This window comes from Dendrobates tinctorius, unplaced genomic scaffold (genome assembly GCF_039654945.1).
Source record: "Dendrobates tinctorius isolate UK_male_01 unplaced genomic scaffold, ASM3965494v1 ptg000011l, whole genome shotgun sequence".
Lineage (NCBI taxonomy): Eukaryota > Metazoa > Chordata > Amphibia > Anura > Dendrobatidae > Dendrobates > Dendrobates tinctorius.
The window spans coordinates 109,130,188-109,271,038 of NW_027361679.1; the positions used below are offsets into that span (position 1 = coordinate 109,130,188).

A 140,851-nucleotide genomic window follows, 5' to 3' on the forward strand; every position below is an offset into this window, starting at 1 on the left:
GAACACTGGAGGCTGGACTGGAGCAGGACGGCAGGAGCACTGGAGGCAGGACTAGAGTAGGACTGCAGGAACACTGGAGGCTGGACTGGAGTAGGACGGCAGGAACGCTGGAGGCTGGACTGGAGCAGGATGGCAGGAGCACTGAGGGCAGGACTGGAGCAGGACAACAGGAACACAGGAGACAGAACTGCGAAAGAGAACAAGGAACACGGGTAGCAGGACTGAGAAGCTGCTGCGAGGAGCAGCCGAGACCGGAACTGCAGGAGCAGAGTGCACACGATGAAGCGAGGCCAGAGTGTTAGGAAACACAACGATCAGGCGCCTCCCTCAGGGGGAAGCGGCCTGATATGGCCCCGTCTGGTCAGCCATTGGTCCAAAGGTGCTTCCGGGTCAGGGCACAGCCAGAGCATAAGAAGCAGGAAGGAGGCGCGGCCGCGGCCTATGGCGCATGCGCATAGCATGCAGGGAAGGCATCGGTCGCGAGCCCGTCTCAGGTGACCGCCGCGGCCGTCGGGTGGAGAGAGGCTGCGGCGAGGGAGCGGAGGCCGACTGCAGCGTGGGAGTGGAGGCCGGGTGAGTATGGCGGAGCGGTGTAACATAGGGCTAGGTTTTGGGCTAGGGTTGGAGTTAGAATTGGGGGGTTTCCACTGTTTTGGCACATCAGGGGCTTTCCAAATGCGACATGGCGTCCGATCTAAATTCTAGCCAAAAAAGTTAAATGGCGCTGCTTCCCTTCCGAGCTTTGCTATGTGCCCAAATAGTGGTTTACCCCCATATATGGGGTATCAGCGTACTCAGGACAAATTTCACAATAACTTTTGGGGTCCTGTTACTCTTGGGAAAATAAAAATTGGGGGTGAAAAGATCATTTTTGTGGAAAAAATATGATTGTTTTAATTGTACGGCTGTACGTTATAAACTTCTGTGAAGCCCTTGGGGGTTCAAAGTGCTCACCACATATCTAGATAAGTTCCTTGTGGGGGTCTAGTTTCCAAAATGAGGTCACTTGTGGGGAGTTTCCACTGTTTAGGCACATCAGGGGCTCTCCAAACGTGGCATGGTGTCCAATCTGAATTCCAGCCAATTTTGCAGTGAAAACGGCACTCCTTCCCTTCCGAGCTCTGCCATGCGCCCAGTGGTTCCCCCCACATATCAAGTATCGGCGTACTCAGGACTAATTGCACAATAACTTTTCTAGTCCAATTTCTCCTGATACCCTTGGTAAAATAAAAAAATTGAACCTGAAGTAATTTTTTTTGTGAAAAAAAGTTAAATGTTCATTTTTTTTAAACATTCCAAAAATTCCTGTGAAGCACCTGAAGGGTTAATAAACTTCTTGAATGTGGTTTTGAGCACCTTGAGGGGTGCAGTTTTTAGAATGGTGTCACTTTGGGGTATTTTCTATCATATAGAGCCTTCAACGTGGCTTCAAATGTGATGTGGTCCGTAAAAATAAAATGGTGTTGTAAAAATGAGAAATCGCTGGTCAACTTTTAACCCTTATAACTTCCTAACAAAAAAAAATTTTGGTTCCCAAATTGTGCCGATGTAAAGTAAACATGGGGAAATGTTATTTATTAAGTTTTTTGTGTGCCATATCTCTGTGATTTAAGAGCATAAAAATTCAAGGTTGGAAAATTGCAAAATTTTCAAAATTTTTGCCAAATTTCCATTTTTTTCACAAATAAACGCAAGTTATATGAATGAAATTTTACCAATAACATGAAGTACAATATGTCATGAGAAAACATTGTTAGAATTACCGGGATCCATGGAAGTGTTCCAGAGTTATTACCTCATAAAGGGACAGTGGTCAGAATTGTAAAAATTGGCCCTGGAGTTAACGTGCAAACCACCCTTGGTAGTAAAGGGGTTAAAGTGATGATAAATACAATCAAATTAATCTGTATACGTTTCTTCAGCTTCAAAAAAGTCATGGACACCTTTAATATTTTTTACAGAGAGAGCAAAAAAGTGCCTTATTTTATGGACTACCATGGAAGTTCTTGACAGTTAGCAACCAACTCTTCTATTCCCTTTAACCACCAAAGACCTTTTTCAAGTTCTCTGCCTGATATAATTCACATCTGTTATGTGCTCCTTTAACAATGGCTAGGAATGTTCCCATCCCGATTGTATGAGAAGACGCTAAGGTAAAAACCTAGTGAGTATCTGATTTAAAAGTACTGTAAGCTGAACATATTTTATTTATTTGCTATATGGCTATATAATGATAAAGGAGGAATAACTAAAAAAGCAATCTATCTTGTTTGATTGCTTATTTTTCAAGACTGGAGCTGCTTGAATGTAGACACATACACTGTGAGCTTTTTTATTGAACAACCTGATTCTTAAATGTTTGTTTTTTTATTCAGCATTAATTACACTGAACTTTACAGAGGTTATTGGGATTGTCGCTCACAGTCTAAGTTCCCTATCAGTATGTCTTTGGAATGTGGAAGGAACCCCACACAAACACAGGGAGAACATGCAAACTCCTTGCAGATGTTGTCCTTGGTGGAATTTGAACCCAGTACATCAGTGCTGTAAGGCAGCTGTGCTACTACGCCACTAAGCCATCTATGCCATCATGATTTTAAAGGTAACATGTCACAAAATTCACAAAAACACAAGCAGTATGAATTAAAGCATGGATGCTTAGGAGTAGTGGAGAGGATGTTCTGCTTTCTGACTTTCCAAGTAGTTAAATATAATTTTATAGTATTGTAAGTTATCTGGAAGAAAAAGCCTTTAGGGCTGCAGTTTAGCCTAGACAGTGTTAACTGTAACAGCTGGTCCAGATTGAATAAGGGGAACTGAGAGTTAGTGTCAAGCTCAGGAAGTGTCAAGTTTAGTTAGGGAAAGTGTGGAGAAGTCATAGCAGTGGTTATATGCAGCAGGCTGCTAGAGACAATGTGAGCCTGTTAGTCGGGGCAGTGGATTGCCAAAGAACCCTTTCCGTGCGAATCCGTCTGTTGGTCTGAGAACCTTGAGATGGATGTTGGGGTCCTGGGGTGCTCTAAGACTGATTTGCTGCAGGGAAAGGTGGACTCAAACTCTCAGAAGCTGGAGGTAATGTAATCTGGGTGTACTGTTTGTGGTGGAGAATTTCTAGTGCTAGAGAAGTTAGCAAGAGTGATGCTCCACCCATAATGAGAATTAGGGCTGAAGGTATGTCCGTTACCTGTGGGAAAGACTGTAACCCATTGGGCTCTATACTTTATGCTTCATTGTAGTGACCATATACTGAGAAGTAAAAGTTTGATGGTTTTAAAGAATTCAGTGTCCCCTGGGTTGTTTTGCTGCGAAGGTTCAGGAAGATGAAAGCCTGAAGCCAGTGGACGCTTATGGACCACAAGTAAGTGTGATGCACTCCACACACAGTAGCACACTGGGACACGATTTTCCAGTAGGGTGCCAGAGCATGCAGAAGCAGCAGCTCGCCCATAACTACCTCGCTCAGGCACCTTACAGATGCCCGATTGCAGCCAGGTATATAGTTTGAAAATTTGTCCCTTTAGCCAGACTTTAGCCAGAGATGAGACTCCCTGCTGACTTCTCCCAGCAATGCTCCAGGGGATTGACTGACTTCTACCAAAGAGAAAGACCTGTTAATCAACTATAGCGGTGCTGGCAAAAAAAAAAGGCAAGCTGGGACCCTAGCAGGTAGCGACCATGCTATTTTAGAATTTTGGATAACTAGAGGAGGAAGACCTGTGAAGACTCAGACGTCAAGGTTAGATTTCAGAAAGGCAGATTTTAAGGGATTCAGAAAGAGAATTGGAGGGATCCAATGGCTGGATATCCTTAAAGACAAAAATGTCCAGGAAGGATGGGAAATCTTGAAAAATGAAATTCTCAAAGCACAATTGTTAACAATTCTGAAAAGAGGGAAGAATAGGAAGCATTTAAGGAAGCCAGGATGGATGAACACAGAACTTAAGCACATGCTAAAAAGGAAGAAAAAAATGTTTATAAAATGGAAAGAGGGAGGCATATCTAAAGAAGAATACAATGCTGTTTGCAGAACCTGCAGGTCACAAATCAGATTATCTAAAGCTGACAATGAATTGAGGCTTGCAAGAAATGTCAAAAGCAATAATAAAGGATTTTGGGGATATGTCAAAAGTAAAAGAAAAGTCAAAGATGCTATAGGATTTTTACAGGATGAAAATGATGAAATGGTAAGACAGGATGTTGAGAAGGCCGAACTTTTAATTTCCTATTTTGCATCTGTTTTCTCTCAGAAAGGAAATGTAACATCAACTGTTCTTCACTGTCCTATTAAGGGAATAGAAGAATCCAGGATATCTATAAACAGAAAGATAGTGAGGAAACACTTAGTTAACTTAAATGAATTCAAGTCTCCAGGTCCAGATGAATTACATCCCAGAGTACTGAAGGAGATAGCAGAAGAAATTTTTGAACCCCTCTCCATAAGCTTTGAAAATTCTTGGAGAACAGGAGAAGTCCCAGAAGACTGGAGAAGAGCAAATGTTGTTCCTATCTTCAAAAAGGGGAAGAAGGTGGACCCAGGCAACTATAGGCCGGTGAGTCTGACTTCTATACCAGGAAAGATCTTTGAACAAATTATTAAACAACATGTATGTCAGTACCTGGATAAGAATGAAGTGATTAAACAGAGTCAGCATGGGTTTGTAACTAATAAGTCATGTCAGACTAACTTAATTTCCTTCTATGACGGAATCACTGATTGGGTGGATCAAGGAAATGCTGTAGATATAGTATATCTTGACTTCAGCAAAGCATTTGACAAAGTATCTCATACAATCCTTATTGAAAAAATGACTAAGTATGGAATGGACAAGGCAACTGTTAGGTGGATTCATAACTGGCTTAGTGATCGGACCCAAAGAGTGGTCATAAATGGCTGTACATCCAGTTGGAAGAATGTCTCAAGTGGGGTACCACAGGGCTCTGTCCTGGGCCCTGTATTGTTCAACATCTTTATCAACGATTTAGATGAAGGAATTGAGGGTAAACTGATTAAATTTGCTGATGACACAAAGCTAGGAGGGATAGCTAATACTAGAGAAGAGAGAGAGAGGATTCAAAAAGATGTAAATAAACTGGAGAAGTGGGCAGCAACTAACAGAATGGTTTTTAGCAGGGAAAAATGCAAAGTACTACATCTGGGCAATAAAAATGAAAAAAGCATATACAGAATGGGAGGAATAGGAGGAATAGGCCTAAGCAACGGCACATGTGAAAAAGACTTGGGTATACTAATAGATCACAGACTGAATATGAGTCAACAGTGTGATGCAGCAGCAAAAAAAAGGCAAATGCAATTCTAGGATGTATTAACAGAAGCATACAGTCTAGATCACGTGAAGTCATTATTTCCCTCTACTCCTCTTTGGTCAGACCTCATCTGGAATATTGAGTCCAGTTTTGGGCACCACATTTTAAAAAAGACATCAACAAACTGGAGCAAGTTCAGAAAAGAGCAACCAGAATGGTCTGCAAACCCTGTCTTATGAGGAAAGGTTGCAGGATTTGGGATTGTTTAGTTTGCAAAAGAGAAGACTGAGAGGAGACTTAATAGCTGTCTACAAATATCTAAAAGGCTGTCGCATTGTAGAAGGATCATCTTTATTCTCATTTGCACAAGGAAAGACTAGAAGCAATGGGATGAAACTGAATGGGAGGAGACACAGATTAAATATTAGAAAAACTTTTTGACAGTTAGAGTGATCAATGAGTGGAACAAGCTGCCACGAGAAGTGGTGAGTTCTCCTTCAATGGAAGTCTTCAAACAGAGGCTGGACAGACATCTGACTGGGATGATTTAGCGAATCCTGCTTTGAGCAGGGGGTTGGACCAGATGGCCCAGGAGGTCCCTTCCAACTCTACGATTCTATGATTCTATGATTCAAACTATATTAACTATATGACACTGGAGCATTTCAGAGAATTACCGTACACATCTAGCTGCAATCGTGCAGTCAGGCTTGCTCGCTATGGCCTGGGCACTATAAATTGCCTTACTGGCAGCTTTTGTAAAGATAACAATAAAAGAAGATATAGAAGTCTTATTCACAATATATACAGACAATGTCTAATATACAGTTTCTACTACATACAGTGGGGAAAAAAAGTATTTAGTCAGTCAGCAATAGTGCAAGTTCCACCACTTAAAAAGATGAGAGGCGTCTGTAATTTACATCATAGGTAGACCTCAACTATGGGAGGCAAACTGAGAAAAAAAAATCCAGAAAATCACATTATCTGTTTTTTTTTCATTTTATTTGCATATTATGGTGGAAAATAAGTATTTGGTCAGAAACAAGCAATCAAGATTTCTGGCTCTCACAGACCTGTTACTTCTTCTTTAAGAGTCTCCTCTTTCCTCCACTCATTACCTGTAGTAATGGCACCTGTTTAAACTTGTTATCAGTATAAAAAGACACCTGTGCACACCCTCAAACAGTCTGACTCCAAACTCCACTATGGCGAAGACCAAAGAGCTGTCAAAGGACACCAGAAACAAAATTGTAGCCCTGCACCAGGCTGGGAAGACTGAATCTGCAATAGCCAACCAGCTTGGAGTGAAGAAATCAACTGTGGGAGCAATAATTAGAAAATGGAAGACATACAAGACCACTGATAATCTCCCTCGATCTGGTGCTCCACGCAAAATCCCACCCCGTGGGGTCAGAATGATCACAAGAACGGTGAGCAAAAATCCCAGAACCACGTGGGGGGACCTAGTGAATGAACTGCAGAGAGCTGGGACCAATGTAACAAGGCCTACCATAAGTAACACACTACGCCACCATGGACTCAGATCCTGCAGTGCCAGACGTGTCCCACTGCTTAAGCCTGTACATGTCCGGGCCCGTCTGAAGTTTGCTAGAGAGCATTTGGATGATCCAGAGGAGTTTTGGGAGAATGTCCTATGGTCTGATGAAACCAAACTGGAACTGTTTGGTAGAAACACAACTTGTCGTGTTTGGAGGAAAAAGAATACTGAGTTGCATCTATCAAACACCATACCTACTGTAAAGCATGGTGGTGGAAACATCATGCTTTGGGGCTGTTTCTCTGCAAAGGGGCCAGGACGACTGATCCGGGTACATGAAAGAATGAATGGGGCCATGTATCGTTAGATTTTGAGTGCAAACCTCCTTCCATCAGCAAGGGCATTGAAGATGAAACGTGGCTGGGTCTTTCAACATGACAATGATCCAAAGCACACCGCCAGGGCAATGAAGGAGTGGCTTCGTAAGAAGCATTTCAAGGTCCTGGAGTGGCCTAGCCAGTCTCCAGATCTCAACCCTATAGAAAACCTTTGGAGGGAGTTGAAAGTCCGTGTTGCCAAGCGAAAAGCCAAAAACATCACTGCTGTAGAGGAGATCTGCATGGAGGAATGGGCCAACATACCAACAACAGTGTGTGGCAACCTTGTGAAGACTTACAGAAAACGTTTGACCTCTGTCATTGCCAACAAAGGATATATCACAAAGTATTGAGATGAAATTTTGTTTCTGACCAAATACTTATTTTCCACCATAATATGCAAATAAAATGAAAAAAAACCCAGACAATGTGATTTTCTGGATTTTTATTTCTCAGTTTGTCTCCCATAGTTGAGGTCTACCTATGATGTAAATTACAGACGCCTCTCATCTTTTTAAGTGGTGGAACTTGCACTATTGCTGACTGACTAAATACTTTTTTTCCCCACTGTATCTTTAAATATTAAGTGGCCAACGTGGCTAATGAAGCAATCCGCTGCATATAGTCCACAACGGTGGGTGCCATATCCAGCTGACATTGAGAAATTGGAAAACGGTCTTAGGAGCGCAGGAAAGAGACTCAGACAAGAGATGGGTTTAAACCACTCTCTTGTTCGAGTCTCTTTCCTGCGCTCCTAAGACCGTTTTCCAATTTCTCATTGCTCCTATCCTCCATTGGAGGTTTTCGGCTGGAGCTGCGGTGGAGACCTGACATCCTTGTCTGCCCCTGGGTTGCTTCCTAAGCGCTCCTTTATGACCGCTTATCACTGACTCTTATATCCAGCTGGCAGACCCAGCAATAGCAAACAAATGTGGCGCAACCATCAGTTAAAAAAATTGGTTACTTTATTATTGGTTCGTTAAAAAACAAATACAGGGAAGATTCAAATCTAATGCACTTCTGGCGGTAAAACGCCCTTGATCATAATATTTAAGGATGTTTTACTGACAGAAGCGCATCAGATTTTATTGTCCCCTGTATTTGCTTTTTAATGGACCAACAATAAAATAACCATTTTTTAAAATATTACTGATGGATGAACATGCTAACCTTCCTTCTATTTGTTTGCTATTGCTAAGAGGGATGTTAACTTTTCAGTGTTGCCTTTAGAATTGTCAATAAGTCTGCAGTCGCTCAATTGTCACTGGTGTAATTCAGCAGTCTGTAGTCACACAGACCATTCTTTTCATCCAGGAAAATCCCTCTAAGGCAGTTCAATATGTTAATATACTAGATAATTGAGTTGTAAATGGTAACCCATCAGGAAAACTTCCTTTTTCCACTTTATACAAACATTACTTAGATGATGTTTTAATGCCAAAGAAATGATTCAATGTTGGTCTTTCAATTTGCACTTTGTGCTACAAATGCATACGGATTGTAAAAAATTAAGAATAGCTTCATAGTGATGTCAGAAGGACCAATCAGGAGGAATAGTATGGTAATTTATTAGCACAGGTCACAAATGTCAAAGCAACAAGGCAAGTATATAAATGCCGTAACATAATACTTGACCCACTGTACATGCTGCCTCTTAAAGACAACTTTTCCTTTACTGATCTGGTAATATGTACACATCTTCTTCTTCTTTGCTCTTGCTATCCATTAGTCCAGATTCTGAGTAGTTATAATAAATCCCCTGGGTGTTTGTGTAAATAGGCTGGTCACCCTCATAGGCGTCACTTTCCATATGTATTTTGCCTTCTGCTGTATGTTTGCTGCTGATGAAACAAAGAACAGTATTAAAGTTGATCATGAGCTTGTGCTAATCAAATCTAGAATATATTTGGAGTGGTAATCCAATGGAAATTATTATTGTCAAATGAAGTGTCTTTGCCAAAACCATCCAATAAAAATAGTGTATTCTGTCACAGTATGTACATATGTGGGAAGAAGGGCCCCCGCCGAGTGTCTGGGCCGGTACCAAGGGGACCATCACCTAGGTCCCGGGGGAGACTGTTCCCAGGGAACGAAATTCAGGGACGGACCATGGAGATGGACAGAAGGGGCTAGGGGAGGAGCCAGTATAAAAGGGGTGGGGAACGCTAGTCACGGTGACTCAGCAGACGGGGACAGAAGCAGCAGGAGACCGTGGGAGCGACTGAGAGCCAAAGTGACTGACCAGAGCCAGGAGAGACGTTCACCTAGGACACCAGAGGGATGGCGCCCAGACGACCGTCTGAGAGCCACTGCCCCGCTTCAACCCGAGGCTTCTGCCGCCTCTCCCCAGCCCGCGGCTGCGGCCTGCCCGCGGTCGCTCGCGGCCGTTGCCGCCTCGCTCCAGCCCGCGGCTGCGGCCTACCCGCGGTCGTTGACGCCTCACTCCAGCCCGCGACTGCAGCCTCTCTCCTGCCACCCGCAGCCGCCCTGCTCTCACCTGTGACCGCGGCAAGTCCAGTGCCATCGGCGGCCACCACTGTCCCACTCTGGTTCGTGGCAGGGGCTGGGCCGTTGCTCGCCGCGGATTCACCATCGCAGCTGTTAGCTGCACAGGTGGCCTGCCAATCGCCACCCCGCATCGCTGCCGCTTGCCCCAGTCCAGGGACTGCGGCCCATCCATTCAAGGACTCCTCCGGGGCCTGTGGTGCCCCGTTGATACCGGAGCATCGGAACGCTCGAAGACTTCGTCAACTCTTCAGCAGCTGAGCCCAGCGGCTGCTACGCCGAAGAACCCCCCCAGGACGGCTAAGTTGACTATATAGTTAAGGACCCGTAGTCGGCCATACCGTGGCCCTATAGTGACTGGCTTTCGCCGGACGTAGTCATGTTCTACCTGTTTGTGTTTGGTTGTATTGAGCCCCTGCAAGGGCAACTCTTGTTACCCCTGTGACTGGTCAGGCTATGACTGAGGACAGTTACCTCTAGGCCTATAAACGTTATTACTAAAAGCACCAAACCGTCTTGCACCTCGTCACTGCGTCCTGCGTACCTGCTAGTACCACACATACATTACATTTTCATAAGTGGCAGCGCCATCCTGCAGTTTTTCTTTATGATGCAGTCAAAATTATTTTCTATCCTAACATACTGTATGTTCATATGTGTACATATATAGATTTTAATATACATATGCAGTACATATATGAAGCTATCTTGCTAACTGGACATTGCTGTAATGTTATGCCAATGCGTTTTGTGGCAGGCATGCCCTTATTTTCCAAGTGTTGTGCCTAGTTGGGATTAGTCCTGCCTCGTTCACTTTTGCATCGAGACAAGAGTGTGTTAGATGAAGGTATGTCTACTGATACTTGCCAAGACATGAGCCTGATTTTCCAGTTCTAAAGAAGTGTTTATTAGATATGTGCACAATATATCCGTGTGTGCACACATCATTGCAGGTATCAGTAGACATAAAATCACCTATCTCACTCGACTCTCGATGCAGAATTGAGCGATATGTAAGGGGATTGAAGAGTGTTACTGCTTTCCCTTTCCTTCTCAGGTGGTCCTGGTACCGCATGTTTTAGTGTAATGTAAATACTACGTATGTTGGTTGATATATTGTGGTATTGCTACATGAGTAAATGTATTACCCCCTATAAGTAATGGTACTGCTACATGATTACGTGTAAAATGTACATACAGTATTATGTTTCTTTATACTGTATATTGTATTCATATAAATTATAGGGAGAGGGCAGTGCTTGCTTTTGGTCACTAAATGGGGGTCATTCTAGTGGGTACAGTGGTAATTTAGGAACTAGTATAAGAAATGGTTAAACATAGGAGGGGCTGCCGTGTAATAAGCCAGTGTAAGTGTTAGGTTAAGCCAGAGGGCAAGGGACGCCCGAACCATCCACAAGGGCTATAGGCCCCGGACACCACAGCAGCCACACAACGTTGAAGGAGTAAAGCCCAGTCATCCACAGAATCAGAACATCTCAGCAGTAGACAGATACAGTTGGGGAGCCAATAGTGGTTCCAGTATGTGGCAACTCATCGCATGGGCAGATATTCTATGGGCCAGGGCGAAATGGCCAGAGGAACCTACGGATGCTGTGAGTTTGGACAGAAAGGACATGGTGCAAGTGCAGAGAACATCACAGATGGGCAGGTCGCTCTCCCAGTGGGTACTGACTCTGGGAAATAATGATCTTAATCTGGGGCGAAACAGACCAAGGGATGCATGTCCGTAGCAGAGCTGTGCAGACAGGATGCTGAGGAATCATCAGGGATGATCCGACCCGGGCCTGCAACTTGTGACCACGAGAGTAGTGCAGGGAAAGAAAAGGAATATTGTTTTGCGAAGCCTGTTGCAAAAGCTGTGAAGACTTTGGATGTACTGTGTAACGAACCCAGTAAAGATGTTCTTGTTAAGGTTTTAATGGACTGTGTCTCACTTAATGTAAATCTGCCTGGAGAGGGCCCCCGCGATGTAGGGAAGATCCAGAAGGAGCCGGACCTGGAGATACAGGTATACTGACCAGTGGACATCATTTTTCTGTGAGGGGAGGCCAGGACACTAAAGCTCAGGTGTCCTCGGCTACAACTACGTTCCTGGCTGAACCTTACAGATACAGGACTAACCCTTTAATTATTTTACTATTACAGGCAAATGTGGTAAGCCAATTAAATGTCTCATCAGTGGACAGAAACTTCATCACACCCTCCATCAAGGATACCAGAGACAGAACGAGGCCTAATTACCATATTACATGGTGTCCTTTTAAAAATTCTGCTATTCCTACATGTAATACATGATTGTACTTAGTTCTTTTAGAGTGTTTTCTCTTTGGTGGTCCCTTTCCAAATACGTTGTACCTCAGTAGAGTGAATGGAAAAAACATGGACTGATGTGACAACCCCATTATGTTACCTTAATAAAAATAGATAAAAGAAGTCTATAATAATATGAAATAGCATAAGGTTCAGAGATTAATTAAAAACCTACCTGTGAGTGCCTGGTTTATGCTCATTTTTCCCATAGCCATAAGGTTTTGTTTCAGTGGTTGGCAAGTAACCAACACAAACATTTTCATAATCTTGTTTCTGGCCTGGATGTACAGTTGTTGCAGTAGCTTCCATATTCGTTGACATGTAACGTGGTTGCCCATGAACAGGTGACATGTCTTCAGCACTCTTGCTTCCGAGACTTGATGAACTTGTCTTCCTCTTCCACATATACAGAGCCACTCCTCCAGCAATCAAAGCTATTACCAATATTGCTAAAACAATGTACAAGGTCACATTCTGTTTGCGACAGTTTTTTTCATAGAAGTCCAGTGGGTTAGTCCACTCTGAAGACAATTTACAATTTGCATTAAGTATTGAAGCATTGTTTATTTTCTCCATTATGTCGTTGACCAAATCACACTTGCAGTCTACAGTCAGGTTATGAAGAGTATCATGGAAAATGCTTGTAGGAATTGTAGGTAGTTGATTACCTTCAAGGCTAAGAACTTGCAGGTTAGATGAATCTTTGAGAAATGTTTTTGGCAAACTTTCCAAATTATTGTTTTGAAGATAAACTACTTTCAATTTAATGGCATTAGATAAAAATCCATCAGGAAGAACTTTAATTTCATTGTAGGAGAGATCCAGCTCTGAGACGTTACCATAATAGCTTTCCCCATTTGTTATAATGTCATTGATGCTTTTATTTTTTAAAGTTACATTTGAACAACTGCTATATATTGACCAGGTGAGTGTTGTACCATCTATTTTGGTACATCGATGGCTTACTCCTTTGGTGTTAACAGCCATATACAGAAAGATCATCAACATAAATGCTGCACACATCTTCTTTTCTGTAAGACAAGAACAGTATTTTTCATTATTAGGGGTTCAGACATGATGCTAACTCCTCTGGCACCGCTCTGAATAATTGCAGTCAATGCATACATAATTTGTTTGATTGTTGAGTTTTATACTATGAGGATGTTTTCTTTTTTTATAACAGAATAGGGCCTCATTCAAATGTCCTTGAATCATGTACGTGTTCCATCTGTGATTTTTATGACTAGAAGATCTATCCATTAAAGTCAGATGAACGTGTTTGTGCGGTCAATGTGTCTGCAAAAACAATAATGGCGACATTCATTTTTGAGTCATAGATCAAATTTGAGTTATTTACTTGTGTACACTATTGGAGACAAATCAGGCAGGGAGGGTACATTTATATATACAAGCACCTATGGGGAAAAGTCCCACTGAATAGTCCCTCCCTTAGGCTACTTTCACACATCCGTTTTGTTTGTTCCGGCGGCATGCAGTGGAAAGCCGGACCGCCGGATCAGGCCTGCAGCGGTGACACCGGATGCAGATGCGGCGCCTGATCCGGCTTGGAAATCATTTAAAGGAGCCGCATCGGGGACGAGAGAGAAAGACGCGCGCGTGCTGTGCTGCGCCGGGCACTTGTGGGGTTAAAACTCACAGTGCCCGGAGATGCACTGTAGAAAAAGCTGGTCCGGTGCTGCAAAAAAACGTTGCAGCCAATGTTTTTTGCTGACGCTGGACGGCGCAGGTTTGCCGTTTCCGGCAAAAAACGGAGGCGCCGCATGTCCATCCGGCACGATGCGGCGATCATTACATTCTATGTGTCAAAACCGGATCCAATTCCGGATCCGGTTTTCACACTTTTCGCCGCATCGTGCAGGATTCAAAAAGACGGATGTGTGAAAGCAGCCTTAACAGGTCAATAAAATATATTTTATTAGGTTAATTTAAGCATTATATTATGAGGTTCCCATTAAAATAAATTCATGATTGCTTATATATAATTGTAATAAAGCTATTGGATAGTAATCTGGTTATTTACTGTGGGATGGCACCATCTATGAATATACACCATTGTCGCATCCTCTGATGACGCCGTTTCAGCAGCTAAACATGTTGGGGGGTTATGTCCTATGTGTTTAAATTTTAACATTAATTATTTGCAATACTATTCATTGATCATGCCCAGGGGTGCTAGCTCATAGTTTGAGAGATAGATTACTACCCAATAGATTTAATACATCTCTCAAACTAAGGGATAGCACGCTGGGGTACTATTCATGTATAATATAGCAAATATAATGAATGTTGAAAGTAAAGCACATAGCACATGTCCATCAACATGTTTCATTGTAGAAATAGTGTCATCAGGAGGTTGGACAATGGTGTGTAATCATGTATGCTACCCCATAGTTTGAGAGATAGACTACTTTCCAATAGATTTATTACAATTATACAATTATGAATTTATTTTAATGGGAACCTCCTAATATATATTTTTAATTAATATAATAGAAGTTATATCTTATTGACCTGTTAGAGAGGGGCTATTCAGTGGGGCTTTGCCTCATAGGTTTCTGTGTAGATCAAATTTTACCCATACAAGACTATGATCTGTGAAAATCACTGAGAGCATACAGATGGCATCAGTATGCAATCCATGTGCTGAACGTGAAGATCTTTGCAATGCATAGGAGAAGCTTTGTAATTTATTTATTTAACTTTCCATGTGTGAAAATCACTAATGAAACTGATGAAAACTGACTAATCACTAATAAAACTTGGAAAACACTGAAGGACGCGGACATTTTTTTGCATATGTGAAATATCACGTAGGTATGAATGAGGACTTAGGCTACATGCACAAATCCTTTTCATACATTCTATTACTGTCCGATTTTTGGGAAAGAACACAAAGCAATAGAGTTTCATTGACCCATATACACACATCTGTTTTGAAAACGGATTCATGTTACTGGTCTGTGAGATTCAGGGCATGTCCTAATCTTTTTTGGGGATCAAACTTGACCATTATCCACATAAATTGGTTGTACACTAATAGGATAACCTTTTCTTAAATATTCTGTCACTCTTATAAAATAAAGTAGATACCTCCCATACCGGAGCCCTTCCAGCAATGTCGGTGCCAGGTCACCCTGGGCAAGCATGCCATATGCCCCGTGAGCAGTGCAGCCAATTAGCGCTAAGGGCCTGTATTACTCACACTTCTCCCAAATGTCCGAGGTTTGTCCAAAGTCAAAGTGCAGCAGTTCAATAGCAGCCACTGACTTTTATGCCATATGACTTCTGCACCCAATGTCAAACAGGCCTCAGGAGATCTAGCACCGACATTGCTGGAAAGGTACCAATTCAGGTGGTGAGTATCTTATTGGTGTTGTCTTAGTAGTGGACATTTGACAACCCTTTTAAGGAACAGGGGATATTCTGTCTTTACTCTTTTGCCTTTTCTTCTCTTTCCAAGAGCCATAGCATTTTTATTTCTCCTCTGATATTGCCATATGATGTCTTTTTTTGCAGGACAAGTTGTACTTTTGAATAACAACATTCAATTTAACATACAATGTACTGGAAAATGGGAAGAAAATTCCAAGTGCAGTAAAATTGCCATAAAAAAGCAATTCTGCACTTTTTTTCATTTTGATTACATGACTTATGGATATGGGATGGACCCCCACTCCATCTTAAAACCACCATAACTACAGTAAACCTAGGCACTAGAATAAATACACAACACATTATTTTGGTTGTCAAAATGGCCACAGCTTTATTTAAATCACAGGATTAAAACAATCATAGTAGGAGTCAGGTGAAGTGCTAGTACATTGGGATTCACAAGTACTGTGATATTCCCAGGTGCCTGACATACAGAACCAGGACAGACAGCCATAAAGGGGCGGCACGCACTGGCTTGCCATTCAAGCAGAGCCAGTAAACTTTCAGGGCACCAATGACCCTATTATCCTCACTCCTGTGCTTAACCACTGTGCCCGCCCCTGATTGACGTTACCATTACAACGTCCTTGAGGCTGGCCACCAAAGCCGAGCCTGTTCACCACCATGAGGTTTTACATCCTCTATTAGTTAAAATGAGTCCACCTTAACTTGCCTGCAACTTCCACCTGACTCCTAAACCGCAAAGCTGTGACGGGTTATAAATTCACATTTGACACCTTTTTTTTTTTTAATAAATCACTTTAGTAAACTTATAAACTAGAAGTCCCTGCAAAAGCATTAAGGGGACTAACTTGGCAAACCTCCGACTCACAAAGAGTCATCCTACAGCACTCAGGAGAGGAAAAACCCCCTGTGGAGGAAACCTCTAGGGAACCATGGCTGAAGGATTGCCCTTCCCTTGGGCTTAGAAGGCTAATGCTGTTAACTCTTTATAGCCATGATAAAATTGAACCTGGAACAAAATATACAATGGTAAGTTCAAAAATACAATAAAGCATACATCATACAAGCAATAATTAAAATGTTTTAGGACAATGATTATAAATAGGGCAGGTGGGCGGGAAATGCTTCCTCCTGGTCATCCTGTGCAAGAAAGAGGGAGAGACACAGATTTCCTGCTCTATATAAGCCCCACCCTCCTCACAGTAACCCACCAGGCACAGACATACTGTGCTTTTCTCCTCTTAAAGCAACATCCCTCGTGCTTAAAAATCTACACCACTATACCAAAAAAAGCTGCAGGAGTAAAGGTCCACCCATCCCCAAGTCATGTCCTCCTCTGCCTATGGCTCCAGTGGTTTCTTGACTTATGGATATGGGACGGACCCCCACTCCATCTTAAAACCACCATAACTACAGTAAACCTAGGCACTAGAATAAATACACAACACATTATTTTGGTTGTCAAAATGACCACAGCTTTATTTAAATCACAGGATTAAAACAATCACAGTAGGAGTCAGGTGAAGTGCTAGTACATTGGGATTCACAAGTACTGTGATATCCCCATCTGTCTGACATACAGAACCAGGACAGACAGCCATAAAGGGGCGGCACGCACTGGCTTGCCATTCAAGCAGAGCCAGTAAACTTTCAGGGCACCAATGACTCTATTATCCTCACTCCTGTGCTTAACCACTGTGCCCGCCCCTGATTGACGTTACCATTACAACGTCCTTGAGGCTGGCCACCAAAGCCGAGCCTGTTCACCACCATGAGGTTTTACATCCTCTATTAGTTAAAATGAGTCCACCTTAACTTGCCTGCAACTTCCACCTGACTCCTAAACTGCCACCAGAGAGGCCATTTGACACCTTAAATGGACTCGACCCCCATCAACCATGCCTAACAAAGCCATCAACCATTTCTACATTGTATGGAAAGTCTGTGCACACAAGTAATAAAATTAAAATTCCAGAGCTCCGACAGATTAATTTTATCAATGCCTTGCTACCAAGGTATGATCGATAATATGGTAACTACAGCAAAATAGCAGTTGCTAAACATCCTGCAATGAGGATCCCATAATGGGGAATGTGGAAAGTAAACCATAATTAAGGTCGTAGCCACAATCTGAATACCTGTATAATGACATCTGTCATGCCACAAAAAACTATTATACCGCACATATTGTAGCCAGCTCTAATAATTCACCAAATCACAGATTTTAGTTCTAGAAACCACCATTATTTACAGTAGCTGTGCAGTAAAATTTCTTAAACCCACTTACTATCACTACCCGAAAAGTGTTGAACATATCAATAGAAAGATATTATAAATAGGGAGTAATTAAAAACTATACACAATATAACAACATTATAACTGACCATAAAATAACGTTCAGAATATCTGGAAGTAGTAATTTAAATAAACCTAAAGCAGAAAAAGTCTACAAAGGCATTATTAATAAAACTGCCACGCCATTGTTAATTGTTTTTCATGCGGTTGATAACATTTACTGTTGACCTCTCCAACTGTGTCAAAGGCATTGGGAATAGGCATATTGCCCTTTGTGTTAATGCACTTGATTACTTTACCCTTAGCCGCTCCCATTGGCTCAAGGGCACCGGGAGTAGGCATACTGTCCTTTGTGTTAATGCACTTGATTATACCCTTAGCCGCTCCCACCAGCTCAAGGGCATCGGGAATAGGCATATTGCCCTTCATGTTAATGCACTTGATTACTTTACCCTTAGTCACTCCCACTGACTCAAGGGCACACAGATGAGGTACAATGCTCTTCAGTTTCATGCACTAGATAACTGCATTGTCCAGACGACAACCTTGTTCTCTTCTCCCCTCCAGCCGCTGTTCCTGGCTCAGAGGAGCCAATTTCTTCTGTAGGCATGCAAAATATGATTGCCATGACCCCAGGGACTTTACCCTAACAGGGTCCTATAAAATATAAATGCTTCTGGAGACCAGGGGGCCATACCGTGATGGTCACCCCTCCATACCAGGGGGCCATACCCGAGATGGTTACCCCCTCCACACCAGGGGGCCATACATGAGATGGTTACCCTCCACACCAGGGGGCCATACCCGAGATGGTTACCCCCCTCCACACCAGGGGGCCATACACGAGATGGTTACCCCCTCCACACCAGGGGGCCATACCTGAGATGATTACCCCTCAAAACCAGGGTGCCATACCTGAAATGGTTACCCTTCCAAACCCAGGGGGGGTCAGCGGCCAGTTTATTAACAAATAGCATAAACATTTTCAATAAGTATTAAATACACAATCTTATATGACATGAGGGGAGGGTTCTTGGAGCCCCAAAAATTCTGGCTAAATATTTGGCAAAAACACAGGAACTTAAAAATCCACGTTACCCTCAGCCGTAAACCATCAGCTCGAGGGCACCAAACATCCCGTTCTGGGAAGTCCAACCACCAAAAGCTCCCGGGTAACACCCCGTCCAGAGTTACCCGTCCAGAGCTGTAACCAAGAGCCAGATCCAGAATTTTAACTTCCAATTCCTTTTCGCTGATTCAGCATCAACTCCAAGAACCCCACCCCAGAGGTTCATACTTAATATAGTTACCCCTACTGACCAATTTATAAATAACTTCCAAGGACCCACTAAAAGGAAAACAACTTTTTTTTTTTTTTTTTTTTAAATTTTAAATTCATGTTCTTATTAAAATAAAAGTCAAAGCATAAATAACATTAACATGCTGGGGGGAGTCCTTGAAGCTCCCAAATCTGGGGATTACCAAACATAAAATGTACCAACAATTACTCCCAGCCGTTACCCCACTAGCTCAGGGGTACCATAGCCACAAGGGTTCCAATGCTCACTTGAATTTCCTGGGGATCCGACAAACTCTTGCTGAAACTCCCCTCCACCTTTCACCAGGTCCAGAACCATATTAACGTCCAAAAAGAGGAATCCATATCCCAATTGATCCCCCAGACCGATTTCTAACCAACTTCAAGGACCCCCCCAACCACCAGGCTCCAGGTAATCCACTCAGGCCTGTGCTATCCGCCATCTTAAGTAACATAAAATAAGCACTTGGTGGGTATACACCGATCCCTTTTTTTTTTTTTTTTAATATAATTATTAGAGTTGAGCGACTTTTGGTTTTTTAGGGTCGCGTTTCGTTTCGTGAAACCCGACTTTTCCAAAAGTCGGGTCGAGCAAGATCGTCCGATTATAGGGAAAAGTCGGGGTCGTCCCGAAACACGAAACCCAATGTAAGTCAATGGGGAATAAAAGTCGGCAGTGAGAGGAGGACAGGAAACACACCTACAGTGCCCATTTGAATGCCAAAAGCATCAATTCTTCTTACTTAAGCTTGTCAACCTTAATTAACTTCATAATACAAGTTACGCACTGAAAAATGGGGGTTATTTGGCTAAAGTTGTGGGGGGGGAGGGCTGGCTGCAGGTTTTCATGTGCCCTGGGCGAAAGAGCGCCCCTTTAACACATACCACCACTCATCATGCTCCGATACGGCAGAGAAATAGCGGTATAGTACAATGAAAAATACCTCACTTTTTACATCTCATGACGAGGCCCATCTATTTCTCCATAAAGAATCATTGGTCCCATATAATGTTTGAAACAGTATATGATGAGCTCCACATAATGCTACAGTATATGTTGGTCCCCATGGATGAAGCTCCACTGTGTTATGGGCCCAAATAATGCTCCAAACATAATGGGCCCCATTTCTAATGCTCTAGTGTATAATGGGCCCTGTAAATGCTGCTCCAGTGTCTGATGTCCACCTTTGGAATGTTCCAGTGTATGGTGGGGCCCATCTATCATTCTCCAGAGTATAGTGCTCCCCAAAAATTGCTGTCCCAACATTGAAAACAATCAAATAAGTCTCCTCGCTAGGGATTCCCTGTACTTGTCTGGACTCCTCGTCGTCCCCATCTTCCATCTCACTGCACAGTATTTCAACTTTGCAAGTGCTGTGATCCTGGGCAAGCAGGGGGGGCCCACTCGTTGGCGACGGCACTGGCACAGGGCCCCTAATAGTACGGTGGTGTGTCTGATGGCGGGTGGGCCGAACCTGCACTTTCATCTGCAGCTTCCTCTTTGTCACCGTGTAAGATGGAACTGTATATGGGAAGGGTAACCTGAGTTTCATCAGGGTCAGATTCAGGTCATGTAGCGTGCGAGGGGAATGTAGTGGTCTGGGTCAATGTACCAGCAGATTCATCGAGCAGTGGCTGGGCATCAGTGCACTTGTGTCGCCCCCAGGAGTACGGTCGCCACAGTGGCATTACCTTCTTCCTAGGGAGTGTGATGTCATGCTTGGGAGCAACGAAGGATCTCTCTAGCAGGTTAACTGATTGGGCGGCGTTATTCCCACGAGTCATGACCCTCCAAACAGCGTTCATGAAGGCAAAGTGTTTGTTTTACGTGGGCAGTATGGTTGCAAAGCTGAACCTTAAAGGAATGTCCAGAAGGGCACCACCAGGAGTGGAGCCTACGGTTAAATTCGACTCCACCTGGGAAACCTCAACCATGCCAGCTACAGAACAGATGCACACATTGCAAGCTTAATTCCGTTAACGAACGAGACTCCGTCATGCCCCGCGGTCCGAGTCCGGCTTACTAGAGGGACACGTGAGGCTCTGGCACATGAGATTGGCCAATAACTGGTGTGTCATAATAATAATAATAATAATAATAATAATCTTTATTTATATAGCGCCAACATATTCCGCAGCGCTTTACAGTTTAACAGTTTCAAAACACAAGTCATAAGTAACAACGCTAACAATACAATAATTAAAGCAAAATAAGATGAAATAAGACGACCCTGCTCGTGAGAGCGTACAATCTACAATGAGGTGAGGGAGATACAGAGTACAGGTGTGTATTTACAATGGTGTATTTACAGTGAAGGTCCAGCCATCTTGCAGGAGTGAAGGATGGATGGAGATAGTGAATGGGCTACGCACGCACACTTACACAGAGAATGACTTTGATTAGTGAATGTGATAGGCCGCTCTGAACAGGTGTGTTTTGAGGGAGCGCCTAAAACTATGCAAATTGTGGATAGTCCTGATTTCTTGGGGTAGAGCATTCCAGAGGATAGGAGCAGCACGGGAGAAGTCTTGGAGTCGGGAGTGGGAGGTACGGATTAGTGCAGAGGTTAGTCGAAAGTCGTTTGCAGAGCGCAGCGATCGGCTAGGCCGATAGACAGAAATGAGAGAAGAGATGTAAGGGGGTGCCGCACTGTGGAGAGCTTTGTGGGTGAGCACAAGTACTTTGAATTGGATCCTATAATGAATGGGCAGCCAATGTAAGGACTGGCGAAGAGCGGACGCGTCCGAGTACCGATCACCCAGATGGACGATCCTGGCTGCTGCATTGAGTATGGACTGGAGAGGGGATAGTCGAGTGACGGGGAGGCCAATTAATAGAGCGTTGCAGTAATCCAGGCGAAAGTGGATCAATGCAACAGTGAGGGTTTTTGTTGTTTCCATAGTGAGAAAAGGGCGGATTCTAGAGATGTTCTTTAGGTGTAAGCGGCAAGAGCGGGCAAGGGATTGTATATGGGATGTAAAGGAGAGATTGGTGTCAAACATAACACCCAGACAGCGCACCTGCTGCCGGGGTGTTATTGTGGTACCACCCACGGAGAAGGAAATGTCAGATTTAGGGAGGTTAGTAGACGGCGGGAGCAGAAGAAGTTCAGTTTTGGAGAGGTTGAGTTTCAGATAGAGAGCGGACATGATATTGGAGACTGCGGACAGACAGTCACTGGCGTTCTGTAGTACAGCGGGGGTAAGGTCGGGGGAAGACGTGTATAGTTGTGTGTCATCAGCATAAAGATGGTACTGAAAGCCAAATCTGCTGATGGGCTGTCCAATTGGGGCCGTGTAGAGAGAGAAAAGAAGGGGGCCAAGGACTGAGCCCTGAGGTACCCCGACAGCAAGAGGAAGAGGAGATGACGTGGAGCCAGAGAACAAAACACTGAAGGAGCGGTCAGAGAGATAGGAAGAGAACCAGGAGAGTGCAGTGTCCTTAATGCCTAGTGACTGGAGCCTAGAGAGTAGGAGATGGTGGTCAACAGTATCGAAAGCTGCAGATAGGTCAAGAAGAATGAGCAGAGAGTGGTCACCGTTACGTTTTGCTGTCAGAAGGTCATTGGTCACTTTGATGAGTGCAGTTTCAGTCGAATGTAGGGGGCGGAAGCTGGACTGTGAAGGGTCTAGAAGGGAGTGAATGGAGAGGTAACGGGTAAGGCGGGAGTAAACTAGGCGTTCCAAAAGTTTAGAGATGAAGGGGAGATTGGAGACTGGTCTGTAGTTGTTTGTGCAGGATGGGTCGAGAGCAGGTTTCTTTAGTAGTGGAGTAACGATGGCGTGTTTGAAGGAGGATGGGAAAATGCCCGAGGAGAGGGAGAGATTAAAGATTGTAGTTAGGTGGGTTGTGACAACTGGAGAGAGAGACTGGAGGAGATGTGAGGGAATGGGGTCGGTAGTGCATGTAGTCGGACGAGAAGAAGAGAGGAGTCTGGAGACTTCTTCTTCTGTTATGGGATCAAATGTGGAGAGTGAGCCAGGGGAGATGTAGGAAGGGATGGGAGTCACAGCACTTGGTGGTTGGGAGTAGATTTCTTGACGGATATTATCTATTTTTTCTGTAAAGTGGGAGGCCAGGTCATCAGCACAAATATCTGTGATAGGGGCTTGTGCTTTTGGCCTGAGGAGGGAGTGAAAAGTGTCAAAAAGTTTCTTGGGGTTGTTGGCTAGTGAGGAGATCAGGGTGGTGAAGTAGGTCTGTTTGGCAAGGTGAAGGGCAGCGTTATAGGTTCTTAACATAAATTTGAAGTGGATGAAGTCTTCTGGTGTGCGGGTTTTTCTCCATAGGCGTTCAGCACTCCTGGAGCATCGCTGGAGAAGTTGAGTTTGCGATGTGAGCCTGGGCTCTTTTACTCTGTGTTTGGAGGTTCTGAGGGTGAGGGGAGCTACTTGGTCAAGGGTGCTTCTAAGAGTGTCATTGTAGTGATGAACAGCCAGATTAGGACAGGAAACAGAGGAGATTGGGGACAGAGATGAGTGTAGGGAATCTGAAAGTGTCTGAGGGTTAATAGCTTGTAGATTTCTGACTGTGTGGTAGGTAGGAATGAGCTGGGGTGGGCGAGGATTTGTGAGCGTGAAGGAGAGAATGTTGTGGTCAGAGAGTGGAAGCGGTGAGTTGTTTAGGTGGGAGATTGAACAGAGCCGGCAGAAGACCAGATCAAGGGTGTTACCGTCCTTATGTGTCTCAGAGGTTGAAAGCTGTGAGAGGCCTAGAGAGGTGGTTAGTGATAGAAGCTGGGATGCAGATGTGGAATTAGGGCTGTTAATGGGGATGTTGAAGTCTCCCAGGATGAGGGTTGGTAGTTCTAAGGACATGAAGTGTGGCAGCCAGGCTGAAAAGTGGTCAAGGAAGAGGGTGGGTGAGCCTGGGGGCCGGTATATGACCGCTACCCTGAGGGAGAGGGGACGGAAGAGCCTGATGGTGTGGACCTCAAAAGAAGGGAATAAGAGTGATGGGACTGGGGGGATGACCTGGAAAGTGCATTGTGGGGACAGGAGTATGCCAACTCCACCACCAGGTCTGTTTGTGGGTCTCGGGGAGTGAGAGAATTGTAAGCCACCGTAGGAAATGGCAGCAGGAGAGACAGTGTCAGAATCCTGAATCCAGGTTTCAGTGAGGGCCAACAGATTAAGAGAGTTGTTCAGAAAGTAGTTGTGTAGGAAAGGAAGCTTGTTACACAGTACAAGTGTCATGCCCTTACATGTCCGTGGCTGCATGTGCGCTACACTGAAAAGGCCAGCGTTTGTCGCTTACAGGTGCAGATAACCCGCTGAACAACGTTAGTGATGGGGATCACTGATTACAATTATTACCCGCGAACAATGATTTCCCAGTAAGTGCAGGTCAACCGCAGTTCCGGAATTAGGCCTTACCGTCATTCCTGAAAAAATGAAAAACTTACGTGTGCAAACCACAGGTGCTGTAGCTTGCTTAACAGCTCGCCAGCCGTTCTCACGCCCAGTATGGATTACACGTGATTGCACAAAGGTGAGAAAGGGTACCGTATCCCCAGATAACATGTATGGATAGCGTACACATTCAAAATATATGTCTCAGGAGGCAGGCTCAGACGGTGTTAGGCCCAGTATGGATTGCACGTGATTGCACAAAGGTTAGAAAGGGTACCGTTTCCCCGGATAACATGCATGGATAGCGTACACATTCAAAATATATGTCTATACATCAGGAGGCAGGCTCAGACGGTGTTAGGCCCAGTATGGATTGCACGTGATTGCACAAAGGTTAGAAAGGGTACCGTATCCCCAGATAACATGTATGGATAGCGTACACATTCAAAATATATGTCTCAGGAGGCAGGCTCAGACAGTGTTAGGCCCAGTATGGATTGCACGTGATTGCACAAAGGTTAGAAAGGGTACCGTTTCCCCGGATAACATGTATGGATAGCGTACACATTCAAAATATATGTCTCAGGAGGCAGGCTCAGACGGTGTTAGGCCCAGTATGGATTGCACATGATTGCACAAAGGTTAGAAAGGGTACCATATCCCCAGATAACATGTATGGATAGCGTACACATTCAAAATATATGTCTCATGAGGCAGGCTCAGACGGTGTTAGGCCCAGTATGGATTGCACGTGATTGCACAAAGGTTAGAAAGGGTACCGTTTCCCCGGATAACATGTATGGATAGCGTACACATTCAAAATATATGTCTCAGGAGGCAGGCTCAGACGGTGTTAGGCCCAGTATGGATTGCACGTGATTGCACAAAGGTTAGAAAGGGTACCGTTTCCCCGGATAACATGTATGGACAGCGTACACATTCAAAATATATGTCTATACATCAGGAGGCAGGCTCAGACGGTGTTAGGCCCAGTATGGATTGCACGTGATTGCACAAAGGTTAGAAAGGGTACCGTATCCCCAGATAACATGTATGGATAGCGTACACATTCAAAATATATGTCTCAGGAGGCAGGCTCAGACGGTGTTAGGCCCAGTATGGATTGCACGTGATTGCACAAAGGTTAGAAAGGGTACCGTATCCCCGGATAACATGTATGGATAGCGTACACATTCAAAATATATGTCTCAGGAGGCAGGCTCAGACGGTGTTAGGCCCAGTATGGATTGCACGTGATTGCACAAAGGTTAGAAAGGGTACCGTTTCCCCGGATAACATGTATGGATAGCGTACACATTCAAAATATATGTCTCAGGAGGCAGGCTCAGACGGTGTTAGGCCCAGTATGGATTGCACATGATTGCACAAAGGTTAGAAAGGGTACCGTTTCCCCGGATAACATGTATGGATAGCGTACACATTCAAAATATATGTCTATACATCAGGAGGCAGGCTCAGACGGTGTCAGGCACAGTATGGATTTGACGGCCCAGATTATACAGCGGAGGAGCAGGGAGAGGTAAAGATTGCAAATGCTGGGGCCCTGCCCAAGCAAGGGGGGCCCACTCATGGGCGTCGGTACTGGCACTGGGCCCCTCATAGTACAGCGGTGTGTCTGACGGCGGGTGTGCACCACCACCGTCAGAGACACTTGATTGCACTATGAGGGACCCTGTGCCAGTGCCGGCGCCCAAGAGTCGGCCTACCCACCTGTCCAGGGCAACGGCACTCGCACGGTGTCGTGCGCTAGGTGGTGACCCTGGCCATGGGGGGGGCAGCACAGTTAGGGAGTTTTAGAAAGTGGCATATGTTGATGTTGGACATTCAGCTGATGCAAAAGGCGAAATAGGTGAAGTCCCAGGAAGAGGTGGACCAAAGCAAGCCATTTTTCTGTCACCCTATGTGTCATCAGGGGAAGGTGGGACAAAATCCTTGGAAACCCATGCATGGTTCATTTTAATGAAGGTTAGATCATCCACATTTTGGGTTGACAGATGGGTCCTTTTTTCTGTCAGGATTGATCCAGCTGCACTGAAGACTCTTTCCGATAGCACACTTGCAGCTGGGCAAGCGAGCTCCTGTAAGGCATATTGGGCCAATTCAGGCCAGGTGTCCAGTTTAGCGGCCCAATAGTCAAAGGGGAATGACCTGTGTGGGAGAACATCGATATGGGAGGAAAAGTAGTTTGCAACCATAGTTGACAACTGCTGTCTCCTGTCACTTTCCATCGATGCAGTATTACCAGTTGTGTGAGCGGTATTTGAAAAATCAGTCCACAACATTGTCATGAAACCCCTGTCTCCAACGCCACTTCTGCTGTGTGCACCACGAACACCTCTGCCAAGCTGCCCCCGGCCCGTACGGCTCGTGTGAGAACCATCACCGCTGCTGTGTGCTGGGAATGCCTCAAGCAACCGATTTACCAGAGTTGCTTGTTTATTAGCCAATATTAGGTCAAGGTTCTCCTGTGGCATGATGTTTTGTAATTTGCCTTTATAGCGTGGATCCAGGATGCTGGCCAACCAGTAGTCGTCATCGTTCATCATTTTGGCAATGCGGGGGTCCCTTTTTAGGATCTGCAAGGCATAATCTGACATGTGGGCCAATGTTCCCGGTGTCAATGATGCACTGCGAGTGCAGGGTGGAGGAGCACTTTCTGGCAAATCCACATCCCTCCAGTCACGCACAAACCCTGTACCAGACCTTGCCACGCCAACATTTTCACTTGCCCCACGAGATGCATCCTCCTCCCCTAAGTAATCATCCCCATCATCATCCTCCTCCTCCTCTTCTTCCTCCACCTCGTCCAGGAGAGGTCCCTGAGCAGACAATGGCTGAATGTCATGAAGGATTCCTCCTCATCAACATTGGCTGCAGACGCCTGCTCCTTAAGGTGCGTCAAAGTTTGCATGAGCAGACGCATAAGTGGGATGCTCATGCTTAGGATGGCGTCGTCTGCGCTTACCAGCCGTGTGCATTCCTCAAAACACTGAAGGACTTTACAGAGGTCTTTCAGCTTCGACCACTGCACACCTGTCAACTCCATGTCTGCTCTCAAAGTGCCTGGCCGTGTATCCTCCCACAAATGCATTATGGCCTGCCTCTGCTCGCACAGCCGCTCCACCATGTGCAGGGTGGAGTTCCACCTTGTTGCAATGTCGATAATGAGGCGGTGGTTGGGAAGGTGGAGCAATCGCTCCAGCTTCTGCATACGAACGGAGTGTACAGGCGACCGGCGGATGTGCGCGCACAGTCTTCGCACCTTCTGGAGCAGGGCTGTTAACTCCGGATAATTTTTGAGGAAGCACTGCACCACCAGGTTCAAGGTGTGAGCCAAGCAAGGTATGTGGCTGAGTTTTGAAAGGGCTATGGCTGCCACAAAATTACGGCCGTTATCACTAACTACCTTGCCTGCCTCAAGATGTACACTGCCCAGCCATGACTCAGTTTGTCGCTTCAAGTACTCGGCCAGCACCTCGGCGGTGTGTCTGTTGCCCAAACACATCATCTGCAACACAGCCTGCTGACGCTTTCCACTAGCTGCTCGATAGGGGGACACATCGTGTGCAACAGTGGCAGCTGCAGATGGAGTGCTCGTACAACTGCGCTCTGTGGACGAGCTTTCGCTTCTGGAGGAGGAGGAGGAGGAGGAGGGTCGAACGCCTACAGCCAACTGTTTCCTATACCGTGGGCTAGGCAGCACTGTCCCACCACCGCTGTCCCCTGTGGACCCTGCATCCACCACATTAACCCAGTGCGCAGTGATTGACACGTAACGGCCCTGGCCATGCCGACTGGACCATGCATCAGTTGTGAGGTGCACCTTTCCGCTCACTGACTGCTTGAGTGTATGGACAATGCGGTATTTCACATGATGGTGGAGGGCTGGGATGGCTTTGCGAGAGAAGAAGTGGCGACTGGGTAGGTCATAGCGTGGTACTGCATAGGCCATGAGTTCGCGGAAAGCTGTGCTTTCCACCAACCGAAAGGGCATCATCTCAAACGAGATTAGTTTGGCAATGTGGGCGTTCAAACCCAGTGTATGCGGATGAGAGACTGAGTACTTTCTTGACCTACTCATAGTGTCTGGGAGGGTGAGCTGGACTTGAGAGCTGCATATGGTGGAACTAGCGGTAGACAGGGCGGACTGAGAGAGGGTTGATGATGGTGATGGAGTTGGTGTTCTTTCTGATGGCCAAGAATCAGTCTTTCGTTGATATAACAGTGGGATTCCCTGACTGCTGTGGCCTTGCAACGACACCTCAATATTTGCTGCTGTGCTAACCGGTGGGCTTACAGTGGGGGAAACAATGTAGCGTTGCTGACTACCTTCGTTGTGATCAGTTGCACATGTGGCACTTAGGGTTAACTTGAGGTTTGGTGTTGTGTCTACGCTTGCAAGTGCATGCTGGTTAAATGTCTAAGCATGCAACTGGTATTCAAATTTTTCAGATTTTTCCCTCGGCTAAAGGTCTTTGCACACTTCTTACAGATAACCTTGGCCTGATCATGAGGATTTTGTTCAAAAAAGTGCCACACTGCACTCTTCCTACTTTGGCAGACATTTTGCGGCCTAGCACGCTGTGATCTTTTGACCCTCTGGACAAGCTGTCCAGCAACTCTTTTGATGTTTGGAACCTGTCTTTGGAGTGCTCCGGGCCTGCCAGATAACAGCTGTTGCGATGTCGATGTCTGCTGTGGATGCTCCTCATCTGAGCTATTGGAAGCAGCACCCTCTTCCCCCAATGGATGCCAATCTGGGTCAACAACTGGGTCATCCATCACCTCCTCTTCTATGTCATGTGCACCTTCCTCTGTGTCACCGTGTATGGTGGTATAGTGTGCGGGAAGGGGCACCTGAGTCTCATCAGGGTCAGAATCTGGCTCTGTACACAGCGAGGACAATGTAGTGCTCTGAGTGAATGTACCAGCAGAATCATCCATCAGCGGCTGTGCATCAGTGCACTCCATGTCAGATTCATCTTGGCCTGGGTAATTCACCATTTCACTTGATAATCCAGGCATGGTATGTGAAAACAGCTCCATGGAGTAATCAGTAGTATGGCCTGCGTCATCGTTCAATCTTGGTTGGGGTGAAGGACACAAGGAAAGGTGTGGTTCATGAACATGAGCCTCCAATGACGACTCAGTGCTTTTACTTTTTACAACTGAAGAAGAGGAGGCGATAGAGCTGGAGGCTGAGTCAGCAATGTAAGACAAAACTTTTTCCTGATGCTCTGGCTTTAAAAGCGGTTTGCCAACTCCTAGAAAACTAAGTGTTCGAGGCCTTATGTAGCCAGACGATGACGCAGACTCAACACCTCCTGCATTCGGTCCTATTTTGCTCTTGCCACTACCATCAGATCCACCACCAACACCATCATTACCAGCTGCCAACCCCCGCCCAATTCCACGGCCTCTTCCACCAGCCTTCCTCATTTTTGGTAGAAATGTAGACAAAATCCAACAAACTATATAGTAATGTAAAACAAGGTACAAGGTGTCTATAGGGCAGGGGAGATTTAGAATTTCTGCAGACACTTGTGGACACTGGACACTTTTGGATTGTGTGAGGCCCACTGATATCTGAGCGCTATGTGACAGGCTCGATGGCACAGCTGTGACCAAAGTGACTAGAGGATAAGGGAGATTTTGAACCAATGCACACACTTTTGGACACTGGACACTTTTGGATTGTGTGAGGCCCACTGATATCTGAGCGCTATGTCACAGGCTCGATGGCACAGCTGTGACCAAAGTGACTAGAGGATAAGGGAGATTTTGAATCTCTGCACACACTTTTAGACACTGGACACTTTTGGATTGTGTGAGGCCCAATGAATATCTGAGCGCTATGTGACAGGCTCGATGGCACAGCTGTGACCAAAGTGACTAGAGGATAAGGGAGATTTTGAATCTCTGCACACACTTTTGGACACTGGACACTTTTGGATTGTGTGAGGCCCACTGATATCTGGGCGCTATGTGACAGGCTCGATGGCACAGCTGTGACCAAAGTGACTAGAGGATAAGGGAGATTTTGAATCTCTGCACACACTTTTGGACACTGGACACTTTTGGATTGTGTGAGGCCCACTGATATCTGAGCGCTATGTCACTGGCTCGATGGCACAGCTGTGACCAAAGTGACTAGAGGATAAGGGAGATTTTGAATCTCTGCACACACTTTTGGACACTGGACACTTTTGGATTGTGTGAGGCCCACTGATATCTGAGCGCTATGTGACAGGTTTCGATGGCACAGCTGTGACCAAAGTGACTAGAGGATAAGGGAGATTTTGAATCTCTGCACACACTTTTGGACACTGGACACTTTTGGATTGTGTGAGGCCCAATGAATATTTGAGCGCTATGTGACAGGCTCGATGGCACAGCTGCTGTGACCAAAGTGACTAGAGGATAAGGGAGAATTTGAATCTCTGCACACACTTTTGGACACTGGACACTTTTGGATTGTGTGAGGCCCACTGATATCTGAGCGCTATGTCACAGGCTCGATGGCACAGCTGTGACCAAAGTGACTAGAGGATAAGGGAGATTTTGAATCTCTGCACACACTTTTAGACACTGGACACTTTTGGATTGTGTGAGGCCCAATGAATATCTGAGCGCTATGTGACAGGCTCGATGGCACAGCTGTGACCAAAGTGACTAGAGGATAAGGGAGATTTTGAATCTCTGCACACACTTTTGGACACTGGACACTTTTGGATTGTGTGAGGCCCACTGATATCTGAGCGCTATGTCACAGGCTCGATGGCACAGCTGTGACCAAAGTGACTAGAGGATAAGGGAGATTTTGAATCTCTGCACACACTTTTAGACACTGGACACTTTTGGATTGTGTGAGGCCCAATGAATATCTGAGTGCTATGTGACAGGCTCGATGGCACAGCTGTGACCAAAGTGACTAGAGGATAGGGGAGATTTTGAATCTCTGCACACACTTTTGGACACTGGACACTTTTGGATTGTGTGAGGCCCACTGATATCTGAGCGCTATGTGACAGGCTCGATGGCACAGCTGTGACCAAAGTGACTAGAGGATAAGGGAGATTTTGAATCTCTGCACACACTTTTGGACACTGGACACTTTTGGATTGTGTGAGGCCCAATGAATATCTGAGCGCTATGTGACAGGCTCGATGGCACAGCTGTGACCAAAGTGACTAGAGGATAAGGGAGATTTTGAATCTCTGCACACACTTTTGGACACTGGACACTTTTGGATTGTGTGAGGCCCAATGAATATCTGAGCGCTATGTGACAGGCTCGATGGCACAGCTGTGACCAAAGTGACTAGAGGATAAGGGAGATTTTGAATCTCTGCACACACTTTTGGACACTGGACACTTTTGGATTGTGTGAGGCCCACTGATATCTGAGCGCTATGTGACAGGCTCGATGGCACAGCTGTGACCAAAGTGACTAGAGGATAAGGGAGATTTTGAATCTCTGCACACACTTTTGGACACTGGACACTTTTGGATTGTGTGAGGCCCACTGATATCTGAGCGCTTTGTGACAGGCTCGATGGCACAGCTGTGACCAAAGTGACTAGAGGATAAGGGAGATTTTGAATCTCTGCACACACTTTTGGACACTGGACACTTTTGGATTGTGTGAGGCCCACTGATATCTGAGCGCTATGTGACAGGTTTCGATGGCACAGCTGTGACCAAAGTGACTAGAGGATAAGGGAGATTTTGAATCTCTGCACACACTTTTGGACACTGGACACTTTTGGATTGTGTGAGGCCCAATGAATATTTGAGCGCTATGTGACAGGCTCGATGGCACAGCTGCTGTGACCAAAGTGACTAGAGGATAAGGGAGATTTTGAATCTCTGCACACACTTTTGGACACTGGACACTTTTGGATTGTGTGAGGCCCACTGATATCTGAGCGCTATGTCACAGGCTCGATGGCACAGCTGTGACCAAAGTGACTAGAGGATAAGGGAGATTTTGAATCTCTGCACACACTTTTAGACACTGGACACTTTTGGATTGTGTGAGGCCCAATGAATATCTGAGTGCTATGTGACAGGCTCGATGGCACAGCTGTGACCAAAGTGACTAGAGGATAGGGGAGATTTTGAATCTCTGCACACACTTTTGGACACTGGACACTTTTGGATTGTGTGAGGCCCACTGATATCTGAGCGCTATGTGACAGGCTCGATGGCACAGCTGTGACCAAAGTGACTAGAGGATAAGGGAGATTTTGAATCTCTGCACACACTTTTGGACACTGGACACTTTTGGATTGTGTGAGGCCCAATGAATATCTGAGCGCTATGTGACAGGCTCGATGGCACAGCTGTGACCAAAGTGACTAGAGGATAAGGGAGATTTTGAATCTCTGCACACACTTTTGGACACTGGACACTTTTGGATTGTGTGAGGCCCAATGAATATCTGAGCGCTATGTGACAGGCTCGATGGCACAGCTGTGACCAAAGTGACTAGAGGATAAGGGAGATTTTGAATCTCTGCACACACTTTTGGACACTGGACACTTTTGGATTGTGTGAGGCCCACTGATATCTGAGCGCTATGTGACAGGCTCGATGGCACAGCTGTGACCAAAGTGACTAGAGGATAAGGGAGATTTTGAATCTCTGCACACACTTTTGGACACTGGACACTTTTGGATTGTGTGAGGCCCACTGATATCTGACCGCTTTGTGACAGGCTCGATGGCACAGCTGTGACCAAAGTGACTAGAGGATAAGGGAGATTTTGAATCTCTGCACACACTTTTGGACACTGGACACTTTTGGATTGTGTGAGGCCCAATGAATATCTGAGCGCTATGTGACAGGCTCGATGGCACAGCTGTGACCAAAGTGACTAGAGGATAAGGGAGATTTTGAATCTCTGCACACACTTTTGGACACTGGACACTTTTGGATTGTGTGAGGCCCACTGATATCTGAGCGCTATGTGACAGGCTCGATGGCACAGCTGTGACCAAAGTGACTAGAGGATAAGGGAGATTTTGAATCTCTGCACACACTTTTGGACACTGGACACTTTTGGATTGTGTGAGGCCCACTGATATCTGAGCGCTATGTGACAGGCTCGATGGCACAGCTGTGACCAAAGTGACTAGAGGATAAGGGAGATTTTGAATCTCTGCACACACTTTTGGACACTGGACACTTTTGGATTGTGTGAGGCCCACTGATATCTGAGCGCTTTGTGACAGGCTCGATGGCACAGCTGTGACCAAAGTGGCTAGAGGATAAGGGAGATTTTGAATCTCTGCACACACTTTTGGACACTGGACACTTTTGGATTGTGTGAGGCCCAATGAATATCTGAGCGCTATGTGACAGGCTCGATGGCACAGCTGCTGTGACCAAAGTGACTAGAGGATAAGGGAGATTTTGAATCTCTGCACACACTTTTGGACACTGGACACTTTTGGATTGTGTGAGGCCCAATGAATATCTGTGCGCTATGTGACAGGCTCGATGGCACAGCTGTGACAAAAGTGACTAGAGGATAAGGGAGATTGGATTGCTTTTAAAAAAGCAGTTTGCGGAGCAGTGGGTAAACAGCAATGCCAGCCTGTCAGGAAGCCTTAAAAGGCAGCCCAACAACCAACACCACTGATACACCACAATATAGCCTCCCCTTGCACTGCACACACAGTGACTGGTGTGTTGTGCAGGTCAAATTGCTAGCAGCAGAAGCAGTTTTTTTTTCTTCTCAGCAGGACAAAAAAAAAAAATTGGGATTGCTTTTAAAAAAGCAGGAATGTCAGGAAGCCTTAGAAGGCAGTCCAACAACCAACACCACTGATACACCACTATATAGCCTCCCCTTGCACTGCACACACAGTGACTGGTGTGTTGTGCAGGCCAAATCGCTAGCAGCAGAAGCAGTTTTTTTGTCTTCTTCCCTGCCTAACGCTCTCCCTACAGAATCAGCAGCAACCTCTCCCTATACTGAGATCGGCAGAAGTAAGATGGCGGTCGGCGTGCACGCCCTTTTATACCCCCTGTGACGCCCACCAAAGCAAGCCAATCACTTGCATGCCCTTCTGAAAGATGGTGGTGACCCCTGCCTATGTCATCACATTGCCCACAGTGTCCGTGGATCCTGATTGGCTGAAAAAGAGCGCAAAACAAACTTTTGAAATGCGACTTTGGCGCGTAAGTCGCCGACCTCGTGGCCGACCTCATCCTAGGGTCGGGTTTCGTTTCATGAAACCCGACTTTGACAAAAGTCGGCGACTTTTGAAATTTTTCGACCCGTTTCGCTCAACTCTAATAATTATTATTCACACCTTTATTAAAACAAGCATACCATAAAACATCAAAGCATAAATAATATTAATACGCTGGTAGTAGTCCTTGAAGCTCCCAAAAATCTGGTGATTACAAAACATAAAGTGAACGTAAAATGTACCAACAATTACTCCCGGCCGTTACCCCACCAGCTCGGGATCACCATAACCACAAGGGTTCCAATGTTCACTTGAATTTCCTGGGGATCCGACAAACCCTTGCCGAAACTCCCCTCCACCTTTCACCAGATCCAGAACCATATTGAATTCCAAAAGGAGGAAAACCATATCCCATTGGATCCCCCAGACCATATTTAACCAACTTCAAGGACCCCTCCAACCGCACAAGATGTGGGATAAGTGAGGGTGAAAACCATGCAGGTTTACAACCAAGGTATACAACATGTTAATAATGGAAAATGTCCCATCATAAGGTCCAGAAATAGACAGAGATGGGCAATGCTGTGTTATATGCTGTAACAATAAATGAGAAGCCGCCTGCTCCTCTACAGCAGTTACAGACAGACTCTAATCACCAGCTGCACATAAATGGTAAGAAATATGTAGGTTTAATATAAGCTGCCTGCAGCAAATAGGTGTGTGAGCAGAAAACTGCAAGTTCTGTATCCCAGTCACTCTACTACATACAATTACAATAGACGAGAGACAGGGCAGAAAACTGGGCCCATGATGTGCCCTCCAGAGCAATGTGCAGCCTCACACTAGGAGTGCCCACTCACTGCCCACCATGTGCTGAGTTATTAGTGCACACTCAAATGTACCGAGTTACTCCACGATTATTTATTTTACACATGATAAACATAATCCATTCAGGCCTGTTCTATCCACCATCTTAGGTAATATAAAATAAGTTCTTGGTAGGTATACTCTCATCATGCAACATACGAGGGGGAGGACTAAAGGCAGCAATAGCTACAGAAATCAAGCAGCTGGAAGTCATGTCCAGATTATTTGTACAGCCAGGAAAATGACCTGGAGACACAGGATGTCTATACCCAGCATGATCCGTGTATAGCAGAGTGAGGAGTGATATCATGTATGCAGACCTGTGGTACAGGTTAAGTATACAGCACAGGAATAGAGCCTTTACACATATACCACATCTAGTGAGTAACCTGATTTCACTGGATCTGCACACCCAGCCTCACAGTATGTAACAGAGATGAGGTCACATACAGATCATCAGACTCCATAACTGGGAAGGGGGGATAATCAGCACACAGCAGGGTCAGTATACAGTGCACTAACATGAAGTGCAGCCTCTCATCATCATACATATACCATCCCCCGACTGCTCCTCTCACCAGTGTCTCTAATACATGTGACTGCCCAACTCCACCATAGTAATGGCAGACACTCTGTGTCCCTGCTCTGTCCCATCATACATAAACCCAGAACTCATGAAGACTCTGTACAATACAGCAGTAATGTGGTATATCAGAAATGTCTGCAGGGAGGTCACACAAAAGCTGCCTCTGCAATAAGTGAGGGAACATGGCAGCTAAATGAATTTCCCAGGTAATCTTGATCCCAGATATGATGTAGGAGCGGATACTACCCTAGTACACACTACACAATGTCTGAGGTGAATGCAGAGTAGTATATCAAACATGTCTGCAGGGAGGTCACCCAGAAGTTGTCTCACAGTCTGTGAGGAAAATGTAGCATGCACATGAGGGACACGGCAGCTGCATGAATTGCTGAGGTAATATTGATCCCATACATAATGTAGGAGCTGATACTACACTGGTACATGATGTCTGAGGTGAATGTGCTCCTATCATCCGTAATGTGAGGTGATAACCCCAGTATTATACTCCCTGAAACTGCAGACATGCTTCCTCCTGCTCATCCTGTGCAAGAAAATGAAGAAATATGGAGAGAGACAGATTTCCTGTTCTATATAAGCCCCACTCTCCTCACAGTAACCCACCAGGCACAGACATACTGGGCTTTTCTCCTCTTAAAGCAACATCCCTCGTGCTTAAAAATCTACACCACTATACCAAAAAAGCTGCAGGAGTAAAGGTCCACCCATCCCCAAGTCATGTCCTCCTCTGCCTATGGCTCCAGTGGTTTCTTTCTTGGTGTAGTTGGTATTCGTTGTTTCTTCTTACATGATGTTGAAATATATGTTCATACGATTAAAACAAAAAAACTGGTGTAGTAAAACTTACCTGGCCTTATAATTATCCTATTTCTCCTAGTCTGTATGTTTATGACAATATCAAACTTGCAATTTTTTATTTACATAATAAAAAAATCAGAAATTAAAAAATGCATGCAATTTTCAAAATTTTAATTGTTATGACCTTAAATCAGAGAGTCATATCGCACAAAATAGTTAATGAATAACATTTCCCACATGTCTACTTTTTATCAGCACAATTTTTGAAACAATTTTTTTTTTTGTCAGGAAGTTATAAGGGTTAAAAGGTGACCAGCGATTTCTCATTTTTACAGCAAAATTTACAAAACTTTTTTAGGGACCACCTCACATTTGAAGTGACTTTGAGGGGACTATATAACAGAAAATACCCAAAAGTTACACTAATTTAAAAACTGCCCCCCCACTAGGTGCTCAAAACCACATTCAAGAAGTTTATTAACCCTTCAGGTTCTTCACAGGGATTTTTTTAAATGTGGAAGAAAAAAATAACATTTAATTTTTTGTCACAAAAATTTTACTTTAGACCTAATTTTTTTTTTATTTTCGCAAGTGTATCAGGAAAAAATGGACCCCAAAATTTGTTGTGAAGGTTCTAATGAGCATGCCGTTGCTCCATATGTTGGGGAAACCACTATTTAAGCACATGACACGGCTCAGAAGGGAAGGAGCCCCATTTGATGTTTTGAATGTAAAATTTGATAGAATAATTAACGGACCCATGTCGCATTTGGAGAGCCCCTATTGTCCCTAATCAGTGGAAACCCCCACAAGTGACACTATTTTGGAAACTATGAATCCAAACAAAAGATGGAGCCAAGAGCAAAGAGTAAAATATATAATTTTATTGTATATTTCAAAAATAAATAAAATTCAGGTATAATAAATCAATCAAGAGTTCAAGTACAAAAGGGAGTCAGCGACACTTAGTATCACAACATGAGCAAGGAAAGCTGAACAAATTGCAATATAAACAATTGCATGTATATACAAATGAATAGACCTGGTATGATGCACAAAAATAATCAAACAAAAATTGTTTTGTTACCCACCAAAGGAATGGAAAAATGTGCAAAAAATGCAAAGGTGACTACCATGTAAAGAGAAACACAGATATCTTTTTTATCATATAAAGTGCTAAATGCAAAACTACCAGAGTATAGCAAAATTACCAATGTATAGCAAAAAGTGCATATTCCTCTCAATAATCAAAAAGTGGAAGAGTGCATAATCCAGTGATCCTAAATGAGGACCTACAAAGCAGAGAGAAAAAAATATATCTATTGGTGACCTAATATAGAGTATGACTGCTATCACATGTCTGTAAAAATTAAGGCAATCAGAATGTAGATCTATAGAATAAACCTCAAATGGGCCTATAATAGGGAGCCTTAGTCTGATATAGAGTATGATAGCACAAAGAGATAAATACATGCAATAAGAACAATCATGAAGTGGAGCCAAAAACCAACCTTGCTATCATGTGGAGAATGGGACCCCAACGCGTGTTTCGCTACTTAACTTCTTCGAAGACGTCAGTGTGAGCGCCGTGGGAAAAGTTGTAATGGCGCTCATGCTGACATCAGTGAGTTGAACTGAGTTACATAGTAACATAGTAACATAGTTTTGAAGGCTGAAGGAAGATCTTATGTCCATCTAGTTCAGCCTATCTTTAGTGCAGCTGTTCTGCATTGTTGATCCTGGGGAAGGCAAAAAACCCACAGACTAGAAGCCAATTTTCTCCATAGGGTCCATAGGGAAAAAAATTCCTTCCCCTAAGCTGGGTCAACCATCTACCTATAATATTATGTCATTCGTAAACTTCTATACTGTTACTCACAACAAAAGCATCCATTCCTTTCTTAAATTCATTCAGTGAGTTGGCCATCACCACTTCCTCAGGAAGAGAAATCCAGAGACTCACTGCTCTTACCGTGAAGAACCCTCTTCTATGCTGGTGCAGAAATTGTCTTTCCTCCAAACGAAGAGAATGCCCCCTTGTTCTTGTCATAGTCCTTGGTAAAAACAGTTCATTGGAGAGATCTCTGTATTGCCCTCTGATATACTTGTACATATATATTAGGTCTCCCCTAAGTCTTCTCTTTTCTAGAGTAAATAGACCTAATTTTGATAACCTTTCTGGGTTAATTTTTCTGTGAACTCCCAAGACCTTTCTGATGGTTCCACAAGCATGAGAACTTTCTCATGTTCGCAGTGGCCTCAGTCAGGTCATGGGAATGATGTGAGCATAGTTTAATTTAGATTCCTTAAAGGAGTATGTGTCATTCTTTCAATTAAAGGACTTTATTCTGAGTGTGTGTTTATTTACAATATAATTATAGGAATACTAATGTATCGGTGTCTTATAAATGCTTCTCCATTACTAATCCGTGGGTTTGATGTCACCAGTCAACACAAACATGACATAAACCCCACAAATATTATCCCCAATCCCCAATTGCTCTTTGAGTGTAGGCGACAAGAGCGAGCAAGAGATTGTATATAGGAGGTGAAGGAAAGGTTGGTGTAAAACATAACACCTAAACAGCGCGCTTGCCACCTAGGCGTTATTGTGGTATCACACACAGAGTGGGAGATTTCAGCTTTAGGGAGGTCAGTAGATAGAGGGAACAGAAGATCAGTTTTGGAAAGGTTGAGGTTTAGATAGATATATATATAGACTTGGCACACACCAAAGGTTTCTGATGCAGAAAGGTGATTTTAATATAACAGTACATACATACACAGACGTTTCGGTCTAGGACCTTCATCAATGTACGATATATTGTACTGTGAGGTTCTTAGTGACTGGGCTTAGTGAGATAGACCAATCCTGTGAGGAGGCACATGAAGCCGTCCCACTGCGTGGTGGTATGTGGAGTGTGGACGCGGTATCCGCCGCGAATCCCAAGCGCTTGGGATTTGCGGCGGATACCGCGTCCACACTCCACATACCACCACGCAGTGGGATGGCTTCATGTGCCTCCTCACAGGATTGGTCTATCTTACTAAGCCCAGTCACTAAGAACCTCACAGTACAATATATCGTACATTGATGAAGGTCCTGGACCGAAACGTCTGTGTATGTATGTACTGTTATATTAAAATCACCTTTCTGCATCAGAAACCTTTGGTGTGTGTCAAGTCTATATATATTTAGTTCACGGACTGGGATCCTACTTGGGCACCACCTACAATTCTCAGGGTTGTGCCAACGGTTTTGTTCCTACGAGGTTTAGATAGAGACATGATGTTGGAAACTGCAGACAGACAGTTCCTGGTGTTCTGTAGTACAGCGGGGATAAGGTCAGGGGGTGAAGTGTATAGTTGTGCGTCATCAGCATAAAGAAGGTATTGAAAGCTATATTTGCTGATGGTCTGTCCAGTTGGGGCCACGTAGAGCGAGAATAGGTCCAAGTATTGAACCCTGAAGGGCATCAATAGTGAGGAGAAGAAATGGAGCCAGCAAATGATACACTGAAGGAGTGGTCAGAAAGATAGGAAGAGAACTAGGAGAGATCAGTATCCTTAATGCCTATTGATTGGAGCATATAAAGTAGGAGATGGTGGTCAACAGTGTCGAAAGCTGCAGAGAGGTCAAGAAGAATGAGCAGAGAGTGGTCACTAGAGTTGAGCGACTTTTGGTTTTTTAGGGTCGCGTTTTGTTTCGTGAAACCCGACTTTTCCAAAAGTCGGGTCGAGCAAGATCGTCCGATTATAGGGAAAAGTCGGGGTCGTCCCGAAACACGAAACCCAATGTAAGTCAATGGGGAATAAAAGTCGGCAGTGAGAGGAGGATAGGAAACACACCAACAGTGCCCATTTGAATGCCAAAAGCATCAATTCTTCTTACTTAAGCTTGTCAACCTTAATTAACTTCATAATACAAGTTACGCACTGAAAAATGGGGGTTATTTGGCTACAGACTGTGGGGGGGGGAGGGCTGGCTCCAGGTTTTCATGTGCCCTGGGCGAAAGAGCGCCCCTTTAACACATACCACAACTCATCATGCTCCGATGCGGCAGAGAAATAGCGGTATAGTACAATGAAAAATACCTCACTTTTTACATCTCATGACGAGGCCCATCTATTTCTCCATACAGAATCATTGGTCCCATATAATGTTTGAAACAGTATATGATGAGCTCCACATAATGCTACAGTATATGTTGGTCCCCATGGATGAAGCTCTACTGTCTTATGGGCCCAAATAATGCTCCAAACATAATGGGCCCCATTTCTAATGCTCTAGTGTATAATGGGCCCTGTAAATGCTGCTCCAGTGTCTGATGTCCACCTTTGGAATGTTCCAGTGTATGGTGGGCCCCATCTATCATTCTCAGACGGTGTTAGGCCCAGTATGGATTGCACGTGATTGCACAAAGGTTAGAAAGGGTACCGTATCCCCGGATAACATGTATGGATAGCGTACACATTCAAAATATATGTCTCAGGAGGCAGGCTCAGACGGTGTTAGGCCCAGTATGGATTGCACGTGATTGCACAAAGGTTAGAAATGGTACCGTATCCCCAGATAACATGTATGGATAGCGTACACATTCAAAATATATGTCTCAGGAGGCAGGCTCAGACGGTGTTAGGCTCAGTATGGATTGCACGTGATTGCACAAAGGTTAGAAAGGGTACCGTATCCCCAGATAACATGTATGGATAGCGTACACATTCAAAATATATGTCTCAGGAGGCAGGCTCAGACGGTGTTAGGCCCAGTATGGATTGCACGTGATTGCACAAAGGTTAGAAAGGGTACCGTATCCCCGGATAACATGTTTGGATAGCGTACACATTCAAAATATATGTCTCAGGAGGCAGGCTCAGACGGTGTTAGGCCCAGTATGGATTGCACGTGATTGCACAAAGGTTAGAAAGGGTACCGTATCCCCAGATAACATGTATGGATAGCGTACACATTCAAAATATATGTCTCAGGAGGCAGGCTCAGACGGTGTTAGGCCCAGTATGGATTGCACGTGATTGCACAAAGGTTAGAAAGGGTACCGTATCCCCGGATAACATGTATGGATAGCGTACACATTCAAAATATATGTCTATACATCAGGAGGCAGGCTCAGATGGTGTTAGGCCCAGTATGGATTGCACGTGATTGCACAAAGGTTAGAAAGGGTACCGTATCCCCGGATAACATGTATGGATAGCGTACACATTCAAAATATATGTCTATACATCAGGAGGCAGGCTCAGACGGTGTCAGGCACAGTATGGATTTGACGGCCCAGATTACACAGCGGAGGAGCAGGGAGAGGTAAAGATTGCAAATGCTGGGGCCCTGCCCAAGCAAGGGGGGCCCACTCGTGGGCGTCGGTACTGGCACTGGGCCCCTCATAGTACAGCGGTGTGTCTGACGGCGGGTGTGCACCACCAACGTCAGAGACACTTGATTGCACTATGAGGGACCCTGTGCCACTGCCCGCACCCAAGAGTCGGCCTACCCACCTGTCCAGGGCAACGGCACTCGCACGGTGTCGTGCGCTAGGTGGTGACCCCGGCCATGGGGGGGGAGGCAGCACAGTTAGGGAGTTTTAGAAAGTGGCATATGTTGATGTTGGACATTCAGCTGATGCAAAAGGCGAAATAGGTGAAGTACCAGGAAGAGGTGGACCAAAGCAAGCCATTTTTCTGTCACCCTATGTGTCATCAGGGGAAGGTGGGACAAAATCCTTGGAAACCCATGCGTGGTTCATTTTAATGAAGGTTAGATCATCCACATTTTGGGTTGACAGACGGGTCCTTTTTTCTGTCAGGATTGATCCAGCTGCACTGAAGACTCTTTCCGATAGCACACTTGCAGCTGGGCAAGCGAGCTCCTGTAAGGCATATTGGGCCAATTCAGGCCAGGTGTCCAGTTTAGCGGCCCAATAGTCAAAGGGGAATGACCTGTGTGGGAGAACATCGATATGGGAGGAAAAGTAGTTTGTAACCATAGTTGACAACTGCTGTCTCCTGTCACTTTCCATCGATGCAGTATTACCAGTTGTGTGAGTGGTATTTGAAAAATCAGTCCACAACATTGTCATGAAACCCCTGTCTCCAACGCCACTTCTGCTGTGTGCACCACGAACACCTCTGCCAAGCTGCCCCCGGCCCGTACGGCTCGTGTGAGAACCATCACCGCTGCTGTGTGCTGGGAATGCCTCAAGCAACCGATTTACCAGAGTTGCTTGTTTATTAGCCAATATTAGGTCAAGGTTCTCCTGTGGCATGATGTTTTGTAATTTGCCTTTATAGCGTGGATCCAGGATGCTGGCCAACCAGTAGTCGTCATCGTTCATCATTTTGGCAATGCGGGGGTCCCTTTTTAGGATCCGCAAGGCATAATCTGACATGTGGGCCAATGTTCCCGGTGTCAATGATGCACTGTGAGTGCTGGGTGGAGGAGCACTTTCTGGCAAATCCACATCCCTCCAGTCACGCACAAACCCTGTACCAGACCTTGCCACGCCAACATTTTCACTTGCCCCACGAGATGCATCCTCCTCCCCTAAGTAATCATCCCCATCATCATCCTCCTCCTCCTCTTCTTCCTCCACCTCGTCCAGGAGAGGTCCCTGAGCAGACAATGGCTGAATGTCATCAAGGATTCCCTCCTCCTCTTCCTCCTCATCAACATTGGCTGCAGACGCCTGCTCCTTAAGGTGCGTCAAAGTTTGCATGAGCAGACGCATAAGTGGGATGCTCATGCTTAGGATGGCGTCGTCTGCGCTTACCAGCCGTGTGCATTCCTCAAAACACTGAAGGACTTTACAAAGGTCTTTCAGCTTCGACCACTGCACACCTGTCAACTCCATGTCTGCTCTCAAAGTGCCTGGCCGTGTATCCTCCCACAAATGCATTATGGCCTGCCTCTGCTCGCACAGCCGCTCCATCATGTGCAGGGTGGAGTTCCACCTTGTTGCAATGTCGATAATGAGGCGGTGGTTGGGAAGGTGGAGCAATCGCTGCTGCTTCTGCATACGAACGGAGTGTACAGGCGACCGGCGGATGTGCGCGCACAGTCTTCGCACCTTCTGGAGCAGGGCTGTTAACTCCGGATAATTTTGAGGAAGCACTGCACCACCAGGTTCAAGGTGTGAGCCAAGCAAGGTATGTGGCTGAGTTTTGAAAGGGCTATGGCTGCCACAAAATTACGGCCGTTATCACTAACTACCTTGCCTGCCTCAAGATGTACACTGCCCAGCCATGACTCAGTTTGTCGCTTCAAATACTCGGCCAGCAACTCGGCGGTGTGTCTGTCGCCCAAACACATCATCTGCAACACAGCCTGCTGACGCTTTCCACTAGCTGCTCGATAGGGGGACACATCGTGTGCAACAGTGGCAGCTGCAGATGGAGTGCTCGTACGACTGCGCTCTGTGGACGAGCTTTCGCTTCTGGAGGAGGAGGAGGAGGAGGAGGGTCGAACGGCTACAGCCAACTGTTTCCTATACCGTGGGCTAGGCAGCACTGTCCCACCACCGCTGTCCCCTGTGGACCCTGCATCCACCACATTAACCCAGTGCGCAGTGATGGACACGTAACGGCCCTGGCCATGCCGACTGGACCATGCATCAGTTGTGAGGTGCACCTTTCCGCTCACTGACTGCTTGAGTGCATGGACAATGTGGTCTTTCACATGATGGTGGAGGGCTGGGATGGCTTTGCGAGAGAAGAAGTGGCGACTGGGTAGGTCATAGCGTGGTACTGCATAGGCCATGAGTTCGCGGAAAGCTGTGCTTTCCACCAACCGAAAGGGCATCATCTCAAACGAGATTAGTTTGGCAATGTGGGCGTTCAAACCCAGTGTACACGGATGAGAGACTGAGTACTTTCTTGACCTACTCATAGTGTCTGGGAGGGTGAGCTGGACTTGAGAGCTGCATATGGTGGAAGTAGCGGTGGACAGGGCGGACTGAGAGAGGGTTGATGATGGTGATGGAGTTGGTGTTCTTTCTGATGGCCTAGAATCAGTCTTTCGTTGATATAACAGTGGGATTCCCTGACTGCTGTGGTCTTGCAACGACACCTCAACATTTGCTGCTGTGCTAACCGGTGGGCTTACAGTGGGGGAAACAATGTAGCGTTGCTGACTACCTTCGTTGTGATCAGTTGCACATGTGGCACTTGAGGTTTGGTGTTGTGTCCACGCTTGCAAGTGCATGCTGGTTAAATGTCTAAGCATGCAACTGGTATTCAAATTTTTCAGATTTTTCCCTCGGTAAAGGTCTTTGCGCACTTCTTACAGATAACCTTGGCCTGATCATGAGGATTTTGTTCAAAAAAGAGCCACACTGCACACTTCCTACTTTGGCAGACATTTTGCGGCCTAGCACGCTGTGATCTTTTGACCCTCTGGACAAGCTGTCCAGCAACTCTTTTGATGTTTGGAACCTGTCTTTGGAGTGCTCCGGGCCTGCCAGATAACAGCTGTTGCGATGTCGATGTCTGCTGTGGATGCTCCTCATCTGAGCTATTGGAAGCAGCACCCTCTTCCCCCAATGGATGCCAATCTGGGTCAACAACTGGGTCATCCATCACCTCCTCTTCTATGTCATGTGCACCTTCCTCTGTGTCACCGTGTATGGTGGTATAGTGTGCAGGAAGGGGCACCTGAGTCTCATCAGGGTTAGAATCTGGCTCTGTACACTGTGAGGACAATGTAGTGCTCTGAGTGAATGTACCAGCAGAATCATCCATCAGCGGCTGTGCATCAGTGCACTCCATGTCAGATTCATCTTGGCCTGGGTAATTCACCATTTCACTTGATAATCCAGGCATGGTATGTGAAAACAGCTCCATGGAGTAATCAGTAGTATGGCCTGCATCATCCTTCAATCTTGGTTGGGGTGAAGGACACAAGGAAAGGTGTGGTTCATGAACATGAGCCTCCAATGACGACTCAGTGCTTTTACTTTTTACAACTGAAGAAGAGGAGGCGATAGAGCTGGAGGCTGAGTCAGCAATGTAAGACAAAACTTTTTCCTGATGCTCTGGCTTTAAAAGCGGTTTGCCAACTCCTAGAAAACTAAGCGTTCGAGGCCTTATGTAGCCAGACGATGACGCAGGGTCAGCACCTCCTGCATTCGGTCCTATTTTGCTCTTGCCACTACCATCAGATCCACCACCAACACCATCATTACCAGCTGCCAACCCCCGCCCAATTCCACGGCCTCTTCAACCAGCCTTCCTCATTTTTGGTAGAAATGTAGACAAAATCCAACAAACTATATAGTAATGTAAAACAAGGTACAAGGTGTCTATAGGACAGGGGAGATTTTGAATTTCTGCAGACACTTGTGGACACTGGACACTTTTGGATTGTGTGAGGCCCACTGATATCTGAGCGCTATGTGACAGGCTCGATGGCACAGCTGTGACCAAAGTGACTAGAGGATAAGGGAGATTTTGAATCTCTGCACACACTTTTGGACACTGGACACTTTTGGATTGTGTGAGGCCCACTGATATCTGAGCGCTATGTGACAGGCTCGATGGCACAGCTGTGACAAAAGTGACTAGAGTATAAGGGAGATTTTGAATCTCTGCACACACTTTTGGACACTGGACACTTTTTGATTGTGTGAGGCCCACTGATATCTGAGCGCTATGTGACAGGCTCGATGGCACAGCTGTGACCAAAGTGACTAGAGGATAAGGGAGATTTTGAATCTCTGCACACACTTTTGGACACTGGACACTTTTGGATTGTGTGAGGCCCAATGAATATCTGAGCGCTATGTGACAAGCTCGATGGCACAGCTGTGACCAAAGTGACTAGAGGATAAGGGAGATTTTGAACCTCTGCACACACTTTTGGACACTGGACACTTTTGGATTGTGTGAGGCCCACTGATATCTGAGCGCTATGTGACAGGCTCGATGGCACAGCTGTGACAAAAGTGACTAGAGGATAAGGGAGATTTTGAATCTCTGCACACACTTTTGGACACTGGATGGACACTTTTGGATTGTGTAAGGCCCACTGATATCTGAGCGCTATGTGACAGGCTCGATGGCACAGCTGTGACAAAAGTGACTAGAGGATAAGGGAGATTTTGAATCTCTGCACACACTTTTGGACACTGGACACTTTTGGATTGTGTGAGGCCCACTGATATCTGAGCGCTATGTCACAGGCTCGATGGCACAGCTGTGACCAAAGTGACTAGAGGATAAGGGAGATTTTGAATCTCTGCACACACTTTTGGACACTGGACACTTTTGGATTGTGTGAGGCCCAATGAATATCTGAGCGCTATGTGACAGGCTCGATGGCACAGCTGTGACAAAAGTGACTAGAGGATAAGGGAGATTTTGAATCTCTGCACACACTTTTGGACACTGGACACTTTTGGATTGTGTGAGGCCCTCTGATATCTGAGCGCTATGTGACAGGCTCGAAGGCACAGCTGTGACCAAAGTTACTAGATGATAAGGGAGATTTTGAATCTCTGCACACACTTTTGGACACTGGATGGACACTTTTGGATTGTGTGAGGCCACTGATATCTGAGCGCTATGTGACAGGCTCGATGGCACAGCTGTGACAAAAGTGACTAGAGGATAAGGGAGATTTTGAATCTCTGCACACACTTTTGGACACTGGACACTTTTTGATTGTGTGAGGCCCACTGATATCTGAGCGCTATGTGACAGGCTCGAAGGCACAGCTGTGACCAAAGTGACTAGAGGATAAGGGAGATTTTGAATCTCTGCACACACTTTTGGACACTGGACACTTTTGGATTGTGTGAGGCCCAATGAATATCTGAGCGCTATGTGACAAGCTCGATGGCACAGCTGTGACCAAAGTGACTAGAGGATAAGGGAGATTTTGAATCTCTGCACACACTTTTGGACACTGGACACTTTTGGATTGTGTGAGGCCCACTGATATCTGAGCGCTATGTGACAGGCTCGATGGCACAGCTGTGACAAAAGTGACTAGAGGATAAGGGTGATTTTGAATCTCTGCACACACTTTTGGACACTGGATGGACACTTTTGGATTGTGTGAGGCCCACTGATATCTGAGCGCTATGTGACAGGCTCGATGGCACAGCTGTGACAAAAGTGACTAGAGTATAAGGGAGATTTTGAATCTCTGCACACACTTTTGGACACTGGACACTTTTGGATTGTGTGAGGCCCACTGATATCTGAGCGCTATGTCACAGGCTCGATGGCACAGCTGTGACCAAAGTAACTAGAGGATAAGGGAGATTTTGAATCTCTGCACACACTTTTGGACACTGGACACTTTTGGATTGTGTGAGGCCCAATGAATATCTGAGCGCTATGTGACAGGCTCGATGGCACAGCTGTGACAAAAGTGACTAGAGGATAAGGGAGATTTTGAATCTCTGCACACACTTTTGGACACTGGACACTTTTGGATTGTGTGAGGCCCTCTGATATCTGAGCGCTATGTGACAGGCTCGATGGCACAGCTGTGACAAAAGTGACTAGAGGATAAGGGAGATTTTGAATCTCTGCACACACTTTTGGACACTGGACACTTTTGGATTGTGTGAGGCCCACTGATATCTGAGCACTATGTGACAGGCTCGATGGCACAGCTGTGACCAAAGTGACTAGAGGATAAGGGAGATTTTGAATCTCTGCACACACTTTTGGACACTGGACACTTTTGGATTGTGTGAGGCCCAATGAATATCTGAGCGCTATGTGACAGGCTCGATGGCACAGCTGTGACAAAAGTGACTAGAGGATAAGGCAGATTTTGAATCTCTGCACACACTTTTGGACACTGGATGGACACTTTTGGATTGTGTGAGGCCCACTGATATCTGAGCGCTATGTGACAGGCTCGATGGCACAGCTGTGACCAAAGTGACTAGAGGATAAGGGAGATTTTGAATCTCTGCACACACTTTTGGACACTGGACACTTTTGGATTGTGTGAGGCCCACTGATATCTGAGCGCTATGTGACAGGTTTGATGGCACAGCTGTGACCAAAGTGACTAGAGGATAAGGGAGATTTTGAATCTCTGCACACACTTTTGGACAGTGGACACTTTTGGATTGTGTGAGGCCCAATGAATATCTGAGCGCTATGTGACAGGCTCGATGGCACAGCTGTGACAAAAGTGACTAGAGGATAAGGGAGATTTTGAATCTCTGCACACACTTTTGGACACTGGATGGACACTTTTGGATTGTGTGAGGCCCACTGATATCTGAGCGCTATGTGACAGGCTCGATGGCACAGCTGTGCCCAAAGTGACTAGAGGATAAAGGAGATTTTGAATCTCTGCACACACTTTTGGACACTGGACACTTTTGGATTGTGTGAGGCCCAATGAATATCTGAGCGCTATGTGACAGGCTCGATGGCACAGCTGTGACAAAAGTGACTAGAGGATAAGGGAGATTGGATTGCTTTTAAAAAAGCAGTTTGCGGAGCAGTGGGTAAACAGCAATGCAGGAATGTCAGGAAGCCTTAGAAGGCAGCCCAACAACCAACACCACTGATACACCACTATATAGCCTCCCCTTGCACTGCACACACAGTGACTGGTGTGTTGTGCAGGCCAAATTGCTAGCAGCAGAAGCAGTTTTTTTGTCTTCTCAGCAGGACAAAAAAAAAAAATTGGGATTGCTTTTAAAAAAGCAGTTTGCGGAGCAGTGGGTAAACAGCAATGCAGGAATGTCAGGAAGCCTTAGAAGGCAGCCCAACAACCAACACCACTGATACACCACTATATAGCCTCCCCTTGCACTGCACACACAGTGACTGGTGTGTTGTGCAGGCCAAATTGCTAGCAGCAGAAGCAGTTTTTTTGTCTTCTTCCCTGCCTAACGCTCTCCCTACAGAATCAGCAGCAACCTCTCCCTATACTAAGATCGGCAGAAGTAAGATGGTGGTCGGCGTGCACGCCCTTTTATACCCCCTGTGACGCCCACCAAAGCAAGCCAATCACTTGCATGCCCTTCTGAAAGATGGTGGTGACCCGTGCCTATGTCATCACGTTGCCCACAGTGTCCGTGGATCCTGATTGGCTGAAAAAGAGCGCAAAACAAACTTTTGAAACGTGACTTTGGCGCATAAGTCGCCGACCTCGTGGCCGACCTCATCCTAGGGTTGGGTTTCGTTTCATGAAACCCGACTTTGCCAAACGTCGGCGACTTTTGAATTTTTTCGACTCGTTTCGCTCAACTCTAGTGGTCACCATTATGTTCTGCTGTCAAAAGGTCATTGGTCACTTTGATTAGTGCAGTTTCTGTAGAATGTAGGGGGCGGAAGCCAGACTGTGATGGATCTAGGAGAAGGGTGGGTGGAGAGGTAACAGATTAGGTGTGTGAAGACCAGGCGCTCCCAAAGTTTAGAGATGAAGGGGTGATTGGAGACTGGTCTGTAGTTTTTGTGCAGGATGGGTTGAAAGAGGATTTTTTTAAAATAATGCAGTAATGATAAAGTGTTTGAAGAAGGGGAAAATACCAGAGGAGAAGGAAAGATTGATGATTTTAGTTAGGTGAGTATTGAGGATTGGAGAGAAACTGGAGGTGATGTGAGGGAATGGGGTCAGTAGTGCATGTAGTAGGATCAGAAGAAGAGAGTTGCCTGGAGACTTCTTCTGTGACGGGACCAAATGTGGAGAATGAGACAGAGAAGATGTGGAGAGGAATGGAAGTCACGGCACTTGGTGGCTGGGAGCTGATTTCCTGATGGATATTCTCTATTTTCTCTGTAAAGTGTGAGGCCAGATCATCAGTGTAAATGTCTGTGATAGGGGCCTGTGATTTTAGACTGAGGAAGGAGTGAAATATGCCGATGAGTTTTTTATGGGTTGTTGGATAGTGAGGAGATCAGGATGGTGTAGTAGGTCTGTTTAGTGAGGTGAAGGTCAGAGTTGTAGGCTCTTAACATAAATTTGTAGTGGTTGAAGTTTTCTGGGGAGCCAAGTTTTCCTCCATAGGTGTTCGGCTTTCCTAAAGCATCGCTGGAGAAATTGAGTTTGCGATGTGAGCCAGGGCTGTTTTACTCTGTGTTTGGAGGTTCTGAAGATGAGGGGCGCTACTAGGTCCAGAGTGCTTCTGAGAGTGTCATTGTAGTGATGTACAGCGAGATCAGCACAGGAAAAAGAGATTGTGGACAATGATGAGTGTAGGGAGTCTGTACGTGTATGAGGGTTAAGTGCTTGTAGATTTCTGGATGTGTGATAGGTAGAAGTGTGCTAGGGTTGGCGAGGATTTGTGAGCATGAAGGAGAGAATGTTGTGGTCTGAAATGGGAAGAGGTGAGATATCTAGGTAGAAGATTGAATACAGCTAGAAAAAGACAAAATCAAGGATGTTACCATCTTTGTGTGTCTCAGAGGTTGAGAGGTGTGAGAGGCCAATAGAAGTGGTTAGAGATAGAAGCTGGGATGCAGATGAGCAGGTGGTGCTGTTTATGGGGATGTTTAAGTCTCGCAGGATAAGGGTTGGTAATTCGGAGGACATGAAATGTGGCAGCCAGGCAGAAAAATGGTCAAGGAACTGGGTGGGTGAGCCTGGAGGATGGTATATAACCGCTACTCTGAGGGAGACGTGATGGAAGAACCTGATGGTGTGGACCTCAAAAGAAGGAAATGAAAGGGATGGAACTGGCAGGATGACCTGGAAAGTGCATTGTGGGGCAAGAGTATGCTGACTCCACCATCAAGTCTGTTTGCGAGTCTCGGGGAATGGGAAAAATGTAAGTCGGCATGAGAAATAGCAGCAGGGGAGACAGTGTCAGAATCCTGAATCAAGGTTTCAGTGAGAGCCAACAGATTAAGAGAGTTGTTCAGAATGTAGTTGTGCAGGAAAGGAAGCTTATTGCATGCAGACCCTGGATTCCAGAGTGCACAATTAAAAGAAGGATATGAAGGAGTACAGCTAATGTTAATAAGGTTAGTATGGTTTCAATGTGAGGTGGGGGAGGGGTTGAACTTGGTGGAGATTGGACCGGGGTTGGGAGAGATATCCCCTGAAATAAGTAGCAGTAAAAAGAGAAAGAGCAAGTAGTTCTTGGATTTGTGACATGCTTTATTGTGTGATATATTTGGACAAAATGGCCCGAGATTTTTCAGGAAGATGAAAAGTGCATGGGAGCTGTACATGGGGGAGGGAAGGAGAGAGGGGCTGATGTGGATGAGTGGTGATGGGGGGATGGGTCGGCGAATGTGGATGACAAAAGCACACAGGATGATAGACATAGAAACAAAGGACTTGGTTAAAAGGGAGTACAAAGTGTGGGTTACCTAACTCCTGCCCTGACTAACTGCCATTGAATTAACTGCTGCTTCTGGATACTTGGCTACGTGGAAGCTTTGCTGAAGGTGACATGTGCATACACCCTACACACATGCACCCCTTATAATGCATCGATCTACAATTTAGGTTGTGAACTCCATTGGGGACAGTGATGATAATTTATGTAAAGTGCTGCAGAATGATATAGCGTTATATATGCAAAGTATAATAAATAAATAAATGAGAAGATGTCTCCTTCATGTGTATTGCCTGTAGCAGTGGCGCTCCCAGGCCAGCAGGCCTGCACTTACTATCAATTGAATACCTGTGTTAATATCCTTAAATGTTTCTAAAAATAGTAGTCTACGAAGCTGATATTTGAGCCACCTAAGGGTGGCTCAGCAGAAAAGCAGTTTGAGCTGTTGCATGAGGTATCATGGAAGAAGGATTACACAAATCCCTCACCCTCCTCATCTTTATTTAAACTTAAATTAAAAGCTATAGATGCTGACCCAGTCCCTGATACCTCATGCATGGCCCATGACTGACTGCTACTGTGCCATTATCAAATTTCTACTGTGGGTCAATTTATGCCACTTTTCCTGTTGTCTGTGCCTAATTTTTGTAAATGTTTGGACTCCAGGTTTGGTTTTCTTAATGTATGTTGCCTGAATTTGTTAGGGCTCTCAGAGAACCAGGCCGACACCTGTCACTCATCCACCTGTTAATGTTCAATGTTTCAGCTACAATACTGCTGTCCAAGCCCTGTCCCATGCATCCATGCTGTGCAATTATACTATTTGTACTCTGGGTTAATTGATGTCACTTTTCCTGGTGTCTGCCCCTTATTTGAGTTGTTTTCAATGTTTTTTCTCTCAACTTAAGGTGTTATCTATGTGTCTGGTTTCCCCTCTCATTGAATTCAGTGGGGTTCAGGTTTGATCAGTGAACAGTTCGATGACCATGTTCAGTGAACATCAGGACGTTCGCCTAACTGAACTGAAACTTTAAAGATTCGCTCATCTCTAATCTGAAGCATGAAGAAGTGAATAAATCATAGGTTTTAATCCCTTATCTATAATAGGTCACCTGGGCAAAATAAATCCTCTTCTTCAACCATAGACTAAAAGATAAAAAATTATCAATGGCCTTAGCTCAGTTTTAATTATTATGAAATATCATAACACTATAATTTGGGTTGAAAAAGTAGACATTTTAACGTTGTAAAAAGAATGATTCCGAAAAATTTTGCAAGCCGTGACCGACATCTTTTGCATGATACTTACAAAATGCATTATTGTGCACATACATTCCTCCAACAGCACAGCAGCATTCTTCCTCTTGCGCAAAATATGACACCATACTATGTGCAATACTTATGTAAGAAAGAAATACACAACAGTACTTTTCCTATTTTTGCAATAAACTTAACTACCCATACTATAAAAAAACTGTATGTTTCAATTACGCACATTAATGGGGAATTCCCCATAGTTGAAAACAGTAAGTTAAATAGTAATATTCTAGTGAAAAGAGAATGAAAGATTTGCATATTTGCAGTAAAACATAATGGGACATGCAAGTATTTACCAAGCTGAATGCATCAGACTTATTGTGTAATTACTAGAGATGAGCGACTTTGCCTTTTTTCTGGTCGAGTCGGGTTTCATGAAATCGGCCGATTATCATGAAAAGTCGGAGGCCGACTGAAACAAGAAACCCAATGCAAGTCAATGGGGAAGCAAAGTTGGCAGGGAGTGGAGGACAGGAAACACACCTACAGTGCCCTTTTGAATGCCAAAAACATCAATTCTGATTATTGAAGCTTTTCAACCTTAATTTACTTCATAATACTAGTTACGCACTGAAAAATGGGGGTTATTTGGCTAAATTTGTGGGGGGGGGTAGGGCTGGCTCCAGGTTTTCATGTGCCCTGGGCCAAAGAGCGCCCCTTTAACACATACCACAACTCATGATGCTCCGATACCGCAGAGAAATAGCGGCATAGTACAATGAAAAATACTTCACTTTTTACATCTCATGACTGATATCCATTTTTAATAGCTCCAAAAACGGACAGTATATTACTCCATACAGTATTATGGCCACCGCATAGTGCGCTATACAGAGTAATGAGGCCCATATATTTCTCCATACAGAATCATTGGTCCCATATAATGTTTGAAACAGTATATGATGAGCTCCACATAATGCTACAGTATATGTTGGTCCCCATGAATGAAGCTCCACTGTTTTATGGGCCCAAATAATGCTCCATACATAATGGGCCCCATTTCTAATGCTCTAGTGTATAATGTGCCCTGTAAATGCTGCTCCAGTGTCTGATGTCCACCTTTGGAATGCTCCAGTGTATGGTGGGCCTCATATATCATTCTCCCGAGTACAGTGCTCCCCAAAAATTGCTGTCCCAACATTGAAAACAATTAAATAAGTCTCCTCGCTATGGAATCCCTGTACTCCTCGTCATCCCCATCGTCCATCTCACTGCACTTGGCTGTTTAGGCAGAGGGCGTACAGACGTGATGTCATTGCGCTCTCTGATCAGACTATCACTGTCAGGAAATGCGGAAGACGTCATGGCGGTGGAGCAGGGAGAGGTAAGTATTTCAACTTTGCAAGTGCTGTGATCCTGAGCAAGCAGGGGGGGGCCCACTCGTTGGCGACGGCAGTGGCACAGGGCCCCTCATAGTACGGCGGTGTGTGGCGGTGTGTCTGACAGCGGGTGGGGGTGGGCCCTGGGTGGGCCCTGGGTGGGCCCTGCCCTCCCACCGGCAGAGACACTTTTGCGTACTATGAGGGGCCCTGTGCCAGTGCCGTCGCCCATGAGTATGCCCCCCCACCAGCTCAAGGAACCTGCACTTTCATCTGCACCTTCCTCTTTGTCACTGTGTAAGGTGGTATAGTATGCGGGAAGGGGAACCTGAGTTTCCTCTGGGTCAGATTCTGGCTGTGTAGGGTGTGAGGGGAATGTAGTGGTCTGGGTCAATGTACCAGTAGAATCATCTAGCAGTGGCTGGGCATCAGTGCACTTGTGGCGTCCCCAGGAGTACGGTCGCCACAGTGGCATTACCTTCCTCCTAGGGAGTGTGATGTCATGCTTGGGAGCAATGAAGGATCTCTCTAGCAGTTAAACCAACACACAACACATTTCCCACTCTACACCAGCAGGGAGACCTCTGAACATGACTGCTGAGGAGCTGCTCTCTGTGGTCGGGAGGAGGTAAGTTAGGCCATTCTGTGCAGGGAAGGGGAAGTGTGTGGACATGAGAAGGGGAGCTGGAGGATGAGCAGAGTTAAGGCTCACTCCTAGCTGGAGCGCGTGGTCCGGATTCCGGTCTCCGAGTTTGTAGGGACACTGACGTTCCTGCAGCAGAATCTGGAGAAAGTAGCAGCTGTAAATGCTCTGTACCCAACTGAGGCTCGGAGGCCCCAGCATCGACGTGTGTGAGCCAGAAGGAAAAGGCTACAGCTGCCAGCCATACGAGAAAGTTCCAAAAGAGAGTCAACATGGGGAACTTCATTGAACTCAGCACAGCGAGTACCTCAGATAAGCGCTAGAATGGAGGTCACACTACCTATCTGCAGAGAGAGAAATCCAGATTGGCTTCCAGGCTGACCAACTCCTTCTCCATCTGTACTCTGGGTCCTGGACAGCACCTACCAAGTACAGGTAAAGGGACTGTGTCTGTCATCTTTCTCCTGCGCCTGGTGCACGGCTCAGCTACATCCTGCACTGCACACCATCTTCCAACTCTTTCATCTGCCCTGCGACTACGGCCCTACCTGTGCAGGTCTTCTACATCTTAGCTGCACCACAACATCTTTCCCACAGAAGAGACACTGCAGCGCTGGTCAATCTAATCAGAAACCAGAGGTGGCGCCACGTATCATTCACCTTTAAACGTAATTCACCCCTGTGCATGGACGCCCAGGGCCACGGAACGTGTCACCACCACCGTGACACATCCCTGTGAGACACCGGCCCGGTACCGATTAACACCACTGCCCTGGCTGGCCACCCACACTCCATGTCAGATTCATCTTGGACTGGGGAATTCACGATTTGACTTGATAACCCAGGCATGGTATGATAGAAAGAGCTACATTGACTAATGTGAACTGTGGCCTGCTGCCTCATTCAGTTTGGGTGGGGGTGCAGGACAAAAGGAAAGGGGTTCTTCCTGACCAGGAGCCAGCACTTGACCACTCAGTGCTTGCATTTTTTGAAACTTCAGAAGAGGAGGGCATATTTGATGGAGTCTGTTTCGGCAATGTAAGCCAAAACCAGTTCCTCATGCTACGCCTTTAAAAGCGGTTAACCTACTCCCAGAAAAGGTATCATTCCAGGCATTCCAGAGCCAGACCATGACGCAGGCTCAACACCTCCTGCCTTAGCTGCTATTGTGCTTTTGCCACTACCAGCAGATGCATCACCACCATCACCACCAGTTGGCCCCCCCGCGCCCACGTCCGCGACCTCTTCCACCAAACTTCAAAATTTTGCACAAAATAGACACAAAATAACATCAGATATATGGCACTATATCAGAAATGTACAGCACTATTCAGTCAAAGGATAATTGTCAATCTCCATATATATTCCATCAGTCACACAGAGACGCTCACATGCTCAGTATGGATTAGACAAGAATATAAAAAGTAGACAAAGTGTACAGTATCATCAGATAGCAGGTATATATAGCATAGTTTAAACATTAACAATGTACGTCTATATATCAGGAGTAGTGTTGAGCCACCACACTAGTGTTTTGGTTCGTCACACAGGAGGCAAGTTCGTCAAATGTTCGTCGAACCCCATTGAAAACAATGGCAGGCAAACACAAACACATACAAACTCATTAAAACAATTACAAAACACCTTATAAGGTGTCCCAAAGCAGAGAAAATGCTCAGAAGACAAAAATTACATATGTAAAAGGGCAACTACATTTAGAAAAGAGGTGGAGGAGTAAAAGGAGGAGGTGGAGGAGACCCAGATATAGGCTTGTCATTCCCTTATGAAGTAAAGAAAGGCTGGAATAAAAATGTAAAATACCAACCAAAAAAAAAAAAATTCTGAAATCGAACACGATCATATACCGTCGGACTTCCCACCAATAAATTATGCCAACTGGCGATCGGGCGGCGTTATTCCCATGAACCTCCAAACAGCGTCCATGAAGGTAAAGTGTTTGCTTTCCGGGGGCAGTATGATTGCAAAGCTGAACCTTAAAGGAATGTCCAAAAGGACACCACCAGGAGTTGAGCCTGCGGCTTAATTGGACTCCACCCGGGAAACCACAACCATGCCACCTCAAGAAAAGATGCACATATTGAAAGCTTTGTCGATTGTGTGTGTGGTGTGGTATGTCCGTTTGTAGTTGTGCTAGCAATTTGTCAGCTTTATTACGTTAAGAACGAGACTCCGGCATGCCCCCGCGGTACGCGTCACGCTTACTAGAGGGATACGCGAGGCTCTGGCACTATCATGGTCTATCATGGCGTTACATGTCCAGGGCTGCATGCGCGCTACACTGAAAGGACCAGCTTTTGTCGCTTACAGGTGCAGATAACCAGCAGAACACCATTAGTGATGGGGATCTGTGATTCCAATTATTCCCCACGAACGATGATTTCCCAGTAAGTGCAGGTCCACCGCAATTCCTGAATTACAGTAGGCCTAACCAGCATTCCTGAAAAAATGCAAAAAATTACGTGTCCAAACCACAGTTGCTGCAGCTTGCTTAACAGCTCGGCAGCCATTCTCAGGCCCAGTATGGATTCAACAAGATTCTTGAAAGTTGATAAAGGGTACAGTTTCACCGGGTAACACGTATATATGTAGCATAGTTTACACATTAAAAACCTATGTCTATATATAAGGAGGCAGGCTCAGACGGTCTCAGGCCCAGTATGGATTAGACGTGATTGAGCAAAGGTGAGAAAGGGTACTGTATCACTGGATAACAGATATGTATAGCATAGTTTACACATTAAAAACCTATGTCTATAGATCAGGAGGCAGGCTCAGACGGTCTCAGGCCCAGTATGGATTTGACCAGCTTGTACAAAGTTGAGAAAGGGTACATTATCACTGGATAGCAGATATATATAGCATAGATTAAATATTTAAAATCTCCATGCTCTCAGTATGGATTAGACAACAATCTAAAAAGTAGAAATTTGAAGCGTACACCAGCATACACTTTTGGTGGTATTTTTAAATCTTCATATATATTTCTGTCTCAGTAAGACAGTCCAGACTCTCTGCAATAGGAAATGAGATGCATACAATTACTAACATAAATTCTAGTGATTGCAGAAATCTAGGAATTCCTATTCATGGGATAAACTTCCATCACAATTCTCAGAGACGATGCAGACCCTCAATTAATTAGTGTGTGGAGACAGCGAAAACCTTTCTTTGTGAAGAAAGTGTTGCTGTATCGCAGTACTGTTGATCCCATCGCCATTACTCATATCCATATAATTTTGATCACAGGGAGAGATGCAAACATGGTGCTCACTGCCTATCATGCTCTGTCACGTAACTTTGGAGTGCAAAAGACAGAAGCCACAGGCCGTAGGCGATTCATTTGGATTGGTACGAGAGGGCACATTTAAAAATGTGCGCTGGAATGTCACACATCTGTGGGTAGGAAAACTGTGAAAGCTGATGAGAAACCACCACTGCATCTCATTGTGAGACGACGTCCATAAGAAATGGAAGCCATTGATCATCTGAAGCTAGATCCCGGTCAGCGGGACAGGGCATAGCTACGTCTTAACCATCATCTTCTATCAGTTCACCAAATTTGTAGTGGCAGTCCCAGTGAAGGATTTGACAGCTCAGACTACACAGCGGAGGAACAGGGAGAGGTAAACATTGCAAATGCTGGGGCCCTGCCCAAGCAAGGGGGGCCCAGTCGTGGGCGTTGGTACTGGCACTGGGCCCCTCATAGTACGGTGGTGTGTCTGACGGTGTCACCCCCACCATCAGAGACACTTGATTGCACTATGAGGGACCCTGTGCCAGTGCCCGCGCCCAAGAGTCGGCCCACCCACCTGTCCAGGGCAACGGCACTCGCACGGTTGCGTGCGCTAGGTGGTGACCCCGGCCATGGGGGGAGGAGGCAGTCCAGTTAGGGAGGTTTAGAAAATGGCATATGTTGATGTGGGACATTCACCTGCTGCTAAAGGCGAAATTGGTCAGGTCCCAGGAAGAGGCGGACCAAAGAAAGCCATTTTTCTGTCAACCTATGTGTCATCAGGGTAAGGTGTGACAAAATCCTTGGAAACCCATGCATGGTTCATTTTAATGAAGGTTAGATCATCCACATTTTGAGTCGACAGACGGGTCTTTTTTTCTGTCAGGATTGATCCAGCAGCACTGAAGACTCTTTCTGATAGCACACTTGCAGCTGGGCAAGCGAGCTTCTGTAAGCCATATTGTGCCAATTCAGGCCAGGTGTCCAGTTTAGCTGCCCAATAGTCAAATGGCCTGTGAGGGAGAACATCGATATGGGAGGAAAAGTAGTTTGTAACCATAGTTGACAAGTGCTGTCTCCTGTCACTTTCAATTGATGCAGTATTACCAGTCGTGTGAGCGGGACTTGAAAAATCAGTCCACAACATGGTCATGAAACCCCTGTCTCCAACGCCACTTCTGATGTGTGCACCACCAACACCTCTTCCAAGTTGCCCCCGGCCCCTACGGCTCATGTGAGAACCATCACCGCTGCTGTGTGCTGGGAATGCCTCAACCAACCAACTGGTTTACTAGAGTTGCTTGTTTGTTAGCCAATATTAGGTCAAGGTTCTCCTGTGGCATGATGTTTTGGAATTTGCCTTTATAGCGTGGATCCAGGATGCTGGCCAACCAGTAGTCATCATCGTTCATCATTTTGGCAATGCGGGGGTCCCTTTTTAGGATCTGCAAGGCATGATCTGACATGTGGGCCAATGTTCCCGGTGTCAATGATGCACTGCGAGTGCTGGGTGGAGGAGCACTTTCAGGCAAATCCACATCCCTCCAGTCACGCACAAACCCAGTACCAGACCTTGCCACACCAACATTTTCTCTTGCCCCACGAGAAGCATCCTCCTCCCCTAAATAATCATCCCCATCATCATCCTCCTCCTTTTCTTCCTCCACCTCATCCATGACAGTTCCCTGAACAGACAATGGCTGACTGTCATCAAGGCTTCCCTCCTCTTCCTCATCATCCTTGGCTGCAGACGCCTGCTCCTTGATGTGCGTCAAAGTTTGCATGAGCAGACGCATAAGTGGGATGCTCATGCTTATGATGGCGTCCTCTGCGCTTACCAGCTGTGTGCATTCCTCAAAACATTAAAGGACTTAACAGAGGTCTTTCAGCTTCGACCACTGCACACCTGTCAACTCCATGTCTGCCCTCAAAGTGCCTGCCCGTGTATCCTCCCACAAATGCATTACGGCCTGCCTCTGTTCGCACAGCCGCTCAACCATGTGCAGGGTGGAGTTCCACCTTGTTGCAATGTCGATAATTAGGTGATGCTTGGGAAGGTGGAGCAATCGCTGCAGCTTCTGCATACGACTGGAGTGTACTGGCGACCGGTGGATGTGCGAGCACAGTCTTCGAACCTTATGGAGCAGGCCTGTTAACTCCGCATAATTAGTGAGGAAGCACTGCACCACCAGGTTCAAGGTGGGAGCCAAGCAAGGTATGTGTCTGAGTTTTGAAAGGGCTATGGCTGCCACAAAATTCCAGCTGTTATCACTAACTACCTTGCCTGCCTCAAGAAGTAGACTGCCCAGCCATGACTCAGTTTGTCGCTGAAAGTAGTCGGCCAGTACCTCCGCCGTGTGTCTGTCGCCCAAACACATCATCTGCAACACAGCCTGCTGATGATTTCCACTAGCTGATCGATAGTGGGACACATCGTGTGCACCACTGTCAGCTGCGGATGCAGTGCTCGTGCGACTGCGCTTTGTGGATGAGCTTTCGCTTCTGGAGGAGGAGGAGGGTCGAACGCCTACAGACAACTGTTTCCTATACCGTGGGCAAGGCAGCACTGTGCCATCACAGCTGTCCCCTGTGGACCCTGCATCCACCACATTAACCCAGTGCGCAGTAATGGACACATAACGGCCCTGGCCATGCCTACTGGACCATGCATCAGTTGTGAGGTGCACCTTTCCACTTACTGATTGCTTGAGTGCATGGACAATGCGGTCTTTCACATGAAGGTGGAGGGCTGGGATGGCTTTGCGAGAAAAGAAGTGGCGACTGGGTGGTCATAGCGTGGTACTGCGTAGGTCATGAGTTCGCGGAAAGCTGCGCTTTCAACCAACCGATAGGGCATCATCTCTAACGAGATTAGTTTGGCAATGTGGGCGTTCAAATCCAGTGTACGCGGATGAGAGGATGAGTACTTTCTTGTCCTACTCATAGTCTCTGGTAGGGTGAGCTGGACTTGAGAGCTGCATATGGTGGAACTAGCGGTGGACATGGCGGACAGAGAGAGGGTTGATGATGGTGATGGAGTTGGTGTTCTTTCTGATGGCCTAGATTCAGTCTTTCGCTGCAATAACAGTGAGATTCCCTGACTGATTTGCCCTTGTGACAACAACTCAACATTTGCTGTTGGTGGTGTGCTAACCGGTGGACTTACAGTGGGAGAAACAATGTAGCGTTGCTGACTACCTTGTTTGGGAGCAGTAGCACATGTGATACGTGAGTTTTGGTAGTCCGTCCACGCTTGCAAGTGCATGGTGGTTAAATGTCTTAGCATGCAACTGGTATTCAAATTTCTTAGATTTTTCCCTCGGCTAAAGGTCTTTGCGCACTTCTTACAGATAACTTTTGCCTGATCATTAGGATTTTGTTCAAAAAAGTGCCACAGTGCACTCTTCCTAGTATGGAAGACATTTTGAGGCATTGCACGCTGTGCTATTTTGACCGTCTGGCCAAGCTCTCCTGCAACACTTTTGGTTTTTGTAACCCGTTTTTGGACTGCTCCGGGCCTGCCAGATAACAGCTGTTGCGATGTCGATGCCCGCTGTGGATGCTCCTCCTCCTCTTCTGAGCTATTGGCAGCGGCACCCTCTACCCCCAATGGATGCCAATCTGGGTCAACAACTGGGTCATCCATCACCTCCTCTTCAATGTCATGTGCACCTTCCTCTGTGTCACCGTGTATGGTGGTATAGTATGCGGGAAGGGGCACCTGAGTTTCATCTGAGTCAGATTCTGGCTCAGTACACTGCGAGGACAATGTAGTGCTCTGAGTGAATGTACCAGCAGAATCATCTATCAGTGGCTGTGCATCAGTACACTCCATGTCAGATTGATCTTTGCCTGGTAATTCACGATTTGACTTGATAACCCAGGCATGGTATGTGAAAACAGCTCTATGGAGTAATCTGTAGTGTGGCCTGCCGCATCCTTCAATTTTGGTTGGGGTGAAGGACACAAGGAAAGGTGTGGTTCATGAACATGAGCCTCCAATGATGACTCAGTGCTTTTATTTTTTAAAACTTCAGAAGAGGAGGCGATAGAGCTGGAGGCTGATTCAGCAATGTAAGCCAAAACTTGTTCTTGAAGCTCCGGCTTTAAAAGCGGTTTACCTACTCCCAGAAAAGGGATCCTTAGAGGCCTTGTGGAGCCAGATGAAGACGCAGGCTCAACACCTCCTGCATTAGGTGCTATTTTGCTTTTGCCACTACCAGCAGATCCACCACCAACACCTTCATTACCAGCTGCCAACCCCCGCCCACTTCCACGGACTCTTCCACCACACTTCCTCATTTTTGGGGAAAATGTACCCAAAAAACCACCAACTATATGGTACTGTAAAACAAGGTACAAGGTGTATATAGTAGTGGGGAGAATTGAAATCTCTGTAGACTTCAGGACACAGTTGGATCCTGTCAGGCCCTGTTTATTTTACACCGCAATGTGACAGGCAGATTCTGGATGGTGTAATAAAGGTGGATAGAGGACTGTGGAGAATTGGAATCTCTGTAGACTTCAGGACACAGTTGGATTCTGTCATGCCCTGTTTATTTTACACCGCAATGTGACAGGCAGATTGTGGATGTTGTAAGAAAGGTGGATAGAGGACTGTGGAGAATTGGACTCTCTCTACACTTCAGGACACAGTTGGATTCTGTCAGGCCCTGTGTCTATAACACCGCAATGTGACCAGCAGAAATTGCCTAGTGTATGACAAACTACAAGGTGTATATAGAAAGGGGCAGAATTGGAATCTCCCTAGAGTGTAGGTCTGTAAGAACGGACAAACTCCTCGGCTTTTCCTTACAAAGTCACACACTTAGATAGCTTCAATTTGGCCGTTATAACAGCCGTTACATGGTACTGAGAGAGGAGCATGCACGTACACCGCTGTACGGTGTATGTAAAATTGTCAAGCTCCGTGTTTTTGTATACGGACCGACACACGCTTTCTCTCTCTAGTTTTGAATGTAATCAAACAGCAAATATACTAAACTGTTTGAAAAATGGACAAAACTATAAGGTGTAGGTCTGTAAGAACGGACAAACTACTCGACTTTTCCTTACAGAGTCACACACGTAGATGGCTTCAATTTGGCCGTGATAACAGCCGTTACACGGTACAGTGTGAGGAGCGTACACCGCTGAACAGTGTGTGATAAAATGAATGCTCACTACCTCACCAGGACAAAACAATACAATTTGGGTTGCTTTTAAAAAAGCAGTTTGAACACCAGTGTGCACACAGCAATGCAGCTAGCCTTAAAAGGCAGGCTAATCACCACCAGCGCTGCTGCACAAAAACAAAAATCTTCACCTTTCACTGCACAGTAACTACAGTGAAAAGCACTAGCAGCAGAAGCAGTTTTTTTTTCTTTTTGCCTTCCTAACGCTCTCCCTACAGAATCAGCAGCTGCAGCAGCTCTCCCTATTCTGAAATCAGCATGAGTAACATGGCGGTCGGCGTCCCCGCCCTTTTATACCCCCTGTGATGCCACACAAAGCAAGCCAATCACTTGCATGCACTTCTCCAAGATGGTGGTGACCGCTGCCTATGTCATCACGTTGCCCACAGTGTCCGTTCTTCCAGATTGGCTGAAAAAGGGCGCTAAAGCATCTTTTGAAACGCGACTTTGGCGCTATAGTCACCGACCTCGTGGTCAACCTCACGCTAAGGTCGGGTTTCGTTTCATGAAACTCGACTTTGGCGAAAGTCGGCGACTTTTGATTTTTTTCGACCCGTTTCGCTCAACTCTAGTAATTACTACTTGTCCAACTAAAAGGCGTGGTTTTCTGAAAGGGGCAAGGCTTATTAGAAAATAAGTATGGTTAAACGTGCAATGCAATGCACCAAAAAAATTGTGAAAATTTATAAACACACTTCTGGCACAAAGTAAAGCTGAATTTGCATTGAAAAATGATTGTGAATAAGCATACTTAAGAATGCTCATTTTATCATAGTCATTCAGTATAATCAGTCTGCCAATCACCAGATGAATAATGCAACATGTACACTCACCTACAGTACATAAGTAGTCACCTTTTTAGTTTTTGCATTTCTGTTTTTTGCTCCCTTTCTTCCCAGAGCCATAAATTTTTTATTTTTCTGCCAATATGGCCATGTGAGGGTTTGTTTTTTTGCGAGACAAGTTGTTCTTTTGAACACCATTGGTTTTACCATATTGTGACTCGAAAACAGGAAAAAAAATTCCAAGTGTAGTGAAATTGCAAAAAAAGTGCAATTCCACAACAGTTTTTTTGATTTTTTTAACCATGTTCACCAAATTCTAAATCAGTTCAAGTTAACTGCTATGAAACCGATTTTGCAATTTCTTCTAAAGTTTTGTTTCATCTATTTTTTATTTTTACAGCTGAAGTATGAGAAAAGCACATATACACTGTATAGTAAAATGCATGAACTAAAGAAGATGGATGAGTGAAATATACAGTAAATTTGGGACCATCAATGGTGGCCTTTTAAGTGCGGGAATATTTTGCAAATCAAATAAATAAAGGGAGCAAATTGACTAAGCCAGATTTGTAGATATAGTATAAAGGTCTCTATACAGATTAGATGAAAGTTGGTAAAACCTGCTAACTTAACCATGAGCAACCAAACATCTGATGTGTATGGGGACTACAGGATTGATAGGGCAGTTGGAAATTCAATGTTGATTCTCTTACTTTCAGGGGAGGTAAGCTGCTACAAGACGTGTTCAGCCAAACGGAACTCTTGTGTTTTAGGAAGTCAAGAGACATAGTTGTTTGCTTAACGACTGTTAGTCTGACATCTATCTCATGTATTTGGACAACTTAAAGGGAATATGTCAGCAAAGAATGATTGTTCAAACCAAGTACATGCACTTGGTGTGCCCCTAGAGTGGCTAAACATTTCAATGCACCTTCAATGCACCTTCCCAAGTACTTGTTTTCCATCTATTTCCACCCTTTCCTGGATCTGTAGAGCTGTCAATCACACACGAGGTGTGGAGAAGAAAGTGGGAAAAACAAGTAGGTGAGTAGGTACACTTAAATATTTGGCAAGGCTAAGGGAACACCGAGTGCCCCTGTATTTGGTTTAACAGTCATTCTGTGCTGAATCACTCCAACCTGCAACCATGCTACTACTTTCCTATCATTAACAATTGAAATAATCTGCTGATGACTGCTAGCATGGCACCCCAGAGTCTGGTTGCCACGGTGACATTGCCTCCCTCTAAGGGGTGATGTCATGCCTGGAGGCAGGGGGGTCCCCATGCCAGCAGGTGGGGTTAGTGAGGCAGAAAGAAGTCAGCTGAGAGAATAAACAGGAGAGTTATCATGGAAACGGGAGCCAGCTGGAGCCGTGACAAGACACTTGGAGAGGAGAGTTGGCAGTTCGTCTGTGGAGAGGGAAGGGACTTGAGCAGAGGCAAGGGCTCTGGGGGACTAAAATTGCGTATAGCTGACCCCAGAGCGGAGCACTGATAAAAAGGGACGTCAGAGTCCTTGGTTGGGCAGGTGCTGTGCGCCGTGATAGCCGAATCTGGAGGGCAGGGGACTGCAAGCTCCCTGGCCACACCCAACACCTGAATGCATGGCAGCAGACCAAGAGCCCGGGGCTGACAGTGAAAAGGACAATGCCCGTGATATAGGCTCACGCTGTCTACCATACAGGTTAGAAATCATCACACAGGAGAGGGCCGCAGCTTAGCTACAAGCAGCAGGGGCCCGAAAAGAGAGCTCAGAAGGAACCCCACCTGGCAGGTTGGATCCCGTGGATGCCTCCAGGCAAGCCAGACTCAATCCGTCATCTGTAATTGGTACCCCAGATTGCATCTACTTTCAAGTAAAAGGTAAAGAAAACTGCACCTATGTGTCCTTCATTTATTCTCTGCACCCCAATGTTCACCACCATCTGAACAAGCAAATATATTTGCCCTGGGTCCCCGCTCTACCCGTGGGGAGCTGAACCATCTTTGCTGTGTCACCATCAGCCCCAGTGGACCAAAACCACAGTGTCGGCTACCCATTGCCGAACACCACGGGTGGCATCACGATTAAACACCACATAACTATCCTCTAGTTTACGACATGGCCAGGGACACAGAAACAGATCACGGCCCCGTGACGTCCCCCATAGAACTGTCCGGTTCAATTTCGGGTACCCCACGGCCCTGGTCGGCGCGTCATTTAATAGAGGATAGTTATGTGCTGAATCACTCCATCCTGCCACCATGCCGATACTTTCCTATCATTAATAATTTAAATAATCTGTTGAAGACTGCTAGCCCCTGACGATCATAGCAGCAACAAATAATGATGAGGGCTTCATTTACTCACATGGGTGTCATTTGTTCCGATGCAAATGGGATTATTTAACTACGCAGTACAACTCCCATTGTACCCATTCCATGGGGTTTCTATTAATTAATTAATTGCATGGATAGAACTTTATCAAATCTACGGTAATTAATAAGCAGTATTTATAGCACCCACTAAAATAGGAATATGGTTTAATATATAACCGCAGCAACTAGGAGTCAGCATTAATAACAAATATAACTAATTAGCTGTATGAATTGTGCCCACTAAAATACAGTGTTGCTGTTAAAACTTTCCCATCATTTATATCTGAGTATGGTTCTAACATTTTACTGCAGCAATTAAGATTTAATAAGCGTGATCACGTGCTGTCTGCTCTATTCGCTGAAATAACAGCAACTAAAGCAGTGGTCCCCAACCTTTTTTGCACCGGGACCGACTTCAAGCAAGACTATTCTTCCATGGCCCGGCAGGGCGGGGATGGAGGTGTGACAGGGGTGGGGCTTTGGTCATAAGGGGGCGGGGCTATGGACGCGGTTGTAGTTTAGCAGTGCATACTTATCATTTAATTATAACATTTATAATATGACTCAACTCACAAGGGTTTTGAATGAGTGGGAGTACCTGGCTTGTTTCTCTGTTTCAGTAGGAGCACTGGGCTACTTCTACTGATGACCATCACTGCTAATGATGATTCGAACCTACAAGGAAATGGAGCATTGAGCACCTAAGAAAAATTGTACTGGTGTACTGTACATGCTGATTATTTTCTAATCATCAGAAAATGTATGTGTTGTACCCCCGTCCTGTTCAGCTCTGTGTGGCTCCCCCTTTTGTATGCATTGCTCCCCTGTTCCTTCCTTGTATACATGGCTCTGCTCCCATCCTCCCATCCTTGCATACATGGCTCCGCTCCCACTCTCCCATCCTGTATGCATGGCTCTGCTCCCACTCTCCCATCCTGTATACATGGTACATGGCTCCCCTGTCCCATCATCCTGTATACAAGGCTCCCCTCCCACTCTCCCTCCCTTGTATATATTGCTCTGCTCCCACTCTCCCTCCCTTGTATATAGGGCTCCGCTCCCACTCTCCCTCCCTTGTATATAAGGCTCTGCTCCCACTCTCCGTCCCCTGTATATATGGCAAAACCCCCACCCTCCCTCCCCTGTATATATGGCTCCGCTCCCACTCTCCCTCCCTTGTATTTATGGCTCCGCTCCCACTCACCCTCCCTTATATATATATGGCTCCACTCCCACTCTCCCTCCCTTACATATATTGCTCCGCTCCCACTCTCCCTCCCTTGTATATATGGCTCTGCTCGGCTCCCCCATCCTCCCCCATCATACTTACCCTCACATCGCTGACCTTCCTTCCCGTCGCTGAACTTCCCTCCCCGCATCTCGTGGCGCTTCAGCTCCTATGCGGAGCGGTCACGTGCTACCGCTCATTAAGGTCTATGAATATGGACACCACGCCTATGGGAGAGGAGTGGCGTCCATATTCATGACCTTAAATGAGCGGTAGCACGTGACCGTTCAGCGCTGGATGAAGCCGCCGCGCCGTCAGGGACCGGTGAGTATCAGCTGCTGCACCGCCGCCGGCCCCCCTTGTGTCCACAGACTGGCAAGGGCACTGCAACGGCACGGTGCTGGGCCGCAGACCGGTGGTTGGGGTCCCCTGAACTAAAGGATCCCTTGCTTATTGTATCATTCAGCTATTAATATCACACTCATACAACTCCTGTGCTATCCTAGCATGCTTTATATCACAAATAGAACGTCATCTTTTTTTTATATCCCCATAACGAAATTGATATAAGCATAGTGAACAATTCGGTTTTTTAGTTACGGTCTTTATTAGTATTTTTATTAAATGTTATATTTTAGGATTTTTCACTCCAATTAAAATAGTCAATGAATTTAGTTTACTTTTTTGGAGAAACTGGTTATTTATTTATAGAGAACTAATGTGTGATATACTCCCTTTAAGAACCACTATGTAGCACCATTTACTATAGAAAAGAAATACACCTAACACAAAAAAACTCCCAGAGGAGTATTTTAAGAAAGAGGAAACCAAAGAACAGGAAAGTGAAGGTTCAAGGAGGAAGAGAAAATGAAAAAAGCATGAAGGGTTAAGGACCATCTTACAGAATTTTTATACCTTTAGAAAAGTCTATCCCACCTGATCAGATGGTATTAAAAAAAAAACCATATATAAAGTAGATAGAACTCATATTGAGCACTGGCACCCCACCACTGCTCCAGTGTCCATGTTTTGGCTGCAGTGGTGAGTGACATTACGACTATGAGTGTGGCAGCCTGTGCCATCAGCCACAGCCGAGTCAGTGATCTCAGAGATTGCTGCGGTGATGAAGTGCGCTTTTGTCATGATGTCACTGCTGCAGTCAAAACTCACTGAAGCAACAGTGGGAAACTGGAGACGGACCGAGAGAAGGTCGATACTATCCCTAAATTTATTTATTTTATTTTTTTTACTATTGTCTGATTGGTTGGAATCTGTTATCTAAAAGTGACACACCAAGTAAGAAAAAAGGTGGAGAACATCGCCACTAGTAGGGTCTAAAATGAAAATGATGAAGGAAAGGAATGAAAAGTGGAAAACTTGCAAGTCTGCCAGCTACAGCTGCGATCAGGCTGATGATAACCAAAAGCCCATCTATGATTGGAGAAGCAGTGTTGGTTATCTTATTTACCAGTAAAAGCAAGTGCAGTCATTTAAAAAAAGACAGCACTATGAGGTCAGAGGTTGCATTGAATACTCCTTCCTCGACAGGTTAGTCAAACTTGAGTTAGAAAATTAGTGGCGGGGCTAAATCAAGAGCTGCCAGTAATGCATACACTAAAGTTAGGGGACATTGGATCACAGCTGATGTCCCCAACCCTTACCAGTAAATCATACACAGTGATGCTATTGTCCTATTTAGGAAGTTATTGAGGAACTAGGCAATGTCTGCATTCGGACTTCTGGTTAGTTCTTACTGACATGTTTAGTAGAGCAAGGAGATTTATCAGAGCAGCTCAGAGAGCTGTATAAAAGGTGACATATGTGCATCACCTGCTAGACTAGGCTACATCCTCTTTACAGAAGACTTTAAAAAATCTCAGAACATTTGAAAGCAAATGGTGGTGGTGTTTTTGGCATATATTACTCCTTTTTCTATAATTATGCCTTTTTGTTTGTATTTTACAGTGTACTACCCAATGCTATCATAACCTTTCTGTCTATGACCCGTCCTAAATCTAAACATTGTCTTGCACATCTACATTTACAAAGACACCCTAAATGACTGTGAAAACTACACTACAAAAAAGACACAAATTCCCTTCCTTATAGAAGTTACAGTCTTCAGTTTCTTCCTTTGTAGCCAGTAGCTGATCGCTAGTATTATTTATGCTACTAATTTACACTGATGACGTCTAGAAAATGCATACACTGACTGAAACAATATTGGATATGTTATTAATATTTATGACCTTTCTGTTCACTATTGGTGCAATTTCTTACACGTTTTAAATATTAGAAGTCACGGTGCCATTATTTTAGGGCTTTCTAGGATTCGAAAGAGTCTGCGTTTTTCCAGACATCTTTATCCATAGAATGTGTCCAGAAATAAACCTCAGACCAGTTTATTTGATTAGGGATGACCTGCAATATTAGAGCAGATGGAACACAAGTTAAATTTCTGGAGAAAAAGTCAAAACTTGACTTGAAGTGTTTTGACTTTTCAGTGATGGCTAAATCCATTTATCTCAAACATTTAGTCCATATGCCTCTTTCTTTGGAGCACAAATGTGCTAATTTACGTACATGTTCATTCTATGGCAGGATATCCAAAATACCTCTGTTAAGAGAAGTTAAAAAGGGTTACAGTTTACCAGACAATACATTCTTACGAAATTCTTATGACATTTTCTCATGACTAATTAAAAATATAGATCAAAGCATTACCACAAACAGTAACAAAATATGATCACATGCTCTAGTTATCAAAATTTTAGTCAAGTTTGTTTCTTGGCTTTCTGTATTCAGCTTTATGTTAAATGGGTTGTCCATTATTAGAACAACTCCATCTCAATTACTATATTGCCCCAGTTAAAACTAAAACAAGCCTCCCATTTTAGTTGTTTTAGGGCAGCATGGTGGCTCAGTGGTTAGTGGTTAATGGGCTGGAGTCCTGGGTTCGAATCCCACCAAGGACAACATCTGCAAGGAGTTTGTATGTTCTCCCCGTGTTTGCATGGGTTTCCTCCGGGTACTCCGGTTTCCTCCCACACTCTAAAGATATACTGATAGGGAATTTAGATTGTGAGCTCCATCGGGGACAGCGATGATAATGTGTGAAAACTGTAAAGCGCTGCGGAATATGTTAGCGCTATATAAAAATAAAGATTATTATTATTATTATTATTATTGAACGGCGAGCCCTGTAGCCAAGACATTCGCTAATGGGTTGCTTCACTCTCACTACTTTGAAACTGCCATCCATCCGTTCTGGCTTCTTCTAGATGTCAGTTTTGTCTGAAGAAAGACTGAAGTGGCCCATTAGCAGCCAGTGGTTGGCTGCAGGTCTCCCAAGACATAGCACTCTAATGCAATCACCAGGAGAACCAGCGCCAAAATCCTGGGTGTGAATGTAGGCTATATTTATTTTACATGGGGGAATATAGTCATTGAGAAGGGGCTGTGCAAGGAGTGTACAATCCTTTTAAGATAGATCAAACAAAAAGGTGTATACTGGCAGGATTGTTTTGTAAATTTGTCCTGAAGTATGATGAAATATGTATTCTGTACAAAGCAGTTACTGATCAGTTACAGATATAATGATGTTGCCAATCGGTAACTACTGTGTGCATAATGCATCAGTATCAAAGCTCAAGGTCTTGTGGTTAAAGCAGTAGGAGATTTACTCATACTCATTTCCACACACTATTTATGATATTGAAATGAAATGCTGATGTCTTAAATCCATGTCAACGGTAGGGATGAGCGAATACATTCGGCACTATTCGTTACTCGCACAAATAGTATGGTATTCGGGCTATTTGTTACTCGGTGAGTAATTAGGTGTTCGCTTCAGTATATTCGAGTGACCCACCCATCATTATTGCCACTTTATTTGCACCCATGCTGGGGTGGCTTGCCAATCACAGTAATGCCGGTGCCATCTTTGGTGTGGCTTTACTGTGATTTGCTTGGCTTCCAGAGTCATAGGGACTATTTAAATGCTGCCGGCGCCATCTTGCGCACATCACAGCTGGAAACAGAGTAGGGAGAGTGCAGTTTCAGCATAGGGAAAGTGAAAGCAACATAGGGAAAAAGATAGGAAGTTATAGTGAATGTTATTTATTCTAAAAAGCTCTTTCAGGACCTGAGGACTGTCAAGATTACTTACTTTTGTTTGTTAGGTTGGGATTTAGTAGGGAGAGATTTAATAGGAGGGAGAGTGGGTGGATAGGTATGAAAAGCAGACACCTGGGTGTTCTGATCATTTCAAGTAGAAGCTATAACTTTATGCTATTCACCACTTAAAAAACCTAATATTTGTCTAGCAATTGTGCGATTGGTGCAATCCAGGTACAGATAATCTTACCAGTGATGAGCAAGCATGCTCGCCACTACTTGGTACTCACCCGAGCATCTCACTGCTTGGGGCTCGCCGAGTATTTCCGGGGTTGCTTGGCAGGAGCTCAGGTCCCTGTCTTGCATGTTTGGCGCTCTTTAGAGAGCCAATGAACATGCATGGATTGTCTGCCACACACTGTAAGGCTGCAGCCATGTTGGTTGTGGCATAACAGTTATTGGCTGACTGTACAGCATCATCAGGTCTATATCAGACCTGGCGCCGCCATGCTCGTCACAGTCTACTCTGGAATCAGGCAGTGTAGGGAGACCTGCTGTTGAGCTAGGAAGAGATTTGCTTGTTTCTTAGTGTAGGTATACTACAATATATTAGACACATATCCATCTCAACGAACATTCCTTCTGAGCACTAATCCAGCTGCATAGATATCAGTGATAGGCAGGCAGGCAGTGTATGTGGCAGACTGTAGTGCATATAGCAAGAGGGTCCATTCCTGTTCTGTCTGCTGCCGCTGCTTTGACAGATATTTCTAGACATAGCCCCAGGTATCAGGGGCCAGGAATATTTTTTTTTTGGATCTTAATCCTGATTATTTGTTTAAAAAGCAAACCAGAGAACATCATTTTTCTGCTTCATTTGATTGCTGGCACTGCAGAATACAGCCAGATCATTTCCATATTACAGCGCTAAAAATACAGGTATTTAAAACTGTGGTTTGTCCGTCATATGGCTCACATAAACGTGTGCTCAAAAGTCTGCCATTTCTGGCCTCCATTTAAATTTTATTGCAGTGTGTTAGCAAAGTTATTTACACCAATTTGCTGTTCAAAATGGTTACCTACAGGCCAGCTATTTAAAACTGTGACTTCTCTGTCACACGGATCACATAAACGTGCGCTCAAAATTCTGCCATTTCTGGCTTCAATTTAAATTTTGCTCCAGTGTGTTAGCAAAGTTATTGACACCAGTTTGCTGTTCAAAATAGCTGCCTATAGGCCAGCTATTTAAAACTGTGGTTTGTCCGTCACACGGATCACATATAAGTTTGCTCCAAATTCAGCCATTTGTAGTGAATGTGGAAAATATTGTCCTCCATTTAAAATGGGCAAGGCATGTGGCAAGGGATGGGGAACTGAATGTGATGGTGATGGTGCATGCAGAGGCCAAGGCTGAGGCCGTAGGCAAGCTGAAATTGGGCCATAACAAACACCCACATCTTCTCGCCTGACCTTCTTGTCCCAATTACTAGGTGACCGCAGCATACCAATATTGAACTCAGAACAGTGTCAAAAGGTTGTTGGTTGGATAGCGGATAATGCTTCCAGTCACTTTGCCACCACCACCACCACCCTGTCTTCCACACGGTCAAGTCTCAGTAGCCGTGAGTCTGGACCGCATATTCCTCATCCTGATCCTCCTTCCTCCCACCATGCCAAGGGCCCAGAGACAAATGATCCCACACTTGAACACGCCAAAGAGTTGTTCACTTTTCCATTTACAGATTCGGGCCTCTCGCCCTGTCCACTTGAAGCGGGGCAAGAGGAGATGGAATGTAGCGATGCCCAAATATTTGAGCAGCCACGGTCACATGAAGGTGACGGTGGGAAAGTGTCACAAGAGGTGGACGATGATGAGACACAATTGGCAGAAAGTCAGGAGGAGGACCATGGTGCGGAAGTAGAAGACGAGGTGGTGGATGATATAGTAACTCATCCAAGCTGGCAGGAAGACATGCCAAGCGAGGACAGCAGCACACAGGAGGAGGGAGGCCTAGCACCTCAACATGTAGGAAGAAGCAGTATGGTGGCCGCAGACAGAAGGTGCGTAACCGTTCCCGGTAACACCAACATGACGGAAGTTGCCAGTGCAACTGTTTGGTCTTCCCAAGTCTGGTTATTTTTTTAAAGAATCTGCTGATAGCCTCAAAAAGGTCATTTGTACCACCTGCCAGGCCAGCATCAGCAGGAGTAGCAAAGCTATCAGCCTGACCATCAAGAGCATGATCCTCCTCCTCCTCCTCTTCAGCCTCCATCTCTGAAATGACCAAATCAGTCGCAAGCTGGAAGCAATGCAGCACTGCCTCAGCCAAGCGGCAACAGCCTGTGCTGAAGCTACTATGCTTAGGTGAGAAACCGCACAATGCTGAAGAGTTGTGGACAGCTCTGAAAGAGCAGGCAGATCTGTGGCTGACACCGCTAAACCTACAGCCAGGCATGGTCATGTGTGACAATGGCAGGAACATGGTGGCATTTCTGAGGTGAGGCGAGCTCACTCACTTACCATGCCTGTTCCATGTGTATAACCTCGTGGTTCAGCGGTTTCTCAAAACCTACCCGGAGCTGCCAGATATGCTTGTCAAAGTACCCCTGCCTGTGTGCCAATTTTAGAATGTCAGCTACAACTTCCGCCACCCTTGCTGTGCTTCAGCAGCATTTGCAGCTTCCAGCTCGCTGACTGGTGTGTGATGTCTCCAGGTGTTGGAACTCAACACTGCTGATGTTGGAAAGGATTTGTGAGCAGAAGAGGGCTGTTGTTGACTAACAGCATCAACAAGGCCATTGATATTCAGTTCAGACTCCAAAAATAAGATCTCAGAAGTGGACATGGGTGTCAGTCATATGTACCATCCTCCAAAACTTTGAGGACTCCACCAAGATGGTGAGCGGCGATGACGCTATAATTAGCGTCACCATCCCGCTTCTCTGTATTCTGAAACTCTCTTTGCTCACAATCAAAGAGGATGCTTTGCAGGTGGAGCACAATGAGATGGAGCAAGGATCCATACATGGTGATTACACATAGCCCAGCCTCATCTCATCTCAAAGTGGATTGGGTGACAATGAGGAGGAGGAGGATGAACAGGAGCTAGCTTCATACGCTATAGTCGGTACAAGTACTACCTGCACACCTGTCATACCATTTGTTCAGCGAGGATGGCCTGAGACAGGGAGGAGGAGGAGAGCATGGTCAGTTGTCCTCTTGTTGAGTACACAGAAGTCTTACCTGTTAGTAATTTGGCATGCATGGCTGAGTTTATGTTACGTTGCTTTTCCCGTGACCCTCACATTCTCCAAATTTTGGGTGACAGTCATTACTGGTTGGTGACTCTTCTAGACCCACACTACAAGGAGAACTTTCTATCTCTTATTCCCGAGGCGGACAGGTCTACTAAAATGGGGCAGTACCAGAAGGATCTTGTTGCAGAATGATTGAAAAAATTCCTATCTGAAACGCTGGCAGTAGAGGTCATAGTTCGTTGGACAACCAAGGAGTACAGGCAAGAGAGACACAACTCCAATCCAGCAGAGGCAGGGGATCACATGCAAAGTTCTGGGAGAGTTTTCTCAGACACTCCCATCACATAGGCCCTTAGGCACGGGGTACTCTCACAAGGAGTGCAAAGTTTGGGAAGATGCTGAAGGAGTACCTTGCTGACTGTGCCAACATCCTCCATGCCTTATACAGTAATTGTTGGGTATCCAAGCTGGATACGGCATGAACTGGCTCTCCTAGCCTGCCCTGCACTAGCGTTTTGTCAGAGCAGATTTTTAGTGCCGCTGATGGAATTATAACTGATAAGGGCATCTGCCTGTCAACTGAAAATGTTGACAGGCTGACTCTTATAAAAATGAACAATGGCTGTGTTGGGCCAGACTTCTCAGCACTACCGAATGATAGCAGCGTAACATAAACTGAAATCCAGTGTCTTTTTCTGGGAGGTCTATTCCCATGCACCTCTTCACACCGACACATAGGTATACGCTTCCTGATTTTGGCTATTTGTTGTTGTCCTCCTCTTTCTCCTCATCCTCATCTTCCACCACCATATCACCAGGGTGACCCTGGTTCATGATGCAACACCCACATGATTTTTTTAAAGGGTGTTTATGATGCCCGTAAAAAAATGGTTATACAGTCTGATCATACAGTATATACCCCCCAGGGGTAAGTGTTTGTCAGCCCATACATTTAGTGCATGGGCATTACAAGTATAGGAGACCAGCTCCTTTCTAATGGGATTTTTTTTTCATGAGGCCCTCCTGAACGTCTCTTCAAAGGGTCATAGGAGTGCCTCCAAATATTTGGAAGTCCTTGCATTCACTGCATAGGCAATCACTATGGGAGACCCACTTCCTAATAATGGGAACATTGTTTTCAGGAGGCCCTTCTGTAGGTCTCTTCAAAGGGGCATTGGAGTGCCTCCAAATTTTGGGCAGCCTTGCCACTCACTGCATACGCAATAACAGTATAAGAGACCTACTGTTTAATAATGGGAACAACAAAGCATCACCGGCTGATGGCTCCCTAAGAATAGTGAGGGCCGACTGCTGGCCCTTTAAGAATAGTAAAGGCTGCCTGATGACCCTATAAAAATAGGCTTTGTGACTTTCAGAGTCCCTCCTTCATAAATGAAACAGGATGTGTCTGATGATGTGTCACACACCACATGGCCAGATAAGGTTGTAAAATGTTAAAATGACATTTCTCAGTGAATGCATTTGTCTTGGTTGAAATCAATGCTAAAGTTCAAATACGCATCAAAAACGCTACGTGTGAAAATAGCCCAAGGTGTGGAGGAGCATTTTTGTTTTTAGTTATTTATTTTGCCTTATATATAAGTAATTACCCTGGAAAGGATGTTCCTTAACATATTTCCCAGGAAATCCATTTTGGTTTCATTTTTGAATTTTTTATTGTGAGTCTGTAAAAGTTCAGTAAGACTCTGACAACATTGTTCAGAGCACTGACCAGGGAGTCAGAAATGCACCCAAACATTGCAACTCGTTGGTCTGCAGAGGGAGTAGAAATTGTGGAAATCGATGGGAACAGTGCTCAAATGACATGGGAAGAGCATGGGGAAGACCCCTGGAAGCATTTCTGACTCCCAGGTCACTGCTGTGAACAATGTTGTCAGAGTCTTACACCACTTTTACAAGTGGCAACAGTGTGATGCAGCAGCAAAAAAGGCAAATGCAATTCTGGGATGTATTAACAGAAGTATACAGTCTAGATCACGTGAAGTCATTATTTCCCTCTACTCCTCTTTGGTCAGACCTCATCTGGAATATTGTGTCCAGTTTTGGGCACCACGTTTTAAAAAAGACATCAACAAACTGGAGCAAGTTCAGAAAAGAGCGACCAGAATGGTGACCGGTCTGCAAACCCTGTCTTATGAGGAAAGGTTACAGGATTTGGGAATGTTTAACTTGCAGAAAAAAAGACTGAGAGGAGACTTAATAGCTGTCTACAAATATCTCAAGGGCTGTCACATTGTGGAAGGATCATCTTTATTCTCATTTGCACCAGGAAAGACTAGAAGCAATGGGATGAAACTGAATGGGAGGAAACACAGATTAAACAGTAGAAAAAACTTTTTGACATAGTGATCAATCAGTGGAACAGGCTGCCACGAGAAGTGGTGAGTTCTCCTTCAATGGAAGTCTTCAAACAGAGGCTGGACAGACATCTGTCTGGGATGATTTAGTGAATGCTGCTTTGAGCAGGGGGTTGGAACAGATGGCCCAGGAGGTCAATTCCAACTCTACAATTCTATGATTTTATGAAACATTAAGCCAGCAAACAAATACATTAAATTTAAGCTCTGAAACTTAAGACCAGTCGGCCAATGCTAAAATTTTAGCTGTAACTCCAGATGTTGTAATAAAATTTATACAACTATATAACTTTACATGTACATCAATGTTATCTATAAATTTACAAATATTGTTCAAAGGGAAAAAGTAAAATTTATGTAGCTTTTTTTTACTATATCACAGGGATTCAAGGCTTTTTTCCCCAGTCAGAACTAAAAACTAAAACACTTAGAAGCAGATTGCATTTACTTTTATCAGTCAGAATCAATTACATGATTTTACCATTCCCCAAGTAGCTGAACTACAGTGGTAAAACATTGTACAGTTCTTGCAAAAGTTGAATTAACTCAGCACAGCACTAGGCTAAAGGAGCATTTACAATTGGTTTGTCCAAAGAAAATCATTGTTCTCGGCAGCACATTATCCTGTGTAAACAGTACCTGAGCTAGAAAGTACAATGGCAGGCCACATGCACTGAGTGATCTATGACAGATTGTTTATTGGGTATCTAAAGCGCAGTTTCTAGTTTAAACAAGCTGCTAAACATGTTGCTGGTCAGCAACTGCTTAACACTGTGCATTGCGCAGTTTAAGTCCACCCTAACACATCACTGAGCTCTTACAGTGCAAAAAAGGTGAAATTTGACACATCAATTGACATCTGTCAAAAACTTAATTTATGTTAATTCTTTTAAGAACTCATACACACGACCGTGTCTAAACACGCAAGTAAAAAAAATGGTACTAGTGTCATCAGTGTTTTAGATCCACGTCATAAGTGTTTGGTCCATGTCTCAACTTTTCCATCATGTTTTTCACGTATGGATAAATAAGTAAATTACAAAACTTCTCCTATCTTTTGCAATGTTAAATACGGACAGCACACGGATGGCACGCTGATGTCATCCATGTCTTGTGCGTGTTTTTCACAGACTCTTAGACTCGCATTTGTCGCTTTTCAACCATGATGCCAAAAATCGGACAGTTCTGTGAGTTTTGCATGTACACTGTATGTGAGAAAACACAGACACGGGAACAGTCCCATGGGCTATAATACGTATGTGTTGAATCCACGGAAAAAAAAGCGGGTAGAACTCATACATGCAACACGGATGTCGAAAAGAGACATATGTGTGACAGCCTTCTTTGACAAGTTATCAAGAAGGTGCGTTGTCAATCATGATAACCTTTGCTACCATATGTTGGTATATGTTCAATAGGCTGAAAATAATAGTACAATCCCCTTGATAATCAGCACAACAATCAATACATTTTGTCAATTAGTTTTCCATAGATACATAAAACACAATCAGCAATTAGTTCTACTTAGTCATTTCTGTTCAAATATACATTACTAACCTATTAATTTGCAAGTCTATTACTTTGCAGTATCGTACCGTAGGTTTCAGTTCTGCCTCTTTTACAGGTACAGCAAATGGTCTATATGGCCGCTTCATACAAGAGTGACAAAGTAAAGTGAGTTATAGCTAATTCAGTGCAAGACTCCAAAAAAAGGAAGCAGAAACTGTGGTATTTCAACATTAACTTCTCCTTTTAACACAGGATATGACAGATCCCAGCAATGCCACTCAGTGTTCACCTTTTAGAAGATAGCTCACTTTGTTTTAATGTCTCAGCATCTGTGACCAAGGTTTAATAAAGGTGTAAACCACACAAGTATTTTAGTATTTTAAACATGCATTGGTGATCTGATATCAATCTTTTTTATAGTTCTTATACCTGGGATATACAGGTGCTTCTCACAAAATTAGAATATCATCAAAACGTTAATTTCAGATATAAAAAGTGAAACTCTTTAATTATATAGAGTCATTACTAACAGTGTGATCTATTTCAAGTGTTTATTTCCATTAGTGTTGATGATTATGGCTTACAGCCAATAAAAACCCAAAAGTCATTATCTCAGTAAAATAGAATACTTTATAACAACAGCTTGAAAAAATTATTTTTGTTATTACTATGATAGTCGGACATGTTGGGGCAAAGAATTCCAGAGGATGGGGGTTATTCAGGAGAAGTCTTGGAGGCGGTTTGGTGAGGAGCGAATAAGTGTGGAGGAGAGGAGGTCTTGGGAGGACCGTAGATTACGTGAGGGAAGGTATCGGGAGATTAGTTCAGAGACATATGGAGGAGACAGGTTATAGATGGCCTTGTAGGTCAGTATTACTAATTTGAACTGGATACGCTGAGGGAATGGAAGCCAGTGAAGAGATTTGTAGAGGGGAGAAGCGGAGGAGTGGCGAGGAGAGAGATTAATTAGTCGGACAGCAGAATTAAGGATGGACTGGAGAGGTGCGAGGGTGTTAGCAGGGAGACCACAGAAAAGGATGTTGCAGTAGTTGAGGCGGGAGATGATGAGGGCGTGCCCAAGCATTTTAGTAGATTGAGGGTTGAGGAAAGGACGGATTCTGGAAATATTATTGAGCTGGAGACGACAGGAGGTAGAAAGAGCTTGGATGTGCGGTTTGAAGGACAGGGCAGAATCAAGGGTTACTCCGAGGCAGCGGACTTCTGGTACTGGGGAAAGCGTGATGTCATTAATTGTGATAGATAGGTCAGGTAAGGAAGATCTGTGAGATGGAGGAAAGATGATGAGTTCAGATTTGTCCACATTGAGCTTGAGGAAGCGAGAGGAGAAGAAGGAGGATATGGCTGATAGACATTCTGGGATTCTGGACAGCAGAGAGGTGACGTCTGGGCCAGAGAGGTAGATCTGAGTGTCATCAGCATAAAGGTGGTACTGGAATCCATGGGATTTTATGAGTTGACCCAGGCCAAGGGTATAGATTGAAAAGAGTAGGTGTCCTAGAACAGAGCCTTGGGGGACTCCAACAGAGAGAGGGTGGGATGAGGAGGTAGTGTGGGAGTGGGAGACGCTGAATGTGCGGTTTGAAAGGTATGAGGAGATCCAGGATAGGGTGAGGTCTTTGATGTCAAAGGAGGAGAGGCTCTGTAGAAGGAGGCAGTGGTCAACTGTGTCGAATACAAAGGACAGGTCTAGAAGGAAGAGTATAGATTATTGTCCGTTTGCTTTGGCTGTAAGTAGGTCGTTAGCAATTTTAGTCAGGGCTGTCTCAGTGGAGTGATAGAGGCGGAAACCAGATTGTAGATTGTCAAAGAGCAAGTTAGATGAGAGGTGGGAGGAAAGTTCAGTGTGGACGTGCAGCTCCAGGAGTTTGGAAGAGAATGGGAGCAGTGATATTGGGCAATAGCTGGATATAGCCGTTGGGTCGAGGTTTTTTGATTTTAAAATCAAAAATGTTGGCCTACTGAAATGTATGTTCAGTAAATGCACTCACTACTTGGTTGGGCCTCCTTTTGCATCATTTACTGCATCAATGTGGCGTGGCATGGAGGAGATTAATGTAGCCTGTGGCACTTCTGAGGTGTTATAGAAGCCCAGGTTGCTTTGCCTTCAGATCGTCTGCATTGTTAGTTCTGGTGGCTCTCATCTTCCTCTTGACAATACCCCATAGATTCTCTATGAGGTTAAGGTCAGGCGAGTTTGCTGGCCAATCAAGCACAGTGATACTGTTGTTTTTAAAACAGGTATTGGTACTTTTGGCAGTGTGGACAGGTGCCAAGTCCTGCTGGAGAATTAAATTTCCATTTCCAAATAGTTTGTCGGCAGAAGGAAGCATGAAGTGCTCTAAAATTTCCTGGTAGATGGCTGCACTGACTTTGGTCTTGATAAAACATTGTGGACCTACACAAGCAGATGACATGGCTCCCTAAACCATCACTGATTGTGGAAACTTCACACTAGACCTCTAGCAGCTTGGTTTGTGTGCCTCTCCTCTAGTGATGGGTGAGCACTAAATTGCTCGGGTGCCCATTGCTCGGTTCGAGCAAATTTGAATGCTCGGGTGCTCAATCCGAGCAACGAGCCCAATGTAAGTTTAAGTGAAACCTATCATTTTTGCCTTGACCACCCACTGGGGTTTTTTTTAGGGTCTAAAAACATCTGAAATCGATGGAAACAGTGCTGAATTGACATTGGAACATCATAGGGAAGACCCCTGGAAGCATATCTGACTCCCAAGTCACTGCTGTAGACAATGTTGTCAGAGTCTTACACCACTATTCCGGGCGCACAATAAAACATACAAAATCAAAATCAAAATTGATTTTCCTGGGAAATATGTTAAGAAGCATCCTTTGCAGGGTAATGATTTGTATGTAAGGCAAAATAAATAACCCAAAACAATAATGTTCCTCCACCACTTGGGCTATGTTCACATGTAGCGTTTTTGATGCATTTTTCAACTTAAGCTTTGCTTTCAACATTTCACAACCTTAGTTGGCCATGTGGTGTGTGACACATCATCAGACACATCCTGTTTCATTTATGAAGGAGGGACTGTTAAAGGAGGAGGGCCATCAGGAGGACTTTAATATTCTTTAAGGGACAGCAGTTGGTTTTCACTATTCTTAGAAAGCTATCATCCGGCTATGTTTCATTGTTCCCATTATTAAACAGTGATTCTCCCTTACTGTTATTGCCTATGCATTGAATGCAAGGACTGCCCCAAATTTGGACACACCCCAATAATCCATTGAACAGACATCCTGGATGGCCACATGATGCCAAAGTTCCCATTTTTATTTGGTACTACCATACAGTTAGTCTATGCATTGAATGCAAGGCCTGCTCCAAACTTACACACACCCCAATAATCCTTTGAACCAATGTACTTTATGGCCGCATGAAACCAAAGTTCCCATGTTTCTTAATTAGCTACTAGCCTATGCAGTGAATGCAGGGCCTGCCCTGCCCCTAAGTTGCACACACCCCAATAACCCTTTGAAGCAACGTACTAGATGGCCACATGAAACCAAAGTTCCCATTTTTCTTAATTTGCTACTCCCATAATGTTAGGCTATGGATTGAATGCCAGGCCTGCCCTGTTCCAAAGTTACACACACCTCAATAACCCTTTGAAACAATGTACTGGATGGCCACATGAAACCAAAGTTCCCATTTTTATTAATTTGTTACTTCCATTATGTTTGCCCATGAAGTGAATGCAAAGCCTGCTCCAAATTTGGATGCACCCCAATACCCCTTATAAGAGATGTGGAGGAGGGTCTCCTAAATTTCTTTTCCCAAGTTAAAGGAGTGGGTCTCCTATATTTGTAATGCCCATACACTAAGTGTATGGACTGACAAACATTTTGCCCTGGGGGGTACACATCGACATACTGTGTAAACTTTTTTTTACGGGCATTATAAACACCCTTGAAAAAAAAAACCTGCCTTGTTGCATCATGGAACACATTCACCCTAGTGATCTAGTGGTGGCGTTGGAAGAGACGTGGAGGATGTCTTGGGGGGTACACATCAACATACTGTGTAAACCTTTTTTTACGGGCATCAAAAACATCCTTTAACACAATAACGTGGCTGTTGCATCACGGACCACGTTCACCATGGTGATGTAGTGGTGGTGGATGATGAGGATGAGCAGAAGGAGGAGGATAAAAGCAAATGGCCAAAATCAGGAAGCGTATACCCATGTGTGGGTGTGAAGAGGTGCATGAGAATATACCTCCCAAAAAATTACACTGTATTTGAGGATATGTTTCACTGTTATTTAGTGGTGTAGAGAAGTCTGGCCCAATCCAGCCCTTGTTTATTTTTATAAGAGTCAGCCTGTCAGCATTTTCTGCTGACAGGCGGATGCGCTTATCAGTCATAATTCCACCAGTGGCACTAAAAACCCGCTCTGACAAAATGCTAGCGGCAGGGCAGGCCAGGACCTCCAAGGTGTAGAGAGCTAGTTCATGCCACGTATCCAGCTTGGACACCCAATAATTATAAGGCACAGAGGAATCACGGAGGACGATGGTACGGTCAGTAATGTACCCTCTCAGCATCTTCCAAAACTTTGCACTCCTTGTGACAGTACCCCACGCCTCAGGACCACTGCGATGGGAGAGAACACTCTCCCAGAACTTTGATAGTGTTCCCCTACCTCTGCTGGATAGGAGTTCAGTCTCTCTCACATGTACTCCTTGGTTGTCTAACGAACCGTGACCTCTGCTGCCAGCATTTTCGGATGGGCTTTCTGGCACTGCATTTTAGTACACCTATCTGCCTCTGGAAGAAGAGATTGAAAGTTCTCCTTGTAGCGTGGGTCTAGAAGTGTCACTAACCAGTAATGACTGTCACGCAAAATTTGGAGAATACGAGGGTCATGGGAAAGGCAGCACAACATAAAGACAGCCATGTATGCCAGACTGCTAACAGGCAAGACTTCCGTGTCCTCACCAAAAGGACAACTGATCATGCTCTCCTCCTCCTCCCTGTCCTCTCTCCATCTACGCTGAACAGATGGTATGACAGTTGTGCTTGTAGTACCATCTATAGTGCATGAAAGTAGCTCCTGTTCTTCCTCCTCCTCATCCTCATCGTCAACCAATCCCTGTTGGGATGACGTGAGGCTGGGCTGTGTGTAATCACCCTGTGTGGTTACTTGCTCCATCTCATCATGCTCCATCTGCAATACACCCTCTTTCATTGTGAGCAGAGAGCATTTCAGAACACAGAGAAGCAGGATGGTGATGCTAACTATGGCATTATCACTGCTCACCTTCTTGGTGGACTCCTCAAAGTTTTGGAGGATGGTTCATATGTCTGACATCCATGTCCACTCTTGAGGTCAGCAGTGTTGAGTTCCAACGTGTTGGGACATCACACAACAGTCGGTGAACCAAAAGCTGCAAACACTGCTGAAACACAGCAAGGGCGGTGGAAGCTGTAGCTGACTTTCTAAAATGGGCACACAGCGGGGTACTTTCACAAGCAGATCTGGCAGCTCCGGGTAGCTTTTGATAAACCGTTGCACAATGAGGTTAAGCTCAAGGGCCTGGCATGGTAAATGTGTGAGCTCGCCTCACCTTAGAGCTGCCACCAGGTTCCTGCCATTGTCACACATGACCATGCCTGGCTGTAGGTTCAGTGGTGTCAGCCACAGATCTGCCTGCTCTTTCAGAGCTGTCCACAACTCTTCAGCATTGTGCGGTTTGTCACCTAAGCATATTAGCATCAGCAAAGCCTGTTGCTGCTTGGCTAAGGCAGTGCTGCAGTGCTTCCAGCTTGTGACTGATGTGGTCATTTCGGAGATGGAGGCTGAAGAGGAGGAGGAGGTGCGAAAGCTGTAGACTGTGGGGGCAACCCTGATTGACGTAGGGCCCGCAATCCTCGGCGTCGGGAGGATGTGTTCCATCCCAAGGTCCAAGTATATCCCGGCTTCCACTATGTTCACCCAATGTTCCATCAGCAAGATGTATCAACCCTACCCACAAGCACTTGTCCATGTATCCGTGGTTAGGTGGATTTCTCAGTAACAGCATTGTTGAGGGCATGGCTAATGTTGTGGGACACGTGCTTGTGTAATGTGGGGATGGCACAATGGGAGAAATAGTGACGGCTGGGGACAGAGTACCTTGGGACAGCCGCCACCATCAGGTTGTGGAAAACTTCCGTCTCCATGAGCCTATAAGGCAACATTTCGAGCGCAAGCAGACTGTCAGGAACACCGCACTGCACTTGCTCACTGAGCCAGTGCGCGTGTCCTGAGTACAAAAACAGTGCTCAAAGATACCTGTGGAGCAGGGCAGCAGCGGTGACGATGTGTGCTTCAGACTATCAGGACCTGAAGCTCGTGACTGCTGGGGGCGTGGCCTAAGCTCCACAGAGCTAGGAGCTGCAGGGAAAGTCCTAGAAAGGTAACTACAGGACAATGTTACCAAGGGGCATAGACAGAGACAGAAACCAGACCAAGCCGGGTCAAAGCACGAGATAGCAATACAGTACCAAAGGGTTAGACAGAATGGATAGTCAGGACGTAGCAATAGATCAGAAAACCAGAACGGCAATGGACAGTACAATAGGGACAAACTGTAACGGAGTAACGATAGCCAAGCCAGGAGGTCAGAACCAGAAAAGACAATAGTACCAAAACTAGAGAATGAGGGAACAGACTGGGTCATACACAGGAAGCAAACAAGCAACGCAGAATACATGCACACCAGGGGTCAGACACACCAGAGCAACAGTATAGCTGACAGAGAACCCTGGTAAAGAGTGAGTATAAATACCCCTCCCAGATCCAGAAAGAGGCCACGAACACTTAACCCTGTGAGTGCTGGGCAAGAACCCTGTTCAAACCATGACAGTACCCCCCTCTTAACGGGGGGGCCACTGGACCCCCAGGCTTGTCTGGGTATCTGGCGTGGAAAGCCCGCATCAGTCGATCGGCATGCACCGAACTGGCCGGAACCCATGACCGATCCTCCAGAGAGTACCCCTTCCAGTGTATCAGATACTGGAGTCTCCACCCTACTTCATACTCCAGCTGCCCCTCTACCAGCACTGGCAGAGCATTTGATGAGGGATCCTCTCTCACCGTCCCCACAGGCTTTAACAGGGACCTGTGGAAGACATCAGAAATTTTAAAGGAGGTGGGCAGCAGCAGTCGGTAGGCTACTGGGTTAACAACCTCCAGAACTTTGTATGGGCCAATAAACTTTGGGCCCAGCTTTATAGATGGTATCTTAAGCTTGATATTGCGGGTGGATAGCCACACCTTCTCCCCTACTGCAAATGCTGGACCTGGCCCCCTCCTCCTGTCAGCAAACCGCTTATAGTTTTCCTGGGCCTTGGAAATATTCCTCTGAACCTCCCTCCAAAGAATTCTAAGACGTTGTGTCGCACCCTCAGCTCCAGGACCACCTGAATCCATGCGGGAAAACTCTCCAAAATGTGGGTTAAACCCATAGTTGATCTGAAAGGGAGACTTCCAAGTAGATTGAATCACACGACCGTTGAATGCAAACTCTGCCATGGGCAATACCTCACACCAGTCCTCCTGCCTGGAAGAGGCCAAACATCTTAGAATCTGCTCCAACGATTGGTTCGTGCGCTCCGTCTGTCCATTAGACTCTGGGTGGTAGGCAGAGGAGAAGGACAATGAAATCCCCAGCTTTTTTGCAAAAAGCCCTCCAGAACCTGGCTACAAACTGTACCCTTCTGTCTGACACCAAATTCATAGGCACTCCATGCAACCGAATTATATGCTGCATAAATAAGTGGGCCAGGGTTTCAGCAGATGGTAACGCGGGGAGAGGTACAAAGTGGGCTTGTTTTCAAAAACCTATCCACCACCACCCATATCACCGAGTTGCCCCTGGAAGGAGGAAGATTTGTAATAAAATCCATAGACAAATGTGTCCATGGTCTATCCGGAATTGGCAAAGGCACCAACTCCCCGGCTGGCTGGACCTGAGAACTTTTTGAACGAGCGCACACCCCACATGCAGTCACAAACTTTTTAATATCTGTTACCATAGAGGGCCACCAGAAACCCCTCGCAATTGCCCCCCGGGTAGCTGCAATCCCAGGGTGAGCACTCAACATAGAATCGTGAAATTCATGCATAAGTCCGAGACGGAAACGTTCTGGTACAAACAATTTACCCGGGGGTTTACCACCCGGAGCCCGAGCCTGGGCCTCCAAAATCTCTCTCTGTAAATCAGATATGATTTCGGCCACCATTACTCCTGGCTGAAGAATGGAGGAGGGAGGTTCTGGAGGGGACACCAAATCAAAGATTCGGGATAAGGCATCAGCCTTGATGTTTTTAGATCCCGGGCGGAATGTGATGGCAAACTGAAAGCGAGAAAAAAAAAGCGCCCACCGAGCCTGTCTGGGGGTCAATCTCTTGGCAGACTCGATATAGGCCAAATTTTTGTGATCAGTGATGACTGTAATGGGATGAATAGCCCCCTCCAGGGAATGCCTCCATTCTTCAAAAGCCAACTTTACCGCCAACAACTCTCTATTGCCGACATCGTAATTTCTCTCAACAGAGGAAAATTTCTTAGAGAAGAAGGCGCAAGGCCTCAGATTAGTAAGGGTAGGAGGGCCCTGAGATAAAACTGCCCCACCCCTACTTCTGAGGCGTCAACCTCCACGATAAAAGGTCATGACGGGTCGGGTTTTACCAATACAGGGGCTGAAGAAAAGCACTTTTTTAATGTCATGAAAGAATTTTTTGCAGCTACAGACCAATTTTTTACATCAGCTGCCTTGAGAGTGAGGTCCGTTAGAGGCTTTACCACCTGCGAGAAGCCCTTAATAAATTTCCTATAAAAGTTAGCAAAGCCTAAAAATCGCTGCAACCCTTTCAAGACATGAGGCTGCACCCAACCTGTAACAGCCTGGACCTTGTTAGAATCCATGCGGAACCCCTCCCCTGACACAATCAACCCCAGAAAGGATACTTCTTGCATGAAAAATGAGCATTTTTCCAACTTGGCATACAAATGATTCTCCCTCAGTCTCAGGAGAACTATCCGCAAATGGTGCAAGTGAGATTGACTGTCCACCGACTACACCAGAATGTCATCCAAATAGATAACCACAAAATGACCAATTAAATCAGAGAAAATTACATTAATAAAATTCTGAAAAACAGCAGGAGCATTGATGAGACCAAAGGGCATAACCAAGTTTTCGAACAGCCCTTCAGTCATCAGGAATGCTGTTTTCCATTCGTCCCCTTCCCAGACTCTTATAAGGTTGTATGCCCCACGTAAATCCAGTTCAGAGAACCACTTGGCCCCGGTGAGTTGGTTACATAGATCAGGAATTAGGGGGAGAGGGTATGTATTTTTCACAGTAATTTTGTTTAATTCCCGAAAGTCGAGGCACGGCCGCAAACCACTATCTTTTTTCTTAACAAAAAAGAACCCCGCCGCCACAGGTGAAACAGAAGGCCTAATATGCCCTTTGCGGAGACTCTCGGTAATGTACTCCTTCATGGCTAGACGATCGGGCCCGGACAAATTGAACAGGCGAGCCTTGGGTAACTTGGCTCCAGGGCTAGATTAATGGCACAATCAAAGGGTCTATGTGGTGGTAGTGCCTTAGCCTCACTTTCAGAAAATACGTCTTCAGAATCTTTCAGGTACTCCGGAATACCTTCCAGATCGACAGACGACACTGACACAGATTTTTCTGGGGTGACAAGAGTTGTCAAGTTACAACATAGACCGTTAGCCATACAACCCCACTGAATGATCTCCCCCGTGACCCAGTCAATAGTTGGATTGTGATGTTGAAGCCAAGGCATACCCAGTACCAGTCCAGCCGGCAGATTATTTAGAACAAACACCTTAATTTTTCCACGTGAGTGGAACCCACTTTCAGAGAAAAGGTATCAGTCATGAAACAAATTCCCTCCTAGGTGATAGGAGAATAATCAATTGCCACAATTTTAACAGGATCTTTTATCCTGACTGTTCCTATCTTATGAAAAGTCACAACTTTGGCATCGATCAGATTAATAGAAGAACCACAGTCAACAAAGGCGGTAGTCCCAACCGGACCGCCTGTAAGTTCTAGTTCCACCGGAAGCAGAATTTTAGTAAGTGAGGAAAAGGGTACCTGGGAGTCTGGGCAACCTCCTCGATTGTTACCCAGACTCAGTCGTTTTCCTGACGGCTTCACTGAAGAAGGGCAAAAAGGACAGTTCCTTCTCCAATGTCCAGCGGATCCACAGTAAAAACACAATTGGTTGTTTCTACGGCGTCTCCTCTCTTTTTCCTCCAATGACGTGGCACCAACCTCCATGGGCTCAGGACTAGATGCAGAGTCTCTCAGATTGAAGAATAAAGGGGTCTCCTGCAGCATGACCCCTCTCACCCGCAGCCTACGGTCCATGCGGACAGCCTGGATCATAGCGTCCTCCAAAGAATCCGGTGGAGGATGAAGGGCTAGGGCATCTTTCAAACGTTCGGACAGGCCTCTACAGAACAAACCCTGGAAGGCAGCAACATCCCAGGAGACCTCCGCTGCCCAGCATCTGAACTCAGAGCAGAACCATTCAGCAGAGTGCCTCCCCTGTGTCACACTCATCAACATATCCTCTGCCAGACGCACTCTATCAGGCTCATCATAAATGTGCCCCAGAGCCTCAAAGAGCAAATTCACAGGCATACGTTCAGGAGCAGAGGAAGAGAGAGAGAAAGCCCATGCCTGTGGAGCCCCCCCAAGTAGGGAAATGACGACCCCTACCCTTTGGATCTCATCCCCGGAGGAGCGGGGGCCTTAGAGAAAAAAAATGCTTGCATCCTTCTCTGAACGACCTGAACTCACTTTTATCCCCTGAGTAAGGGTCTGGCAATTTGACCGGAGACTCGGGGGATGCCAATGACACATCTCTATCCCCAGCACTAGGAGCCCCTGCAGCGACAGACCCCTGCACAGTATCCACCAACTGTTGCTAGGTATGGGCCATCGTGCGCTGTTCCACATTAAGTTTGTGGAACATTTGAGTCAGGTGCTTGACCTGATCAGCCAAGGCTTGTATGGGATCCATGAGGATAACACACTTTTTATTTTTTTCTCTTCAGAGGAAAAAACAACTGAAATGGTCAGCTATAATGTCAGGAACACCGCACTGCACTTGCTCACTGAGCCAGTGTGCGTGTCCTGAGTACAAAAACAGTGCTCAAAGATACCTGTGGAGCAGGGCAGCAGCGGTGACAATGCGTGCTTCAGACTATCAGGACCTGAAGCACGTGACTGCTGGGGGCGTGGCCTAAGCTCCACAGAGCTAGGAGCTGCAGAGAAACTCCTAGAAGGGTAACTACAGGATAATGTTACCAAGGGGCATAGACAGAGACAGAAACCAGATCAAGCCGGGTCAAAGCACGAGATAGCAATACAGTACCAAAGGGTTAGACAGAATGGATAGTCAGGACATAGCAATAGATCAGAAAACCAGAACGGGCAATAGACGGTACAATAGGGACAAACTGTAACGAAGTAACAATAGCCAAGCCAGGAGGTCAGAACCAGAAAAGACAATAGTACCAAAACGAGTGACAGAGTACAGAGTGAGGGAACAGACCGTGTCATACACAGGAAGCAAACAAGCAGCGCAGAATACACGCACACCAGGGGGCAGAAACACCAGAACAACAGTATAGCTGACAGAGAACCCTGGTAAAGAGTGAGTATAAATACCCCTCCCAGATCCAGAAAGAGGCCACGAACACTTAACCCTGTGAGTGCAGGGCAAGAACCCTGTTCAAACCATGACACAGACGAGATATATGTGAATTTAGTAGGGTGGCCTGCGGGTCGTTTATTTATTTTATTCAGCGTTTGCAGTGTATTTCCACTTGTGTTCCAAGGACTGGGGTATGGACAACTGAACGCTGCGCTGGGACAAGGACATGAACATGCTCGATGATGGGGTTAGATGAGTGTCTGCAATGACACGTGCAGGGCAGGAGGCATCCATGCAGCCACCTTGGACAAGGGCTTGGCTTGCATGCACAACAGCAGAAGAAGCAGTGGTGTCACGCGCAGACAGTTTTCCTGGACCCTGGGTTTTGGCCCAAGTCGAGTGCTTTGCTGCCATGCGCATGATCATGCTGGTGGTGGTCAGGCTGGTTGTTTTGCTACCTCTACTGATGTGGGCATGGCTCGTGGTGCAAATGTTCTGTTTGGGGTTATCGGCAGAGTCTTTAAAAAAACAAACTCGTTAAGACCTAACACTTGCACTGGCAACTTCCGTCATGTTGGTATTACGGGAAAGGGTTGCCTATCTTCTGTCTGAGGCCACCACACTGCTTCTTCCTGCCTGTTAAGGTGCTATGCCTCCCTCCCCCTGTGTGCTGCTGTCCTCGCTCTGCATGTCCTCTTCCACTTCTGCACCCTTGTCCTCCTGATTTTCTAGCAATTATCTCTCATCAATGTGTAGGGGAAGTGAACTGACCTATGGACCTGTCTGCAGCAGGAGGGTAATGTACAGTATGCTTGACGTGGACTGCTGGATATGAAGGTGGGAGACAGCTAGAAATAGGAGGATGGTGAAGTACTGGGTTTGGCCACTAGGGGGAGACTAAAGATAGCAGAAACAGAAGGAGGTGTAATACTGTAGTTTGGCCACAAGATGGCAGAAGACAGCAGTGAGAAAAGGGCTTTACATCAGCTTAAGGCTACGAAACCGTAGAGTCATGGGGGGGCGAGGTTACAGGAGCTCTAGAGGGGAATTCCTAGAGAGTGAGAATATAAGAAGGGGTAGAGAGTTCCAGAAGGAGTCAGTCCAGGGAGAAGAGCTCAGGAGAGGAGAAGATTGAAGGGAGAGGCGGACAGAGAAGAAGCTCCAGAAGGGACCGAGGAGGAAGACAGTCAGGGGGGAGGCCCTGACAGGAGAGCCACAGGACAGAGAAGGCGGGGGGTACCTGACGGACGGACTTGGATGGGTGAAGCGCTGTGGTGGTAGGCCTAGGGCAGCCACAGTGAAAGAGCCACAAGGGACATCAATTAGGAAAAGGAAGGAAGTGAAGGTACCCGGGACTGTGTGCGGAGTCGAGCAGCTGCTGTGTGGTGCTGCAGAGTCGAGCAGCTGCTGTGTGGTGCTGTGGGTCATCGAGAGGACGGCCAATAAAGAGGACCTGTTGAACGCACATCCGTGTCTGTCTTGCGTCTGTTTGTGGCGGAAGAAGGACCACCCCCTAGTCGGCTCTCGTACCTACAATTGTCCACCTCTTGTGACACATTCCCACCATCGCCTTCATGTGAATGTTGCTGCTCAAATATTTGGGAATCACTACATGCGATCTCCTCTTGCCCCGCTTCAAGTGCATCGGGCGAGAGGCCCAAATCGATAAATGGAAAAGTGAACAGCTCTTTGGAATGTTCAAGTGTGGAATCAGTTGTCTCCGGGCACTATGCATGGTGGGAGGAAGGAGGATCAGGGTGAGGAATATGCGGTCCATACTCACGGCTACTCAGACTTGACCATGTGGAAGACAGGTTGGTGGTGGTGGTGGCAACAAAGTGACTGGAAGCATTATCCGCTATCCAACCAACACCCTTTTGACACTGCTTTTTGGTTCAATAGTGGTGTGCTGCTGTGGTCCTCTAGTAATTGTGACAGGAAGGTAGAGCGAGAATATGTGGGTGTTTGTTTTGGCCCAATCTCGGCTTGCCCACGTCCTTGGCCTTGCCCTCTCCATGCACCATTACCATCACGTCCACTTCTCCGTCCCTTGCCACGTTTTGCACATTCACTACAAATGCCTGACTTAAGAGTGAACTTATATGTGATCCGTGTGCGGGAAATATCTGGCCAGTAAGTAACACCTTTTTTTTGTAAGCAAACTGGTGTCAATAACTAGACTAAGACACAGCAACAACAGTTCAATGGAGCCCAAGAAATGCCCCAATTTTTAGCCCTCAGATAGGTGAGGCGTGGGACAGAGATCCCCCACTTTTAATTATCTGGCCTGGATTTTTTTTCCCTCTGAAGAGGGACATCCAGGGTTCACCACTGTTCTACCGCTGGTATGTACAGTACATTCATACATCTTTTTAAATCCATTCACAGTATAGTATTGGCACAGACCAGCATTTAAGTTGTGAGAAGTGGATGCACAGTCCTTTTTATATGTATGCCTTTTTTTTAGGCTCATTATCTATTCATGATACGGCATTGTGGTCCTCTGTGATTGTTATCACATTGTGAAATTTGTTGTATTGTGGTTAGACAGCATTGGTTTGTGGTGAGTCTTTGGCGACTGTGTCCCCATCCATTCATTCAGCATCTTGTTTATATATGTTTTTAATTATCTTCAAATAAAGAATATTTTTATTGTATATACTATTCAGTGGTGCCTTGTGTTTACTACATGGTCATCATTAGTGTGATTCATTCTGTGAACAGCCAGCTTCTTTAGCAATGACCTTTTGTGGGCTACCCTCCTTGTGGAGTGTGTCAATTACTGCCTTCTGGACTTCTATCAAGTGAGAAGTCTTCCCTATGATTGTGGAGCCTACTGAAACAGACTAAGAAATCTTTTTAACACTTAGGAAGCCTTTCAAGGTGTTTTTTGTTGATTATTCTAATTTACTGAGGTAAAAACTTTTGGGTTTTCATTGGCAATAAGCCATAATCATGAACATTTACAGAAATAAACAATTGAAATAGACTCTGTTTGTAATGCCTCTATATGAGTTTCACTTTCTGCATTGAAGAACTAAAATATATTAACTTTTTGATGACATTCTAATTTTGTGAGAAGCACCTCTAACTTCTTGACAGTTGGTTAAGCTAGTTTTTCAACTGTCTGAGATCTAAGGAAAGTTGTTATCCTGAGGGCCATCTTTAGGCATGGGCTTGATGGGCACTTGCCCAGGAGCCCGATGAGCACTGGGGCCCCAGCTTAAATGTGTATGTTAAAGCATAACTAAACATTCAGGAAGCTTTACACTAAAAGAACGGCCATGTTTAGCTGAGCATTTTTCATGCTGGTGACCTAGTAGTTTGCTGCCTACTTCACCCTTAAAAACAGCAAAATATAGCTTGAAAAAGAAGATTTCAATCTCAGATAACAGAAGTCAGATAAGATTCCAGCCTCAACCGTCCTCTGTCCCACAATCAAACTCTGAAATGGTAACGTATTATGCAAGGGGCGAGTCAGATTAGAGAAATAAGAGCAGTCTCCTCCCTACTTAATATTCTAAAAGCCTAAAATATATGGGCTCCCCTTCTGCCACCAGTTGAAAAACCCTTTCAGCAGAAATGAAACAATGTTTTGCGTGGACGATGAGAGCTACAGAGAGGAAAGTAGTTAAACTTCCAAAATTAGCATCTTGGCTCTACACAGGTGCGACAGCCACTCATACCATTACTTCAGATGTAGCATCCACATCATCATCCACTCCTGCAATGTCAGCCGCTAGTAATGTTCCTCCCATCCATACCTACATCCAATCCCATAGCTCCCAACTTTTGAAGAAGTGAAAGAAGGACACTGTCACGTCTCCGTCAGATTTGGGGCCTGCTGTTCCGGTCGCAGCCACTAGGAGGCGCCGGACCGCCACTTCGCCGTCAGACTCGGGGACGGCTGTTCCTGCCTCGGCCACTGGGAGGCGCCGTGGTTCTATTATGTTGCCGTCAGACTCAGGGCCTATGGTCCCAGCTTTAGCCACTAGGAGGCGCCGGTCTGTCATGTCACCGTTGGATTCGAGGCCTGCTGTTCCGGTCACGGCCACTAGGAGGTGCCGGACCGCCACTTCATCGTCAGACTCGGGGACGGCTGTTCCTGCCTCGGCCACTAGGAGGCGCCGTGGTCCACCCGTGAGTTATGGTGGTGACAGAGAAGTGGCTCCTGCGCAGGCATCTGGTGGGAGCAGGCTCCGCCCCTCTGTCAGTCGTCAGGGGGTTACTGCATCACCGTCTGGCCTGGTCCTGGGGGCGGCCCTAATGACATCACCAGTCCAGGAACCTGTGAGGGATGACCTGATCCCTCAAATACCTTGGGACTGGTCTTGCAAGCCGCCGGATATATTCTTGGTTCCCCTGTGTGTTACTTAGTAATTGATTTCTGTTTGACTCTGACCTCAGCCTGGATTTCTGACCCCTCTTTTGCCTGATGATTCTGTACTTCTGCTACTCTCCTGGTTTGTGACCTTGGCCTGGATATTCTGACTCTGCTACTTCCTAACGATTCTGTACCTCTGCCGCCCTCCTGGTTTTTGACTCTGACCTTGGCCTGAACTTGACTCTGCTATTGCCTGCCGTTTTTGTACTTCACTCTGACAACCGTCCTGCTCTGGCCGCTGCTCATATTCAGACAGCTACCTCCTGGTCTCTGTTGTAAATCCAGATCCCTGTATAGGGGTAAAGGGTATCAGTGTTTCTCGGGGTGTTGCCTGGCTGCAGCTCAGAACCGCAGACGGACGTTACAGACAAAGGCGGCAGCGCACATAGCGTGCCACCGCAGATTTTTAAGACACCCCCCTGACCACACCCATTTTGTGACAAGCCACACCCATGTCCACACACAACAGCACCCATTTAGCACTGCTGATCACACTGACTGGTACTGGGGGCATAGTGGCTGGCATTATGGGCACAGTGGCTGGTACTGTGTGCACAATGACTGGTACTAAGGAAAAGAAAGAAAGAAAACAGAGAGAGAGAAAAAAGAAAATAGAGTGAAAGAAAGAAAGAAAGAATGGAGAGCGAGAGAGAAAGAAAGAACAGAGAGAGAAAGAACAGAGAGAGAAAGAACAGAGAGAGAAAGAAGAAAGAACAGAGAGAAAGAAAGAGGGGAAAGAAAGAACAGAGAGAGAAAGGAAGAACAGAGAGAGAAAGAAAGAGGGGAAAGAAAGAAAGAACAGAGTGAGAGAAAGAAAGGAGACAGAAAGAACAGAGAAAAATAAAGAGGAGAAATAAAGAAAGAACAGAGAAAAAGAAAGAGAAAGAAAGAACACAGAGAAAGAAAGAGGGGGACAGAAAAAAAACAGAGAGAGAAAGAAAGAGGGGAAAGAAAGAGGGGAAAGAAAGAACAAAGAGAGAACAGATAGAAAGAACAGAAAGAGAGAGAAAAAAGGGGAAAGAAAGAACAGAGAGAAAGAAAGAGGGGAAAGAAAAAAAGAAAGAACATAGAGAGAAAGAAAAGAGATAGAAAGAAAGAGCGGAAAAAAGAACAGAGAGAAAGAAAGAGGGGCCAGAAAAAAAGAACAGAGGTTGAGCGCAAGAAAAAAAGAGGGGAAAGAAAGAACAGAGCAATAGAGAGAAAGAAAGAGGGGAAGAAAGAAGAGAGAGAGAAAGCAAGAGAAAGAAAGAAAGAGAAAAAATGAAAGAAAGAACAGAGAAAGAAAGAGGGGAAAGAAAGAACAGAGAGAGAAAAAGAAAGAGGGGAAAGAAAGAACAGAGAGAGAGAAAGAAAGAACAGAGAGAAATAAAGAGAGGAAAGAAAGAAGGGAAAGAAAGAACAGAGAGAGAGAAAGAAAGAAAGAACAGAAAGAGAGAAAGAAAAAAGAAGAAAGATTAGAGAGAGAAAGAAAGAACAGAGAGAGAAAGAAAAAGAGAGGGAAAGACAGAACAGAGAATGAGAAAGAAACAGAGGGAAAGAACAGAGAAAGAAACAGAGAGAGAGAGAGAAAGAAATAAAGAAAGGTTCTATAAAGATACTATAGCAGCCCGGCTCCCATTGTAATGCCCACTTGAGCCTCCCGGTGCAGGACATATCATGATCAGCTCACAAGGCCGGCATCCCTGATTCCAAGGTGATTCTGCAGTCCGCGCTGTCGGAGGAGGACATGGTGATGGATCTGAAGCATTGCTGGTTCCGTCACAATCTCCTCTAGAAATTACCTAATTTCCAGTCAGCTTCCAGTACTTCACTTCCGGTAGAACATCATGTGCGAGTTTTAAAGTGCTCCTTGGAGCTCCGCCGTGTACTCCTGTGTCCATGGGAAAAGCCCACTTTGTATGCCTTGTACACACTTGGCTCCGCTCCCTACATCCAGTACACATATGGCTCCACATACGTCGCTCCGCTCTGTACACCTCGAACACACACAGCTCTGCTCCGTATACCTCGTACACACACGGCTCTGCTCCGTACACCTCGTACACACACAGCTCCACTCCGTCCACCTCGTATACACGTGGCTCCGCTCCATACACCTCGTACACACGCAGCTCTGCTCCGTACACCTCGTACACACACAGCTCCGCTCCGTACATCTCGTACACACGTGGCTCCGCTCCATACACCTCATACACATGTGGCTCCGTACACCTTGTACACACACGGCTCCGCTCCGTACACCTCGTACATGCGTGGCTCCGCTCCGTACACCTTGAACATTCATGGCTCTGCTCCGTACACCTCGTACATACGCGGCTCTGCTCCATACACCTCGTACACACGTGGCTCTGCTCCGTACACGTCGTGCACACACAGCTCCGCTCCGTACACACGCGGCTCTGCTCCATACACCTCATACACACGTGGCTCCGTACACCTCGTACACACACGGCTCCGCTCCGTACACTTCGTACACACACAGCTCCGCTCCATACACCTCGTACACACGGCTCTGCTACATCCACCCTGTAAACCACTCCTGACCCCACACAGAAACTTCATCTCATCCAGCACCATGACAACCAGCACAGCAGAGTCCTGCAGCGTGCACTGCAGACAGACACGGAGTCGGAGGCCCCTGATCATGTGACCCCTGACTCCTCCCCTCTCACAGGTCCTGTGCGCACAAAACACACAGCCCAGCCACATTATTGCAGGCTGCGGTCGGTGCATGGGGGCGTGGCGCTCAGTGCAATACAGGAAAAATAGCGTCCCTGGTGGGACGCGGGAGGGGGTGTCAAAAACGGGACTGTCCCGCAGGAATCGGGATGCTTGGGAGCTATGCAATCCTGCTAGCAATAATCCAGTTTCAGCAGATACACCATCATTGCCTGTTGCTGCTTCTGGTGACATTTTACAAGAGGAAACACCCAAATCTGTACAGTACCAGTAAAGGAGTTTGCAATCCAGGAGAAAGATTCAAGGCTATGGAACATTAATGATACTACAATAATAGATTACTGGATTTGTTGTAGGCACTCAGAATAATGATAGCAACCTTTAGGTATCAACCACAGTCCTCAGTGGTTGATACCTTTTAATGGCTAACTGAAAAGATGGTAACAAATTGCAAGCTTTCGAGACTACTCAGGTCTCTTCATCAGGCATAGACTAATACAAAATCTGAAGAATCACATACAGAGGGTACGGAAAGTCTTCAGACCCCTTTAAATTTTTCACTCTTTGTTTCATTGCAGCCATTTGGTAAATTCAAAAAAGTTCATTTTTTTTCTCATTAATATATACTCTGTACGTTGACTGAAAGAAAAACAGAAGTGTAAAAATTTTTGCAAATTAATTAAAAAAGAAAAACTGAAATATCACAAGGTCAGAAGTATTCAGACCCTTTGCTCAGTATTGCGTAGAAGCACCCTTTTGAGCTAAAACAGTCATGAGTCTTCTTGGGAATGATGCTACAAGTTTTTCACACCTGGATTTGGGGATCCTCTGTCATTCAACCTTGCAGATCCTCTCCAGTTCCGTCAGATTGGATGTGAACGTTGATCGACAGTCATTTTCAGGTCTCTCCAGAGATGCTCAATTGGGTTTAGGTCAGGGCTCTGGCTGGACCAGTCAAGAATGGTCATAGAGTTGTTCTGAAGCCACTCCTTTGTTATTTTAGCTGTGTGCTTAGGGTCATTGTATGGTTGGAAGGTGAACCTTCAGCCAAGTCTGAGGTCCAGAGCACACTGAAAGAGGTTTTCAACCAGGATATCTTTGTACTTGGCCGCATTCATGTTTCCTTCATTTACAACCAGTTGTCCTGTCCCTGCAGCTGAAAAACACCCCATAGCATGGTGCTGCCACCACCATGTTTCACTGTTGGGATTATATTGGGCAGGTGATGAGCAGTGCCTAGTTTTCTCCACACATACAGCTTAGAATTATAGAATTATCATCAAAAAGTTCTATCTTCATCTCATAAGACCAGAGAATTTTATTTCTAATAGTCTGGGAGTCCTTCATGTGTTTTTTAGCAAACTCTAGGCGGGCTTTTATATGTCTGGTACTGAGGAGAGGCTTCTGTCAGGCCACTCTGCCTTAAAGGCCCGACTTGTGAAGGGCTGCAGTGAGAGTTGACTTTGTGGATCTTTCTCCCATCTACCTATTGCATCTCTGGAGCTCAGCCACAGTGACCTTGGGGTTCTTCTTTACCTCTCTCACCAAGGCTTTACTCCCACGATTGCTCAGTTTGGCTGGATGGCCAGGTCTAGGAAGACTACTGGTGGACCCAAACTTCTTCCATTTAAGGATTATGTAGGCCACTTGTAGGCCACTATGCTCTTAGGAACCTTGAGTACAGCAGAAATTCTTTTGTAACCTTGGCCAGATCTGTGCCTTGCCACAATTCTGTCTCTGAGCTCCTTGGCCAGTTCCTTTGACCTCGTGATTCTTATTTGGTGTGATATGCACTGTGAGCTGTGAGGTCTTATATAGACAAGTGTGTGCCTTTACAAATCAAGTCCTACCAGTTTAATTAAACACAGCTGGACTCCAGTGAAGGAGTAGAACCATCTCAAGAGGATCACAAGGAATTGGACAGCATGTGACTTAAATATGAGTGTCTGAGCAAAGGGTCTCAATAATTATGACCATATGATATTTCAATTTTTCTTTTTTAACAAATTTGCAAAAATGTCTACATTTCTGTTTTTTTTTCAGTCAAGATGGGGTGCAGAGTGTACATTAATGAGAAAGAAATGAACTTTTTTTGAATTTATCAAATGGCTGCAATGAAACAAAGAATGAAAAATGTAAAGGGGTCTGAATACTTTCCGTACCCACTGTATGTGTGAACAAGATGTATAGACAGGACTGGCTCAGGAATGGGTTATAGTAGGGTGGACAGGATCAGATGCAGGCAGGACAGGCAGGATCATCTTAAGATAGGGCAGGCAGGATGAACAGGATCACGTTCAGACAGGTCAGGCAGGATGGCCAGGAGAAGGATGAGTGAGCACAGGGACAGGGACCTAACAACTAGGTAGCAGGAAATTCACTGATTACTAAAGTTGCAAAGGCACCACCCAATAGGGAAGGGTTCCTAAAATATCAGATGTCTCCCAGCTATTCTATTTTCAGAAGCGGGTGCACTGCCTGTTTAAGAGACAGGGAGAGAACACATGCCCTAAGCACAGTCCCAGGAGACCTGCATGCCATGCGCATGTCCTGGAAGGAAACAGATGCCAAGGGAGCGCTGGTGGGTAAGTGAACACACCAGCGTCCCTGCTGGGAGAAAGGAACTTGTGCAGGGGCATCAGTGCAGTTCTATCATGCTGCTGTCAGAAACTGACAGTTACAATTAAATAATTTAAAGAAGACTTGTCATCAGATAAATGGGGCTAAACTTTGCTTTTATTTTATAACTGCTGTTCCCCTGAGTATTCTTTGTTTCCTTAAACTCATCATATGGTTTGATATATGGGCCTTTTTATTTACTGTTAATCTTTATGGTCTTAACCAAGTAGGGTGTTACTCACAGGATTCTCTATTGACATGTCTTTAAGATATCCAATATGTAATGAACATGTAAGTCACTTGTCAGGGAAGAGTTAATGTAGCTGTAAAATTATTCACTGCAAGAAATTCTGATAACGAATAGATATATAAAAAGTCTATGACATTTAAAATACATTTTGGTTGGCAGTAACATATTCTGCATATTTTAACTGATCATACATTTTTAAAAGTGGGTGGATTCTTTTTTGCAATTTTTTTCTGTTCTCATTTATGGGAATGCTAACACTTCTTATAAATTCACATGGCTGTTATTTGTGCTTAGTCAGGTCTGATTTTGCATATTTTCTAAGCACATTTCTAAAAAGAGGATGTTTAAAGCATTTAGATACTTATAACTTTATTTACTTAGATTTTTACATGTTAGATTGTATGACAAAATATATTCCCCATATTTCACTACTAGGCCTTAAAAGTATGCACAGTTTTAGACACAAATTTACAGTTATACATATAATGCATATATACTGTATGTGTGTATACACACACATATATATATATATATATATATATATACATGCACACTGTACAGGGTGGGCCATGCATATGGATACACCTAAATAAATGGGAATGGTTGGTGATATCAACTTCCTTTTTGTGGCACATTAGTTATGGGAGGGGGAAACATTTTCAAGGTAGGTGTTGACCATAGTGGCCATTTTGAAGTCGGCCATTTTGGATCCAAAAGCCCACGCCTTTTTTTTTTTCTGAAAAATAATCTTTTATTGATTAAATACATGTACATTAATTTGCACATACACTGTACTAATTGTATTTACAGACATCTATATATCTACCTATTCTATTTGTATTTACTGTATGTAATCCATCTCTTTTATCCTGTTGGCTCCTGCAGTGATTTTACAGAACTCGGCATATGAATTACCGGCTCTTCTTCTATCTATCGCTCTATGCAATATAAATACATACACGCGTTGTCAAAATTGTTGGTACCCCTCGTTTAATGACAGAAAAACCCACAATGGTGACAGAAATAACTTAAATCTGACAAAAGTAAGAATAAATAAAAAATCTATCAAATGAACAAATGAAAGTCAGACTTTGCTTTCCAGCCATGCTTCCACAGAATTTTTAATAAAATGAAACTCATGAAATAGGCCTGGACAGAAATGATAAATACAAAGACCTGGCACTCAACTTAAATGCAAGAGAGGAACTTTTATTCAGTGCACACTGGGTAGTACAGAAAAAAAAGTTTCGGTCAATCCTGATCTGATCTAGGTAAACACAGAAAAAAACAATGTAGCACAGGACTCAAAAAAATAAAGACAAAGAGATACAGTAAATGCACATAAAACTGGTCAATGTAAAACAAAGAAAAATAATATTAGACACTGGTTACAAAAATAGTAAAATGCCACAATTATGGGTACAGTTAACAAGTTACCTATGAATGTGACACAGAGTAGTCGGACGGAAGAAATGGGATCAATTTACAGACTAATATTGTTTTTCTTTTTCCTTAGAGCCATTTGTATTGATTGTAGCCGAATTATGTGACACCCATTCTGGATCCTATAGTCACGAGACGATTATGACCCCCATTGTTCCACATCACCTAGTTCACTGGATAACTCCTGTGTGGAATTCGGACTCACTGAATGGACCATCAGACACCATCACTCTCTTTCATCAATAAAGTCAGCACTTTCACTTTACCACTGGCGAAACTTCATTGCATACTTTATTGTGTACTTGCTGCCATACTCCACTTCAGCACTCCTTACCATCACCCATTCAGTGTCCTCGCTTGACTGCCCTCAGTCGCCCTCCCACCCCTCCCCTTTTTCTCCTGTTTGCACACATAAAAACAGGTGGAACGCATATAGCAGTCTAGCTGGAACGCACAGCCATCTTACTTCCGCTGGTGCCACTTCCGGTCTCCCATTATTGGCTGGTATTAGCTCTGTAAACCTGCCCTCCACTCTCAAAAAGACAGGCAGTAGGGGGCGTGGCCAGCAGCCAGGGGAGCAAGAGGTGTCTCCTCAGAGCTGTGCTTGCTGTGAGAGAAATTCTATCATTTGTTTCACTTTGGGTGGCCAATCTGAATTACAGGAGGTCTCCTGACAGAAGACAAAGACCAGAGAGGCTAAATTCAGAAGAGTGCCTTGATCCCCTCAGACACAGAACCGAGGGAGATAGCTGAAGCCTAACAGAGGTGCTTCCCGCCTGCCATCTTGCCTCCTGGGAGACGGTTCTCCCTCATGTTGTGGGACTGCCGGGAGCCCGAGGAAGAACACAAAGAGAGACTTCACCCTCCTATCTGGACGGCGCTGCGGTGAGTCCTTATACAGATGCGCTGTGGGTCCCGGGGACGCTGAAGAGATCTGTGGCCGTCTGGGGACCGGTCAGCGAGGCTCTCAGCGAGGCTCCCGTTTCCCTCCATTACCTAATTCCCTGCTCCCTCACTTACCGATGTCATGACGAGTTCAGTGACTGGAGAAGCTGCAGCGGCGATCCTCGTGAACGGACCCGGGGGAACGCTCCCTGAGGCGATTGTACATCGCGGACAAGGTGGAGGAGGGGGTCTCATGGTTGGCCCTGGGACCTGAAGGAGTCGCTCACCGCCCGCCGGCTTGCGCCGACAGATGATTTTCACCTCACTGACAGCTAGAAGTCATAAAGGTGGGAGTGCTCTTCTGACTCTCCTTCTCATACCATTATCACACAGCTCTGGGCTCAGACTTGAGACACTACAGGCACTACAGCATTAAATATAGTACGCTGGGCCTTTGGTGGGTTGATTCGGACTGACCCAGCAGGGTCCAACAGTACCCCCCCTGTTCAGTGGATATAGAAACAAAGCCACCATTTTCTCTCTATCTTTTTAAGCATGGAGCTCACTTTTGGTTGTGGAGCTCCATCTACTGGTCACCTTTGAGTACTTTCATAGGTTTCTTTATTCTTCAAATACATTAACCAGATAGCTGCACCCGCCTAAATTCAGAATGATGCTTACTACATAGAAATGACTGCTTAACCATACTGGAATGCCCAAATAGTGACAAGAGATTGCCCATATACATTCGCTTTCATAATGTTTCGCACACAGAAGGGACGGGCGAAAAGTTTAACATGAATTACTGGAGAAAATCTGAAACCAACCCCCCGGGGAGAACTAGAGAAATTCCTAACAAAAAAAACAAGATCATTGTGGCCCTCAGATAATCTACAGGATTCTAAGATGGATTCTGCTCAACTGCCAGAAACTTCAGATATAAGCCAGGATGAGTCAGAGCGTGAATCTGACACGGGTGATCAGGTTACCATCTCACGGAATTTTATGAAGAGGCTTTTGGTTGACAGTATGAAACCCTTGACCAAGGAGATCGCAGGCCTAAGATCGGACATGAAACATATAGGCCACAGAGTTGAGGCGTTAGAAAGCTCCCAGACTGAACTGATTGAAGCATCTAACTCACTAGGCGATCATCTGCTTGCTCATCAAAAACAACTCAATTCCATCTTCCTTGCAATAGAGGACCAGGAGAACAGGAGCAGAAGGAAAAATATATGATTGAGAGGGATCCCGGAATCTTTTGCCCCGCAGTCTCTCAAAGTCTCCAAGGAGATCTTCTCGGCTATTCTGGGTCAGGACCGTACAGATAGCATCATTATTGAAAGGGTCCATAGAGCTCTGAGACCGAAGCCCAGGCCCTTTGAGCCTCCGAGGGATATAATTTGTGGACTCCTTAATTATCTTGACACTGCAGCAATACTAATGGGAGCCAGAGAGCACTCCCCCCTGAATTATGGAGATACCACTATTCAAATCTTCCAGGACATTTCTCCCTCTACACTGGCCAAGAGGAGAATGCTGAGGCCTCTAACAGATGCACTAGTGGCCAAGGGTTTGAGATTCAAATGGCTATTTCCGTTTGGTATAGTGATCACTAAAGAGGGTCACCAGTTGACCATCTGGACCCCAGAGGACTTGGAGAACTCATGGGAAATACTAAAAATGGAGCCTATACCAGTCCCTTCTGGTTGCCCCTAGATTTGATACCGGACAATCTGAAATTAGCAAGAATTCCGAAGATTGCTAGACCAGCGGGTTGGTCTGTCAAAAAGAAAACTGCTTCTCCGAAAGTCAAGAAGACCTCTTCCAAACATAATTTAACCTGAGCTGCCACAGAACTCTTTGAAACACATTTGATGAGGGGACTCAGGGACCACCTGGGTTCTGGTGGTCAAATTTTTCAATTTTTTCCTGTTGTCCCTATTTCTCTGATACAAAATAATACTGGTTATCAGATGTTTTTCTACATGTACTTAGAATAATTATAAAAGATCAAAGTCACTGTTTGGGCCCACTATGTTTCATCTCCAAAATAGTGTTTTTACTACCCCCCCCGCTGAAGATGAGAAAGTTTTTGTTAATAGTTTTGTATTGACTTTGTTGTTGTATTTTCACAGGTGCTTAATGACGGCAACAGATTTTTATGTTAGCTATGTCGGGAACTGAACAGGCTTCGGGAGAGTCGATCAACGTGGCCTCCTTTAACGTCAAAGGTATCAATGTTCCAGCAAAGCGTAACCAAATTCTCTCTCTGCTAAGGAAAAATCAAGCACAGGTACTATTCATCCAGGAGACACATTTTAAGGCAGGCAGAGCACCAAACACATCCTTTTCTCCATACCCAATTTGGTATAATAGTTGTTCCCAATCGTCCTCAAAAGGGGTTAGTATTGCATTTAAGAAGGGACTGCCCTTCACCCTGAAGGATTACTATGCAGAGGAAAGATACGTTTTTGTAAAAGGATTCCTAGCCAACACATTAATTACTTTTGGGAATTTCTATGCTCCAAATACTGGACAAGCGAGATGGCTGTCTAAGACGTTGGACACTCTGGCGCTGTTCAAGGAAGGCCTCTTGGTCCTAGGGGGTGATTTTAAACTAACCCTTTACCCGAAACTAGATGCATCTAATGGCAAATCCTCTATTCCAAAAAATGAGAGGAGAGTCTTTTTTAATAAATTAAATTCATTAGGCCTGATTGATCCATGGAGAATTGCCCATCCTTCCACAAAAGATTACACCTTCTATTCAAATCCACACAATTTCTATCACAGGGTAGGTTATCTTCTGATTCAAACCTCAGCTGTCTCACTGATTCTAGACACTTCTATAGGCCCCATTACACTTTCGGACCATGCACTGATTTTCATGAAATTAAGAATTGCTTCTCTGAACCGGCCTGCACCAACCTGGTGGTTGAACGAGTCGCTTTTGGGGAAACCGGAGCATTTGCTCCAACTAAATTTTCATATTGCTAGATTCTTTAGAGAGGACACTCTAGATGGAGAAGTCAACCCCATAATTTGGGAAACGCATAAGGCGGTCCTCAGCGGAAAGCTGATTGCATTAGGGGCTCATGTGAAACGAGAAAGAGAGAAAGAAATTTCTTCTCTCCTGCACCAAATCAGCACATTGGAAAGGATACACAAAAAAGGGAGGGCCAACCGTGACCTTACAGATTTATCCACCCTGCGTTGTAAACTCAAAGATCTACTCAACTTAAACTCTGCTAAAGTATTTGCCCGATGCAGACAAAAGGTTTACATGCATGGGAACAAAGGGAGTAAACTTACATCCCGATTACTAAAGAAACAAAGTGAGAAACACTTTATCAAACAGATAGATATGGGTGATGGCGCCAGGGTGGACGGATCTTGTGAAATAGCGGAAGCCTTTCGGAGTTACTACAACTCTCTATATAATTTAGTCCCACCAGAGTCAGTGAAAGATCTCATCGAAGCCTCAGGGAGCATCCACAATTTCTTGGCCCAACTTTCACTACCTAAGATCTCTCCCCTTGGGCAATCGATACTTACGAAAGAAATCACAGCACAAGAGGTCAAAGACACACTATCAGAAATTCCAAATGGAAAAACCCCGGGCCCCGATTGCTTCCCAATAATATATTATAAAAAATTTGCAGACACTTTAATCCCTCGGTTAGTAGAAGTCTTCAACTCCTTTTTGAAGGGTGCAGCCCCCCCCAACCGCAGTCACTAGAGGCATTCATCACAGTTATACCCAAGGAGGGGAGAGATGACATGCTGTGCAGTAACTACTGTCCTATATCACTTCTTAACTCAGATATTAAATTATGGGCTAAGATTTTGGCCTCCAGAATTAATCTAGTGTTGACCGATCTGGTACACCCTGACGGGTTTATAGGTGGAAGGGAGGGCAAAGATAACTCTACAAGAGTTATACAGACTATCTCATATGCAAAGCATATAGGTCAGGCCTTCACGGTCCTCTCTACTGACGCCGAGAAGGCTTTTGACCAGATTGGTTGGCATTATATGAATTGCGTCTTGCAAAAATTTGCCTTCCCTTCACCATTTATTGAAGCTATATTTTCATTATATACTTACCCTACAGCTAGGGTCAGGGTGAATGGAATTCTGTCGGATTCTTTTAAAATCAGAAATGGTACCAGGCAGGGTTGTCCTCTCTCCCCATCCTTATTTGTCCTAGTTATGGAAACATTGATACAAGCTATTAGACAAAATAGGGACATTAAAGGTATCAAGATTAATCGAATTGAAGTAAAGGCCGCAGCCTTCGCAGATGATTTATTGCTGATGCTCTCTAACCCAGGGACTGCCTTTTCAAAGCTTCTCGAGATATTCTCTTTATTTGGAGAACTCTCTAATTTTAAGATAAACCTCGACAAATCTGAGGCCCTCAATGTTTCAAACAGAGTAGAGGATATCGCTCTATTAAAAAAGACTACCCCCTTTAAGTGGCCAAAGGAAAAAATTAAATATCTAGGGGTTTTCATAACGGAAGATCCACATTCCCTTTTCCAGCATAATTTCACCCCCTTATTGGGGAAAATTAAAAATCTCCTTAGCTCCTATAACTTCCCCTTTCTATCCTGGATAGGTAGAGTCAACGTAATCAAATCGTATATTCTGCCTAAAATCTTCTTTGTAATGAATATGGTTCCAATTTCCCTACCGAACTCTTTCTTCAAAACGCTAAACCAAATTATAGCAAGATTTGTTTGGAAATACAAAAAAGCCAGGCTCCCTTTTAAAACTTTGATATTACCAAAACGGGCTGGGACTTCCAGATTTGGTGTCTTATTATCAAGCCATACACCTGACCAGATGGATAAAATTAGTTCAACGAACAGATCAAGATTCCCAAACACACATCGACACACAACTTTTGGATTCAGATGCGAAAAAATTAATATGAACAAATTACCCCACTTCTAAAATTGAATTTGATGATATTCTTCTAACGTCCATTTTAATCAGGTATCTGCTGATCCCGAACCTTCCACCATTTTCTTGATAGAATGCCAATAGAGTTAATTCCATATATCTACAACCCAGACTTTACGGATCCCTATGATCTATGGGCATCTCTACCAAATAAACCAATCTCCCACCTTTTGAATAATAATATTCCTTGCAATAACCTTTGGCCGATGGAAACCAAAAAACAACTAAAAAATTTCCTCCAACAGATCTACGTCTCCCACTTCATGAAACAAATCAAAAGAGTAATCACCCCCTCCCCCAATTGGCACTGGCTGGACTTACTGATGAAAATAAAGCCACCTATTTCCAAATTGACCTCTAAGATATATGATAATCTCCTTAATTCTAAAATCAATTATACCCCATTATTTCTTCACTCTTGGGAACGGGAACTTAATATCACCTTATCACCAAATGAGATGCAATTGATTTGTTCCAACTCCCACGGCTTTTCGAGATGCATACTGCTACAGGAATCGGCATACAAAATTTTATCAAGGTGGTATTTCGCCTCAGAGAGGCTCTTTCATCTAGGCCTATCTGATTCTCTGATGTGTTGGAGATGTGAAAAATCGAGAGGTACTATTACCCATATTTTCTGGACTTGCCAAAAACTTTTAGGCTGAGTTCACACGTTTCAGTTTTTTCGCGTTTCCGCGGCGGTTTTAACCATGCGATTTTGCCACGAAAACGCGAAAAATAAGCATCCCATGCATTCCTATGGGATTCCGCAATGCTGTGCTAATGCTGTGGTTTTTACCACGGCGGACACGCTTCGCGGTAAAAAACGCTGCATGCTCATTAATTTCACGGAATCGCGGCGATCCCGCACCCATAGGAATGCATTGTTCTGCTTACTTTCCGCATGTGGCTGTGCACACCATGCGAAAAGTAAGCAGAACATTTGCGGATGGTACCCACGGTCCGGAGGAGAGGAGACTGTCCTCCGGGCTTTGGATACCATATCCCTGTAAAAAATAGAATTTTAAATAAAAAATATTGTTATTCTCACCTTCCGACGTCCCACGCAGCCTTCCCGCCTCTCTCCACGCTCCCGTTCCCAGTAAGCCTTTGCGAGCGAATGACCGCGAGACGTCGCGATCCCACGAGAATGGACGTTATCGCGGTCATTCGCGCAAAGGATTACTGGGACCGGGAGCGTGGAGAAAGGCGGGAAGGCTGCGCGGGACGTCGGAAGGGAAGAATAATAATATATATATTTTTTATTATTATTTTTTACATGCTATCTTTTACTATTGATGCCGCCTAGGCGGCCTCAATCGTAAAAAGTTGGTCACACTCGTCAAACAATATGTTTCCATCCTACTCCAGTCCTGCCTCCGGTGTTCCTGTTCCATCCTGCTCCAGTCCTTCCATCCTACTCCAGTCCTGCCTCCGGTGTTCCTGTTCCATCCTGCTCCAGTCCTTCCATCCTACTCCAGTCCTGCCTCCGGTGTTCCTGTTCCATCCTGCTCCAGTCCTCCCGTTCTACTCCAGTCCTGCCTCCGGTGTTCCTGTTCCATCCGGCTCCAGTCCTTCCATCATACTCCAGTCCTGACTCAGGTGTTCCTGTTCCAACCTGTTCCAGTCCTTCCGTCCTACTTCACTCCTGTCTCCTGTGTTCCAGCTCTGTCCTGTCATCTACACTTCAGTCCCTCCACGTTCCAGCCTACAGTCCTACTTCACTCCTGTCTCCTGTGTTCCAGCTCTGTCCTGTCATCTACACTTCAGTCCCACACTCCTACTCCAGTCCATCCTGAGCCGCCCCTCTCGGAACCGGCTACCGTGGTACTCGAACCCATGGGCCTGCTCCTAACGGTCCCTGTATAGGGGTCGGTTCCACCTGGCAGCTTGCCCGGGGCCCCTCAGTGCCACGGCCCAGAGGGTCCACTCCTGGAGATTCCGGTTAAACACCAGCCACGATAACAGTACAATCAGGCCATGGACTCCGCCGGTACTACTGCTGCTACCCAGAAAGAGTTACTCTTCCTGCGGGAGAATCAGGGACGCATTATGTCTGTCATGTCTATGGACACCCGTTTGTCGGCCCTGCAGGTGGCCGATCCTGCAACTGCCAGTCTACCGGCCAGTCTTCAATAGAAGCAGGGCCAGCAACAAGATACTCAAGCCCATATTTTGTCTTACATGGCCTCCTTTGATAGCCACTTGTCGGTCCTCCAGTCTGCCGCCGCAACTCCAACTCCTCCCTCCGCTCCTACAGCTCTCCCGACGCCCCGCCTCGCCAAACCGCCTCGCTTCACTGGGGATCCCAAGCTTTGCAGGGGGTTCATAAATCAGTGTAGAATCCACTTTGAATGGTTGCCGCAGCAATATCCCTCTGACCGGGCCAAAGTAGCCTTTATTATGTCCCATCTGGAGGGAGAGGCCCTGTCCTGGTTGAATCCTCTCTGGGAACGGGACGATCCCGTTGTCTCAAGTCTTCCGGTTTTCTTGGACACCTTTCGCAGGGTCTTCAATGAGCCGGGTCGGTTAGCTGCTCTCACCGAGTCACTCTTTAACCTACATCAGGGTTCTCTCACGGTCGGACAGTATGCTATCAGCTTTCGCACTATCTCTTCTGAGCTCGGCTGGAATAACACGGCTTTGGTAGGGGAGTTCTGGCACGGTCTTTCGGGCAGAATAAAAGATGAACTCGCTGATCGAGATACCGTGACCACCTTAGAGGACCTTATCTCGCTGGCTACCAGAAGAGGGGGCAGGAGGAGGAAAAAATACTGGCTTTGGCCGCAAGAGAAAGCAAGTGTCCTGGAGATAAATAATGACATTCCTGCTGTTACACAGATCATTAATTTGACATACCATACATTGGACGCTGCTGCTGTTTCTGTCCTGTCTAAGGGTTTGGGATTTTGTTTACATGGGGATTTTGATTTCACTGATTTTAAAATTGACATGTTTAAGACTACTAGGAAGATGCATTTATGCAAAACCTTTGCAAACACAAACAAAGGGAATACCACAGTTTTAGAAGGAGAAAAACCATGTTCCATAGGGCCATTAGAATTCATGGTTAATGGTTTAGAAGAAGAATCTTTAAGTGCGATTACGAATGATGCTGTACTTTTATGCAGTCTGACTGCAGCCTCAGATGTCACATCTAATCAGAATAAAAAATCAGTAGAAAGTCATTTCACAGGTGGCATAAAATCAACATATATGCCCCCTATTTCCCTGGGTAACGCTATTGATTTATTTGCAGATTTAGTTATTAGAGATGTTGAGTCTCTTATCTATCCAAAAATGCCCTCAAATTTAAATAATAAAGAGAAAAAGGCTCTGAAAATGATCAGAGATTGGAAAGATATTATTGTAAGAAGAGTTGATAAGGAGGGCAAAGGGGGGCAATGCGGTTTTGCTATCTAGAGAGTTCTACGTAAATGAGGCACTGCGACAATTGTCGGATGAAATTACATATCTTGTTTTACCAAGTGATCCCACTAATAAATATAAAAATGATCTTAGATCTTTCCTCAGAAGACAGGTTGAAAAGGGTGTAATTTCGTGAAAACAGGCGGAAAAATTACTGCCAGATTATCCCTGTAAACCTTATTGGTACCATGTACCTAAAATCCACGAATCCTCTTCAAATCCCCCTGGGCGGCCCATCGTCGCAGGGATAGGATCTGGGTCGCCCTCCCAGGGCTGTGGGGTACTCCGAACTGGGCCGGTAACTCAGGGGGAAGGTGTCACAGCAGCGGTGACCCGGTACGTGGCCCTGGGCGCCCAAGTAAAAGGGGAATTGAATGATGGAATAAAGTTTAATGGTTCGTGACGCCACCTGTGGTGTTCGGCAAGGGAGATGTTAAGCCGATGCTGCATGCAGATCCTCTGGGACTGGTGGTATGGCGCAGCAAGGATGTTATAGCTCCCCACAGGTGGAGCTGTAGTCCCAGGGCAGTGTAGAATAACGTTGTGGGAAGGGTACAGTGGTAGGCACAGGGATGTAGCGGTGCCGGAATGGTAGCAGGAAGGCGGCAAGGACACAACAGGGTGCAGTTTCTTTACCTTTACTTTGGCAAATGCAGTCCAGGGTCCTGATTACAGATGGTACAAGGGCAGGCTAGCCTGGAAGCAATTCAGGGATCTCTCTCTCAGCAGATAGGTTGTGTAGTATCCTTCCTAGCGCTTATTTGAGGTACGTCCAGTACTTAGTTACACTGACGTTCCTCCTGATTATCGTCTCTCAGAACTCCTTGTATGGCAGACAGCTGTAGCCGTTATTTCTCTCTTGGCTCACACCGTACTGTTGTGCCTCCGAGTCTTAGATGGGAGTCGAGTATTTACAACTTCCTACTCCTCTGGTGTCTGCTGCAGGACCATTAGTGTCCATACAACCATGGAGACCAGGCTCCAGATCATGCGCTGTCTTTGGGGATGAGCCTTTCCTCTCTGCTCGATCTCACCTCTCCTTCTCCACGTTTGCACACTTCACCCTTCTCACACTAACTAACTGTTCCCTTCATGGCCCTCAGAGAGCACTCCTCCCCCAATCCTGGTTCAGAGCTCCATCTGTTGGTCTGGAGTGGGAACTGTGTTGCATGTATAGATAAACTGCTGGAGAGACCCTTCCTTGCTTCCAAGCCTGACATCACCCTCCCTGGAGGAAGGCAATGCCACTGTGGCGACCATACCCCTGGGGGTGCCACATTCCCCCCTAGTGCAAGTCAGCACTCCTGGGCTGATGAAAAACATGAAAAACATACAAGCATATTAAACAAAGTGAACAATTATATTTGTACAAGATTTGAAAAAGGAAAAATTAACAAAAACCAAGAGCTCCAAAAATAGTCCTGTGATGATAAGTCCAGCATCAATGTCCATGGTCCATACCTGGGCAAATGGTAAACTATTTACAGAGTTGGTGAACACACACAGTCCTGTGGCAAAATGTCCATCAAACAAAACTGGAAAATTCAAAGGAAACCCTTACAGATTATCTGTAGGAACAAAACTTGAACAGTTACGTATTTACATGTTAACAGTTACAGTATTTTAAATACGGAATCTGATGGGTGGTATACCTTGTGTGGTACGGGTAGATCTGCATAATACTGGTGTTGTTATGGACTGAACTGGTTGTCTGGGTCTAACTACTGATGTTGTGTGTAAACTGGGTAGTATGCGCCTGCTAGCTCTTAGAGTCACTGTGGGCATGACAGATTCACCACTGGCAGGGCGAGGGTTCTCTGGCTCCAGTGCTGGTGCGGTATCTGCTGCCTGAACTTCCCTATTTTCAGAGTTCTCTGGAATCACTTCTTTTTGTACTACCAGTTGGGGAAATGTCAACACTGACACCACTATGGCATCATTTATTTTAGTCCAATTTGCAGGGAATTCTCCAAGTATGGTGCTGACCTTTTCTTCTTCCTCTAAGGGTTGGATGTTGTTCTGTTCTTCCATTCTTTCCTTCAAAAGGTCAGGGCACAATTTCAAATGATCTCTTGATATTGCTGCTGAAGTTTCTCCTCCATCTTTACTAATAAGGCACACCTTGGTATTGTCAAAGTTTGATGGTAAAATGGTATAAGGTTCAGCTTCCCATTGGTCATCCAATTTATGCAGTCTTCTTTTCCTTTTTAAGACTAGTTCTCCTGGTGACAAGGGAACTGCAGGCGCATGTTGATTATAGAGCTTCTCCTGCTTTTGTCCTGCCTGAGCTAGACTCTTTTCCACACACTCTTTGACTCTGCGGCACTGCTGTTGTCTCTCTGTATCCCAGTCAGCATCTGGTGATGTTACTTCAGGTGTAAGGACTCCCATGTCCAAATCAATAGGCAGCTTACCAGGTCTTACTCTCATTAGGTATGCTGGGGTACAATTGGTGGAATTCACAGGAATATGGTTGTCTACCAGATCTGGCAACTTTTCTGGCCACAGATTTCTCTCCTCCAAAGGCAATGTCTTCAGGAGGTCAATCACTACCTGGTTCATCATCTCACACATGCCATTGGTCTGTGCATGGTACGGTGTTGTCCTGATCTTTTTACAACCATACAAGTTATAGAATTCCTGGAACACATCTGCTTCAAAAGCGGGACCTTGATCAGTGAGCACTCGCTCAGGATATCCATGTGGTCTACAGAAGTGCTGTTGGAATGCTTTGGTTGCTGTCCTGGCTGTTTGATCTTTGACAGGCACAACTACCAGGAATCTTGAGTAGTGGTCCACGATGGTAAGAGCATAGATGTAGCCTGAACGGCTTGGGACCAGCTTCACTTGATCCAGGGCTTCCAACTACAGTGGCTGTTGGGTTATTATTGGCTGTAGAGGAGTTCTCTGGCTGTTTCAATCCTTTCTGTGCAGGTTACATTGTCCACACTCCCGACACCACTTTTCAATGGCTTTCCTCATACCAGCCCAGAAGAATCTCTCCCGGAGCAATGCTTCTAACTTCTTCCATCCGAAGTGTCCAGCTCCATTGTGGTATGCTTCTAAGACCATTGATGCCTCTCTCTTTGGGACTACCACCTGCCAGACCAGCTCATGAGTGCTGGCATTGATACTCCTCCGACACAGCTTTCCTTCATAGATGATCTGCCGGCCTCTTTCCTTCCACAACTGCTGGGTTTCTTCAGGAGCATCCGACTCTGGGCGTGAGTCAGCTTGTTACAGCAGTTCCTTTACAAGGCGGACTGGGGGTCACTATCCTACGTTTCTGCCCAGTCATGATGAGGCAATGGATTTAGGGTGACCTCTTTCAAGCCAGACCATCTGTTTCTCACTCCTTGAGCCCGTTGGGCTGCAATTGGCCGATGGAAGGGAGGTAGCTCTATTTCTTCAAGAGACTCAGGGTCTTCTACTGCATCAGGCAGATTAGGCATCCTGGACAGCGCAACAGCATTGGCATTCTTGTGCCCTGCTCGGTACTTGATGGGAAACTCATAGTTAGACAGCCGAGCCATCCATCGCTGCTCCAGTGCACCTAGCTTTGCAGTCTCCCAGTGGGTCAGCGGATTATTGTCCGTGAAGATAGTAAACTTGGCTGAAGCAAGGTAATGCTTGAATCTTTCAGTGACAGCCCAGACTATGGCCAGGAACTCCAGTTTGAAGGAACTGTAGTTGTCAGGGTTCCTTTCAGCAGGACGAAGCTTCCTGCTGGCGTAAGAGATCACTCTTTCCTTGCCATTCTGTACCTGTGACAGTACTGCTCCAAGTCCCACGTTGCTGGCATCCGTATACAAGACAAATGGTTGGTCATAATCTGAGTAGGCCAGAACTTCATCTCCTGTGAGAGCCATCTTCAGTCGAGTGAAGGATCTCTCCAACTCCTCAGTCCATTCAAAGGTGGAACTTTTCTGTTTGGCTTCTTGGACAGCCCCACCAGAAGATTTTGCATAGGGGTGACTATTTCAGTAAAGCCTTTGATGAATCTTCGGTAGTAGCCTACCAGTCCGAGGAATTGACGTATTTAATGGAGGTTGTTGGGCTTCGGCCAGTCCCAGATGACTGTGACTTTGTCAGGGTCTGGTGCTACACCTTCTGCACTCATCACATGACCGAGGTACTGTACCTTGGGCTTCACGAGGTGGCATTTGGAAGGCTTCACCTTTAGGCCAAAATTGGACAAAGCCTCAAACACCTCAGCCAGGTGCTCCAGATGGTCCTCATACGTCTTGGAGAAAACAATGACATCATCAAGGTACAACAGGACTGTCTCAAAGTTCTTGTGTCCCAGGCAGCACTCCATCAGCCGCTGAAATGTTCCTGGGGCGGTGCAGAGCCCGAATTGCATATAGTTGAACTCACAGAGACCCATTGGAGTGGTAAATGCAGTTTTCTCCTTGTCTGCCTCTGCCACAGGAACCTGCCAATACCCACTAGTGAGATCCAAGGTGGAAAAGTAGTTAGCAGTTTTAAGTGCAGCTAATGATTCCTCAATTCTAGGTAATGGGTAGGCATCTTTATGTATAATGCTGTTAATTTTTCTGTAATCAACACACATTCTCATGGTACAATCATTTTTCTTTACAAAAACTATGGGAGCTGCCCAGAGGCTACAACTGTCTCTGATAACCCCAGCTTCCTTCATCTCTCTCAACATACCTTTGGCACATTGGTATGGTGTTGGGGGTATAGGCCGGTACCTTTCTTTAATGGGTGGATGATCTCTAGTGGGGATATGGTGTTGAACCCCTTTTGCCTGCCCAAAGTCTAGTGGGTGTTTACTGAATACCCGCTCATATTCCTGAGTCACCCTGTAAACCCCATTTTTCTGGTATGAAGGTGTAGAGTCCCCACCTTCAGTTGCTGGCACCACTCCTCCAACTGCTTGACAGAGCCATTGTCCTCCACCTGGTCAGATGAGACCAAGGCCTCTGCTGCCTGCAGTGCATTGTTACTAACAGTAAACAGCTTAGCAACTGTGGCATACCGAGGTATTGTGGCCTCCTCCTCCCCACAATTCAAGAGGCGTACAGGTACTCTCCCTTTTCGGACTTAAGCTACCCCTCTGGCTGTCAGGACAGTGGGCCTGCTGTCAGAGTATACTGGTTCTACCAATGCCTGGCAATCTTTTCCTCTGAGGCCTATGACTGCCCGACACCAAATCAACATTTCACATCTGGGGGTATTGCAATGGGGAAAGCATCACTCACTCTGACACTGCCAATTTCTCTGCCAGAGAGTTCTACCTGCTGTCTTTGCATTAGGGCCTTGACCTCCTTCTGCAGGACTCATTGTTCACTGGAACCAGCAGTCTCAGCCACCTGTTGCAACAAGACAATAACCTCAGAAAGACAGTTTTCAATTACATTTGTACCAAGAGTCATCATGGGATTACATTCACGTCGATCAATATCCACAACTATCAGACCTTGAGATTTTAATTCTAGTCTCCCCACTTTAACAGTAATTTCTTTACATCCTACTTGGGGTAAAGACTGACCATTACTGGCAACTACTGTCAGTTCATCAGTTGGGCCATGGGTAAGTTCAGAGTCAGCCCAGTACCGCTTGTAAAGGATATACGGCATGGTGGTCACCTCGGAGCCAGTGTCCAGCAAAGCGTTCATGGAAATGCCATCAATCACCACTGGGAGGACTGGTCGACCTCCAACATACTTGGCTCTCCAGTTCTTTGGGTCTTGGGATCCTATTTCTGGGGGTTGGCCCTCTGCCCCAGGGGTTGCTCGTTTAAATGACAGAACCTGGCGATGTGGCCTGTCCTGCGGCAGTTACGACAGATGGCACGTCCGTCCTCGTCATAGCGATCGTTGTTCTTTCCTCGGAGTGGCGGAATCCTCTTCTTCCGGAGCCACGGGACATCCTCTGGACTGGAGGCAAGCTGGATCTTCTCCTTGGAGGACACCTGCAGGGGCTGCACAGTTTTAGTAAGTGCAGCCATTCCTTTGGTCATCTCTTGGACCTGAAGACGTAGATCTGCAGATGGGTCTTTATCCAGAGTCTGGGCATCAGCCTCCACAGGGATGGAAGGGAAAGATGTTGCTTCCTGGTGATAGGGGATCGCTGGGCGCCTAGGGGGCGCTGGATGGCTGACAGTTGGTTCCTGCAGTACCCTAATAGCCCTGTCCTTGAAATCAGCAAAGTCCAGGTCAGGGTTTTGTAGGGTTATGATGCGCAGCTGTGCTCTGTGGGTACTGGATAGAAGTCCTTCAATGAACTGCTCCTTTAACAGTTTGTCTTCCTCTTTCACACTGTCAGGATCAATTTGCTTGACAGCTCGCAGCGCCTCCTGCAGGGTAAGTGCATAGTCCCTTATACTGTCCTGCACTTTCTGTTTACATCCAAAGAACCTCATCTTGATTTCAGCAGCAGTGCGGGTGTCAAAGGTGCTTCTCAGCTTGGCCAGAATCTTTGTAACAGTCTCTTTATCAGTGTCCTGCCAGGCTTTCACTTCTCTCTGTGCTGCACCTGTTAGCTGCCCAATCAGGATGTTCACTTTCTGGCTTTCAAAAAGAGGGTATACTTCAAACAAACTGCTCTGTCTCTCTTTCAATTCACTCAGGGTATGTGACTCCCCTGCATACTGCGGTAGCCATGCTGCTCCCGGAATGTAGGGCATAGACAGTGGCATTATGGGGATTGCTGCGGTGGACGCTATTGGGACCGCAGCCAGGTTGGGCCCAACAGCTTGCGGCGCTGAGCGGTTGGTGGAGGCGTCCGCCGCTGCATTGGTGCGTGGCTCAGACATCCTCTTCCCCCCCAGTTAACGTTAGCCAGGGCCGGGGGTTGAGCAGGCTTACGGCGGCCGCTTCCCAGGCTGGATGATCGCGCTGAAGGCCTCAGCCTCTCCCACCTCTCGCACGCTTTTCCTCTTCCCGAGCGAGACTTCACTGCTTCGCGCTCTCCGGCAGGATCCGCCCACGAAGGCCCGCCTCTGTTGTTTTCCCACGCACACCAATTAGCGGGATAATGGTGGCAATGGCGCCAACAGTCTTTTGCACAAAACACAGTCACTGGCACACAGGCCCCGGGGGTACCGGGCTCCGTAATCCTGTTCGTGACGCCAAGTTGGGTCACCCTCCCAGGGCTGTGGGGTACTCGGTACTGGGCCGGTAACTCAGGGGGAAGGTGTCACAGCAGCGGTGACCCGGTACGTGGCCCTGGGCGCCCAAGTAAAAGGGGAATTGAATGATGGAATAAAGTTTAATGGTTCGTGACGCCACCTGTGGTGTTCGGCAAGGGAGATGTTAAGCCGACGCTGCATGCAGATCCTCTGGGACTGGTGGTATGGCGTAGCAAGGATGTTATAGCTCCACACAGGTGGAGCTGTAGTCCCAGGGCAGTGTAGAATAACGTTGCGAGAAGGGTGCAGTGGTAGGCACAGGGATGTAGCGGTGCCGGAATGGTAGCAGGAAGGAGGCAAGGACACAACAGGGTGCAGTTTCTTTACTTTGGCAAATGCAGTCCAGGGTCCTGATTACAGATGGTACAAGGGCAGGCTAGCCTGGAAGCAATTCAGGGATCTCTCTCTCAGCAGATAGGTTGTGTAGTCTCCTTCCTAGCGCTCATTTGAGGTACGTCCAGTACTGAGTTACACTGACATTCCTCCTGATTATCGTCTCTCAGAACTCCTTGTATGACAGACAGCAGTAGCCGTTATTTCTCTCTTGGCTCACACCGTGCTGTTGTGCCTCCGAGTCTTAGATGGGAGTTGAGAATTTACAACTTCCTACTCCTCTGGTGTCTGCTGCAGGACCATTAGTGTCCATACAACCATGGAGACCAGGCTCCAGATCATGCGCTGTCTTTGGGGATGAGCCTTTCCTCTCTGCTCGATCTCCCCTCTCCTTCTCCACGTCTGCACACTTCACCCTCCTCACACTAACTAACTGTTCCCTTCCTGGTCCTCAGAGAGCACTCCTCCCCCAATCCTGGTTCAGAGCTCCCTCTGTTGGTCTGGAGTGGGAACTGTGTTGCATGTATAGATAAACTGCTGGAGAGACCCTTCATTGCTTCCAAGCCTGACATCACCCTCCCTGGAGGAAGGCAATGCCACTGTGGCGACCATACCCCTGGGGGCGCCACAGATCTCTTACAGAACCATTGTCTAAATATCTTGATTGACTGTTGCGCCCTCTTCTAAAATAGAAACCTTCGTATATAAAAGATACAGGTGAATTTCTAGCGGCTTTAAAAGACTTTACATGGCAGGAAGGTTTTCATTGACCTCCATTGACGTAGAAAGTCTCTATACAAGAATACCACAATTTGAAGGGGTAGATGCAGTGAGAACAGCGTTATCTAGCACAGACAATGGAGAGGATTTTGTGGATTTTATATGTGAGGGATTAAAATTTGTTTTGGAGCACAATGCCTTTAAATTTATGGATGTATGGTACCTGCAGCGGGTGGGTACCGCAATGGGTACCCCCGTTGCATGTACCTTCGCAAACTTATACCTTGCGATTTTTGAAGAGAAATTTATCTACTGCACAAAAAAATTGTTTTTTTTAAGCAAATTAAACTCCTCCTGAGATTTGTGGATGATATATTCATAGTATGGAATGGGTCTCAGGAATCGTTCCACCATTTTGTGGATCACTTAAACACGTCCAATAATATGAATATGAGTCTCACTGCCAAATTTGGGGTCGAGTCTCTTGAATTTTTGGACGTACAATTACAAATTGATGATGGCTTTTTACGAACAGAAGTATATCACAAACTAACTTCCACCAATTCACTGCTGCATTTTGACAGCGCTCATCTGCTGTTTTTGAAAAAATCCCTACCTTACAGCCAGTTTTTTCGGCTGAAAAGGATTAACAATGACCCCACCAGGTTTAAGGAACAATCCATGGACCTCTATAAACGTTTTTCAGACAGGGGTTATCCCAAATTTGTTCTAGACATGGCATTAAAGAGGGTTGAGGACTGTCCTAGTGCTTCATATGAAAAGAAACGCCAAGTCCAACAGAACAAAAAAGAAAAAAGATTAATTTTCAATTTTAGGTTTGGTCCTATGCATAGTCATATTAGATCTGCGATCAACAGGAATTGGCATCTGCTAGAGGGAGAAAAAGAAATTGCGGATATAGTGTCCAGGGGCCCGCTTGTTACATACCGGAGGACTAAGAATATTAAAGATATTCTAGTTTGCAATCATGTAAAAACTGAATCTTATAATTGATTGCAGAAAAATATGCCTGTAGGTAATCATTAGTGTTGAGCATTCCGATACTGCAAATATCGGGTATCGGCCGATATTCTCTGTATCGGAATTCCGATACCGAGTACCGATATTTTTTCAATATCGGATATCGGAATCGGAAGTTCCCATAATGCATAGAGCCACTGCTGTGGCTCTGATTGGCTGCCGAAATGACGTCATCATGATGCGTGGTCTGTGCGCATCATGATGCGCCGTCAGTTCGGGCCTTCCGGGGGGTCTATGCCGACTGCCCGGGGTTCTGTACCGGCCTGCCGGGGGTCTGTGCCGACTGCCCGGGGGTCTGTGTGGACTGCGGGGGGGTCTGTACCGGCCTCCCGGGGGGCTGTGCCGGCCTGCCGGTGGTCTGTGCCGACTGCCCGGGTGTCTGTGCGGACTGCCGGGGGTCTGTACCGGCCTGCCGGGGGGGCTGTGCCGGCCTGCCGGTGGTCTGTACCGACTGTCCGGGGGTCTGAGCAGACTGTCGGGGGGCTGTACCGACTGCCCGGGGGTCTGAGCAGCCTGCCGGGGGTCTGTACCGGCCTGCCGGGGGGCTGTGCCGACTGTCCGGGGGTCTGTGCAGGCTTCGGGGGTCTGTACCGGCCTGCCGGGGGGCTGTGCCGGCCTGCCGGTGGTCTGTACCGACTGTCCGGGGGTCTGAGCGGACTGCCGGGGGGCTGTGCCGGCCTGCCGGGGGGCTGTGCCGACTGTCCGGGGGTCTGTGCAGGCTGCGGGGGTCTGTACCGGCCTGCCGAGGGGCTGTGCCGGCCTGCCGGTGGTCTGTACCGACTGTCCGGGGGTCTGAGCGGACTGCTGGGGGTCTGTACCGGCCTGCCGGGGGGCTGTGCCGGCCTGCCGGTGGTCTATACCGACCGGGGGTCTGAGCAGGCTGCGGGGGTCTGTACCGGCCTGCCGGGGGGCTGTGCCGGCCTGCCGGTGGTCTGTACCGACTGTCCGGGGGTCTGAGCGGACTGCCGGGGGTCTGTACCGGCCTGCCGGGAGGCTGTGCCGGCCTGCCAGTGGTCTATGCCGACTGTCCGGGGGTCTGAGCAGGCCGCGGGGGTCTGTGCAGGATCGTCCGATGGGACTACAAGTCCCATCGGGCGATGCCTGCTACCATGACGGTGATTGACACATTGGCCAATGATGGGACAGTAGTAGTCCCATCATCCGGCTAATGTGTTGAATGTACAAAAAAAAAAAATACATACTACATACATACTACATGCTACATACATACTACATACATACTACATATATACTACATGCATGCAACATACATTCATCGGAGTTCATCAGCTCCAGTGCTCTCACTTACATCACCCTTCTGACATCATTTCCTTTGACAATTCTGCAGCAAATGTGCAGCAAATATGCAAACCTTTTCACACCTGCATTTTTGCTGCAGATTTGACTGACTCAATTGAAGTCAATGAGCCAAAAACGCTGCAGAAACGCAAAAAGAATTGACATGCTGCAAAAAATAAAACGTTACAAATACAGATGGAAATTTTCAGACCATGTGCACAATGCTTCATGATTGACATTGCATTACCTTGGTTTAGTATTCCATTGCGTTTTTAGAGATTTTCCGCGTGTAAAAAAAAACGCAGCGAAAACGCATCAAAAACGTACCTTGTGCACATATTCTTGTCTTCGGGTCATTTTGACTACAGTGATGCCACATTTACATAATTTGTTTATGTTTTGACACTTTTACACAATAAAAACTGATGGAGCTGTGTGGTGGCTTGATTTTTGAGGCACAAGATGACGGTTTTAGCAGCACCATATTAATTTACATTTGTCTTTTTATTGCGTTTTATTACACTTTTTCATATTTATTATTGTAATTTTATTATTATTGTTTTGTAATTTTTTTACATTTTTTTATTTTTTTTAAATTGTTTTTCTTAGTGCCTTATGTTATGGAAATTTCACTTTTTCACTTTGATTGCAGGTATAATGCATTGCAATGCACCAGCAGTGCAGTGCATTACACCTATACTGAAAGCTTCTGACACTATGCTGTGAGCATGGTCTTAGAAGCTTTCCATAGATTGGTCACCTGAAGGTCAACATGATGACCCCAGATCACCATGGCAACAATCGAGGGCGCCGATCTGAAGGCAGAGGAAGTTCCCGTCCCTCTGCCTCCTTCCTGAATGTTGTGACCACGCTTGATCGCTGCATCTAGGGGGTAAACAGCCAGTGGCAGCACTGCAACATGCCTGGCTATTAGTGCAGAAGCTCAGCCACTGGCAGAGCTAAGCTACTGCACTAAATGTGCAAGAGGTGCTGATATTTCAGCATCTCCTGCTCAATCATGCTGTGATCAGTCAGTCAGATTGACTGACCAATCATAGCAATCTGGGTGCTGGGAGCGATGGCATTGGTTCCTTCACCTGTTCCTGTGCCGATTAGCTGTCTGTGACAGCTGTTGGCACGGAACTGTCAGTGCATGTTTGCATGCAGGAACAGTTTGAATGCATGACGGACATAGCCCGTCCTGGTGCGGGAACTGACATCCAGCCATGACAGGCTATGTCTGTCAGTGGACATTAAGGGGTTAAGCACACAGTAGAGGAAGACAAATCTCCAATAGCATCAACAAACTCCTATTTAGCACAGCATCTTGAAAGAGCAAGGAAGCAAAGTTTTCACTGGCAAAACAAAGAGGGCCTGGCCCGGTTTTATAGGAAAAGGCAACGACCTGATCAGAAACAGCTGAAAATGGAACTCCAAGTTTCTGACCAGCATAGAAAGGGTCGTGATCCTCTTCAGTATCAAAGGAAGCCATATTCATTTAATATGGGACCCAAACACACAGGTTATAGAAGATCTGTGATTCTCAATATGAAGAGATTTTCTACCCCCAGATCTCCCAGGTTGACATGACACACTTGTGACAGTACTGCCCCTTCTAGGAGGGGCCCCAAGACCTTTGGGGCCGGGTGTACCCGGATCGGTCAAATGAAAGGACCATATCAAACCTACCGGCATTTACTTCAGATGCCGACACCCACATACTTTTTTCTGGATCATATCCTTTCCAATGTACCAGGCACTATACAGAGTGGTGAACCATATAGGAGTCAATGATTTTTGCTACCTGAAAATTGCTATCAACAACAACCGCTGGCGGTGGCAAAGGTAACGGTTCCATAGGCGCAACAAATTTTTTGAGCAAAGACCAGTAAAAAATATTATAGATCTTATGAGTCGGCGGACGTTCGAGACGAAAAGCTACAGGGTTGATTACGGTGACCCCCGTATAGGGACCAATTGCCAAAAGGAACTTTCAATTTAATATTTTTGGTGGACAGCCATACTAAATCATTCACCCCCAAGTCTTGATCTGTCAATTGTTTCTTATCAGCCATACATTTTTATTTGTCCCCCCATGATCTTTACATTATTCTGAACACTTAGCCATTGGTAGAAAAGAAGACCAATTCTCCTGGTTATCTGACACAAAACATCTGAGATAAGTGTCCAAACCTTGGTTTAGACGTTCAGTCGGGCCATTAGTTTGATGGTTGAAGGCTGAAGAAAAGGATAGATCCATCCCTAAACAAGCATAAAATGCCCTCCAAAATTTAGATACAAATTGGGTCCCCCGATCTGACACCACATCGAAGGGAACCCTGCAAAGCTTCACGATCTCAGTGACAAAGACCTAAGACAGTATCTTGGCGTTAGGAAGAGCAGGCAAAGCAATAAAGTGCGCCATTTTACCAAACCTATCCACCATAACTAAGATAACAGTTGTACCAAAGGACAAAGGAAGATCTGTAATGAAATCCAAGGAATAATGAGTCCATGGTCGGTCAGATATGGTTAATGGTAAAAGAGCCATAGATGGATGAGTATGCAGGGTTTTGAAACGTGTACAGGCACAGCATGAATAAACAAGGTCAACTACATCCTCACGTAACTTTGGCCACCAAAAACAATGAGAAAGGAGGTTCAAGGTCGCCTTACTACCTGGGTGACAAGCCAGAGCCGAGTTATGATATGTCTTCAAAATTTAAAGACACAGATGAACAGGTACAAACAACCTCCCTGAAGGACCAAAAGGGGCATCCCCCTGATCCTTCAATACCTCACCTGCAGATACATCCACCCCTTCTTGTAAAATAGGGACAGCAAAGTCAGTATTTCCCACCCCAGGGAAACTCCAAGACAACGCATCCACTTTGACGTTCTTAATCCCAGGACAGACATACACACGATGGAGAGGCAGTTCTTGACATCCCTTTTGGAGATCAGTGTGGGTCCTAGTGGTGGGACCCCACTAGGCAATAACTTATCACTTATCCTGTAGATAGAAGATATTTTGTTTTCACAGAACAACTCTTTAAGTGAATCTTTTGACTTAAACTTAAAGTGCTTGGCTGGCATCATTCATTGTTACATCGGGAGGTGACATTAGCTGATGATGTCCCATCAACACATTCCTGGTGGGTTGCACGATTGCCAGTCACTTGTCTCAATAGACAGGCTATGGGTTAGTGAACATACTGGTAATAGCATTATTGCAGAATTTGGGGCCCCATTTTTATTTTTTGCCCAGGGCCCCACTTTTGTCTAAAACCAGCCCTAGAATTTTGGGCTGTAGAAATATATCACTTATCATTATAATAATTTATTATGGTTTTACAATGTGTCCAAAATAAATATTGTCTGTCTGATTTTTAGATAAGCTGACCAGAAAAAAATAAAGTCAGGTTGGCAACCTTGGTGGGTGGGTACTGCACTTACCACTCTCCCGACTCTCTGCCTTTTCCCCATTAGCTGCCTACCTCCTGTCTCTGACTGTCAGGACACTGAAAAAGCAAAATGGATTTCTACAAGAAAGGTAAGAATTTAATTAGCATCAAAGTGCCTTTACATAAGTGCCATCAGTTTTGGGCATAAAATTCCAATGACAGGTTCCTTATAAGTTTAGTGAATTGGAGATTTCTAGAACCTTTTTATCTGAGTCTAATTTTTTTGGGTTTTGTTTTATTTTTAAATTAAATAGATCTCAATTAAAAAAACAATGGAGTCATTCTTTACATTGCAATAATAAGAATTGGAGTCATATTACATTTCTGCTTATTAAGTGCAGTGATACAAGCTGCAGAGTAACATTAGCTGCTGGCTGGGCTGCAGAGCTGTGCCTTCTCCCCTACAATGATTTTGGATGAGTCATTGTGACTGGATTAGTGCCAGACAGGACTTATTGTTCTTGTACACAAGTCCATCAGAGACCTGCATTGCTATTATTTTAGTCACTGATGAGAGGTCGCTGCACAGCTTTCAAACTATCTGAACTATGCTACGTCTTTACACTCGGAATATCCTACAGTTACAATTTGGTCAGTGCTGCCTCGCTGCTACTTTAAGTATTGCCTATGAGCTTGTTTGATTATTTGGATTACTATTGCAACGTACAGAATTGTGATCAGATTTTATGACACCAAAGGTAAGTGTGTCATTTGTATTGGATTGTTCCTCAGATCACTTATTAAACTATGTTGCTCGACGATTTCCCACTACCTTGCTCTCTGGATTCACTCTTTGCAGCCTATTACTTCATTCAAGTTTCCACACATTTTCCCGACAGATACCAGAAAGCGAAACACTGATATCTGAACTGGAGTTGTTGTTAAAAACGTTATCTCATAAACATTATCTATAAACCTATCTATAGGATAGGTGATAAATATATGGTTGATGGCAGTCTATCCATTGGGATTCTCAACTAACCTGTTAATAGGGGCCCTAAAGTCCCATTGGAATGGAAGAGTAATGTATATGTGACCACCAGCCAGAAATTGTTATGGGTCTATGGTTACAGAATGGATAGAGAGAATATCTGGGCATAAAAACTTGTAATAATTGCAGTATGTAAGGAAATTGTTAATACAGACCTTTTGGGTTCCCATTAGCGTGGCCACGATTTTACTGGGCAAACCAGTACAGTACCACCTTTTTTGGCAGAATGTGGGATGGTGCCTTCAAAGTAGATGTGATCACAACTGTAGACAGTCAGTAGACATCAGGAACAACACTTTCCAGTTATGGAAGTAAAAATATTGTACTGATTTTGATTATATTCTTGGAAAAAGTTTAAAGGGAATCTGTCACCCCCTTTGGACGTTTGTAACCTATTAATATGGGCATACAGTAAGAAATCACTGTAAGAAGGTGTTTTCCCCAATTACTGCGCATGCCGGAGGTCACTGGAACGGAAGTAGCAGTGACTCGTCTGCGCAGAAGAAAGAAGAAGCCAATGCCCAAAGAAGGGTGGTATCAAGTGTAATCGTGCTTTTGCAAGGCACTGTGACGCTGATGGGAGGGGGCTGGTATTCTTATGAACACCGGAGGCAGAGCTTTCTTCCAGACACCGCATGCCCCAGAGCCTGGAAGAAGTCATTACCATAAATAAAAAGGATTTCTGCACAACAAGATTGCAGATAAAGGCATACAGGTATGACTTTAATCATTCTATAACCCATATGCCCATATTAATAGGTTACATACAATCAAGGGGTTGACAGATTCCCTTTAAAGGAAATGTTCACTGCAGCCTTAGAATGGATGTTGTAACATGTCGATTACCAGTACTTCCAAGCTGCAGTAGTAATAAGTCAATCCAAGTCAATCAGGTCTATCAAGTCTGGAATAAAAGTCTCATTAACTTGGCAGTATTACAACCTCTAAGCCACAATAAAGCACTTTAGTTCCCTGATATTCCTTTTAAAAATTATGTCAATAGACTCTTACACTTGGCCCATGGCTACATAAAGGACTCTTTAGGAAAGACTAACCTTACACTTAACAAGCTGAACATTCAGAAATGACAATTTAGTAGCTAAGAGTTTTAATAACAGAAATGACAACTGTCTGTAGTCACAGTATTTTAATGTAAGTGTGGATACACAACTCATAACTACAGACACCTTAGGCATATTCAGTTGGTTGGTATTGTCCCACAAAAAGGGGAACAAATGGGTGGGGTTAAAGGGAACCTGTCACCAGGTTTGTCCCATCTGAGATAAGGCCAGTACCTTTCATCCCTGATATACAGCATTCTAATATTCTGTATGTATGCCCTCAATCCGGCCTTCAAGACAAGAAAAATACTTTTTATAATACTCACCTACTGGACAGTCTGGTCTCATGGGCATCACTGACTTGGTCTGGTGCCTCACTTCTTCTTGCGATGACGTTATTCTTGTGGATGACACATCCTATGTCATCCACACAGTGCCCCTGGCATCACACACCTGCGCTGGCATACCTCCCTCTGCCCTCTCGGGGGAAGTACAAAGTACTGCAGTACGCATGCGCCGGGAAAGGTCAAAGAGCCCAGAAACATGCGCACTGCAGTTCTTTACTCTGCCCTAGTCAGGGCAGAGAAGTGCACATGCGCAGGAGCGCAATGCTAGGGACAGTGTGTGGATGACATATGATGCATCATCTACACAAAGCACAGAAGGAGAACGGCATCTCAAGAAGAAGTGAGGCATCCGCCCAAGCCCGCGATCTACTGTCCCATAGGTGAGTATAATAAAAGGTCTTTTTCTTGACTTGCAGGCCGGAGTGGGGGCTTATATTAATCATATTAAATGAGCCACAAATACATCAAAACCCCATATTTTATGCATCGTTTTTACCATTGCAAATGCTCAACTCAGTACTCAAATGCTCTTATGTGCACATACACTTACATGATGAAAAAAGTGTAAAAAAAAACTTATAAAAAAACAAACGTATTTTCACCTCAAATGGAATAATGTCCTCCATATTCCAGATCAACGACCAGAGCAAACTATTGGCGGTCTTTGATAGTAAGCTTCAGCTAAATTCAACCTTTTCAGCACTCTGTAGGCTAAAATGCTTCAACACATTTCTTGCACTTCTATAAAAACATTGTGCAAAGGTAGTCTGTTTCAAGGGATTCGGGCACTATACTATGCTTCTTCAATTTTGTTGAGGGTCAATATATCATGCTACAATTTACTTTTAAGTTAAATTTCAATTTTTAACTTCAAATTCGTGCACCGCTTAGATATACACTCACTGGCCACTTTATTAGGTACACCATGCTAGTAAGGGGTTGGACCCCCTTTTGCCTTCAGAACTGCCTCAATTCTTCGTGGCAGAGATTCAACAAGGTGCTGGAAGCATTCCTCAGAGATTTTGGACCATATTGACATGATGGCATCACACAGTTGGTGCAGATTTGTCGGCTGCACATCCCTGATGCGAATCTCCCGTTCCACCACATCCCAAAGATGCTCTATTGGATTGAGATCTGGTGACTGAGGAGGCCATTTGAGTACAGTAAACTCATTGTCATGTTCAAGAAACCAATCTGAGATGATTCGAGCTTTATGACATGGCGCATTATCCTGCTGAAAGTAGCCATCAGATGTTGGGTACATTGTGGTCATAAAGGGATGGACATGGTCAGCAACAATACTCAGGTAGGCTGTGGCGTTGCAACGATGCTCAATTGGTACCAAGGGGCCCAAAGAGTGCCCAGAAAAAATTCCCCACACCATGACACCACCACCACCAGCCTGAACCGTTGATACAAGGCAGGATGGATCCATGCTTTCATGTTGTTTACGCCAAATTCTGACCCTACCATCCGAATGTCGCAGCAGAAATCGAGACTCATCAGACCAGGCAACGTTTTTCCAATCTTCTACTGTCCAATTTCGATGAGCTTGTGCAAATTGTAGCCTCAGTTTCCTGTTCTTAGCTGAGAGGAGTGGTACCCAGTGTGGTCTTCTGCTGCTGTAGCCCATCTGCCTCAAAGTTCGACGCACTGTGCGTTCAGAGATGCTCTTCTGCCTACCTTGGTTGTAACGGGTGGCAATTTGAGTCACTGTTGCCTTTCTATCAGCTCGAACCAGTCTGCCCATTCTCCTCTGACCTCTGGCATCAACATGGCATTTCCGGCCACAGAACTGCCGCTCACTGGATTTTTTTTCTTTTTCGGACCATTCTCTGTAAACCCTAGAGATGGTTGTGCGTGAAAATCCCAGTAGATCAGCAGTTTCTGAAATTCTCAGACCAGCCCTTCTGGCACCAACAATCATGCCACGTTCAAAGGCACTCAAATCACCTTTCTTCCCCATACTGATGCTCGGTTTGAACTGCAGGAGATTGTCTTGACCATGTCTACATGCCTAAATGCACTGGGTTGCCGCCATGTGATTGGCTGATTAGAAATTAAGTCTTAACACACAGTTGGACAGGTGTACCTAATAAAGTGGCCAGTGAGTGTATATTAAGTTAGGATATAATAATAATAATCTTTATTTTATACAGCGCCAACATATTCCGCAGCACTTTACATACATTATCATCGCTGTCCCCAATGGGGCTCACAATCTACATTCCCTAACAGTATGTCTTTGAAATGTGGGAGGAAACTAGAGAACCCGGAGGAAACCCACGCAAACACAGGGAGAACATACAAACTCCTTGCAGATGTTGTCCTTGGTGGGATATGTTTTTAGTGACCTTGTACAAAGCCTAATGTGATTGGGACGCTTGCGTGCAGTAGATTTTTAGCACTGCTGCCCTGAAAAATCTGCAATAACTTTAGCCATCATGCGGATTTTACCACATTTATCACAGACAAAAACAAAAAAACGATAATACACTGCCTCATCAATTAGAGAAAAAGTAAAAAGAAAGCCCTATAAAATATAATCTTTACTGATTTACTTTAAAACAAAACATTTTAGAAGACAAAAAAATAGATAAATGGCTATGGAAGAAACCTGTGGACCTCTAGGATGCTAATTCTAGCCCTCTTTAATCCCTGATCTGTCTCTCCTTACCTGACCGCAGTTGTTGGCACCCTAATACAAGTAATGGCACCCCCAATCATTGTAATCTGGCCCTGCTACTGTGCCCAGCTGGCCTTGTACATTATCTGTCATTAGTATCAGTCAAGAAAGAGTGAGTAGAACATATATACATAACCTAGATTATGTATACACACATGCATAAAATCTACCTCTAAAGTTGTAATGCACAATTTGTTTGCAGCAAAAAAAAAATGTAATAATGTACAGGGTGGGCTATTTATATGGATACACCTGGGTGGGCCATTTCTAAAGTTGCATCCAAAATGGCCAACTTCAAAATGGCCGCCATGGTCACCACCCATCTTAAAAAGTTTTCCCACTCCCATATACTAATATGCCACAAACAGGAAGTTGATATCACCAACCATTCCTATTTTATTTAGGTGTATCCATATACATGACCCACCCAGGTGTATCCATATAAATGGCCCACCCTGTACATACACTAGCAGTGTATTCACAGCCAAACAGGGATAGGGTGTGTCATGTAGAGACAAGGGACTGTGGACACCTACCTGATCCTTCGGACTAGGGGCATCCTAGGCTATCCCTGTCCCCCAGATATCTCCTGAGGGTGGAGCCGCTGGAGTCTAATACTTTGCTATGCTCTTATCTTAACTCTTATCTTAACCCTTATCTGTTCCCTCCCCCACCCAGGGAGGTGTGAGGGTGAGGTCTATTGGAAAACACTAACCTGACAGACAGGGGTAAACAGACAGGGATAAAAGAAAGCGATAATCATACAACTCTAACTGTGGCATACAAATCCATAACCTGTCTCCTCCATACATCTGTGACCTAGTCTCCTAGCACTTACCTGCACGCAGCCTCATATTCTCACAAGATCTCCTTCTAAACTCTCCTTATCTCCTCTTCCCACAATCGCATACAAGATTTTTCCCCTGCATCCCACCTACTCTGGAACTCTCTACCCCAACATATCATATTCTCACCTACCGTGGAAACCTTCAAAAGAAACCTGAACAGCTTCCCTTTTCCAACAAGTATACAACCTACAGTAACCCTCGTTCCACCATACAACTACACAACCAGCTCTACCCTCACCTAATGTATACTCACCCATCCCTTGTAGACTATGAGCTCTCGCGAGCATGATCCTCTCCTCCTGTACCAGTGACTCATTTTGTTCAAGATTATTGTATTTGTTTTTTATTATACATACCCCTTTTCACATGTATAGCGCCATGGAATAAATGGCGCTATAATAAATATAATAAATAATAACAATAGTAATGGGTCTATATCCTTCCTAAATATTTCAGAGATTACTTAATTACACAGATACTGATGACCATGCTATTATGTAAATCCAGATATTTTGCCTAGTCATGATATTATTACTTTGCATAAACAACTTCATGCTGTAAGAAACCAACCTATTCAGGCATGAGAAAACACAAATCTTTCCCAGACCTTTGAAAAGTTATTTTGTATTATTTTCTCTACATAGAGGTAGTGTTAAAACCTATAGAAATGTCCAACAAAAACCCTTTCCTCCAAAAATGCAAAGAGGACAAATGTTATGTCTTACAATTGTAAATTTTAGCAAATTAAATGTAAAGAATTTAGAGATGGGAGAATCGGTTTGCAGGACTCGGCCAGGTCAATACTCTGTGACCGCTCTACGGGAGGCCTGTGAGTCGCCTAACCTCTCAGCATTCCAGATGTTCTATTGATTATCAGGGCTGGTGAGACGAGTGTGCATCAAGACGCAATAATGACGTGACGCCAGCTTGGCTAATCAAAAGAAGAGCTGACAATGCTGAGAAGTAAGGCGAGTTGCAGGCATCCCGTTGAGCGGTTACAGATTACTGACCAGGCTGATGGATCAAAGTCCTGTGAATCGATTTTCCAAGCTCTAAAAGATTAATAAAAAATGACAGATGGAATTTTATACAGTGGGTACGGAAAGTATTCAGACCCTTTTAAATTTTTCACTCTTTGTTTCATTGCAGCCATTTGGTAAATTCAAAAAAGTTCTTTTTTTTCTCATTAATGTACACTCTGCACCCCATCTTGACTGAACCCCCCCCCCAGAAATGTAGAAATTTTTGCAAATGTATTACAAATAAAAAAAAACTGAAATATCACATGGTCATAAGTATTCAAACCCTTTGCTCAGACACGCCTCATTTTTAAATTACAAGCTGTCCATTTCTTTGTGATCCTCCTTGAGATGGTTCTACTCTGTCATTGGAGGCCAGCTGTGTTTAATTAAACTGATAGAGCTTGATTTGTAAAGGCACATACCAGTCTATATAAGACCTCACAGCTCACAGTGCATGTCAGACCAAATGAGAATTATGAGGTCAAAGGAACTGGCCAAGGAGCACAGAGACAGAACTGTGGCACGGCACACATGTAGCCAAGGTTACAAAAGAATTTCTGCAGTACTCAAGGTTCCTAAGAGTACAGTGGCCTCCATTATCCTTAAATGGAAGAAGTTTGGGACCACCAGAAGTCTTACTAGACCTGGCCGTCCAACCAACCTGAGCAATCGTGAGAGAGGTAAAGAAGAAACCCAAGATCATTGTGGCTGAGCTCCACAGATACAGTAAGGAAATGGGAGATAGTTCCACAAAGTCAATGTCATGAAGTGACTGGCCCAGTATGACACAACCCACCAATTGGTCGGTCACTAAACCGCAAAACAAAAAACACACCAGGAAACACCAGGAAAACTTTAACAACGGTGGGCCCTGTGATAGGGAATGGGGAAATGAACACCTCCTGCACTCACCTGATGATGTGCCCTGCTCTTACTAACGTTTTTTCAACCCGTTGCCATGCAGGATATCTAAACCCTCACTTGTCCTGCTCCTATCCCTAAGTAGGGAAAGGGTAAGTGAAGACACTGGTTCCACCGCTGCACTAAGACAACACAAGGTAAGGTAAGACAAACACCACAGGGAATAGGAAACACAAAAACAACACTTAGCTTTCTCTGCTGAAATGCAGCATTCTCTGCTGAAATGCACCACACAGCTGAATAAGGCACCAGATAACAGCATTCAGCTGAAGCACCACTGCACCAGCAACCTCCTGTCTTCAGCATGGTTGGTATCCAAAAGGACCTATTTCACCAACAGTCATCAGATGCATCAGGTGACCTTTTAAAGGATGGTGGGAGTGGTCACCACCTGCACCAGCAAACTCAGCAGCAATGTAATTACACCAGCGGCCGCTAGGGGGGGAAAACTGACATTAACCCCCGATGGCCTGAAAGGAAAAAAATTTTAATATGAAATGCCAAATCTGCCACAGATCCAAAAATGGATCGTGACAGTACCCCCCTTTCAATGAGGGGCTTCTAGACCCTCAACACTGGTTCTCACCAGAAAACAACCTATGATGAGGACACCTCGATTCACCAGAGTTCACCTCAGAAGTCACCTGACCCTCAGGTTTATGGCAAACGCGGAGTGATGCAAGTGACAACAACGTATGCTCTGGAGTAGAGTTGAGCGAAACGGGTCGGTCAAATTCAAAAGTTGCCGGCTTTCGCTAAAGTCGGGTTTCGCCGATCGAAACCCGACCATAGCGTGAGGTCGGCCATGCGGCCGCCGACCCGTTTCCCATAATGCTTCCAGCGCCTTTTCTCAGCCAATGATCAAGGACGCACACTGTGGGCAACGCGATGACATGGGCAGCAGCCACCACCAACTTAGAGAAGGGCATTCAAGTGATTGGCTTGCTTTGTATGGCGTCACAGTGACTATAAAAGCCCTGACCGCCGACCGCCATTTTACTTCTGCCGATGTTAGCATAGGGAAGGGTTGCTGCCGCTCGTTCTCAATAGGGAGAGTGTTAGGCAGGAAAGAAAAAAAAAACTGTGCTTCTGCGATTTTCACTGTACAGTTAGTGTGCAGTGACAGGGGAGGATTTTTTTGTGTGCAGCAGCGCTGGTGGTTATTAGGCTGCCTTATTAGGCTACCTGATAGCTGCATTGCTGTGTGCACACTGCTATGCAGACAGCTTTTTTCAAAGCACTCCTACTTTTATTCTTTTTTTCTGCACAGTTACCGAGTGTTCATTTTTTCACACACCGTATAGAGCTGTACGCTCCTCACACACTACTTGTACCGGCTGGTATCATGGACAAATACATGCTATCTGTGTGTGACTCCGGAAAAAAATAGACAGAGATTTACATTTTTCCATACATACACCGTATAGAGCTGTCCGCTTCTCAAACAGTATCGTATATCTGCTGTTTGGATTACGGTCAAATCTATACAGAGACAGCGTGTGTGTGTGTGAGTCCGTAAATACATATGCATACATTTCCATACACCGTATAGAGCTGTCCGCTTCTCAAACAGTATTGTATATCTGCTGTTTGGATTACAGTCAAATCTATACAGAGACAGCTTGTGTGTATGAGACTCCGGAAATACATATACAGACATTTCCATTTTTCTATACACCGTATAGAGCTGTCCGCTTCTCAAACAGTATCGTATATCTGCTTTTCAGATTACGGCCAAATCTACACAGAGACAGCGTGTGTGTGTGTGAGTCCGTAAATACATATATGGACATTTCCATTTTTCCATACATACACCGTATAGAGCTGTCTGGTTCTGATACAGTACCGTATATCTGCTGTTTAGATTACGGTAAAATCCATACTGAGACAGTGTCTGTGTGTGACTACGGAAAAAAATAGACGTAGATTTTCATTTTTCCATACATACACCGTATAGAGCTGTATTCTCCTCACACACTACCGTGTACCGGCTGGTATCACGGACAATACATGCTATCTGTGTGTGACTCCGTAAAAAAATAGACGTAGATTTTCATTTCTCCATACATACACCGTTTAGAGCTGTCCGCTTCTGATACAGTACCGTATATCTGCTGGTTGGCTTACGGTCAAATACATACTGGGAGGGCGTCTGTGTGTGACTCCGGAAACAAATATACGGAGGTTGCCATTTTCCCCAAAAACATATACAGCTATACACTTCTGATACAGTACCGTATATCTGCTGGTTGGATTACAGTCAAATACATACTGGGAGAGCGTCTGTGACTAAGGAAATATATACGGAGGTTTAAATTTTTCCATACACCTTTTACAGCTGTACGCTCCTCATACAGTGCCATATATCTGCTGGTATTTTTGGTACATTTTCCCAAACATGAGGAAGTATGATGGAAGAGGCCACGTACATGGGTGAGGGGGCGCAGCTGGCACGGTGGGGCATCTGCTGGTTATGCCAAAAGCACAATAGCAGCTACAGCAGGAGGTGTTGAGCCTGCGGCATCATCTGGCACAAGAAAGTCTGTAAGGATCCCTTTTCTGGGAGTAGGTAAACCGCTTTTAAAGCCAGAGCATCAGGAACAGGTTTTGGCTTACATTGCCAAAACAGCCTCCAGCTCTATTGCCTCCTCTTCTGAAGTTTCAAAAACTGCAAGCACTGAGTCGTCAGTGCAGGCTTCTGGTCAGGAACAACACCTTTCCTTGTGTCCTTCACCCACACCAAAAGTGAAGGATGCGGCAGCCCACACTTCAGATTACTCCATGGAGATCTTTTCACATACCATGCCTGGGTTATCAAGTCAGTCCAAGATGAATCTGATATGGAGTGCACTGATGCACAGCCATTGCTAGATGATTCTGCTGGTACATTGACCCAGAGCAATACATTTCCCTCGCAGTCTACTGAGCCCCAATCAGACCCTGATGAAACTCAGGTGCCCCTTCCCGCATACTATACCACCTTACACGGTGACACAGAGGAAGGTGCAGATGAAATTGAAGAGGAGGTGATGGATGACCCAGTTGTTGACCCGGATTGGCATCCATTGGGGGAAGAGGGTGCCGCTGGCAATAACTCAGAAGAGGAGAAGGATCCGCAGCAGGCATCAACATCGCAGCAGCGGTTATCTGGCAGGCCCGTAACTGTCCAAAAAGTGGTAAAAAAAAACAAAAGTTGTTGCAGGACAGCTTGGCCACACGGTCAAATAAGCACAGCGTGCAAGCCATAGGAAGAGTGCAGTTTGGCACTTTTTTGTCCAAAATCCTATTGATGAGGCAAAGGTTATCTGTAAGAAGTGCGGAAGGACCTTTAGCCGAGGGAAAAATCTCCAAAATTTGAATACCAGTTGCATGCTTAGACATTTAACCACCATGCACTTGCAAGTGTGGATGGACTACAAAACCTCAGGTAGCACATGTGCACCTGCTCCGACTGAAGGTAGCCAGCAACGCTCCATCGCTTCCCCCACTGTAAGCCCACCGGTAAGCACACCACCAGCAACAAATGTTGAGGTGTCGTCGCAAGGCCAAAGCAGTCAGGTAAACACAATGTTTTTGCAATGAAAGACTGAATCTAGGCCATCACCACCACCACCATCACCATCACCAACCCCCTCTCAGGTCCACCGCTAGTTCCCCCATATGCAGCTCTCAAGTCCAGCTCACCCAACCAGACACTCTGAGTAGGACAAGAAAGTACTCATCCGCTTACACTGGCTTTGAACGCCTACATTGCCAAACTGATCTCATTAGAGATGATGCCCTTCTGTTTGGTTGAAAGTAGAGTTGAGCGAAACAGGTCGGTCAAATTCATAGGTCGCCGACCTTCGCTAAAGTCGGGTTTCATGAAACGAAACCCGACCATAGCGTGAGGTCGGCCATGAGGTTGGCGACCAGAGCGCCAAAGTCGCGTTTCAAATGATGCTTCCAGCACCCTTTTTCAGCCAATGATGGAGGACGCACACTGTGGGCAACGCGATGACATGGGCAGCGGTCACCACCATCTTTGAGAAGGGCATGCAAGTGATTGGCTTGCTTTGTGTGGCGTCACAGGGGCTATAAAAGGGCATGCACACCGACCGCCATCTTCTGCCGATCTTAGCATAGGGAGAGGTTGCTGCTGCTGACTCTGAATAAGGGAGAGCATTAGGCGGGGAAGAAGAAAAAAACACTGCTTCTGCTGGTAGCGATTTTCACTGTACAACACAACAGTTTGTGTGCAGTGACAGGGGAGGATATATTTTTGTGCATCAGCTCTGTTGGTTATTAGGCTGCCTTATAAGGCTCCCTGATAGCTGCATTGCTGTTTGCACACTGCTGTGCAAACTGCTTTTTTAAAAGCAAAAATACTTTTCTTCCTCTTTTCTGCACAGTTGCCAAGCGTTCATTTTTCCACACTTTTGTGTGCAGCAGTCCTGCTTATTAGGCTGCCTGCTGCCATACTTGGACTGAGAGCATCAATGTCAGCCTCCTAAAATCTCTAGGGAGATTCAAATTCTCCCCAATACTATATACACCTTGTACCTTGTCATGCACCAGCCAATTTCAGCCTGTTCAATTGAGGTGTAATATATAGTGGGCCTGAGGTAATAGTTCAGCCTCCTAAAATCTCTAGGGAGATTCAAATTCTCCCCAATACTATATACACACCTTGTGCCAGGTCATACACCTGCCTGTGATAAAGACCCATGTAGGGTCGAAACGCATAGCTGTTATTCCAGTGCCTCATAGCACATCCACTCATTATTGAGGAGTAAGCCACTGTACTATTTTAATTTTTTCAATAACGCAAGAAATTTTATCAGCTAGAACGCCCCTCATGTTTTTGTCTACTATCAACTATCGTTTGGTCCAGACGAGGTTCCGTGCTGTGGCTGTGGTTGGTGAGCTGGCTAGGGCTTCTTTTAGCCCATTTTTTTCTATTTGTGCAGATTCAAATTCTCCCCAATACTATATATACCTTGTACCTTCTCATACACCAGCCTATTTCAGCATGTTAAATTGAGGTGTAATCTATAGTGGGCCTGAGATAATTGTTCAGCCTCCTAAAATCTCTAGGGAGATTCAAATTCTCCCCAATACTATATACACCTTGTACCTTGTCATACACCAGCCAATTTCAGCCTGTTACATTGAGGTGTAATCTATAGTGGGCCTGAGGTAATACTTCAGCCTCCAAAAATCTCTAGGGAGATTGAAATTCTCCCCAATACTATATACACCTTGCATCTTGTTTTACAGTACCATATAGCTGGTGGTGTTTTGGGTACATTTTCCCAAAAATGAGGAAGTATGGTGGAAGAGGCCGTGGAAGTGGGCAGGGGTTGCCAGTTGGTACTGATGGTGGTGGTGGTGGTGGTGCATCTGCTGGTAGTGGCAAAAGCACAATAGCACCTAAGGCAGATGGTGTTGAGCCTGCGTCATCGTCTGGCTCCACAAGGCCTTGAAGGCTCCCTTTTCTGGGAGTAGGTAAACCGCTTTTAAAGCCAAAGCTTCAGGAATAAGTTTTGGCTTACATTGCTCACACAGCCTCCAGCTCTATCGCCTCCTCTTCTGAAGTTTCAAAAAATAAAAGCAATAGTCGTCAGTGGAGGCTCCTGGTCAGGAACAACACCTTTCCTTGTGTCCTTCACCCCTACCAAAAGTGAAGGATGCGGCAGGCCACACTACAGATTACTCCATGGAGCTCTTTTCACATACCATGTCTGGGTTATCAAGTCAAATCGTGAATTCCCCAGTCCAAGATAAATCGGACATGGAGTGCACTGATGCACAGCCACTGCTAGATTTTTCTGCTGGTACATTCATTCAGAGCACTACATTGTCCTCACAGTGTACTGAGCCAGAATCTGACCCTGATAAAACTCAGGAGCAGCTTCCCGCATACTATACCACCGTACACGGTGACACAGAGGAAGGTGCACATGAAATTGAAGAGGAGGTGATGGATGACCCAGTTGTTGACCCAGATTGGCATCCATTGAGGGAAGAGGGTGCCGCTGCCAATAGCTCAGAAGAGGAGGAGGAGGATCCGCAGCAGACATCGACATCGCAACAGCTGTTATCTGGCAGGCCCGTAGCAGTCCAAAAACGGGTTACAAAAACCAAAAGAGTTGCAGGACAGCTTGGCCAGACGGTCAAATTAGCACAGAGTTCAAGGCCTAAAATATCTTCCATAGTAGGAAGAGTGCAGTGTGGCAATTTTTTGAACAAATTCCTAATGATCAGGCAAAGGTTTTCTGTAAGAAGTGCGCAAAGACCTTTAGCCGAGGGAAAAATCTGCGAAATTTGAATACCAGTTGCATGCTTAGACATTTAACCACCAAGCACTTGCAAGCGTAGACGGACTACCAAACCTCACGTACCACTTGTGCACCTGCTCCGAATGAAGGTAGTCAGCAACGGTACATCGCTTCCCCCACTGTAAGCCCACCGGTTAGCACACCACCAGCAGCAAATGTTGAGGTGTCGCAAGGCCAAAGCAGTCAGGTAATCACAATGTTATTGCTACAAAAGACTGAATCTAGGCCATCAGCAAGACCACCAACACCATCACCATCACCAACCCTCTCTCAGTCCGCCATGTCCACCGCTAGTTCCACCATATGCAGCTCTCAAGTCCAGCTCACCCTACCAGAGACTCTGAGTAGGACAAGAGACTACTCATCCTCTCATCCACGTACACTGTGTTTGAACGCCCACATTGCCAAACTAATCTCGTTAGAGATGATGCCCTATCGGTTGGTTGAAAGCGAAGCTTTCCGCGAGCTCATGGTCTACGCAGTACCACGCTATGACCAACCCAGTCGGCACTTCTTTTCTCGAAAAGCCATCCCAGCGCTCCACCTGCATGTGAAAGACCGCATTGTCCATGCACTCAAGCAATCAGTGAGTGGAAAGGTGCACCTCACAACAGATGCATGGTCCAGTAGGCATGGCCAGGGCCATTACGTGTCGACCACTGCACACTGGGTTAATGTGGTGGATGCAGTCTCCACAGGGGACAGCGGCGGTGGGACAGTGCTGCCTAACCCACGGTATAGGAAACAGTTGGCTATAGGCATT

At 45.4% G+C, this 140,851-nt stretch overlaps 1 protein-coding gene across 3 annotated transcripts; it reads right to left on the reverse strand.

Annotated features, from left to right (window-relative positions):
* Positions 1-8,687: 8,687 nt before the first annotated feature.
* LOC141100252 (uncharacterized) lies at positions 8,688-79,655 on the reverse strand. 3 transcript variants are annotated; one of them, XM_073588592.1, is made up of 3 exons: positions 79,571-79,655; positions 12,155-13,010; positions 8,688-8,984 (listed from the first exon to the last, which is right to left on the reverse strand). In XM_073588592.1, the coding sequence occupies exons 2-3, from the start codon at positions 13,000-13,002 to the stop codon at positions 8,816-8,818; spliced, it is 1,017 nt and encodes a 338-aa protein (XP_073444693.1). In that variant the 5' UTR covers positions 13,003-13,010; positions 79,571-79,655; the 3' UTR covers positions 8,688-8,815. The 3 variants fall into 3 exon arrangements, with proteins under 3 accessions (XP_073444693.1, XP_073444702.1, XP_073444685.1); XM_073588601.1 differs by having other exon boundaries at positions 8,688-8,981; positions 79,533-79,644; XM_073588584.1 differs by having other exon boundaries at positions 79,533-79,644.
* Positions 79,656-140,851: the final 61,196 nt, after the last annotated feature.

Coding starts and splice junctions, on each gene's coding strand:
- LOC141100252 (XM_073588592.1), bottom strand. CDS start 13,002: ATGTGTGCAGCATTTATGTTGATGATCTTTCTGTATATGGCTGTTAAC. Junction 8,985..12,154: donor CATAAACCAGGCACTCACAG/GTAGGTTTTTAA, acceptor TTGTTTCATCAG/CAGCAAACATACAGCAGAAG.